The sequence below is a fragment of the Heterodontus francisci genome, chromosome 35 (genome assembly GCF_036365525.1).
Source record: "Heterodontus francisci isolate sHetFra1 chromosome 35, sHetFra1.hap1, whole genome shotgun sequence".
NCBI lineage: Eukaryota > Metazoa > Chordata > Chondrichthyes > Heterodontiformes > Heterodontidae > Heterodontus > Heterodontus francisci.
Genome location: NC_090405.1, coordinates 55,167,880 through 55,295,413, shown reverse-complemented (window position 1 = coordinate 55,295,413; position 127,534 = coordinate 55,167,880). Strand labels below are relative to the sequence as shown.

At 45.4% G+C, this 127,534-nt stretch overlaps 1 protein-coding gene across 1 annotated transcript; it reads left to right on the top strand.

Moving 5' to 3' along the window:
• The first annotated feature begins 7,459 nt into the window (after positions 1-7,459).
• Positions 7,460-108,543, top strand: cspg4 (chondroitin sulfate proteoglycan 4). The gene is made up of 10 exons (XM_068015173.1): positions 7,460-7,518; positions 45,030-45,193; positions 47,707-51,258; positions 69,953-70,414; positions 70,678-70,854; positions 85,419-85,617; positions 88,794-88,925; positions 89,494-89,666; positions 103,399-103,582; positions 106,482-108,543. The coding sequence occupies exons 1-10, from the start codon at positions 7,467-7,469 to the stop codon at positions 108,404-108,406; spliced, it is 7,020 nt and encodes a 2,339-aa protein (XP_067871274.1). The 5' UTR covers positions 7,460-7,466; the 3' UTR covers positions 108,407-108,543.
• The last annotated feature ends 18,991 nt before the right edge of the window (positions 108,544-127,534 follow it).

Sequence of the window (127,534 nt, the reverse complement as noted above, 5' to 3'; positions counted from 1 at the left end):
CAGATGGGATTTATCCTAGGATTCTCTGGGAAGCTAGGGAGGAGATTGCAGAGCCTTTGTCCTTGATCTTTATGTCGTCATTGTCGACAAGAATAGTGCCGGAAGACTGGAGGATAGCAAATGTTGTCCCCTTGTTCAAGAAGGGGAGTAGAGACAGCCCTGGTAATTATAGACCTGTGAGCCTTACTTCGGTTGTGGGTAAAATGTTGGAAAAGGTTATAAGAGACAGGATTTATAATCATCTTGAAAAGAATAAGTTCATTAGCGATAGTCAGCACGGTTTTGTGAAGGGTAGGTCGTGCCTCACAAACCTTATTGAGTTTTTCAAGAAGGTGACCAAACAGGTGGATGAGGGTAAAGCAGTGGATGTGGTGTATATGGATTTCAGTAAGGCGTTTGATAAGGTTCCCCACGGTAGGCTATTGCAGAAAATACGGAAGTATGGGGTTGAAGGTGATTTAGAGCTTTGGATCAGAAATTGGCTAGCTGAAAGAAGACAGAGGGTGGTGGTTGATGGCAAATGTTCATCCTGGAGTTTAGTTACTAGTGGTGTACCGCAAGGATCTGTTTTGGGGCCACTGCTGTTTGTCATTTTTATAAATGACCTGGAAGAGGGTGTAGAAGGGTGGGTTAGTAAATTTGCGGATGACACTAAGGTCGGTGGAGTTGTGGATAGTGCCGAAGGATGTTGTAGGGTACAGAGGGCCATAGATAGGCTGCAGAGCTGGGCTGAGAGATGGCAAATGGAGTTTAATGCGGAAAAGTGCGAGGTGATTCACTTTGGAAGGAGTAACAGGAATACAGAGTACTGGGCTAATGGGAAGAATCTTGGTAGTGTAGATGAACAGAGAGATCTTGGTGTCCAGGTGCATAAATCCCTGAAGGCTGCTACCCAGGTTAATAGGGCTGTTAAGAAGGCATATGGTGTGTTAGCTTTTATTAGTAGGGGGATCGAGTTTCGGAGCCACGAGGTCATGCTGCAGCTGTACAAAACTCTGGTGAGACCGCACCTGGAGTATTGCGTGCAGTTCTGGTCACCGCATTATAGGAAGGATGTGGAAGCTATGGAAAGGGTGCAGAGGAGATTTACTAGGATGTTGCCTGGTATGGAGGGAAGGTCTTACGAGGAAAGGCTGAGGGACTTGGGGTTGTTTTCGATGGAGAGAAGGAGGAGGAGAGGTGACTTAATAGAGACATATAAGACAATCAGAGGGTTAGATAGGGTGGATAGTGAGAGTCTTTTTCCTCGGATGGTGATGGCAAACACGAGGGGACATAGCTTTAAGTTGAGGGGTGATAGATATAGGACAGATGTGAGAGGTAGTTTCTTTACTCAGAGAGTAGTAGGGGCGTGGAACGCCCTGCCTGCAGCAGTAGTAGACTCGCCAACTTTAAGGGCATTTAAGTGGTCATTGGATAGACATATGGATGAAAATGGAATAGTGTAGGTCAGATGGTTTCACAGGTCGGCGCAACATCGAGGGCAGAAGGGCCTGTACTGCGCTGTAATGTTCTAAAAAAAAAGAATAGAACAATGGTGGTTGAAAATTAATACAGACAAGTGTCAACTACTGAACTTTGGAAGAAAAATAGCTGACATGTCTCCATTAGTGGTGTTGAAGTAGCTAAGAATGAAGTAGAAAAAGATTTACAGGTGTCAGCAGACTCAACACTCAATATTCCAACAACTGTGAAGCAACAATAAAGTATCCACTGAACTATATAACAAAGACAGTAAAGTCAAAAAAGTGATGCTCAACCTGTACAAGACCACACCTTCTAGTCACTGAAACACAAACCGAAGATCTGGAAGCATTTAGAGAAAAGTAACAAAATTGATCCCTAACATCAGAGGACTGAGGTATGAAAAATGCTGGGCAAATCTAGCCCTTTCATCTTGATAGAATCTGACTGAGAGGTGAATGTACACAATATAATAATGGTATTGAAAAGGTATTTCCAGAAAATGAGTTCAGACTAAATCGAGAAATTAGGAGGAGAACACAGGCTCAAACTAATAAAACACAAACATGCTGATGTGATGAAGTTATTTACACAAATAATGATCAACATATGGAACAGGTAGAACCAGAGCACAGCACAAGGGCATAATGCAGGTGGAGAGCTGGAGGGGACTATAGCCAGGTAGAAGAGACAGGTATGGAGTGGGGCATAGGCTTCCTGAAATGAGTCTAAGGCTTTAGATGCCCATGTGTCTTCACATTGCCATGCTGTAAATGAAGGTGTAGGTAATCTCCCTGCCATTTAAATCTTAGAGGTACATACTGTATTTGTCTCAGAATTCAGCTCACGTAGTAGCAGCAGTACTGTTTGTCCTTCATAGTTGAAGATGACCATGACTAGAATTCATGTGCAACGTATTCGAAGATGATTAAACAGTCCAATTTGAGCATGAAAAGATCTGTTGCATGTTGGACACACATGTATTGGTGCGAAAGAGTTGCTCGCAGCTCTGAACTTGCAAAGCTCCCATTTCCTCTTGGCCGGTGTGATTCTGTTCTGTTCATAGGAGGTGGCACCTTTGCTGATGAGACTGCGCCATAATAGAGTAATCCTATGTGAGGTTCTCCCATGTCTCAAGGGCAATGTTGAAAGTCTTCAGTGAGACCTTCACGGGGTCCTTGAAGTACTTTTTTGGCCTCCATGTGAATGTTTCCCCTCAATTTGCTCGCCACAGAACAGCTTTTTTGGCTAGTGCTTATCGGGCATATTCTGGCATCATGGCCTGCCCATCTTATCTGAGCTCTCTTCAGCAGTGTATGGACATTAAACATGTCAGTCAGAGACAGAGTCTCAGTATCAGGAACCTTGTCTTGCTACCTGATCTTGAGTCATCTCTGCAAACAGGTCATGTGAAAGTTGTGTAGCTTGTTTGCGTGCCCAGAGTAAACTGTTCATGTCTTACAAGTGTACAAGTAAGTGGGAAGGAATACCACTCTGTATACCTTCACTTTTGTCGAGAGACTAATTCCTCTTTGCTCCCAGACAGTTTTTCACAGCTTGTCAATGGCAATCCTGGCCTTAGCTAGTCTGGTGGTCGTTCTGTTGTCAATGTGAATTACTCTAGAGAGGCTGCTACCAAGATTGCTAAATTTGACAACTGCTTCAAATCTTTGACCATTGACTGTAATAATTGGCTTCACAAACTGCTTTTGTGGGGCAGGTTGGTGCATAATTTCAGCCTATTTGGTGCTGATGGTGAGATTGAGGTTATCACATGCAGGTGAGATGCAGTCCAGGCTATGTTGCATTTCTTGTTCTGAACAGGCATTTTGAGCACAGTCATCAGCAAAAACCAAGCCATGGACCACAGCTTCATGAACTTTGGTTTTGGCCTGTAATCTCTTCATGTAACATTATCAAAAGCCTTCTTCTCAGTCTTACATTCTGCAGAATACAATTGATAAAGAACAAAAGTAGAAAGTGACCAAAATATATATGGAAAGGAGAAAAGCAGAGACTTAACCAATGAGTAAAAAGAAAATTGACAAACAGACTCAGTTCACTGGCCACTATGTAGACAATGGTCATAAATATGCACACAAAAGAAACTTTATTATAAAATCCTCACTTATCATCTCTTCTGTATTGTCTCCTAATCCTCACTGCAGTGAAACTGAGCGTGATCTTTCACATGCACACAGTTCTGATGAAGGGTCATTGACCTGAAACATTAACTCTGTTTCTCTCTCCACAGATGCTGCCTGATCTGCTGAGTATTTCCAGCATTTTCTGGTTTTATTTCAGATTTTCAGCTTTTGCACACATACCCCCGCTTCCCCAAGATGCTTCATTCCTCATGGTGATGGTACTGTCACAACGGTGCTAGCTTGGGAATGCCAGGAGACGACCCAGTGACGGTGAGGGAACAGTGGTATATGTCCAAGTCAGGATAACAAGTCATTTGGAGATGATGGTGTTCTCACAATCTTGCAGCTCTTGTCCTTCTTGGTGATAAAGGCCATCTGGAATTGAAGTTCTGTCAAAGAAATCTTAATGATTTCCTACATTGCCCACAGTGTGCAGGTGATGGAGGCGTATATATTGAGTCCAGTAGCAGGGGTACTGACCAAGTGAACAGTTGCTATCTCCTGAATGGTGTCAAGCTCTTTGAGCACTGTGGCTGCACCAGTTCAGGTGAGTAGTGAGTCTTGCATCTGTGACTAAGCATTAATTTAAAAGCCTTACTTTAGATATGAATTATATGAAATGTTTAGTGTACATATATACAGATAAATGCGACTGTTCTCAGTTAGGATAGCAGTTGGGGAACTAAATTAGCCTCAGCAAACCTTGGCTATGGAACAGAAAATCAGCCATGGTTCCCACAGCTGACCATAATCCTATGAAATGAGAACAGAAAGTGCCGGAAATACTCAGCAGGTCTGGCAGCATCTGTGTAGAGAGAAATAGAGTTAACGTTTCAGGTCAGTGACCCTTCATCAGAACTGGTAAACGTTAGAAATGTAAAAGTCTTTGAGCAAGTGAGAGGGGGAGAGGGGAAGGAAAACAAGAAGGAAGGACAGTGAAAGGACAGAGGGGGAAGAGATTAAATGACATATCATGGAACAGAAATGCAAATGAAGTGCTAAATAGTTGTAGCAAAAGACAAAGCACGAGTCCAGAGAGAGCGCTAATGGCAGAATAATGAGCAGCTCTGTACGAAAGCAAAAACATGAAAAATAAGTTTACGACCAGCACATGGTCAAAAAATAAATAATTAATTTTTAAAAAAATAAACAAAAAAATAATGGGGCTCATGGTCTGAAATTATTGAACTCAATATTGAGTCCAAAAGGTTGTAGAGTGCCTGGAAACTGTTGAAATGACGAAGGGCATCTGAAGAGTCCTGGATGTAGGTGGGAAGAGACTGGACCAGGAGAGAATAAATAGAGTCAAGATAGGAGGAAATAAGTTCAGTGGGACAGGAACAAGCCAAAATGATGGGACTACTGGGACAGTCCTGTTGGGGAAGGAGGTAGAACCGCGCTGTCCGCGGTTGCAGGACTATGAGGTTGGAAACTGTAGAGGGAAGATCGCCAGAGGAGATGAGGTCAGTGACAGTCTTGTGGACAGTAGCTTGATGTTCGGTGGTGGGGTCATGGTCCAGGGGGAGGTAGGAAGAGGTGTCTGAGAGTTGGCGCTGAGCCTCTGCAAGGTAGAGGTCAGTACGCCATACAACAACAGCACCACCCTTGTCAACAGGTTTGATCACAATGTCAGGGTTAGACCTGAGAGAAATGGAGTGCAGCAGGTTCAGAGGGAGAGAGGTCAGAGAAATTAAGACACAAGAACATAAGAACTAGGAGCAGGAGTAGGCAATTCAGCCCCTCGAGCCTGCTCCGCCATTCAATACGATCATGGCTGATCTCATCTCGGCCTCAATTCCACTTTCCTGCCCATTCTCCATAACCCTTCAACCCATTACTAATTAAAAATCTGTCTATCTCCTCCTTAAATTTACTCAATGTCCCGGCATCCACCGCACTCTGGGGTAGTGAATTCCACAGACTCACAACCCTTTGAGAGAAATAATTTCTCCTCATCTCTGTTTTAAATCTGCTATCCCTTATCCTAAAATTATGACCTCTCATTCTAGATTGCCCCACAAGAGGAACCATCCTCTCTACGTCTACTTTGTCAATCCCCTTAATCATCTTATATACCTCAATTAGATCTCCTCTCATTCTTCTAAACTCTAGAGAGTAAAGGCCTAAACTGTTCAATCTCTCTTCATAAAACAAACCCCTCATCTCTGGAATCAATCTAGTGAACCTCCTCTGAACTGTCTCCAATGCAACTACATCCCTCCTCAAGTAAGGGGACCAAAACTGTACGCAATACTCCAGGTGCGGTCTCACTAATGCTTTGTACAGTTGCAGCAACACTTCCCTACTTTTATACTCTATTCCTTTAGCAATAAATGCCAAAATTCCATTTGCCTTCCTTATTACCTGCTGTACCTGCATACTAGTTTTCTGCGATTCATGCACGAGGACACCCAGATCCCTTTACACCGAAGCAATCTGAAGTTTCTCTCCATTTAGATAATTTGCCTTTCTGTTCTTCCGACCAAAATGGATAACCTCACACTCATCCACGTTAAACTCCATCTGCCAAATTTTGGCCCATTCACCTAACTTATCCATATCCATTTGTAAATTTCTTATTTCTTTATTGCAATTTACTATCCCACCTATTTTAGTGTCATCTGCAAATTTGGCTATAGTACCTTCTATCCCTGCATCCAAGTCATTAATATAGATTGTAAATAGTTGGGGTACGAGGACCGAACCCTGCCGCACCCCACTAGTTACATCTTGCCAACCAGAAAAGGACTCATTATCCCGACTCTCTGTTTTCTGTTGGTTCGCCAATCCTCTATCCAAGCTAATAAATTGCCCCAACCCCATGTGATCTTACCTTGTGTATTAACCTTTTGAGACGGCTGATGTCTTGCTGACAATTTTCAATGAAAAGATCAAGAGTGGATAAGAGGCCAGAGGGGGGGGTCCCAGGTGGAGGGAGAGTACTGGAGGTGGGTGAACGGGTCTGCTGGTCGGGGGTGGGGGGGAGGACTCCTGGTCAAAGAAGTGAGCCTGGAGGCGAAGGCAACGGAAGAAAAGCTCAACATCATGCCGACCGCGAAATTCCTTAATTTCATGATCCAGTGAGTCATGCTGGAAAGTATATTAGATGGGGGACTGCATCCAATTGCCTGGAGTCATATATCCAACTGCACTGGGTGTCTAACCTCATGTATGAGACATTGAGTGAGGTGGTGCCCATAGAACTGTCCCAGAAAAGCAGTGCCTTCCCGAGAGGAGTTTCAAAAAGTGGAAGGAAAAATATTCCGTTGGCTGCATCTTATTCCTTACTTTAGTCATTTTACACCATTTGGTAATTCCGCCCAGTTTGATGCAATGTGGAAAATGTGAATTTTGGGGGCAATCACATCAAAAGCGGTTCTGATGAAGGGTCACTGACCTGAAACGTTAACTCTGCTTCTCTCTCCACAGATGCTCCCAGACCTGCTCAGTATTTCCAGCATTTCTTGTTTTACATCAAAAGCGGGATTGCTACCAAAATAAACAATATGAATAACCAGAGCAGTAACTCCAGACCAGGCGGGGTGGCTGTGGCCCGAGAGTTCGTTATCTCCACATATTTAAAATACCGAATTAAACCGCACAGAGAACGGTTAGATTGACTCATCTCTTGATGAATGAAGCTGTGTTGAGCCCCAATAGATGTTGGCCTTTTTAAAAGATTGTAATTGTAATGTGAGAGAGTCTGTGCGAGGGGCTGGTCTCTGCAATAGTGGTCTAGTCACACCCACCAAATACATACAGACTACAGGAAAGAAAAACTTTTAGAAGGGAGTTGGAAAGTGCAGAGGGAGACAGATGGCTCCGAGAGGATCCGTTTTGCTGGCGAGGTTTTCAATGCTGCATCTCTTACCTATTCTACTTTCTAACATTGCATTAACTTCAGGAGGTGAGTGATTTTAACTGATCATTTAAACAGTTTTTGCAGCTCTCTGGGATGCTGGCTTTTCTTTGGAACAAATCTTTGAGATGGAATCAGTTATTTATGGAACGTGGTGTGAAATTTGGTTGCTGACACATTTAGTTGCTCTGTATGTTTCCCCTCTTGGACCTTGTTGTCTGATTTCACCTGTTAAACTGTCTCTGGTTTTTTTTAATATAAGATCAGCGCAGAAATGATCTGTCCTTCTGACTGGTGTCTGCAGCTTTCATTTACTATTTGCACTAGCAGTTCCAGTTGAATAGGAACGATTCAGAGGAACGGCTGTCATCTGTCACTCCGCCAGCAGTGCCCCTTGCTTCTTCTCTTAAAGGGGTAATGGTATCCGGGATAGAGCAGAATTTAGTAGTTAAATGTTAAATATATTCGCAGGGCCCTTTGATATGCTATCAACAAAACCAATGTCACACAGAGCTCAGCTCCATAGGAACCCTGCTTTCAATAACCTGATGCATACTAGGGCTGCGATTATATATGGCATTGTATTTATACTATTGTACCTGTATTTACTTAGTACTGTCCACTCTGTAATTATGAGGCAAATAGATAAAGCACAGAGGGAAGCCATTCTGTCCATGGTATTCATGCCCTGTTGTTGTCACCAAGGTTATAGGTATAAATCTACTGGATATATTACAACACTGAAGCTCTTCCAATCAATAGAGAAACATTAACCTCAATAAGTTGAACCCCCTATAAGAAGAAATACCATCTATATTAATAACTCGGATGAAGGGACTGAGTGTATAGTAGCCAAATTTACTGACGATTGAAAGATAGGTGGGAAAGCAAGTTGTGAGGAGGACACAAAGAGTCTGCAGAGGGATATAGATAGGTTCAGTGAGTGGGCAAAAGATTGGCAGATGGAGTATTATGTGGAAAAATGTGAGGTTGCCCACTTTGGTGGGAAGAATAGAAAGGCAGAATATTATTTAAATGGGGATTGCTTAGGTGCAGAGGGATCTGGGTGTCCTTGGTTATGAATCACAAGAAGTTAGCATGCAGGTACAAGTAATTAGGACGGAAAATGGAATGTTGGCCTTTATTGCAACGGGATGGAGTATAAAAGTAGGGAAGTCTTGCTCCAACTGTGGTGAGACCACACCTAGAGTACTGTGTACAGTTTTGGTCTCCTTATTTAAGGAGGGATATACTTACATTGGAAGCAGTTCAGAGAAGGTTCACTAGGCTGATTCCTGGGATGAAGGGATTGTCTAATGAGGAAAGGTTGAGCAGGTTGGGCTGATACTCATTGGAGTTTCAAAGAATGAGAGGTGATCTTATTGCAACATATAAGATTCTGAGGGGCTTTGACAGGATAGATGCTGAGAGGATGTTTCCCCTCGCGGGGGTACAGTTTCAGAATAAGGGTCTCCCATTTAAGACGGAGATGAGGAGGAATTTCTTCTCCCAGAGGGTCGTTAATCTTTGGAATTCTCATCCCCAGAGAGCACTGGAGGCTGGATCATTTGAGTATATTCAAGGGTTTGACAGATTTTTGATCTACAAGGGAGTCAAGGGTTATTGGGGGCAGGCAGGAAAGTGGAGTTAAGGCCAGAATCAGATCAGCCGTGATTTTATTGAATGGAGGAGCAGGTTTGAGGGATTGAATGGCCTACTCCTGCTCCTATTTCTTATGTTCTTATGTTACTTTTCTCTGACTGAGTTTTGATAATGAGGTTTGGGTGTAAGGAGAGAATGGTGTATTTTGACTTTACATAGGATTACATATGGCAAAGAAACAGGCCATTCGGCCCAACCAGTCATGTTGGCTCCACTCGAGCCTCCTCCCATCTTTCCTCATCTAAATCTATCATCTTAACCCTCTATTCCCTTCTCCCTCATATGCTTGTCTAGCTTCCCCTTAAATGTATCGATACTATTCACTTCGACCACTCCCTGTGGTAGCGAGTTCCACATTCTCATCACTCTGGTAAAGAAGTTTCTTCTGAATTTATTTGACCTGGATAAGTGGGTTTGAGCCTTGTCGTTGAGAGTAGAGCTGCTCAAGCAAGAATATTGTTGATGAAAATTTTCTTCACTACATTTGTACAATTGATCCCGATTAGGAATGACAGTAAGTGGGAACTTTATGCCACTCATATGCATTACTGGAAGAAAATCTAATTAACCACAAACTGACATGAAGAAATCAGTTTAATAAGAACTGCAGATAGTAAAGGTGAATCTAGACGTGGCAGCTTAGCCATGAGTTGGAGTGACTCATGAGAGGCGTATGTATGGCCCTGAGATTCATTGAACCTATATATGGTCCAAGGCATTGAGAATGTGATGTAGAAGGTAATAGATTACCCCCACAAAAGCTCCATTTTAAAAAATACAGTCATGTAATATTTTCTTCCTGTGATTTATGCACTGTCTAACCAGTTCACCTTAATTCTTATCCCTGGGCTGGGTTTGAGGTTCAGCCTCGAGGTATGATGTTGAAAATGGTGTATTGTTGGGACTCGGGCAAAGTTGTTCATTACATTTGTTACAGGAGACCTTCTGAGTTCCAGTACTTCTGCTAAACTTCCTTTCCATAAATAGACCTGATTCTGTGAGCTTACAGTCCAAACCATTCATGATTGTTGCTATTAACTGACATCAGAAGTAATGTTTAATATTACTGAGGTAATTGCATGGAAATAGATTTGCAATAACACGCCTAGATGTTAAGTAAAGGAGCCACTGTGCAGTCTTCAAATGCTTCACTCTTCATTCTTTATGGCTTTAGATCCATATTTAGTAGAAAGTCAGCCCAGATGTTGGCTCCTGCTATAGAAATAATAACGTTAATGGAGGCAAACTTTCAGAGAAATTGGCTGTTGGCCAATACAAACACGACAGTCTATTTACCATTCTAACTGAAAGTTGCAAAATCTCTAAAAAAAAATCTGTTAATATTTACATGGTCTTATTTGGGTTTTTTAAAATTTGAAGACCAGAAGTGTGTAAACTGGGTACACACCCTAAGTGTAATCAATGAAGGTGATAAATAACGGCACATATTCAATTGGAATATATCTGCAGCAAAGGACTGGATAACAGGGACACATACAGGAATCGTCCTGTTACAACCATGTGAGGAGGGGGTCTCAGGCTCCCCTTTCACCCCTTCTCTGGTTTGACCCAACAGGGTTTATCCTTTTAACCCAGTGATTTAACTTACCACCTCAGTGAGCCCTTTCTCCTGTTCCTCTAATTATAAATGAAATGAACCAATCAGACAGGTTTTTTGAGTTTAAACAAGAATGGTGTAAGTTTATTAACCTTATCACTCTAAACTGGTTAAAATTATGCATCCACGCTCACATTCAGATGAGAGGCACACACACACATACACACGCACACACAAGTAGATACAGAGGAGAAAAAACAGAATTGGGAGGTTGGAGTTGAGTCCTTAATAAAAATGGAATTTAAATACAGAAGTGTAGTCCCAGTGTCCTTAGTTGAAAATGAAGTGTTCAAGTCCTCGCAGGGCCACATGCACAATTTGGGCTTGCTTCTCTGGTTCTGGAAGGCTGAAGAGAGACTTTATCCGTCCTCTTTTGTTAACTGTGAGGATCTGTAGATTTGAGGTTTAGCCTCAGCCGAGGCTCCCCTGGAACTTTGCTGGAGAGGGAGAGAGTGAGATGCTTTCTTCCTTGGAATTCAGTTGCTGTCTCCTTTCAGAGACACAATTCACACTCTCAGGCAGGAATGCATGTGACCACCTCTTTGTTTGAAACAGCACCTTCTGGAAGAATCTTTGAAATTCAAGGCTGTTCAGACATACTTGGTGGGGGGGGGGGGGGGTTGGCTCTTTCAAAGTCAATGGGTGTCGATGGCTTTTGACAATCAACATTGGCAAAACCATTCAAGGTAATTGAATCATAGCGCACCCACATGATTCTGGCTAGACTGGCAATCACCTCTGACTCCAGTTGGCCTTTGGCTTTTCATATGCAAATTCGTGTGTGGCCAACTTTGATGCTCTGTTCTTTTTTTAAAGTTATTTAGAACAATTTCAGTAAAGGACTCAGGCAAAGTTCCATACGACAAAATTAATATTTTTCATTTGGCATGTGGGATTTCTGTCACAATGGCCTAAAAATTGGATAGCACGGCACCTGTTCTTAAGGGGAAAAAAAGCGCTGAAGGGTCCAGTGCAGCATATGTGCACACATTCTATGCAGGATGCATGCCACAAACCATGTTGGTTAGGGTGCCCTGTGGTCGCCCAGGGTGTCTGCCTGAAACAGTCTTTAGACTCATTGCCTATGCAAATTGGGGGTCTAACGCCTATTTCTGGCCTCTTTCTGAAGTTGGTTAACACCAGACCACAGCATGAACTCTTTGTGCTGTGCTTTCCTTTTATCAGACATACAGTAGTCAAGTCAACAGTCTTTAAATTTGTTTTATTTAACGTTATGTGGAACAAGAAGGTGTAGAAGTACTTCTGCTGGCTCCACATTAAAAACCTAGAGCCATTGCTGGTCACTGCTTGTTCCTTTCCACCGCTGGATTTCCACTGTCCCACACTCATGGCAGCTCCGCCTGTTGTTTTATCTTCACTATCACACTGTCTCTTGGAACATCCAATTGTTATTGGGGAGCTCAGAGATCTATCTCTCTGAAGAAGGTCTGTTTCCCTCAATGCTCCACCACTCTTCCAGCCAACTTGTCCCTGTCTTCTAGAATTCCCTCCCAAATCCTTCCCACCTTAACTTCTCCATTTCTACTTTCCTAAGTTTTCTCAAAACTTTTCCGTTCTGCTTTTTCTGGTCCTATCCCAATGCCAGCTGTCTATATTCTTCCCTCCTGTTCTAAGAAGAACATGCCTCAAGTACAACTTCTGCTTACATCCCATTACTTGGTTGAGTCATGTCTCCTGAGGTAATTTTTTTCTTCTCTACGTTGGGAGCATTCTTTGCATTCAAACGTAAAGAATACAAACAAGTTGGTGACTGTTGTTTTAGGCTTCTGGACCTTGGGGCCATGTGCAACACACCTGAACAGAAGCAAGTATATTCCGGGCAGCTTCATGTAGATTGTACCATCAGTTAGTTTCTGTACAGTACTTCACTGCACAGCTAATGAACACAATCAGTAGGAGACAGAGCTACTGACCTGAAAACAGGAGAACTTCATTTCACTAAGTCTTCTACAAAATTTATTCAAACTGATTTACTCAAGAAAATATCTTAGTTAAAAGTTGACATTCAAGTGGCACTAAATTTATGACAAGTTTTTCAAATGTATTTTTTCCAATTCCCCCTGCACTCTAAGAACTGTGAATTGGTATAATTGTATTAGTACAATTGGTATACATTGGTATAATCTCAGGCTATATTCAGGTTGTGTAAAGTATGTGTGATAATGGTGTCCCACTTGCTTTTTTCCCCACTGTTTATACATAATTACACTACATAGCTTCTTTTGTGTAAGTAATTGATGGTGTTTGGTCTTGGGCTAATGGCCAATAGCCAAGATCGACTGATCCAGCAGGATTCTTTCTTGTTGAAATTAATCTTTTACAAAAGGGATTCCCAGGGAAACTTTCATATTCTTATACTGACGACTGTATTTTAAAAAAAAGTCAAGTCTTAAATGTTTTACTAAGAACAGATTGAGACCATGAGGCATTTTATAAGTTCCATTTTTTTGGACTTTGTCCCACTCAGTGTAATATTAGGCACGTTCTAAGAAGAGCATGCCTCAAGTACAACTTCTGCTTACATCCCATTACTTGGTTGAGTCATGTCTCCTGAGGTAAATTCTCACGATAGCTGTAATCTTCCTCCCACCTGTAATTTTCAAACATATTTGATGTTGGTAGATTAACTTTGCATTATTGGCAGTATATAACTAAATAGATTGATACCCCATGGGTTTGGCATCAGTGTTCTGGCACAATGTCTAGGACAACATGTTCTGAGCTCCTATAGTTTCTCAAATCCACTTTTTAACATTCTATAGGGGACCTCTGCTACTGAGGGCTCTCCACTTGGCAGGATGAGAATTTTGAGCAATTGGTTTCTTGACTCATTGACTGCTGCAATTAGTTCCATTTGAGCTTGGATTCAAAAGGGCCCAACATTGAAATTCTCTAAATCTAGAGTTTAAATTTAACATGACCAATCTCTGATCAACAATCTGAACTGACTAGAACATGATGGTACCTGAGCTACTTGACCTGTTGTACTGCCAAGTTGAGAATGAATAAAGTAGGATTAGTGAGTTTCATTACATTTGTCCCTGGAGAGGGAGCAGAGAGCAGCAGTGACAATCTTTGCCAAATCCTTCTTCCGGAGATTAATAGTTACTGTAGAATGCATAAGAAATAGGATTATAAATGATCTGTGGAAGAAACAAGTTTAATTGAGTGGCCTATTCTCAATCCATGCCACCTTGCATCCTTAGGGCACCAGGACCATGGAAGCACGTTCCTTCACAAACAGCTAAGATTTTCTGCCAATCCATAGAATGTTGTCAGGCTATCATACGCCATCATACTGGAACAATTTAAAGGATTAATTTTTATTTACCATTACTCCTGGCCAGGAGAGTGGTTGTCTTCTGTATAAACTGACACGCACTGGCAGTTTCTTTTCAACTCGAGGTAACATTTCTGAATTTGGAATTTTGCCTTAAATTTGAATCCTGCTCTGCCAGATTGGCTGCATATTCCGAGCAGATAATTTGGCTTCAGCTGAACCTAATTGTGTTGAATATTAACTCTTTGTTAACATTCTGTGAAAGCCTTCCATGATCACAGGGTGTTCAAAGGCACAATCTGCATGGTGCAGCTCTGTTCAGCTTCTAAAAGACTTCCATTCTCCAGTCTCGCATATACTCTTTCATTGTGTTTTAAATTATATGAGTTAAATCTGAGTCCATTTCCTTTTTCTGGTGGTTTCCCTCGCAGCAAGAACTTGGTATAAATTTGTAAGATTGGATGAACAGTTGCACCTTAGAGATACAGCACTGAAACAGGCCCTTCGGCCCACCGTCTGTGCCGACCATCAACCACCCATTTATACTAATCCTACACTAATTCCATATTCCTACCACATCCCCACCTGTCCCTATATTTCCCTACCACCTACCTATACTAGGGGCAATTTATAATGGCAAACTCCACACAGGCAGTACCCAGAATTGAACCCGGGTCGCTGGAGCTGTGAGGCTGCGGTGCTAACCACTGCGCCACTGTGCCGCTGAGTCTAGTTCTAAAATAGAGCCTTCTGCCTTGCTCTAGAGTCAGTTATAATTGAACACAGGATTATACTGATGAATATTACTCTTTCTGTTCTTCACCATTTACAGAAAGCATATTTGTGTGTGTGTGTGAGATAGAGATAGTCTTGCTATTTCTCTCCCTCTTCATTATACTGTCCCTTTTTATAAAGTCAAATCAGGTACTGGAGTCAGTCACTGGGTAGATTAGCCAAAACTGGACCCACTGTAGATCAGCAAAGGACAGGGATAAGGCTGAGTAGAACTTGATGCAGGATAGGATATGGGCTCCACCACTCTTTCAGCCACTTTGGTCTTGCCCTCTGGAACTCCCTCCCTAAATGCTCCACTTCCTTCCTTCCTGCTTTCAAAATTATTCCATTCTGACCTTTCTGGTCCTATCCAATTCTATCTGCCTAATCTTCACTCCCACTTGGTGGCCATTTTTTTCTTCTCAATACTGTAACCATTCTTTGCACTCCTATGAAAATGAGAGTTCTGGATAAGCTATAGTTTACAGAGAGGGCAGGATGGGAGGTCAAACAGAAGCGCATTGGAATAGTTGAGTCTGGAGGTGACAGACATGGTTGAAGGTTTTAGCAGCAGATGTCTGAGGTAGGAGTGGAAGTGGGTGATCATTGTGATGGAGAGCAAATGAGGTTCGAAGCTCAGCTTGGGGTCCAATAGGAGGCAGACAGTCTGGGTTAACCTGAGACAGTGACCAAAGAGATAGAACGGCAAGGGTACACAACTTGTGGGAAAAGGCAATAGAGACTGTGTTCTCACTCTTCCCAATGTTTAACTGGTATCAGAGATAGAGCTGAGGGAGTGTCTGAACAAACTGATGGTTGCAAAAGTGTCATGGCAAATGGAGAGCCCAAGACTAGGAGTTGGGAATATTCAGTAAGGAATTGAGTGGTGCAGTGTGAGAAGAGAGCAGGAAATTACTGTCTCACTTTTGGAGCAACTTGTGTTTTATTGTGGAGTACTAAACATTTTCTCTTTTTCAGATCTAGCACTCATAGGGGTAGATTTTGACTTTGTGCCATATTGTAAAGTGTGTCATAGCAAGTCGACAACCCATTTTACATCTCTCCTGATTTTTATCTTCATTGATTTCAAAATGGGCTGCTGACTTGCACAGTCAACATCTATCCCTTGGTTTTTTCCAGATGAGACCCCCGGGAGGACAGTTCAGCATTGTTTTACTAAAGGGAAATCCTGTTTGACAAATTTATTAGAACTCTTTGAGGATGTAGCTAGTAGGGTAGATCAAAGGGAACCAGTAGATTTAGGTCCTGCAACAAGAATTTAGGGAGCTAGGTAGCAGATTAAAAAGCAGGACCTCAAAGGTTGTAATCTCTGGATTACTCCCGGTGCCACGTGCTAGTGAGTATAGGAATTGGAGGAGATAGCAGATGAATGCGTGGCTGAGGAGATAGTGCAGGAGGGAGGGCTTTAGTTTCCTGGATCACTGGGCCTGTTTCAGGTGAAGGTGGGACCTGTACAAGTTGGACGGGTTGCACCTGAACCAGAATGGGACCAACATCCTTGCTGGGAGGTTTGCTAGTGCTGTTGGTGGGGGCTTTAAACTAATTTGGCAGGGGGATGGGATACAGAGTGGAGGTACAGTAGGCGGTGATGCACAGCCAAATATAGAAGAGAAACTGAGTCAGTCTGGAAGGCAGAGCAAATATAGACCTGTTAAGGCACAAGCGAACAATGCAAGTCTGGATTGCATCTATTTTAATGCAAGGAGTCTTACTAGTAAGGCAAATGAATTGAGGGCGTTGATTAACATATGGGATTATGATATTATTGCTATCACAGAGACATGGTTGAGGGAAGGGCAGGACTGGCAGATCAATATTCCAGGGTATAGAATCTTTAGGTGTGACAGGGGAGGGGGTAAAAGAGGAGGTGGCATTGCACTGCTGATCAAGGAGTCAATTACTGCAGTAAGGAGGGATGATATCTTAGAAGGTTCCTCAAATGAGGCCATATGGGGAGAACTTAAAAACAAAAAGGGGGCAATCAATTGGCTGGGAGTGTACTACAGGCCTTCAAACAGTCAGGGAGAGATAGAGGAACAGATATGTTTAGTTTAGTTTAGTTTAGTTTAGAGATACAGCACTGAAACAGGCCCTTCGGCCCACCGAGTCTGTGCCGACCATCAACCACCCACTTATACTAATCCTACACTAATCCCATATTCCTACCACATCCCCACCTGTCCCTATATTTTCCCTACCACCTACCTATACTAGGGGCAATTTCTAATGGCCAATTTACCTATCAACCTGCAAGTCTTTGGCATGTGGGAGGAAACCGGAGCACCCGGAGGAAACCCACGCAGACACAGGGAGAACTTGCAAACTCCACACAGGCAGTACCCGGAATATGTAGGCAAATCTCAGAGAGATGTAAAAATAATAGGGTAATAATAGTAGGGGATTTCAACTTCCCCAATATTAACTGGGATAGTCTTAGTGCAAAAGGCTTAAAGGGGGCAGAATTTCTTAAGTGCATTCAGGAGAGCTTTTTGAGTCAGTATGTAGAAAGTCCTACAAGAGAAGGGGCTGTACTGGACCTAATCCTAGGGAATGAAGCCGGCCAAGTGATAGAAGTGTCAGTGGGGGAGCATTTCTGGGATAGTGACCATAACTCTGTACGATTTAAGGTAGTTGTGGAAAAGGACAAAGATGGACCGGAAATAAAGGTACTGAATTGGGGGAAGGCCGATTTCAATATGATAAAACAGGATCTGGACAAAGTGGACTGGGAGCAGCTACTTGTAGAAAAGTCTACATCAGACCAGTGGGAGTCATTCAGAAAGGAAATAGTGAGAGTTCAGAGCCAACATGTTCCCGTTAAGGTGAAGGGTAGGACCAACAAATCCAGGGAACCCTGGATGTCAAGGGATATAGAGGATTGGATCAGGAAAAAAAAGGAGCCTTATGGCAGATTCAGAGCACTGAAAACAACGGAGGCCCTAGAGGAGTATAGAAAGTGTAGAGGGTACTTTAAAAAGTAATTAGGAGAGTGAAGAGGGGGAATGAAAAAACATTGGCAGGCAAGATAAAGGAAAATCTCAAGGCATTTTATTATAGTAAGGGCAAGCGGATAACCAGGGAAAGAGTAGGGCCCATTAAGGACCAAAGTGGCAATCTGTGTGTGGAGCCGGAGGACATAGGTGAGGTTTTAAATGATTACTTTTCATCTGTGTTCACTATGGATAAGGACAATGTAGGTGTAGAGATCAGGGAGGGGGATTGTGATATACTTGAACAAATTAGCATTGAAAGGGAGGAGGTATTAGCGGTTTTAGCAGGCTTAAAAGTGGATAAATCCTCAGGCCCAGATCAGATGTATCCCAGGCTGTTATGTGAAGCAAAGGAGGAGATAGCAGGGGCTCTGACACAAATTTTCAAATCCTCTCTGGCCACAGGAGAGGTGCCAGAGGATTGGTGGACAGCGAATGTGGTACCATTATTCAAGAAGGGTAGCAGGGATAAACCAGGTAATTACAGGCCAGTGAGTCTAACATCAGTGGTAGGGAAACTATTGGAAAAAAATTCTGAGGGACAGGATTAATCTCCACTTGGAGAGGCAGGAATTAATCAGGGATAGTCAGCATGGCTTAGTCAGGGGGAGATCATGTCTAAAACATTTGACTGAATTTTTCAAGGAGGTGACTAGGTGTGTAGATGAGGGTAAAGCAGTTGATGTAGTCTACATGGACTTCAGTAAGGCTTTTGATAAGGTCCCGCATGGGAGATTGGTTAAGGTGGTAAGAGCCCATGGGATTCTGGGCAATTTGGCAAATTGGATTCAAAGTTAGCTTAGTGGCAGGAGGCAGAGGGTGATGGTCGAGGGTTGTTTTTGCGAGTGGATGCCTGTGACCAGTGGTGTACCGCAGGGATCGGTGCTGGGACCCTTGCTGTTTGTAGTGTACATTAATGATTTAGATGTCAATACAGGAGGTATGATCAGTAAGTTCGCAGATGACACGAAAATTGGTGGTGTCGTAAATAGTGAGGAGGAAAGCCTTAGATTACAGGACGATATAGATGGGCAGGTAAGATGGGCGGAGCAGTGGCAAATGGAATTTAATCCTGAGAAGTGTGAGGTGATGCATTTTGGGAGGACTAACAAGGCAAGGGAATATACAATGGATAGTAGGATCCTAGGAAGTACATTGATCACTGAAGGCAGCAGCACAGGTAGATAAGATGGTTAGGAAGGCATATGGGATACTTATCTTTATTAGCCGATGCATAGGGAGGTTATGATGGAGCTGTATAAAATGCTAGTTAGGTCACAGCTGGAGTACTGTGTACAGTTCTGGTCACCACACTATAGGAAGGATGTGATTGCACTGGAGAGGGTGCAGAGGAGATTCACCAGAATGTTGCCTGGGCTGGAGCATTTCAGTAATGAAGAGAGATTGGATAGGCTCGGGTTGTTTCCCTTAGAGCAGAGAAGGCTGAGGGGGCACCTGATTGAGGTATACAAAATTATGAGGGGCATAGATAGGATAGATAGGAAGAAACTTTTTCCCTAAGCGGAGGTGTCAATAACCAGGGGTATAGATTTAAGGTAAGGGGCAGGAGGTTTAGAGGAGATTTGAGGAAAAAAAATTTCACCCAGAGGGTGGTTGGAATCTGGAATGCACTGCCTGAAGGGGTGGTAAAGGCAGGAACCCTCACAACATTTAAGAAGTATTTAGATGAGCACTTGAAACACCATAGCATACAAGGATATGGGCCAAGTGCTGGAAAATGGGATTTGAATAGATAGGTGCTTGATGGTCAGCACGGACATGATGGGCCGAAGAGGCTGCTTCTGTGCTGTATAACTCTATGACTCTATTTAGTATACCTGGATTTTCAAAAGGCATTTGATAAGGTGCCACATAAAAGTTTAATAGGCAAGATAAGGGCTCATGGTGTTGGGGGTAATATATTAGCGTGGAAAGAGGATTGGTTTACAGACAGGAAGCAGAGAGTGGGCATAAATGGGGCATTTTCATGTTGACAGGCAGTGAATAGTGGGGTACCACAAGGATCAGTGCTGGGGCCTCAGCTATTTACACTCTATATGAATGAGTTGGTTGACGAGACAGAGAGTAATGTATCTAAGTTTGCTTATGATACAAAGCTCGGTGGAAAGGTAATCTGTGGGGAGGACATGGAGTGACTGCAAAGAGATATAGACAGGTTAAGTGAGTGGGCAACAAGATGGCAGATGGAGTATAATGTCGGAAAGTGTGAAGTTGTTCACACTTTGGTCGTAAACATAGAAAAGCAGAATATTTTGTAAAAGTTATGAAACTGGTAAGTGTTGACGTTCAAAAAGTCTTTAATGGCCTGGGGAGACAGTGGCATAGTGGTAATGTCACTCTGCTAGTAATCTAAAGGGGGACATGGGTTCAAATCCCACCATAACAAATGGTGAAATTTGACTTCAATTAATAAATCTGGACTTAATGATCATAAAACCATTGTTGATTGTTCTAAAAACCCATTTGGAAGGAAATCTTCTGACCTACATGTGACTTTAGGCCCACAGCGATGTGGTTGACTCTTAAATACCCTTTGAAATGGCTTAGCAAGCCACTCAGTGCAAGGGCAATAAATGCTGGCCGAGCCACAGATGCCCACATCCCATAAATGAATATTAAAAAAAACTCATACAAGGAACACACAAGCTAACATGCAGGTACAGATTAAAATGGCATGCTGGCATTTATCGCAAGGGGATTGGATTACAGGAATAAAGAAGTCTTACTAAAATTGTACAGGGTTTTGGAATACTGTGTGCAGTTTTGGTCTCCACATTTAAGAAAGGAGATACTTGCACTGCAGGCAGCGCAGCGAAAATTTACTAAAGTGGTCCCTGGGGTGAGGGGATTGTCTTATGCTGTGAGGCTGAGTAAACTGGGCCTATATTCTCTGGAGTTTGGAAGAATGAGAAGCGATCTAATTGAGACATATAAGATTCTGAAAAGGACTTGAGAGGGGAGAAGCTGAGAGACAGTTTCTGCTGATTGGGGAATCTAGAACACGGCACAGTTTCAGGATAAGGGGCCGATCATTTAATACAGAGATGAGGGGAAATTACTTCACTCAAAGGATTGTGAATCTTTGGAATTCTCTACCTCAGAGGGTTGTAGATGCTCCATCATTGAATATATTTAAGGATGGGATAGACAGATTTTTTGTCTTGCAGGGAATCAAGGGATATGGGGAGTGGGCAGGAAAGTGGAATTGAATCCCAAAGATCAGCTGTGATCATTTTGAATGGTGGAGCAGGCTCGATGGGCCAAATGGTCTGCTCCTGCTCCTATTTCTTGTGTTCTTATGTTCTTGCGAGGCCTCAGATAAACCCTGTACTTCCCTTGCAAATGAATGGCCAGGATATAATTAACATCATAATTAATTATGTCTCTATTAATTATGGAAAACGACTCTATTCATTTCCTAGGGAATCATTTCTGTTATTTGTTGAAATATAATGAGTCTTGTTACTGTAAATATGCTTTTTTTCCCAATTTTCTCCCCATCTCTCCTGAAGGTGATATATTTAACTAGAATACAGTTTCACAGACTCAGTGCCTTATCCAGTAATCATTCTTCATGCGAGCAAATACAGTAAGCATTGGTAGGCTGGTTCATAGTTGAGGCCAATCTATCCACACCCTGTGTTTATAAAACCCGTACTTTCCACCAGAAGCCATGTGATGTTTCAAAGGAGGGAGACAAGACTGATATTTGGGCTTAGGGAGTCAATTTGAAAAGAGACTTGCAGAACCGATTACGTCTGCTAAAATGAAGCATGTACATGACTAGCAATTGGACCTTCAACCGCCATTTATACCCGTGCCAAAAAAAGACAGAAATGATAAACACTAGCAAGTAATATATACCTTGTACGCTGTTAGGACCAGGTGAGAAAGGTGTCTCGGGGTCCCTTTTAGCCTTCACCTGGTCTTACTGTAACAGGGTTTATGTTTTTTAAACACACTGTGTTTTTATCTCCCCCTTGGTGAATCCTTGTTCACCGCTTTCCAATTATAAGGCAAAGAAATAAGCAGAAACAGGCTTTCTTAGGTTTAAAGAAGAAAAGTGAAATTTATTAAAACTTAAACTTAAACTCTAATTCGGTTAACACCTACAGATACCCGCCACGCCCCACGCTAGCACGCATTTGTGATCCACACATGAAAATGGAGACAGAAGAGAGCAGAAGAAAAAATAAAGTAGAGATGTTTGAGGCACTTACTGTGCTTCGAGTTCACTGTAGTCCTTTTGTAAGTAATTCTTGCTTTTCATTGGGGCCTAGTATTCTTCTTAAACCTCGTTCACTGTAGGAGACTTTTCTCTCTTGGGGTTCATGTGTCTTCAATGGGTCTTCGGTTCTGTGAGAAAGAGATGAGAGCAGACAGGAGAGAGGTCTTTTCAGTCCAGGAGCCAAGAGTTTTCTGCCTTTCAAACACACTGTGGCAAGTTCAAATTCAAACAGCCAGTTAGTCATGTCACTAAACTGGTCCGACCAGGTCTTCTGTGTATTGAGAGGCAGGGACTGGGTTCTTTCTTCCAACACCGTCTGCCAGTATGCAAAAAAAGTTCTTTCTGGCAAGGGGCCTAGCAATTCCTTGTGATAGACTTTCTTTTCTTCCTAGCATTTTCTTCCCAATTTGAAAAAAACGAAGCATTTCATTACAAACTTTGAGAGAAAGAAAAAACATGCATTTCTCTCATTCATTTCCATTTATTCATCAATCTTAAAGCTTATTAAAATGGTCTTTTCTGGGTGCCAGTGCTGCTTTAATTTCCCCTTTTTTTCAGGTGAGTTAGTAGTGGACAGGTCCATCCTGAACTCTCTGAGTCATGCAAAGACTTTTGACTTTGGGGGAGGATTCTTTGTTAATTTCCCCTTTGTTCTCTGGGACACTGCTACCTGCAGGTATTTGTGCAGACTTGACTGTGCTCTCCTGTGACACTTCGGCTAAGTGAGGCATTGTCCTCACAGTTTCTGTGTCCCCTAGAGGTCTCTCTTGGTCTCTGCAGGTTCCTGTAAATGCTGTTCGCAACTTTGGTGAAGTGCTTCTAGAGCCTGTATTTACATAGGAGGATGTGGGGTCTAACGTTTCACATTTTTCGGGGTGCGTTGACTGGACAGTAGGGGTTTACATCTGGGATTCTTCCCGGGTTTCCTTTAACCTGCCCTCTAGGTCACTTTTTCCCCTTCTCTTTCTAAACTTTTGCCAGCCGTGTACCTGCCTGGCCCCTTTTGTTCTTGGCGGGAGAAATGGTTGGCCACTAGCCTTAGGAGTTCAGACTTCCGAGCCTTGCCACGTACAGTGATCCCACACTGCTCAGCCATTTTCCTCAACTCCTCCATAGACAGTGCTTTTAACTTATCCCAAGTTACTTCACCCTGGCTTGGAGAGCTACTAGCTTCAGTTGCAGACATGTTTGTATTCAAGCACACACAACCACAAGAAAACCTGTATTAATCTTGTTCTTTTTTGATTGGGAGCAATTTGGCTTCCCACTTCCAATTTCTCTCATTTGTCTGTGGGAAAAATCCCGGACGCTAGCACCCAAATTTCTGTTATGACCAGGTGAGAAAGGTGTCTAGGGGTCCCTTTTAGCCTTCACCTGGTCTTACCATAACAGGGTTTTATTTTTAAACACACTGTTTTGAGCTCCCCCTTGGTGAATCCTTGTTCACCGCTTTCCAGTTATAAGGCAAAGAAATGAGCACAAACAGGCCTTCTTAGGTTTAAAGAAGAAAAGTGAAATTTATTAAAACTTAAGCTTAACCTCTAATTCGGTTAACGCCTATGGATACACGCCATGCTCCACGCCAGCATGTATTCACGATTCACGATAGAGACAAAAGGAAAAATAGAGATGTTTGAGGCAATATCAGAAGAGTTTCTTGTTTATTATGCTTTGAGCTCACTGTAGTCCCTTTGTAAGTATCTTGCTTTTTGTTGGGGCCCAGTATTATTCTTAAACCATGTTCGCTTTTGGAGTCTTTTCTCTCTTGGGGTTCATGTGTCTTCAATGGGTCTTCAGTTCTGTGAGAAAGAGATGAGAGCAGACAGGAAAGAGGTCTTTGCAGTCCAGGAGCAAAGAGCTTTCTGTCTTTCAAACACAGAGTAGCAAGTTCAAATTCAAACAGCCAGTTAGTCATGTGACTAAATTTGCCTGACCAGGTCTTCTGTGTATTGGAGAAGCAGGGACTGGGTCCTTTGTTCCAACACTGTCTGTTAGTACGCAAAAAAAGGTCTTTCTGGCGAGGGGCCTGGTAATTCCTTGTGATAGGCTCTCTTTTATTCCCAACAACAATTCTAAGTTTTAATGTTCATGTGGCGAAATAATGTGTGCTTCATTCTTGGCAGGTGGGAACCTGCATGACAACACTATAAAAGGTAACACACAGTGTAGTTTGTTCCAAGTTAAAAGCACATCTTGCTATTTATTTAGAGATACAGCACTGAAACAGGCCCTTCGGCCCACCGAGTCTGTGCCGATCAACAACCACCCATTTATACTAACCCTACAGTAATCCCATATTCCCTACCACCTACCTACACTAGGGGCAATTTACAATGGCCAATTTACCTATCAACCTGCAAGTCTTTGTCTGTGGGAGGAAACCGGAGCACCCGGAGGAAACCCACATGGTCACAGGGAGAACTTGCAAACTCCACACAGGCAGTACCCAGAACTGAACCTGGGTCACTGGAGCTGTGAGGCTGCGGTGCTAACCACTGCGCCACTGAGCCGCCCTAATGATGAATAGCTCAAGCTACACTCTCAGATGATATCTCTACCCTTATTTGTTTGTGTTTTTTAACATGCTGTAAATGTGCAGCATCTATAAAATTGAAAAGGGGTAACTTATCATGTCCTGTGGACATCTCAAAGTGCTTCACAATCAGTTTATAAGTTTTAAAATGCAATCACAGCACATGTGATCGAGGTTCCTACAAGCAGCAAGTGAAATGAATGACCAGTACTCTGATATTTTGATAGTGTTGGTTGAGACAGGAATGTTGACCAGGAGAACTCCCTGCTTTTCTTTGAATATTGTAGTGCTAGGGAACTTCTTATGCCCACTTGAACCACCAGAACAGGCAGCTTAATGTCTCAACCGAAAGCAATCAATGCTGACTTTGCGAGACTCCCTCTGGCTAATATTTATCCCTCAACCAACATCACCAAAAGAAATCAATTATCTGGTCATTATCAGATTTCTGTTTGCGGATGCTTTCACAAATTGGCTGTCATGTTTTCTACATTACAACAGTAACTACACTTGTAAAAGTATTTCATTGCTTGTAAAGTGCTTTGAGACGTGCTGAGGATGTGAAAGACACTATATAAATGCAAGTCTTTTTTTTCCTTCTGCACTGAAGAATCGGCCCCGATCATATGCTCATATTTTGAAGTATGTTTAAGATATAGGCACCATTGATCCCAATAATCCAATGCATAATATTATATAACCTATATATATATTATATAACCTATATATATATTATATAACCTATATATATGGCTTCTGCATATCTTTGAACTGTTTTGTCTGTATTATAATGTCCTGACATGAAAAATATCACTGTGAAAAGCAGCAACAGCATGCACAACAGCTGCAAAAGTAGCAACAGCAATGCACAACAGCAGCAACAGCATGCACAACAGCAGCAACAACATGCACAACAGCAGCAACAACATGCACAACAGCAGCAACAACATGCACAACAGCAGCAACAGCATGCACAACAGCTGCAAAAGTAGCAACAGCAATGCACAACAGCAGCAACAACATGCACAACAGCAGCAACAACATGCACAACAGCAGCAACAGCATGCACAACAGCTGCAAAAGTAGCAACAGCATGCACAACAGCAGCAACAGCATGCACAACAGCAGCAAAAGTAGCAACAGCAATGCACAACAGCAGCAAAAGTAGCAACAGCAATGCACAACAGCAGCAACAGCATGTACAACAGCAGCAACAGCATGCACAACAGCAGCAAAAACAGCAACAGCATGCACAACAGCAGCAAAAGTAGCAACAGCAATGCACAACAGCAGCAAAAGTAGCAACAGCAATGCACAACAGCAGCAACAGCATGCACAACAGCAGCAACAGCATGCACAACAGCTGCAAAAGTAGCAACAGCACACACAACAGCAGCAACAGCATGCACAACAGCAGCAAAAGTAGCAACAGCAATGCACAACAGCAGCAACAGCATGCACAACAGCAGCAACAGCATGCACAGCAGCAACAGCATGCACAACAGCAGCAACAACATGCACAACAGCAGCAACAACATGCACAACAGCAGCAACAGCAATGCACAACAGCAGCAACAACATGCACAACAGCAGCAACAGCATGCACAGCAGCAACAGCAATGCACAACAGCAGCAACAACATGCACAACAGCAGCAATAACATGCACAACAGCAGCAACAACAAGCACAACAGCAGCAACAGCATGCACAGCAGCAACAGCAATGCACAACAGCAGCAACAACATGCACAACAGCAGCAACAACATGCACAGCAGCAGCAACAGCATGCACAGCAGCAGCAACAGCATGCACAGCAGCAGCAGCAACATGCACAGCAGCAGCAACAGCATGCACAGCAGCAGCAACAGCATGCACAGCAGCAGCAACAACATGCACAGCAGCAGCAACAGCATGCACAACAGCAGCAACAGCATGCACAACAGCTGCAAAAGTAGCAACAGCATGCACAACAGCAGCAACAGCATGCACAGCAGCAGCAACGGCAATGCACAGCAGCAGCAACAGCATGCACAGCAGCAGCAACAGCATGCACAGCAGCAGCAACAACATGCACAGCAGCAGCAACAGCATGCACAACAGCAGCAACAGCATGCACAGCAGCAGCAACGGCAATGCACAGCAGCAGCAACAGCAATGCACAACAGCAGCAACAGCATGCACAACAGCAGCAACAACATGCACAACAGCAGCAACAGCATGCACAGCAGCAGCAACGGCAATGCACAGCAGCAGCAACAGCAATGCACAACAGCAGCAACAGCATGCACAACAGCTGCAAAAGTAGCAACAGCACACACAACAGCAGCAACAGCATGCACAACAGCAGCAAAAGTAGCAACAGCAATGCACAACAGCAGCAACAGCATGCACAACAGCTGCAAAAGTAGCAACAGCATGCACAACAGCAGCAAAAGTAGCAACAGCAATGCACAACAGCAGCAACAGCATGCACAACAGCTGCAAAAGTAGCAACAGCATGCACAACAGCAGCAAAAGTAGCAACAGCACACACAACAGCAGCAACGGCATGCACAGCAGCAGCAAAAGTAGCAACAGCAATGCACAACTTTCAAGCTGTTTTGTCAGTTCTACAGCAAGTTGCACTGCTGCACCAAGTGCAAACACAAATTCCACCCTTTGAAGACATTGCGGACTGTGAGGTGTGCTGTTCTACTGCAGTTAAAAAACAGACTCCTTTCTGACTGGTAAGTAGACATAATGTTTCATAGCAGAGTCTGGCAGGGTTTGGCAGAAGCACTCTCCTGTGGGGTTTCAGCAGCTGCAGGGTGGGGTTAAACTTTTCAAAGTACATGTTTTTATTTCTGTTATAGTACTTGCTGCTGTAGAAAAATACTTCTACTCTTGCTTGTACAATGTGTCTCCATTCCTACCTCAGAAGAACACCTGCCACTGGATCCATGTTAAGTTTTTCTATTTCCCTTTAGCATCCACCTTTCTGGATGTCTGGGTGAAACTTTGTGCTTTGGCCCCAAGTTGGGTAGGAACTGGAGTGAGATTACACAAACTCGCTTAGAAACTTTACAGTCAAAAGGCAAGGGAGACTTTCAGTCTGGGCTGGGACTGAACATGGATCCCAGATACCCAAAGACAATCACTCAGTCTCCTTCCCTCCTGTTGAAAAGGTAGTTATAAGAGCGGAATGAAATAAGTAGATCGAATAGGAGGGTGGATGAGAATTGGATAACCCAATGGTTAGTGGACACACCTTTCCTTCTGGGACCTGAGTTTGATTCCAACTCAGAACAAAAAGCTCAGAAATAATGATACTATAAAATAAATTGTAAATGGGTGGCACAGTGGCGCAGTGGTTAGCACCGCAGCCTCACAGCTCCAGCGACCTGGGTTCAATTCTGGGTACTGCCTGTGTGGAGTTTGCAAGTTCTCCCTGTGTCTGCGTGGGTTTCCTCCGGGTGCTCCGGTTTCCTCCCACAAGCCAAAGACTTGCAGGTTGTTAGGTAAATTGGCCATTATAAATTGCCCCTAGTATAGGTAGGTGGTAGGGAAATATAGGGACAGGTGGGGATGTGGTAGGAATATGGGATTAGTGTAGGATTAGTATAAAATGGGTGGTTGATGGTCGGCACAGACTCGGTGGGCGTAAGGGCCTGTTTCAGTGCTGTATCTCTAAATAAAAAATAAATTAAAAAAAAAAATCTGATGTGAAAAAGTTTTACTATAAAGTAAATCCTAAATCTGCCTTCAGAGGAACAGAGGGTAAACAGAGAGAAGCAGATTAACATTTTTTAATATGAATTGGAGGTGGTATTTATTATCCTGACTTTTAGGAATCATGCACCACAGTGACCAAGCCCAGTTTCTCTTCGAGTTTTCTTTCTTTACATCTTTTGACAGAAAAGTATTTACGGCATACATTATAAAACCAAATCCTGTTGACTAAACTCATGGAAACCAAATTATCTGTTAGTCATCCTTTCCAATTTTCAATGAAAGGCCAAAGTTGTTTCAGTCTATGTCACAACCACAGGGCCATCATATTCCTCAGCTCACTATCCACAGCTAAAAATACATGGGAAAGAATAAACTTTCCACAAATAACGATCTTGAGAGCTCACATTACAGCAAATACATTGGGAATGCCAGCCTGTGTAATTGCACAGGATACATTGGGATTGTCTGGCTGTGGGACTCCTTAAGAAAGACTGGGATTGTCTCCCTGTGCTTACAGTACATCAATGTATTTTAGAAACGTATCAGTACCATGTGTCAATGCCACAAATTGACAATCTGATTCATTCAGGGGAAAAGCTTTGTGCCTTCCCTTGACTGTGATTAAAAATGAATCCGTTTGTGAATCAGAGTGAGTGTGTCAGACTGAGTGTGAATGTTTTACTGTTACACATGTATCTGTTAATGTCTGAGACTTTGCCTGTGTTTAAGTGGAATTGAGGCACTGAGTACATGCATCGATGATTGTCACAGTCTGTCAGTGTAAGTGTCATGAGTGCGTACATCAGTGATTTGAGAGACTCTGAGGGTTGTTATAACTACCAAGGATGGGTAGGTTGGAGCAGGGAGAGAAGGTAAAAATTATCTAATTCAAAAACCTGACCCCAACCCACCTCCAACCTGCCCAATTCTAATTTTAACAGAGGTGGGTCAGGGGGTGGGAAAGCAAATCACACTCAAACGGTGGGTTGGTCACTAAGATGCGAGCTTCCATCTTAACTGACATTTTATTTTTAGCAATTTGAAGCCAGGATTCCAAGCCTTGGGAACTTGGGCAGGTAAGAGGAGGTGAGACAGGCCAGGTCTGTGAGGTAAGCACATTTCATTGTATTACTTGTAGGAGTAATAGTAGGAGTATTTTCCCCAGGCCCAACAATCTTACCTCCATACCATTGGACCCCCGTGATTGTTCACCCCCCCCGCCCCCCCCCCCCCCACGCCTGATCCTGTGATACCTGATTTGATCCGACTCCCTGTGATATCCAATCACCACAGTCTCCCTGTCCACCTCGATGTCAGATTTATCGGACATGCACTTCCTTAGCTTCCTTCCTGCCCGACAGTCAGTCAGACTGTCGATGTGTTCATTTCTTCAGGATGTGCAGAAAACCCTTACTTCCAGGCTTCCCACCTGTAAATAGTGCCCCTCCCCACCCCCACACTGCTCTCTTCCTGGCCCCAAGTAAATATTGGAGTAAGTTCATGCGACAGTGCTTGTGATTACACATAGAGGGGATATGATTATGATCTTTTAGAATGATGAGGGGATTGGATACAATCCAGTTTGGTAGGGTATTTGAAAATTAAAACATTAGTAGGCAAAAGATTAGGTTGAATGATAAGAATCATTTGTTTTTGGAGAGAGTCATCACCCTCTCAAACAAATTGAATAAAAAGTTGTAGTCTTTTAAATGAGATCTTGATCCTGTTATAGAAAATAAATTGCTAGTAAGGTGTGATTATGGGAAACTACAGACTTCAGCAGTTTGCTTGGTTCCCTTTGGGAGTAAGAGAGGAATTCCCTATTTTTTTGAATTGGAACCAGGTGGTTAGGGAATTGCTGAATGATGTCTGTGATTGCACCATTGACCGGATGGGGAAGACTAAACGATCTTTTCACACCCTTTCTCTATGTTTGTATGTTACTGATCCTCTCACTGGAGATTCATGCTCCTAATGACAACTGGAATCCTGTATTACTGAGCCTCACTGGAATCACGTGCCACTGGTCTTCACTGGAATCCTGTATTACTGAGCCTCACTGGAATCACGTGCCACTGGTCTTCACTGGAATCCTGTATTACTGAGCCTCACTGGAATCACGTGCCACTGGTCTTCACTGGAATCCTGTATTACTGAGCCTCACTGGAATCACGTGCCACTGGTCTTCACTGGAATCCTGTAGTACTGAGCCTCACTGAAGCCTATGCTAATTCTCATTATTATTAAGACTTTTAGTTAAAGGGACTAGTTAATGGTGAGGACACTATCAAAACTGAAAAGACTAGAGGATGAATTTCCTGCTCTCCCCACAGAAAGTGGCACTGTAGCATTGAAGGGACTTACACTCCCTTTGAGAGTGCAGCATTGATAAATATACCCTTAGAAGAAAAGACAAGTCACAAAGGAGTGGTTAGGTTTTACTAGCCTGTAGGTAGTAGAAGATATGAAAAATTGATAGATGTGTTAAAGGAGGGTCTGAGCAATAAATGAGGGTGCAGGAAAGCTGAAAAACTTGTAGGATGGTAGTTGGAGTCTACAAGGAATAAAAGAGGAAAGTTCACTGGAGCCGTAGCACCATATTGATAACTCAGAGAAAGTTAAGAAAATGAGCAATGGAGAGATGCATAGAATTTACAACACAGAAGTAGGCCATTCGGCCCAGTTGGTCTGTGATGGTGTTTATGCTCAACATGCGCCTCCTCTCATTCTACTTCATCTCACCCTGTCAACATCACCTTCTATTCCTTTCTCCTTCATGTACTTACCAAGCTTCCCCTTAAATGCATCAATGCTGTTTGCTGCAACTACTCCATGTGTTAGTGAGTTCCACATTCTAACCACTTTCTGGGTAAAGAAGCTTCTTCTGAGTTCCTTATTGGATTTATTAGTGACTACTTTATATTAATGAGCCCTAGTTTTAGTCTCCCCCACAAGTGCAAACATCTCTACACCTACCCTAGAAAATCACTTCATAATTTTAAATACCTCTATCAGATCACCTCTTAGCCTTCTCTTTTCTAGAGAAAAGAGCCACAGCCTGTTCAGTTTTTCTGTTATAACTGCTCAGTTCTAGTATCCTTCTTGTATATATTTTTTCCACCTTTTCCAATGCCTCCATATCCTGGTTGTAATGTGCAGACCATAAACTGTGCACAGTTTTCCAAGTGTGGTCTCACCAAGGTTCTACATAAGTGTAACATAACTTCCTGCTTTTAAATTATTTTCTTTTAGAAATGAACCCCAGTGTTTTGTTTGAATTTTTATGGCCTTGTTAACTTGCATTGCTACTTTTAATAATTTGTGAATCTGTACCCTCAATCCCTTTCCTCCTCAATCTCATTTAGACTCTTATTTTCCAAAGAGAATGTGGTGTCCTTATTCCTTATTCCTCTACCAAAATGCATTACCCCACACTTATCTTTATTGAAATTAATTTGCCATTACACACCCATTATTAATGTCTTTTCATGATGTAATTATGGTGAACTTTGACTTAAATATCTACCCATTCTGATACCATGCACCTCGGAAAAATCTGCAGTCACCAAGTGTGACGTTTTAATAGCAACTTGTTTTGCCCACTGCTTTACAATAAATGGACCCGGGATATGATGGACCAATTTGAGAACAGTTGGTTGTTGAGTGGTTAAGAAGTTCTCCACCCTTCAGAATAATGGTACTTTCTTCACAGCTTCCTCTGTTCCTTTATTGTAACCATCTGTGTGGGCAGAGCCCTTTTAGTTCAGGGACTCGAGTCCCTGTGCTACTGTAAAATAAATGTGAGGGTGGCATGATGCACACTTTCCTTGCATCTGTTACTAATTAGTCCAGCTTTCCAGTAGTAACTGTTAGTAGCCTAACTGGCAGGAGGAAAGATTTCCTTGTGTACTGTATCTGACAAAATTGGAAATCTGTTACAAAGAGCTAACTTACAGTTTGGATAAATAAATCATATGAAAGAAATCCCTTTCCCCATAAGAAAGGCCCCAAACCTGTTTATTGTAAGGTTCTTCCAGGGCTAAATTTCAGTTTTATATTTGAAATCAACTTAGTTAACATAGTTTTTGTATTTGTTTTCTATGCACTGTTGGAAGTGACAGTAGTATGAGGAAAAGTCACCTCCCAATTCAACTTATACACACAAATATTTACTTCAAGGAAGAAGGAACGATCACACACTAAGCCAGATAAATAACTCACAAATTGATCAGCAAAAAAAATCCTAATTGGTGTTTCTGACTAGGAGAGACCAATTACCTCTCTAAAGTCCTGCACAAAATCACAGCTTTTTCCTAATGATAACTATCCAACCACATAATTAGCAGCCTATAATTTCCTATATATAAGATATATAATTTCCTATACATAATAATACATATAATTACCTATACCCAAGTGTTTTCTCAATTCCTCTGTCTATTTGAACAAATGACTTTAGTTCTCCATAGTACCTAAAAGCTAGTAATCCCAAATCTACAGTTACTAATAGTGTATTTTACACTGGAAATCAGAAGGGACATAGGAAGATAGGAACAGGAGTAGGCCATTCAGCCCCTCGAGCCTGGCCCGCCATTCAATGAGATCATGGCTGATCCGCGGCCGAACTCCACATACCTGCCTTTGGCCCATATCCCTTAATAACTTTGCTTAACAAAAATCTGTTTCAGATTTAAAATTAACAACTGTTCTAGCTTCAACTGCTGTTGGTGGGAGAGAGTTCCAAACCTCTACCACCCTTTGCCTGAAGAAGGAAAGGTCTTGAAGAAGCTGAAAGTGTAGGACGTCTCTTCATTACTGGCATAACTGAGATTTTTAAGAATGAATCATTTACAAACAGGATATTTAAAATGCACATGCACTTTGTGTTTCTGCTGTCTTGTAAACATCATTAGGGTCAGCAACTCTCTATCCAAACAGATGGATTTAAAGAGTAATTTTATCAGTCTGGGAATAGAAGAGGGGGATGCAGTTGGTTATTCGGAAATATAAAGTCGGAGGAGTGTTCCCTTGGGGTGAATGAGAAACCAACTTCCCACATTCAGAATTACACAGTCAGCACTTAAGGGAAAGATAACAGTGGTTGAAGACTATATTAGAAGTACCCTGTTGTACCCTTCAAACCTGTAAGGAAGTGACTGGCTTAGGGCAAATCAACTTGATCACATTGAAAGTCAATTTTCCAATTACTCAGAAAGCAGGGCATTTATTAACAAATGTTCTAATGGCCAAGATATTACTCATTTTTTGTTCTCCATCTGTCTAAATTTATATAAATACAAATTTATGCTATATGTTTCCTGAAATGGTTTTTTGATGGGTATTTTAATCCTGTTGGATGCTGCCTTTTAGTCAGTAATTGTCGACAGGAAACACTAAAAATTAAAAGCAGATTTGCACTGGTTATCTGCCAACTTTCAAAGTGATTCATAAGATGAGCATATTCCATGAGGTACAATTGTCGATGTGGAATGTAAGACAGATTTAGATGAACAATACTGTTTTATACTTACTGATTAATGGGGTCTGAACGACAAGTTTAGCAATTGTTTATCTTTGACCACTTTACTGTTGTTCCAATTTTGTTTAGTGTGTTTCGTTTTCCCCCTCTTCACCTCGTCTCTGCTCGAAGTGCTGGAATACCGTTCCACAGATAGCAGAAAGCAAGTCCGTTACTAAGTGACCATTCTTCTGTACGGTTCAGTACCACAAGGAGGGATACAGTTACTTACTAAGCTACTTGGGCGGGAGGTTGTTTTATGTGTTTAATATAAAATATTATAGTGAGCATGCATTCAGTTTCTAGCTTCTATGCCACTTGCAGGTAGTGACTATGTTCTAGTGGAATGTGCACACTGTCGGTTTGAGTTGTCTTGTTCCAGAGTTAAGATTGGCTAATATTCTCTGTGTTTCTCCGGCACATTTTGTTCAATTCCTGCTCCAGCTGCAATTTTTCCAACAGGTCCAATAATCTCTGGGTTGTCACCAAAATGACTGCTTGCCACATATCCAGTGCTAGCAGTAAATCCTTATTAGCATTAGACAGCACTTGACTCTTTGACTGCGCTGACATGAAAAGAATTTGACCGTCGTGAGATACTTACATATAACAACAGCAATTGTACTTCAAAAGTAATAACAATGTTTGATATTATAAGATGCTGTATAAAAGTTTATTTTCCATTGATGTCTCTCTGTTGCTGGCATTGTTACATAATAGTTTTATGAACATTTTTTGCATTTTTTAGTATTGCTATTAGCATCTTTGATGCTATGAGAACTCAGCTATTTTTGTCAGATTGTTGAAACTCAGGCCAATAAGGGTTCGTGCAAATCACAGAAATGCACGGCATTAACACACTTCGCATTTTTACTGAAGCAACAGTTAGTTTTAATCCATTCTTGACAGACCATTCAGGTCCTATCTCATGTTTTTGAGTAAAATCTAGCTATTCAACCCTGATGGCTCAGTTAGTAAATGCACCACTTGATCTGTATTGAGCCATATAGACCAGGACTGCACTGACACAGAGTCATACAGCACAGAAACAGGCCCTTCAGCCCATCGTGTCTGTGCTGGCCATCAAGCACCTATCTATTCTAATCCCATTTTCCAGCACTTGGCCCGTAGCCTTGTATGCTATGGCGTTTCAAGTGCTCATCTAAATACTTCTTAAATGTTGTGAGGGTTCCTGCCTCTACCACTCCTTCAGGCAGTGCGTTCCAGATTCCAACCACTCGCTGGGTGAAAATTTTTTTCCTCAAATCCCCTCTAAACCTCCTGCCCCTTACCTTAAATCGATGCTCCCTGGTTAGTTACACCTCTGCTCAGGGAAAAAAGTTTCTTCCTATCTACCCTATCTATGCCCCTCATAATTTTGTATACCTCAATCAGGTCCCCCCTCAGCCTTCTCTGCACTAAGGAAAATAACCCTAGGCTATCCAGTCTCTCTTCAGTGTGTGGTCTGTTATGGAGCCACCTAGACCAGGAAGATCCTAAATTTGATCTCCAAGCTCTTTGAGCTGATAAATTTCAGCAAGTGTGGTGATTGGGAGAGGGTCTACATTTACACTCTTTCTTTCTCCTTGTCGCTAACAGACCTGCTTCATTCAAAGGTCCTCTTGTTTTCAAATCCTTTCACATGCAGTGTGGTCTGTTAGTGAACCATATAGACACTGTGTGGTCTGTTAGTGAACCATATAGACACTGTGTGGTCTGTTAGTGAACCATATAGACACTGTGTGGTCTGTTAGTGAGCCATATAGACACTGTGTGGTCTGTTAGTGAACCATATAAACACTGTGTGGTCTGTTAGTGAACCATATAGACACTGTGTGATCTATTAGTGAACCATATAGACACTGTGTGGTCTATTAGTGAACCATATAGACACTGTGTGATCTATTAGTGAACCATATAGACACTGTGTGGTCTGTTAGTGAACCATATAGACACTGTGTGGTCTGTTAGTGAGCCATATAGACACTGTGTGGTCTGTTAGTGAACCATATAGACACTGTGTGGTCTGTTAGTGAACCATATAGACACTGTGTGGTCTGTTAGTGAACCATATAGACACTGTGTGGTCTGTTAGTGAACCATATAGACACTGTGTGGTCTGTTAGTGAGCCATATAGACACTGTGTGGTCTGTTAGTGAACCATATAGACACTGTGTGGTCTGTTAGTGAACCATATAGACACTGTGTGGTCTGTTAGTGAACCATATAGACACTGTGTGGTCTGTTAGTGAACCATATAGACACTGTGTGGTCTGTTAGTGAACCATATAGACACTGTGTGGTCTGTTAGTGAGCCATATAGACACTGTGTGGTCTGTTAGTGAACCATATAGACACTGTGTGGTCTGTTAGTGAACCATATAGACACTGTGTGGTCTGTTAGTGAACCATATAGACACTGTGTGATCTATTAGTGAACCATATAGACACTGTGTGATCTGTTAGTGAGCCATATAGACACTGTGTGGTCTGTTAGTGAACCATATAGACACTGTGTGGTCTGTTAGTGAGCCATATAGACACTGTGTGGTCTGTTAGTGAACCATATAGACACTGTGTGGTCTGTTAGTGAACCATATAGACACTGTGTGGTCTGTTAGTGAACCATATAAACACTGTGTGGTCTGTTAGTGAACCATATAGACACTGTGTGGTCTGTTAGTGAACCATATAGACACTGTGTGGTCTGTTAGTGAACCATATAGACACTGTGTGGTCTGTTAGTGAACCATATAGACACTGTGTGGTCTGTTAGTGAACCATATAGACACTGTGTGGTCTGTTAGTGAACCATATAGACACTGTGTGGTCTGTTAGTGAACCATATAGACACTGTGTGATCTATTAGTGAACCATATAGACACTGTGTGGTCTGTTAGTGAACCATATAGACACTGTGTGGTCTGTTAGTGAGCCATATAGACACTGTGTGATCTATTAGTGAACCATATAGACACTGTGTGGTCTGTTAGTGAACCATATAGACACTGTGTGGTCTGTTAGTGAACCATATAGACACTGTGTGGTCTGTTAGTGAACCATATAGACACTGTGTGGTCTGTTAGTGAACCATATAGACACTGTGTGGTCTGTTAGTGAGCCATATAGACACTGTGTGGTCTGTTAGTGAACCATATAGACACTGTGTGGTCTGTTAGTGAACCATATAGACACTGTGTGGTCTGTTAGTGAACCATATAGACACTGTGTGGTCTGTTAGTGAACCATATAGACACTGTGTGGTCTGTTAGTGAACCATATAGACACTGTGTGGTCTGTTAGTGAGCCATATAGACACTGTGTGGTCTGTTAGTGAACCATATAGACACTGTGTGGTCTGTTAGTGAACCATATAGACACTGTGTGGTCTGTTAGTGAACCATATAGACACTGTGTGATCTATTAGTGAACCATATAGACACTGTGTGATCTGTTAGTGAACCATATAGACACTGTGTGGTCTGTTAGTGAACCATATAGACACTGTGTGGTCTGTTAGTGAGCCATATAGACACTGTGTGGTCTGTTAGTGAACCATATAGACACTGTGTGGTCTGTTAGTGAGCCATATAGACACTGTGTGGTCTGTTAGTGAACCATATAGACACTGTGTGGTCTGTTAGTGAACCATATAGACACTGTGTGGTCTGTTAGTGAACCATATAAACACTGTGTGGTCTGTTAGTGAACCATATAGACACTGTGTGGTCTGTTAGTGAACCATATAGACACTGTGTGGTCTGTTAGTGAACCATATAGACACTGTGTGGTCTGTTAGTGAACCATATAGACACTGTGTGGTCTGTTAGTGAACCATATAGACACTGTGTGGTCTGTTAGTGAACCATATAGACACTGTGTGGTCTGTTAGTGAACCATATAGACACTGTGTGGTCTGTTAGTGAACCATATAGACACTGTGTGATCTATTAGTGAACCATATAGACACTGTGTGGTCTGTTAGTGAACCATATAGACACTGTGTGGTCTGTTAGTGAGCCATATAGACACTGTGTGATCTATTAGTGAACCATATAGACACTGTGTGGTCTGTTAGTGAACCATATAGACACTGTGTGGTCTGTTAGTGAACCATATAGACACTGTGTGGTCTGTTAGTGAGCCATATAGACACTGTGTGGTCTGTTAGTGAGCCATATAGACACTGTGTGGTCTGTTAGTGAACCATATAGACACTGTGTGGTCTGTTAGTGAACCATATAGACACTGTGTGGTCTGTTAGTGAACCATATAGACACTGTGTGGTCTGTTAGTGAACCATATAGACACTGTGTGGTCTGTTAGTGAACCATATAGACACTGTGTGGTCTGTTAGTGAACCATATAGACACTGTGTGGTCTGTTAGTGAACCATATAGACACTGTGTGGTCTGTTAGTGAACCATATAGACACTGTGTGGTCTGTTAGTGAACCATATAGACACTGTGTGATCTATTAGTGAACCATATAGACACTGTGTGGTCTGTTAGTGAACCATATAGACACTGTGTGGTCTGTTAGTGAACCATATAGACACTGTGTGGTCTGTTAGTGAACCATATAGACACTGTGTGGTCTGTTAGTGAACCATATAGACACTGTGTGGTCTGTTAGTGAACCATATAGACACTGTGTGGTCTGTTAGTGAGCCATATAGACACTGTGTGGTCTGTTAGTGAACCATATAGACACTGTGTGGTCTGTTAGTGAACCATATAGACACTGTGTGGTCTGTTAGTGAGCCATATAGACACTGTGTGGTCTGTTAGTGAGCCATATAGACACTGTGTGGTCTGTTAGTGAGCCATATAGACACTGTGTGGTCTGTTAGTGAACCATATAGACACTGTGTGGTCTGTTAGTGAACCATATAGACACTGTGTGGTCTGTTAGTGAACCATATAGACACTGTGTGGTCTGTTAGTGAACCATATAGACACTGTGTGGTCTGTTAGTGAACCATATAGACACTGTGTGGTCTGTTAGTGAACCATATAGACACTGTGTGGTCTGTTAGTGAACCATATAGACACTGTGTGGTCTGTTAGTGAGCCATATAGACACTGTGTGGTCTGTTAGTGAACCATATAGACACTGTGTGGTCTGTTAGTGAACCATATAGACACTGTGTGGTCTGTTAGTGAACCATATAGACACTGTGTGGTCTGTTAGTGAACCATATAGACACTGTGTGATCTATTAGTGAACCATATAGACACTGTGTGGTCTGTTAGTGAACCATATAGACACTGTGTGGTCTGTTAGTGAACCATATAGACACTGTGTGATCTGTTAGTGAACCATATAGACACTGTGTGGTCTGTTAGTGAACCATATAGACACTGTGTGGTCTGTTAGTGAACCATATAGACACTGTGTGGTCTGGTAGTGAACCATATAGACACTGTGTGGTCTGTTAGTGAACCATATAGACACTGTGTGGTCTGTTAGTGAACCATATAGACACTGTGTGGTCTGTTAGTGATCCATATAGACACTGTGTGATCTATTAGTGAACCATATAGACACTGTGTGGTCTGTTAGTGAACCATATAGACACTGTGTGGTCTGTTAGTGAACCATATAGACACTGTGTGGTCTGTTAGTGATCCATATAGACACTGTGTGGTCTGTTAGTGAACCATATAGACACTGTGTGGTCTGTTAGTGATCCATATAGACACTGTGTGGTCTGTTAGTGAACCATATAGACACTGTGTGGTCTGTTAGTGAACCATATAGACACTGTGTGGTCTGTTAGTGAACCATATAGACACTGTGTGGTCTGTTAGTGAACCATATAGACACTGTGTGGTCTGTTAGTGATCCATATAGACACTGTGTGGTCAGCCTATTTGAGTTGTCTTCTCTGGTTGTATATAGCAGATTGTTCCCTTCCTTCTTCCAGTTCTGGATTTTTGTTGTTCTACATTGCCCTCCATGTCACTGTCAGAGGCCAGTTTTTGAACTTGGTCGTGTGCCTTCTGGAATTGTCTTCTACTTGCTCCTGCTACCTCACTCCCAGCCTGAAAAGGCCTCCTAAAGATCTCCCAACCGACTCCCCCTAAATTCCTTCCTTTCTAGTAACCACTTGTTGTTCTTGTCAAGCAATGTGTGGTCTTTAAGTAAGAATATATAACTATTAGCTGTTATATATCAAGACTTTAGGACAGTCACAACTAACTACAAACGTGCCCCATAAGCAAAACAATTGTAAAGTCATAAGCTCCCATGAGAATTCCATTGGATGAATGCAGAATAATCAATTAAACAACTGCAGAACACTTTAAAGTTCCAGTTTGAAAGAACACACTGGATATAACAAACAGACTTTCAGCCTCGTAATGGGAACAGATGGATACTGTGGAAATACTGATCTGGGAAAGGAGACTGGGAGTTTGAGTGGGTGGGTTAATTTAGGAAGGTTTGTGAAAGGACATGGAGAATGATCAGCACACTGGGTTAGATGCAAGTTTTTCACCTCTGGGTTCAAATCTGGTTCAGACTGATGGGATGAAAATCTTTAAGGATCCTTCATGAATTGGGTTTTGTGCAGTCTCAATTCACTGCTGCTGGGCTTTGGCCAATAGCTCAAGCTCTGCCTAATTCAGCTTTTACTGACACTATTGGCAATCTCCTTCAGAGAGGCCACAGGATGCTGGTTCCATTCCACAGCACAATAAAGTGCAGCTTAGCTCTAAATAACCTAGAAATATGGCCGATTCTAGAAACCTTCTTTCCATAAACCCCTGAGTTACATTCCTGAAAGAAAGAAGGCAAAGGACAAAGACATTATTACAGTGGCCAGGATTTTGCAGTCAGTGGCAAAGTGGCGGCATTTGCTACAGATGGCAAGGCTCTGTGGTTTGGCAACTTTGGCTATCTTCGTGTTAACCTCGTTAACGTCCACCCCCCTTTCCAGAAGATGCTGGTGTATTTTTTGTGGATTCTATCAGCCCTTCACTACCTAGCCCAAGCGTCCATGCATGCATAAGCCTAGATGGTGCATTTCAGCTGGCTATTCCACCACAGAAGGCACTTATCGCCCAACATACATATGTACGAACTTTACAACAAAATGTTTTGGATGATGATCAGGAGTAGGAACCCTTTCCCCGCACCCAACCTCCCCCACTCTCGGACTACTAAGACCAACTGTACTCCTCCAATGCTTATCCCAGTTGATACCAGCAAATTTAGCATTGACCAGGGATTGAGGCTGGGATCTTTTACTCCTGAACAGCAATTGGAGCACTATAATTATCCTCAGTGTTCATGACTCAGGGAAAATTAATCTGGGTTCCTTCCCCAATCACTATAAAGCCTTGGTGAGATCGCACCTGGAGTATTGTGTGCAGTTTTGGTCTCTTTTTCTAAGGAAGAATATACTTGCCATAGAGGGAGTGCAATGGAGGTTCACCAGACCAGTCCCAGGGATGGCGAGATTGTCTTATGAGGAGAGATTGCAGAAACTGGGCCTGTATTCTCTAGAGTTTCGAAGAATGAGAGGTGATCTCATTGAAACTTACAAAATTCTTACAGGATGTGACAGAGTAGATGTAGATAGGATGTTTCCTCTGGCTGGTGAGTTTAGAACAAGGGGACACAGTGTCAGAATAAGAGGCAGGCCATTTAAGACTGAGATGAGGAGGAATTTCTTTACACAGAGGGTGGTGAATCTGTGGAATTCTCTATCCCAGAGGGCTGTGGAAACTCAATCATTGAGCATGTTCAGGACAGAAATCAATAGATATCTGAATACTAACAACATCAAGGGATATGGGGATAGTGGGGAAAATGGTATAGAGGTAGATGATCAGCCATGATCAGTTTGAATGGCACAGCAGGCTCGATGGGCCGAATGGCCTACTCCTGCTCCTATTTCCTATAATCCTATGACTATCCAGTGACCCCTGCTGGAAAGTGCACATGTCTGGGATAGCATTGGGATAACCTTCATGGTAAAATAGCTGGCCTAATCTAATTATTTAGGTTAATCATGTGTGAAGAATGACAGCTTGGTGAAGGTATGTGAGAAAGTGCCCAACATCATGGTACTTCAGCTCGGGGGAAAAGGCAAGAACATTTGGAGAATTGGAGCCAGACTAACATTTTTTTTAATTTTTTTTTTATTTCCAAAATATACTTTATTCATAAAAATCTGTAAAAATTACATTCCCAAACAGTTTAAAACAGCATCAAGTCAAAAAATACAAACAGTGCAAAGGTGATCAGTTTCCTTCAACACAATCATGGGTTGCCTCACAGCCCTTCCATTTCATTGTCATGCCATATACATTTTTACATTTACAGCACACAAAATTTTCCCGATACAGTTCGAGGGGTTTCCCATGGATCCAGCCCCTCAGTTCACCTTGGTGGAGGGACCTTACACAGTGGTCTTTCCCCATTGAGTCTTTGCTGCGGCTGCCCCAAGCTTTAGTGCGTCCCTCAGCACGTAGTCCTCGACCTTGGAATGTGCCAGTCTGCAACATTCAGTCGTGGATAACGCTTTGCGCTGGAAGACCAGCAAGTTTTGGGCAGAACAAAGGGCGTCTTTCACTGAATTGATAGTCTTCCAGCAGCCGTTGATGTTTGGCTCGGTGTGCGTTCCTGGGAACAGCCCGTAGAGCACAGACTCCTGTGTTACAGTGCTGCTTGGGATGAACCTCGACAAAAACCACTGCATCTCTTTCCACACCTGCTATGCAAAGACACATTCCAGGAGGAGGTGGGCAACTGTCTCTTCCCCACCACAGCCACCGCAGGGGCATTGTGCGGAGGGGGCGAGACTTCGGGCGTGCAGGAAGGATCTGACGGGGAGGGCCCTTCTCACCACCAGCCAAGCTACATCTTGGTGCTTGTTTGAAAGTTCCGACAGGATCCACCGTCTCCTTTTCCCGTAGGGCCTTGAGGACATTCCGTGCAGACCACTGCCTGATGGACCGGTGGTCAAAGGTGTTTTCCCGCAGAGACTAACATTAGTACCAAGCGAAAAAGCAATGGGATAAAAAGTGATAATGGTACAAATGCTATTCCACTGATGTCCCTATCATTGTTGAATACACTCTAAGGTCAAAATACAGAGAAAGCTGCAGATTCTATCGAAGCAGCTGAAATGTCAAATGCTCACCCTAGGACTAAATTTACATCTGAAAAAATTGCCCTTTATTGGAAAAGGACACTGTTTGTAGTTATTCTTTGATGTAAATTTGCTTTCGAAAGCGTGCATGTCCTGTGAAGTCTCTCAGTAGCTTGTTACTGCAGCTGCAAGTACAGCTCCTTTCAGTAAATCATAATCACTTGCTATAAAGCACAGAACTATTGGACTAGTCAGGACTAGAGTGCCCACTATCCTCAAGTAAGGCTTTGTGATGGTGTTGGATCATATTTTAATGGCACTGCTGCCCAACAACCTATTTCAGTCTTTTGGACGTTCTGTCAGAGAAACAAATAATCTGGGGGGATAGCTAGTTACTCAGGAAACAGTGAGTCATTTCATTGGGCCCGTCATAAAACAGCACTTGTACTTGTTCACTATTTCTGCTCTGCACTGATGAATAGCAGACTGGAGCCAAATCACCAACATTTTTTCCGTATAAAATAATGAAGCCTTTTTAGCAACTTAGATTATAGATATTCCCTGAAAAAAAGTGCACACACCCTCTTTCTTCCTCTCCCCAGCCTCCCACATTATATCTTACTCACACATATTCACCTCTTTCCCCAACCATTCGTATTCTCATTTACACTCATTTCTCTCTCACTTGCGCACTTTTTTTTCTCAAACTCGTTTACAATGTCCTGATGTGTTTTTCTTCATTTCGGGCACTGTTACTCACTTTCTTTTTCCTGTTTAATCTTTTTAAGTGAGAGAAAGAAAGAGAATTTGCATTTCTATAGCAACTTTCACAACCTCAGGACATCCCAAAGCACTTCACAGCCAATGAAGCACTGTTGAAGTGTAGTCACCGTTGTAATGGGGAAGTGTTGTGTTCCTCTCCAGCGTTACTTACATGCTATTATAGAGCCTTCCGCATGGCTCAGCAGGTTCTCAGGAGAGTTGCTGAACCAAACAGACCTTGAAGTTCCCAAGTTTGATTCCCAACCTTTGGAGAGTCACTGATCAGGATGGTAGTATGGGGTGCTACAATTGAACTTAGCATTAACTGAAACAACTCGCCCAGATTCCTTCAATAACACCTTCCAAACCCGCGACCTCGACCACCTAGAAGGACAAGGGCAGCAGATGCATGGGAACACCACTACCTGCAAGTTCCCCTCCAAGTCACACACCATATTCATATTGTTTATATTAACAAGGGAGTTAAAGAGTATCAGGGTCAGGCGGGAATGTGGAGTTGAGGTCACAATCAGATCAGCCATGATCTTATTGAATGGCAGAGCAGGCTCGAAGGGGCCGAATGGCCTACTCCTGTTCCTACTTCATATGTTCACACCATCCTGACTTGGAACTATATCGCTGTTCCTTCACTGCCACTGGATCAAAATCCTGGAACTCCTCCCTAACAGCGCTGTGGGTGTACTTGTGTGGACTGCAGCAGTTTAAGAGGGCAGCTCACCACTGCCTTCTCAAGGGCAATTAGGGATGGGCAATAAATGCTGTCCTGGCCAGTGATGAACAAATAAAAAAATGGATGAAGGAGTGGAAATTCTGCCCTGAATGAGATCCAACAATCTTTGCTGGAAGAGGGTCTGTATGAAAAGCAAGCAAAAACAGAACCCTTGCCAGTTCTGAAGAAGGGTCACTGACCTGAAACGTTAACTCTACTTCTCTCTCCACAGATACTGCCAGACCTGCTGAGTATTTCCGGCACTTTCTTGCTTTTATTTCAGATTTCCAGCATCTGCAGTATTTTGCTTTTATATAAGAACAGATTTGGGCTCTGCCGTGACACTTCCAGTGGTTGAATAGCTGTCAAGACGTAGACATGAATAATGGCTATTTGGGCAGAGAAGAAACAGTAATTTACTTGCTGAACTGTATCCCAGCAAAGAATCAACATCTTGAGACATAGAACAGGGAAAAATTGGCAAGCAGCAAATGGGTCTCAGTACTTTCTGTGTCTGACTGTGTATTTTGTGCTACTTTCTCTGAGTTCATGTAAACTGATATTTTATCTTCTTGTTGGTCACAGAGTCTTTCTTTGGAGACAGTTACGTGAAGGTGAGGGAATTTGGAGTTTTTACTTCCAGCAAGCTCTCTATGAAGTTCCTGACTGGTAGACAAAATGGGCTTCTCTTCCTAGCTGCAGGACACAGTGACTACCTGCTGATGGAGTTGCACGCTGGAGTATTACAGGTACAGTATTGTGTGGGATAGTGTGTATTTAAACCAATTGTGAGATACAGCCGTAATAACCCTACTCATAGTCATATAGATGGGCAACTGTCAGTGTAAATAGTCTTTCACATTGAGACAAATGTCTCAAAATAATTGCCATCACTGGATTAACAGAGAAGTCGTCCTTGGATAGTACTTTCAAGTCACAGACATATCTTGCCTTATAAATGAGCCATTTGAGTGCCACTAGTATTCCAAGCTGCTATGCTAATGTTGTGTTACGGGTTTAGTTCATGTCCATCCCAGAGTGGCTCCATTCATTTATGTGGGAGTCTACATTCCAGAGCAGTGTAGGCTAAAAATTACTGATGCATTCAGCTATGAATAAATTTCCAGGTTTGGCAGTTTAAACTGTTGATTCCTCTCAAAGCACATGGAGCTAGTCTAGCACCAACAATTTCCTTGGGCCTTCTCCTGCAGCCTCACCTTGGTGGAGGTTCAGCAGAATTCCCACTTACACACACAAACGGAGTTTGCATCAAAGTTACTGCGACAAAGCAGGAGAAGCTCTGAGGAAATTCCAGATGCAGGATTTATGAGGATTGCCTGCATGACATAAGAAAGATTATTTGACACATTAAGTCTGTTTATTCCACAGCCATATATGGCTTTATCAATTATGAACCCTATCCAAACCAATTTAATCTCCTGAAGAAGATTTTTCCTGCCCCTCAAAATAAGTCAAGCAAAGTTCAAGGTTATCTATCTAACTTGACCATCTGCTGGATCTTAATCCATCTGCTTAACTGGTCCAGATTCCTTTTGCCTTTAAGCTTTCCATTTTGTGTACACACAAGTCAAGCTGGTATGCAAAAATCTTTTATCAAATGATGGATTCAAATTTATAGTGCAATAATGTTTATTTCACAGAAATGTTTGTGTGTGTTAAGCCATACTTCCAGTTGCTGTGAGGTCCACGCACTCCTTAGTGTAAAGCTTCAGTATGCATGTGCCCTGTTCTGTCTCTGTCTGTCAGACTGATCACAATGGGGTTGATTATAGGGTCATCTCTACAATGGCCACTGCTGTTTACGCATTGCACACACCTGTACTGCACTGAGCTGACCTTGCACTATGAAATATGGGCCGCTCTATTACACTAATCGCCAGCGCACAGGATTTCTGGGGATATTGCATAGATGAGCAGACAGAATTTCCAATGGTGACAGCTGCTAAAAGACTGGTGGTTACCTTGAATGGGGAAGTGGCTCTAAAAGGTGGCAAGGTACCAAATGCTGGTCTATGGTCTTAAGAAACTGTCTGTGAGTGGAATTTTTACAAAGCAATTAGATGAACAAAAACACAAAAGCACTGAAATACCTGCAAACAAACACAGCGACTACTGGCGGCAAGGTAAATCCTGTTAAAGCTAAAGAATGTATATATTTTAATTTGGGCACTGTATTTGGGTCATTGTGCAGGTGCCCCAAATGCACTGATGGGAGATTTCTGCAATTAACATCAAATTGGACACATAAGGAGCCTAATAAATGTGTGTTATTGTGTACGCTGCCACTAGGTGATTAGCAGGCCTCATAATTATTGGCTCAAGAAGAAATGTGTCCTTTATTGACATTAGTCACTGATTTAGCCTTTCAGGGGGTGATTTCTGGGAAAAATTTCCATTTCCCAAACCTGCTTTACTGTTTTAGATTTGGGATCTATTGTGGGAAGATGAATTGTGATTAAGGTACCCCCACCAATGAACTAGAAACTTGGATCCATTTAGCTGTATCTAAACTAGTTCCATTGGTGCTTAGAGTGAGGGAACATGGACTGCAGCAGCTCCAGAGATATATATAGAATAAACAGTACAACCATATTTGTAATTATTTATACTTAATTTCCAACTGGAGTTAATGCATACAACACATTTTCAGTAGCTTTAATGCATAATCCAGTCGCCTAGAAATCTGTCCCTGGTATGCAGATATTTTAAAGATGAAAAATTATCCATCAGTGGTTGAACCAGGATTTCCAAACACAAATTAGGTAATGGGATCTTTTGATAAAATAGCAATCACCTAGGGTCAGTTTCTTGGGACATCTGACCAGAGATGTATTGTCTTTTCACGCCACCGAAGACATGCACTAAAAGAAATCTATTGACATTGAAATATTCAACTGCAAATATCCTATTTATTGGAGCCAATTCAACCTCAAACTCTCTACCTCTTGTTATCCTGCAAGAATCTGATTTTAGCTGAGGCTCTGCTCTTCTTTCTAGAGCTTCTCACAATCTATATCCTTCCACTAAACAGACATTTGTATCTTAAGAGTGTGCGATTTCTGTCTCTTGTGCACTTTCCATTCAGTGTGATGCCTGTTTAACTCGGCTTCCGTCCACTCTTTGGTGCAAGACTAACACAACCCTACAGAACAGAGCAATACAATTTTACTAATCTTGCTGCTTCTAATCCCTGTCATCCCCATTAAAAGTACTTTTTTTTTTGTGTGTTTTTATCTTTCAGGTGAAATTAAAACTCGGATCTGGAGAAGTTGTATTGCATTCTCAGACTGGTCTGAAGCTTAACAATCTTGTTTGGCATGATGTTTTTCTTGTGCGTGAGAACAAGACTCTAACTTTGACTGTAGATGAACTCTTCACAACTTCAGTGGAGGTGCCCGGCCATCTTAATAAACTGAATGTCGACAATGGCCTGTACGTGGGTGGACCTGGGGAGGTGAAGATCCCTTACTTATCAAGAGAATCCAGTCATTTTAGAGGCTGTATTTCCAAAGCTGAGTTCAATGAGTATGACATTTTATCCTCACTTGCATCACAACCCGAGTATAGAACTGTTTACGAGGTAGAGGATGGATGTAGTAATGTAATTGTAGCAGGGGACGATTATACTACCAACTTTCTAGGGCCAAAATCCTACATCTCCTTTCCAAGCTGGAATGCAAGAGAAGAAAGAACATTTGAGTGCTATCTGAAAACAGTGATTCTGCAAGCCCCTTTGCTGTACCATGCAGGATGGCAGGCAGATTTTATTGTCTTAGAAATTACAGGTGGTCATCTCCGTGTTTTAATTGACAATGGAAGTGGAATTGTTGTACTAGACAATACTCGTTTTGTTAGTGATGGAAAATGGCACAGTGTTAAACTGTTATTTAATATGAATCATATACAAATTACAGTTGATGATGAATTATCTCAAAAGCAACTAATTGACAATAAGAAGACATATCTGGGTCTCCGAGGGCATCTGTTCATTGGTGGACTAGATAACAAAACTTCATCGGAATTAATTAAACGTGGACTATCCTATGTGTTGGTGGAAAGAACAGTGTCTGGCTCGTTCATTGGCTGTATTCAAAATATACGGGTAAACTTTGAGAAGAAAGGTTTGTCAGATGCACTAGTCACCAGGGGCATTGATACTGTATGTGAAGATGAAGAGGAGATGGAGGAAGGCATGAATGTACTGGAAGATGAGGTTTCAGCAACAGCAATTCCAAGTTTTTGGGAGGCTCTAACAACCAATGCACCTTGTTTGCTCAGTAAGAACATGTCTAAAGTATTCAGTAACTTTACTAGACTGTTAGATCTGACACCATTGGTTGTAAAAGAAGCAGGAAATTCCACTTTGGAGCTCAAACACCTTCATCCCACTATTGATCTGAGCAGAATTGGAGTGAGACATTCCCAAGTAGTTTTCAAGATAATTCAGGATGGAAGACATGGACACCTGGAACTGAATATTCCAGGTGCAAAGAGTAGAAAAGCATTTACCCTGTTAGACGTCATCAATCATCATATAACATACCATCACCATGGATCTGAAGGGACATTTGACCAGTTAACATTTGAAGTATCTGTTCACAGTAGACAAGAGATCCCTAACTGTTTAAAACAGGGTCAACGGTATATTTTTGGTATAAAGATAATCCCTGTCAATGACCCACCAGAACTAACCTTCCCAAATGGGAATCTTATGATGATTCTTAAAAACACTTTGAAAACCCTTGGTCCGGATGTAATTCGAACTGTGGATGTCGACAATGTTTGTGCTGACTTAAAAATTATAATAGTTAATAGAGAAGACTCTGGTTATGTTGAAGATGTGAGAAACCCTGGCCAGAGAGTTGGAGAATTTTCATGCCAAGATCTGAAAATGGGGAATATTTGCTATGTCCACAGTGAGGCCAAAGTTTCCCAATTATTGCTTCAGGTCAGTGATGGAGAAAAAGTAAGTGACCCAATTCCTTTGAGAATAGAGGCCTTGAAACCTGTTGTGCAAGTGGGCAACAATACTGGTTTAATTGTTCCACAAGGAGGTGTCAGTCTAATCACCATCAGCAATCTGTCTGTAGAGACAAATGCAGTCAAGCAGAAGGTGGATATTTTGTATAACATTACTGAACCATTACATTATGGTGAGGTACAGAAACTTCACAGCAACGGGGAATGGAAACCAGTGAAGATGTTCCATCAGGACAATATAGAACAGGGCCACCTTCGATATTTCAGCACAGATCCTGAGTTTCGCAGACAAGATATAATGGAGAAACTTAAGTTTGCAGTGACAGTTGGACAGGAAATCCTTGAAAACAATATATTTTTTATAAAAATAAAGAGGGCCAAAATAACACTGCGAAGAATATCTCCAAATGAGTTAAATAATGTTAGACGAGGAAAGATTACACAAAATGAACTGGAAGCTGCAATAGAAGGCCATACAATCCCTGCTGATTTGTTCAGGTATGTTATTCTAAAGTCTCCAGATAAAGGAAAGCTGTTCATTCTGAATGAGGAGCTAAAAGTAGGATTCACCTTCACCCAGGAGGTTTTAAGGAAAATTGGTCTCACTTATGAAGCAACTGTTAGAAATACTGAAGAAACCCAAGACAGCTTCCAGTTTCAAGTTTTTGTTGGAGACCAACACTCCCCAGTGTATACTTATCCAATATTGATTGGCATTGACCCAGAGGTACCAATTTTGATGAGTAAGGTACTGGTTGTGGTCGAAGGAGGCACACAGACAATCACCAAGGATCAACTTTTCACCATAGGTCAGAGCACCACTGCTTTTGTGTACAATGTCACCCAGGGTCCTCAGCATGGGAAACTGATCACACGGACAGAGAGTGAGGAACTTGTTACAGTTTTTACCAATGATGACATTCTTCAAGAGCGGCTGATGTATAAGCATGATGACTCTGAAACTTTAGAAGACAAGATTGTTTTTGTTGTTGTGGAGCAGTCTAAAGATGATGAACCTGAGGCAGATATGGTTCATGGCACATTGAGTATTTCTATAAGACCAACAAATGACCAACCACCAGTCCGAGTGGTGGACAGGACATTTAATGTGACATTAAATGGGCAACACTTGCTAACCACAGCTGAACTTCGTTTTCACGATGCCGATTCAGATTTTGATGATTCCCAATTGATTTATACTAAGTGGGGGATCTCCAATGGTAATATTGTCTCTGCAGATGACACTGCCCACGAACTCTCCCGATTCAGTCAGGAAGACATGGAGAAGAAGCGTGTGTTGTTTAAACATCATGGAGCTCAACGAGGAATGTTCCAGCTACAGGTGTCTGATGGCGTGCATCAAACCACGACTGTCTTGGAAGTGCACGCATTAGATCCATATCTGAGAATAGTCAATAATTCCATGTTCGTGGTTCACCAAGGACAAGAGTCAACTATCCTTGATTATCTCCTTAGTGTGGAGTCCAATATGGACATTTGGAGTGAAGAGGAAATAGTATACCAAGTCACACTTCCACCTAGTCATGGAGAAATTCTAGTAAATGGTGAGCTGGATCATTCTTTCTCGCAGAAAGATATAAATGATGGCCTAGTGGTCTATCGTCATGACAACAGCAGGCATTCAAGAGATTTTTTAAACTTTGTGGTTGAAGTGAAAGAGATGAAGAAAAAGGGAACATTTCCCATTTTGATCTTCATGGAAAGCCATCGGTACCCACCGATCGTGGTCCACAATAAAAAGCTCTTTGTAGGCCAAGGAGAAGCAAAACAAATTTGGAAAGAGCAACTCCTCGTAAGTCTAGTTAAACTGTTTTTAAAAAAAATTCCTTCCAATTTTCTCCCCTTTTCTGAGTGCACCCCCTAATACTGTCTTAAGTTTCCATGGGAAAGATGAAAGAGAGATTCCCTCAAATGGTGTTTTGCCCCTTTGAGTAAGACACGTCCGTTTGTTTAAAAAAAGCAATATATGTAACTGAATTGGCAGCATGCAAATTGAGACATATGCAGCCATTCTGCAACCCAAGTCCACCTAGAACCTAGTTCACTCAGCTTGTTGCTCGTGCCTTGGTACTGAGAGGTATCACATTTCTAATAAAATAAAATGTACAAAGATTGATTACTTCTGTAATTCAATGTTCCAATAGTTCTACTTGACAAGATCACTTGTGCACAAAGAGATGTCTGTTGTGAGTGGTTGATTAGTTAGGCTCCTCCTACTGCAGGCTGCCACAATCCACCCGAAAAGAAATTCTTGAGGTTGCTAATTAACAGCGGAAAAACTCTGAATTATTTGCCTGGATTTTTTAAGATGAACTAACTGTCACCACATGGATCTGATTAGTTACATCTGCTTCAGATCAATGGTTAGTTTGAGAACAGTTCATTACTAGAACTCCAAACCTATAGTTATTTTAAGAGTCTATCTAGTTTAGATGACAGGAAGTCCTTAGGGTGTTAATAAATGAAACAGGATTAGTCACTGGAGAGAAATTGCCAATTTCTTACCAGACAGACCCCTGGAGTTGGGGAGTGTTTCTATATTATTTACCTATGGTCACTTAACTGAACTGAAGTTGCAATGTGCATCTAGAGTTTATTTCTTAATCATAGAAACATAATATTGGACTTGACCTTTTTACTACTTCATTTAGTTTGATTGTTCTTGACTTATTTGACTATTATAGCCAATATTTTTCTTGCAAGCATCGACCTAACTAAGCATGAGAAGTGTCAGGCTGGCTTAGTTGATAGGTGTAGATCAGGGCTCGACCTCCTAAGCATGTAATTGATGCTGACAGTAGTACTGAGGGAGTGCTGCATTGAAGTGCTGTCTTTTAGTTGAGATATTACAGAGAATGTTTGTCTGTTTAGATGGATGTAAAAGATTCCACTAAACTATTTGAAGAAGAGCTCGGGAGTTCACCCAGTCTTAACCAACACTCTTGACACAAAACAATTAATTGGTCAGTCAGTAATTTTCTGATTGTGGTATTTTGCTGTGCACAAATTGGCTGCCACATTTACCCACCTAACAATATTGACTACAATTCTATAGTTAAGTTCATTTGTTCTTATAAGTGTCACAATATGTGAGTTGAAATCTCAAAATACTGTCCAGTTTGGAGAATGATGGAATGTGGTGAAACAGCTGGTGGTTTAAGGATTAGTCCATTCTCCCCTACTGCCAAACTGATTTACAAATAGAAAAATTCAAATTCTTAGCTCCTGTTCCGTACTTGCTACTCCACTTCAGGTTTAACTTCCCCCTTCTAGTAGTTTCTCTGCTCCTGTCAATCAAATAAATAATTAACTAACTCTCCCAGTCACATTTCTGCCAGTTCAGCTCTGAATTTTATCAACAATAATTAATTATACTCCAAACTGTTGGTCCATTCTAATTAATTAACAAACTAAATTAAATTCTGTTATTCTTTGCTTCTTCAATTAAATCAATAATGAATTGTTTGCTATCTTCCTTTGTCATTAACTGCCAGCATCACAAATAGACACTAGAGACACTTTAGCTGCCCCTTAATTTGCTAATATTTCCTTCTCTCTTGAATGTATTAATTATTGCTGAGGTGCAATTTTCAGGTATCATCCAAGTATCCATTCTTTATGTCCACTTCAACACGTTAGCAAGCATGCAGTCATTAGAGGCATCATAGCAAGTTTGAAATCATCCTCACTGAACATTCACACATTCCAACAGGGATCAGGATAGGGAAACCCGGGCTTCTTGTTCCCTCCTTGTTCCTAGGGACACTAAGGACAATTGTGGCCCCCAATTTCTCCCCTAGCTGAGATCAGCTGATGTAGCACAGACCAGGCATTGATCCTAGACGCTTTGATCCACATGGTTTAGCTGTAGTCATTATTACCAACTGAGTCATCAAGGGAGTTCCTCATCCGTCCAGTAACCAGCAATAAATAAACCTGATGAATCAATGTCCGTCCCTTATACCACAACTCCGTACACTTTGGGTGAAGTAGTTTCCCTGACTTTCCGTCTTACTCCTACGATTATATATTTGAGTATTGCTGAAAATAGAGACATGTTGTCAAAGCTTTTTGTCTTGCACTTGTGTTTGCCACCAGATGCTGCCATCGAGCCAAAAGGATGTCCTGCCTGTAACACAAATGAGTAATGTGATATATGAATTTTAATGTCAGTGTGATGCTAGGTATATAGGCCGTACGTCCCAAAGACTGGCAGATTGTATCAAACATGTCCCTTCCACTGTTCGCCTTGGGCAAGGTACAGGCAGTACCCAACCAGCCCGTGCTTGCAAAACTTCAAACACAGTGTCCAACATTAGATGTGATTCTGTGATTGGACAACATTTGCTAAATAATCCTCAGTGTGCTAAGAATTACACTGACAATCAATTTAAGTTTGTCAGTTAGGCTCGCAGTGTGGTGCATTTGTGCATACTGGAGGCTACATATATTAATACACAGGGCCCTGTTCTTTATAGACAGAAAGAACATGTACACACATTGCGTCTGTTCCAGCTAAACAAAATAAGTAACAGCCATTCACTGGTTCATTCGTCAGGGCAATGCCTTGACCAATCAGAGTCAAACTGCCTGGTTTAAATTTCAAACAAGCTTGGAATTTAACTGTCAATCACCATAAACTGGTGCATTCTCCATGGCAATGTCTCTACCAATCAGAGTTCACTTGCCAACCAATCTGCACTCTCTTCTTATGCAGTAAAAGTTGCTGTTTTCCCTTATATTGGTTATTCTTGCGGATTGTCCTGATGAGTGCAAGACGAAAAGCTTCGACAACATGTCTCTATTTTCAACAATACTCAAGTTCTGTGCTACTAAACGACTGTTTATTATATATTTGGTTCTTTATGCTGCCACCATACACAGTCTATCCAGAGAAATTCTTAGAGTGTATTGTTTAAACATTAATCTTTATTGTATAGTAACTATATACACTCTCCACGAGCCTGTGTGTCTCCTTCAAAAGCCACGCTGTAACTGTTCTCGAGTCTCTCCCACATGATCTCTTACCTTATCATGGTGGGCGGTAATCTTTACATTCTCTCAAGATTAACCCTTTGATACCCTTATACTATACCTACTTTTTAAATTCATGTCCGCTGGGATTTGAACCCTTTACCACAGGGAACAATTGCCTAGAATAATTTATGAATTCCCTCTATAATCTTAAAAACATTTCAATTTTGTGACTTAGACTTCCCTTTCCCAAACAAAACTAACTCAGCTTCCTTAATCTTTCTGCCTAAATTAAAATGGAATAATCTAGAATGTTCTGAGGAACTGTACGCTCACTCAATAAGAAGCTTAGGAACCTCCTCCCTTTGATTGAATCTTTGTCCATTAATTTCTGGCCCATTCTATACTCTTTTATTCCCATCAATTGACTTTATTCATTTTACCACAGACATGAGGCTCTTCATTCTGCGTTTAATTTTCAGCATGGCAGACAACTTCTAATATTTTGTTAAAATTATAAGTTATTGATCAGTCTGTCAACCACTGGACTGGGAGCCAGAGAGAGCTGGGCTTTAATCCCACAGGGTTTCTTTAGCCTCCCATCCTTCTGAGGGGAGTGAATCTTAGGATCTAGTGATATATTTTTTCCAAAAATAACTTTATTCATAAAAATCTGTAAAAAAAAATACATTACAAAACAGTTCAAACTTGACATTTCAGAAAATGCAATAGAAATCAGATTCCTTCGATTCGGAACATGAGTTGCCTCACAACCCTTGCCATTCTATTTTACATGCAACGTACATTTGCACTACACAGCATAAACATATTTTGGTGCATACAGCCCAAGGGGTTTTACACAGGTTCCAGCCCCTTGGTATATTATGGCGGGAGGACCTTACACAGTGGTCTTTCCCCATTGAGCCTTTGCGGCGTCTGCTCCAGGCTTTAGTGCGTCCCTCAGCAAGTAGTCCTGGACCTTAGAATGTGCCAGTCTGCAACACTCGGTCGTGGCTGTGGCCATGTTTGTGAGGAGACTGAGTTGGATGGTGATCTGTGGTAAAGGCTCAGGGAGAACAGGGAAAACTGCTAATAATAGGGAGAGTCAGACAGCCTGGTTTACAATGATTGCAATATAAGGGAAACAGCAGTGGGATCTTGTGGAGGGAGAGAGATTGCTGGTCTTCCAGTGCAAGGATGTAGTGATATATAGCATGACACTTGCAGAGTGTCACACCTAATGTGTCAATATTGTTAGCGGTAAAAATGGAGATCAGCACTGCTTCATACGACCATCTGGTGGTGATGTGACAGGATTTTGCACTCCCAACTCTGCAGCTGTGATAGTCAGGCCCTTTTGATGGTTCTTGAGTTTGGAAGTGTTTGATTACAGAGATTTGATTCTGTCTCAGAGTAATTGATACCGCTTGCTTTAGCCAATCCCCGCCACTGTGAAAATGGACCATGATTCTTGACCTTTTACTTAATATTCATTCCACATTAATGAGGCGAGATAACTTCACATCTTTCTTCTTGCTCACCAAAGAATCTGAAATGACTTTAATGACTTTATTGCCTCTCATTTAAATATCTTCCTGACGATTGCCTGTGAGAATGCAACTTAGATGCTACATGTCAGCTGTTTAAAGCAGTTTCATTGTCCATAGTTTGGGCCCTTGGGTTTAAATGCAGCTGGATATGTTTGAAAAGAGAAAGTTAATACTTGGAAAGGATTCTCGAAGCATTGTTTTATTCCTTTTTAATTCCTGCCTACTATCTTTTATCTATCTTTAAAGTAAAGTGCTCATTCTACTGATAATGCTAAACGTTCCCTGTTGTGTAATTTCCCATTCTAATTTCTTAGTTCTGAAAATATGTCTTCCTTTTTTAAACTTTTGATTTAAGTTTTTTCCTTTGATAATTAGACTGAACTAGGCCCAGGTAAAGCCACACCTGGAGCACTGAGCACAATTCAGCTAACAACGACAAATAACCGAAGGAGACACTAATGGGAGAGGTGATCAAGTGCTTGATGGGTTTTAAGGAGGGTCTTAAAGGAGGAGAGCGAGGGGGCTTCAGGGAGGAAATACCAGAGGGTAGGCCAGGGGTCTGCAACCTTCGGCTCCGGAGCCACGTTTAACTCTATGACTCTATCTCACTTGTGGCTCCCAGCCTTTTCCACTTGGATCACACTAACTTGATAAAAGCCTAAAAATAGTCAAGAAAATTAAGAGCCATGTTTTTATTGTGGGAATAAAAAGCTGTTGGAGTGGTTGTAGCTACACCTTGGTTACAGATAATGCCTTTGATTCAAGGAACAGGGTTTATGGTTGTAATCATTATTGTTCCTCATGGAGCTGAGACGATAAATTATTCTGAATGTGCTATTAGAAACTATTTTTTATCATGAGAATCAGTAGCCAAAAAATTGTCTTAATTCTATGCATCTTAAGTTACAGTTTGTATTAAAGATGACTTCACTGACAAAATTATAGTATAGAAAAGTAAAAAAAAATGCAATAATTCAGAGTTAGGTCTATTTTAATTTTTTCTATTGATACACAAATTCAATACATGTATTTTGTTTATTATAAATGCAAATTAAGCATTTTACCAGAATCATTTGGCAATTTGCCAAATGTTGGTTTAGAAATTCTGAAATTTCATCTTGCGGCTCCCAATAGTTTTAATTTTTGACAATTTTTGAAAAAAAAGGCTCTTTAGGTAGGGGGTCCTGCTGGGAGAATGACTGGGCTGGGAGAGACTAAAGGTTTTGGTGGGGGCTATTTTGATGCATTCGAATGATGAAATAAAATTTTGAATTGAACATGGCAAGAGAAGTGAAGGATTGAAAGTCTTTAGTTACATTAAAAGGAAAACAAAAGGAAGATTCTATTGCAGAAAGCCAGGTGGTGGAGGATAGAACTGGAGCCAATCTTTGCACACTTTTATAAGCATTTATTTACGAAGTTAACACATTACAAATATGCACCTCTTAACAAAACAACCACAGTTTCAGTCTGTTCCTATTTACAGGCACACAAATGAATCCCCAGTTAATGCCCAGCACTGGTATTCAATTAAATACAATTAATATACAATTAACAGGATCCAGTGAGTGTGTGACCACTGATGCTATACAGGTTGCAGGAATGCTAAATAAGATTCCTTGCATCACTTTTTACTGAGGAGACAAGTAACCTAATTGATCTGGAAAGGGAACTAGAGGGTATTGCAGAGGTAATTTATTACACTATTCACATTGCTAACAACATGGTTGATGAACAGTTGTACATGCCTAAGGTGAATAAATCTCAGGCTGGATAAGGTGCACCTAAGAAGTGAAGATAGGAAATTGCAGCAACTCTGGCATAAATTTTCCAGAAATCATTGAATGCTGGAGAGATGCCTGTGGATAACAAAAGTGACCCAGGGAACTACAGACCAAAGAGTTTTACATCTATTGTGGTGAAAGTTATGGAAACTCTTATTAAAGAGAAGATAGGAGCATAGGAAATAGGAGCAGGAGTAGGCCACTCGGTCCCTCGAGCCTGTTCCGCCATTCAACTAGCTCATGGCTGAACTACCTCAACACCATTTTCCCACACTACCCCTATATCCCTTGATATCTTTAATATTTAGAAATCTATCGATCTCTGTCTTGAATATACTCAATGACTGAGCCTCCACACCCCGCTGGGGTAGAGAATTCCAAAGATTCACCACCCTCTGCGTGAAGAAATTCCTCCTCATCTCAATCCTAAATGGGCTACCTCTTATTTTGAGACTGTGTCCCTATGGTTCTAGACTCCCCAGCCAGGGGAAACATCCTTCCTGCATCCACCCTGTCGAGTCCTGTAAGAACTTTGTATGCTTCAATGAGATCACATCTCATTCTTTCTTCTATAGTCTATAGAATACAGACCCAGCTTCCTCAATCTCTCCTCATAGGACGGTCTCGCCATTCCAGGGATCAGTCTGGTGAACATTAGTTGCACTCCCTCTATGGCAAGTATGTGCTTCCTTGGGTAAGGAGACCAAAACTGTACACAATACTCCAGGTGTGGTCTCGCCAAGGTTCTGTACAATTGCAGTAAGACATCTTTACTCCTGTACTCAAAACCCCTTGTGATGAAAGCCAACATACCATTTGCCTTCCCAATTGCTTGCTGCACCTGCATGTTAGCTTTCAATGACTCATGAACAAGGACACCCAGGTCCCTTTGGACATCAACACTTCTCAATATCTCACCATTTCAGAAATACTCCATATTTCTGTTTTTCCTACCAAAGTGGATAACTTCACATTTTTCCACATTATATTCCATCTGCCATGTTCTTGCCCACTCACTTAGCCTGTCTAAATCCCCTTGAAGCCTCTTTGCATCTTCCTCACAACTCACATTCCCACCTAGTTTTGTGTCACCAGCAAACTTGGAAATATTACATTTGGTCCCCACATCCAAATCATTGATATAGATTGTGAATATCTAGGGCCCAAGTACTGATCTTTGTGATACCCCACTAGTCACAGCCTGACAACCTGAAAATGACCTGTTTATTCCTACTCTGTTTTCTGTCCAATTCTCAATCCATTTCACTATATTACTCCCAATCCCATGTGCTCTAATTTTGTTTACTAACCTCCTGTATGGGACCTTATCAAAAGCCTTCTGAAAATCCAAATGCACCACATCCACTGGTTCCCCCTTATCTATTCTGTTAGTTCCATCCTCAGAAAAACTCCAACAGGTTTGTCAAACATGATTTCCCTTTCATAAATCCATGTTGACTCTGCCCAATCCTACCATTATTTTCTAAGTGTCCAGTTATCACATTGTTTATAATAGATTCCAGCATTTTCTCTACTACTGATGTCAGGCTAACAGGTCTGTAGTTTCCTGTTTTCTCTCTCCCTCCTTCCTTAAATAGTGGGATTACATTTGTTACTTTCCAATCTGCAGAAACCGTTCCAGAATCTATAGAGTTTTGGAAGATGATCACCAATGCATCCACTATCTCTACAGGCACCTCTTTCAACACTCTGGCATGTAGATCACCAGGGGATTTATCAACTTTCAGTCCCATTAGTTTCTCCAGTACTACTTTTTTACTAATACTAATTTCTTTCAGTTCCTCATTCTCACTAGTCTCTTGGCTCTGCAGTATTTTGGGAGATTTTTTGTATCTTCCTCTGTGAAGACAGATTCAATGTACTTGTTTAATTTCTCTGCCATTTCCTGATTCCCCATTATAAATTCTCCTGTCTCTGCCTGTATTGGGTCCACATTTGTCTTTACTAATCTTTTCCTTTTTGAACAACTATAGAAGCTTTTACAGTCTGTTTTTATGTTTCTCACTAGTTTACTTACATTTTCTATTTTCTCTTTCTTTATCAGTTTCTTGGTCCTCCTTTGCTGATTATGGAGCATCTGAATAGAAATGAAATCATAAAAGGTTCATGAAGGCACAGTCTTGTTAATAAAAATTTGCTGGCTTTCTTTGAGGGTGAGGCAAAGGAGCTGGATAGGGGTAAAGCAATGAATGCTGTATATTTGGACTTTGGCAAGACCTTTGATACAGTGAGAATCAATGGAAATATTTTACATGGATATGTCATTGGTTGTCCATTAGAACCCAGAGGGTAGTGGAATAGAGATTGACCTCAGCTTGGGAGAATGTTACCAGTGAGATCTCACAGGGGCTGTTTTGGGAACTCTTTTGTTTAATGTCTTTATAAATGATCTGGAGCTAGGAGTCACAAGCACACTGGACAAACTTGTAGTTGATGCATAGAATTTACAGAACAGAAAAATAGCCATATAGTCCAACTGGCCTATGCTGGTCTTTATGCTCCACTCGAGCCTCCTCCCAACTTGCTTCATCTAGCCCTATTAGTCTATCCTCCTTCTCCTTTTTCCTTCATGTACTTATATAGCTTCCCCTTAATGGTATCTGTGGTACGCACCTCAACTATTTCTACATGGTAGTAACTTCCACTTTCTCACCACTCTCTGGGTAAATTCTTCTGAATTCTTTATGCAATGAGAAACTTTTTACATCATCTGATGCAACATAAATGAAATGTGTGGAGTTCAGTTGATTGAAGATCTCAAACAGGTTTATTAACAGCTAACAAGTATATACAGTGCCGAGCCAACTATTTACAGGGCTTGCCTCTTGGTGTTACAGTTACAAAATGACTGGCTCTGAGTCACATGACTGTGTCCTGGTACTTAGCTCATTAGCATACTAAGATCTTAAAGGGACAGCACTCTTAAAGGCAATCACACAACACTTAGTAGCTTTATTATATTTATGGCCCCATGTTTTGGTCTCTCCCGCAAGTGGAAACATCTTCTCTATGTTTACCCTATCAAACACTTGCATAATTTTAAAGATCTCTTTACTAGATCACCCCACAGCCTTCTCTTTTCCAGACAAAAGCAAGCCACCCTATTCAATCTTTCCTGATAGTTATAACCTCTGATATCAGACTTGAAAATCTATTTTTTCACCTGCTCCAGTTCCTCTGCAAATTCAAAGCTAATGAAAGTGGTAGATTGCAAAACTAAACAGGATATGCTACAGGAGGATTTGAATATGTTTGGGAATTGGGCAGACGGGTGGCAGATGAAATTCAATTTGAGAAATACAAAGTGGGGGACAAGAAATCCAGAAAGTGACGATTACTCTAACTGAAAGAAAATAACGTGCATGGAAAATGAAAGAGAACTGGGTGATCCTGATTGACAATAAATTTGAAGCAGTCGCAACAATGCTTGTGGCAGTGAGTAAAACAAACCAGATGTTGGGATGTATTAAAAGGTCAAAATTGAGCTGAAATAGTGAAGTCAATCTGCTACTTTACAAATCAATGATGTGACCACACTTAGATTACTGTGTACAGTTCTGGCCAAAACAGCAACAATTTACATTTTTATATTTATATCACTGCAGTAGAAAAGGGATGTTGTAGCAAATGAAAGGATAAGTAAGAGAGCAAGTAGAATGATTAAGGGAATGGAGGGACAGAATTTTATGTAGGCTGGGCCTGTTCACACTGGCGAGGGTGATGAGGTGTTTAGATAGCTGTTTTTAAGATTCTAAAGGACGAGATAATGTTGATGATGACTACCTGTTTCACCCTGTGCAGAACAGCAGATCACAGTCCTCACCTGAAGGGGGGCAGGTTTGGAAGGTTAAATTCAAAACTAATCTGTCGAAACAATATTTCAGTGATCAATTTATGGAACAGACTCCCTAATGAGACAGTGGAAGCATTAGTATTGATTAATTCAATGCAAATTAGATCGATTTCTTCCAGAAAATAACATTTTGGGATCTGGTCTATGAGTATTTTGAGACATAACATGATAAAATGTAACATGCTTGGGAGGAACAGGTGACTTTGGTTTAATGATTCCCAAAGCTCTCCACCACTGGGGACTTTCGTCACCTCATGTCTGGGTCTGTTGCCAGAAGAAAAAAGACTTGTATTTATAGAGTGCTTTTCATGATCACCAGGTGTCTCAAAGGACTTTAGAGCCAATAAAGTACTTTTGAAATGTAGTCACTGTTGTAATATAGGAAACAGCAGCCAATTTGCGCACAGCAAGATCCCACAAATAGCAATGTAGTAACTAGATAATCTGTTTTGTTGTGTGATATTGATTGACCAGGACACCAGGGATAACACCAGGAATAGTGCCCTAGGATCTTTTATATCCACTGAAGCAGGCAGATGGGGCCTTGATTTAACACCTCATCTGACGGATGGCACCAGAACATCATGCCTAGATCAGCCTAGTGTTCAAACCTTGGCGCAGCTCTTGAAGCCAGAACCTTGAGACTCAGAGGCAAGAGTGTTACCCACTGAAACACAGCTGACACTAGATTAATTGTTAGAGATTGATCGCTGTGATTAGTCAACAGCTATGATTCTATTTGATTCGAACTCCATTATCTTTGTATCATGTAACTACAAAGATGGTAGAAGGTAAACTCAATGGACCATGATGTATTTTTGTCCAGCAATTTGTACGTTCCTATTTACCCAGCTGAAGGTATCTGAGTTATGATGTCAGGTTGAAGAGTCTGGGATTGTTTTCTCTGGTGTAGGAGTAGATACATTAAAACCCAGTAATCTGAGATTTTTACAAACTCTCGGAACATGGGATTAAGCTTAAAAGAGAGAAGATGCACAGACGGTTTAGACTGACCCACTTTACACAGAGAGTAGTGAACATGTGGAATGGTCTCTCCAGGGAGGTGATGAAGGCAAACAGCGTGCAATATTTTAAGAGAAAACTTGATTGAAATTTTGCTACCAGATGGATGCTTGGACGAGTCTTTAATGTTCCTATACTTCCCTCTTTAATGTTCCTATACTTCCCTCTTTTTCTTATGTGAAAAATTCAACTAATGAGATCCTGATGTGTGAGGTTAGCATTTGAACATTTTAACGCAACTGTATGAAATTCTGCTGTCCGCTATTTTAACAGTGATGTTAGTTGGGGCTGCAGCCCTTGTTAAAATAGCAGGCAGAAGAAATTTCCTGAAGCATGTGTTGTTGGCCAGAGGCTGTTAGGTGAGTTTTATATTACACTAAGACTGTAATGATGATGTTTCTCTTGGAGCTAGTTTTAACCCAGGTTTAAACTTGCTGTGATTCACGAAGGATCCACTAAGGACGGAGGTGGAGGGGCGACATGATAGAGGTTTACAAAGTTATGAGCGGCATGGACAGAGTGGATAGTCAGAAGCTTTTTCCCAGGGTGGAAGAGTCAGTTACTAGGGGACATAGGTTTAAGGTGTGAGGGGCAAAGTTTAGAGGGGATGTGCGAGGCACGTTCTTTACACAGAGGGTGGTGAGTGCTTGGAACTTGCTGCAGGGGGAGGTGGTGGAAGCAGATACGATAGAGACGTTTAAGAGGCATCTTGACAAATACATGAATAGGATGGGAATAGAGGGATACGGTCCCCGGAAGTGCAGAAGGTTTTGGTTTAGGCAGGCATCAAGATCAGCGCAGGCTTGGAGGGCCGAATGGCCTGTTCCTGTGCTGTACTGTTCTTTGTTTGTTCTTTGACAGTCATCCAACTGATCCAAGTGAATCTCAGCACACAGGCAAATGTAAGGTCATCAACTTTCAGCTAGAAAGGATAGGTCAGAATACTTTGTAAATGGTGAAAAGCTAGAAACAGTGGAGGTTCAAAGAGACTTGGGGTTCCAGAGACATAGTTTCAGCACAGAAGGAGGCCATTTAGCCCATCGTGTCTATGCCAGCTCTCTGCAAGAGCAACTCATCCCACTTCCCCACCCTTACCCTGTAGCTCTGCAAATTCTTTCTCTTCAGATAATTATCCAATTCCCTTTGAAAGCCTCCACCACACTCTCAGGCAGCGCATTCCGGATCCGAACCATTTGCTGCCGAAGAAAGTTTTTCCTCGTGTTGCTGTTGTTTTTTTTTGCCAAACACCTTAAATTGGTTCATGACCCTTCCACCAACAGGAACAGTTCTCCCTATCCACTACAAAGGCTGGTAGATGTTTGGAACTTTCTTCTGCAAACCACGATTGATGTTAGATTAATTGTTGATTTAAAAGCTGAGATTGATGACAGAATGTATGAAGGGATTTGGGGCAAAGGTGGATATATGGAGTTAGGTCATAGATCAGCCAGGATCTCAATGAATGGCAGAACATAGAACATAGAACAGTACAGCACAGTACAGGCCCTTCGGCCCACGATGTTGTGCTGAACCTTTAACCTACTCTAAGATCTAAGTAACTACCTACCCTTCATTCTACTATCATCCATGTACCTATCCAAGAGTCGCTTAAATGCCCCTAATGTATCTGCTTCTACTACCACCGCTGGCAGCGCATTCCATGCACCCACCACTCTCTGTGTAAAGAACCTACCTCTGACATCTCCCCAAAACCTTCCTCCAATCACCTTAAAATTATGCCCACTGGTGATAGCCCTTTCCATCCTGGGAAAAAGTCTCTGGCTATCCACTCTATCTATGCCTCTCATCATCTTGTACCCCTCTATCAAGTCACCTCTCATCCTTCTTCGCTCCAATGAGAAAAGCCCTAGCTCCCTCAATCTTTCTTCGTAAGACATGCCCTCCAGTCCAGGCAGCATTCTGGTAAATCTCCTCTGCACCCTCTCTAAAGCTTCCACATCCTTCCTATAATGAGGCGACCAGAACTGAACACAATATTCCAAGTGTGGTCTAACCAGGGCTTTATAGAGCTGCAGCATAACCTCGCGGCTCTTAAACTCAATCCCCCTGTTAATGAAAGCCAACACCCCTATCAACTTGGGTGGCAACTTTGAGCGATCTATGGACATGGACCCCAAGATCCCTCTGTTCCTCCACACTGCCAAGAATCCTGTCTTTAAGCCTGTATTCCGCATTCAAATTCGACCTTCCAAAATGAATCACTTCACACTTTTCCAGGTTGAACTCCATCTGCCACTTCTCAGCCCAGCTCTGCATCCTGTCAATGTCCCGTTGCAACCTACAACAGCCTTCCACACTATCCACAACTCCAGCAACCTTCGTGTCATTGGCAAACTTGCCAACCCAGCCTTCCACTTCCTCATCCAAGTCATTTATAAAAATCACAAAGAGCAGAGGTCCCAGAACAGATCCTTGTGGAACACCACTGGTCACCGAGCTCCATGCTGAATACTTTCCATCTACTACCACCCTCTGACTTCTATGGGCCAGCCAATTTTGTATCCAGACAGCCAACTTTCCCTGTATCCCATGCCTCCTTACTTTCTGAATGACCCTACCATGGGGAACCTTATCAAAAGCCTTGCTAAAATCCATATACACCACATCCACTGCTCTTCCTTCATCAATGTGTTTTGTCACATCTTCAAAGAATTCAATAAGGCTTGTGAGGCATGGCCTGCCCCTCACAAAGCCATGCTGACTGTCTCTAATCAAACCATGCTTTTCCAAATAATCATAAATCCTGTCTCTCAGAATCCTCTCCAATAATTTGCCCACTACCGACGTAAGACTGACTGGTCTATAATTCCCAGGGTTATCCCTATTCCCTTTCTTGAACAAGGGAACAACATTTGCCACCCTCCAATCATCCGGTACTACTCCAGTGGACAGTGAAGACGCAAAGATCATCGTCAAAGGTGCAGCAATCTCTTCCCTCGCTTCCCGTAATATCCTTGGGTATATCCCGTCTGGCCCCGGGGACTTATCTGTCCTCATATCATTCAAAATTTCCAGCACATCCTCCCTCTTAACCTCAACCTGTTCGGGCATATCAGCCTGTTCCACGCTGTCCTCACAAACGACAAGGTCCCCCTCACTAGTGAATACTGAAGCAAAGTATTCATTTAGGACCTCCCCTACCTCCTCCGACTCCAGGCACAAGTTCCCTCCACTATCCCTGATCGGCCCTACCCTCACTCTGGCCATCCTCTTGTTCCTCACATAAGTGTAGAACGCCTTGGGATTTTCCTTAATCCTACCCGCCAAGACTTTTTCATGTCCCCTTCTAGCTCTCCTAAGTCCACTCTTCAGTTCCTTCCTGGCTACCTTGTAACCCTCTAGAGCCCTGTCTGATCCTTGCTTCCTCACCCTTAAGTAAGCTTCCTTCTTCCTCTTGACTAGCTGTTCCACATCTCTTGTCATCCAAGGTTCCTTCACCCTATCATCCCTTCCCTGCCTCATCGGGACAAACCTACCCAGCAGTCGCAGCAAGTGCTCCCTAAACAACCTCCACATTTCTGTCGTGTATTTCCCCGAGAACATCTGTTCCCAATTTATGCTCCCCAGTTCCTGCCTAATAGCATTGTAATTCCCCCTCCCCCAATTAAATATTTTCCCATCCCGTCTGCTCCTGTCCCTCTCCATGACTATAGTAAAGGTCAGGGAGTTGTGATCACTATCACCGAAATGCTCTCCCACCGATAGATCTGCCACCTGGCCTGGTTCGTTGCCAAGCACCAAGTCCAACATAGTCTCCCCTCTAGTCGGTCTATCTACATATTGTGTCAGGAAACCTTCCTGGACACACCTGACAAAAACTGCTCCATCCAAACTATTTGCACTAAGGAGGTTCCAATCAATAGTAGGGAAGTTGAAGTCACCCATGACAACAACCCCATTACTTCTGCACCTTTCCAAAATCTGCCTCCCAATCTGTTCCTCCATGTCTCTGTTGCTATTGGGGGGGTCTATAGAAAACTCCCAACAAAGTGACTGCTCCTTTCCTGTTTCTGACTTCCACCCATAATGACTCACTAGACAAACCCTCCTCGATGACCTCCCTTTCTGCAGCTGTGATACTATCCCTGATTAACAATGCCACTCCCCCACCTCTTTTACCTCCCTCCCTATTCCTTTTGAAACATCTAAACCCCGGAACATCCAACATCCATTCCTGCCCCTGTGATATCCACGTCTCCGTAATGGCCACAACATCGTAGCTCCAAGTACTGATCCATGCTCTAAGTTCATCACCCTTATTCCTGACACTTCTTGCGTTAAAATAGCCACACTTCAACCCATCATACTGGCTGCAACTTTGCCCTGTCAACTGTCTAACCTTCCTCACAGACTCTCTGCACTCTGTATCTGCCTGTTCAACAGCTACCCCATCCACTGATCCGTAGCTCCGGTTCCCATCCCCCTGCCAAACTAGTTTAAACCCTCCCGAAGAGCTCTAGCAAACCTCCCACCCAGGATATTGGTGCCCCTCCAGTTCAGATGCAACCCGTCCTTCTTGTACAGGTCCCACCTTCCCCAGAAGGTATCCCAATGATCCACATATCTGAATCCCTCCCTCCTACACCAGTTCTGCTGCACTCGCTCCCTGTTTCTAGCCTCACTATCACGTGGGTTAACCCTAACCCTAACCCTAACCCTAACGACCTCTGGCTGCTCCCCCTCCCCCTTAAGAATCCTGTAGACTCGATCCGAGACATCCCTGACCCTGGCACCCGGGAGGCAACATACCATCCGGGAGTCTTGTTCGTGACCACAGAATCTCCTGTCTGTTCCTCTAACCATTGAATCTCCTATCACTATTGCTCTCCTATTCTCCCCCCTTCCCTTCTGAGCCACTGAGCCAGGCTCAGTGCCAGAGACCTGGCCACTGTGGCTTTCCTCTGGTAGGTCATCCCCCGCAACCGTATCCAAAACGGTATACTTATTATTGAGGGGAACGGCCACAGGGGATCCCTGCACTGTGCGCCTATTCCCTTCCCCCCCCCCCGACGGTCACCCAGCTACCTTTATCCTGTAACTTAGGTGTCACTACTTCCCTATAACTGCTCTCTATCACCCCCTCAGCATCCCGAATGATCCGAAGTTCATCCAACTCCAGCTCCAGTTCCCTAACGCGGTCTGTGAGAACAGACTCGAAGGGTTAAACGGCCTCCTGCCATTCCTATGTCGCTCTGTTTAAGCGCCTTGGGACATTTTTATTTCATTAAAGTTGCGATATAAATTTAAGTTGTTTATGTTTAGGATGTCACGAGCTTTGAGTTTGAACCATGTGACTTACAGAGGCTCTTCATGATTTATAAAGGTCTCATAATTTTTAAAATGTTATTTGGGTCACAACAATCCATTTCAAAATGCATTGAACTGTCCAATGGGGAGAAACACATTGTGTACGTGTCATTAAGCAGCTGTTGTAGCAAATTGTACCGACAGGAGAGGCTCGAAATCCCCATTTTAAATTGGTCATGTTTGGAAGAACAGCTTGTTTTTGTCTATAGTGAGGGAGATTAAAGGCAGCAACCCCCACCCCAACATCCCCCACACCCCATTACCCCACCCCCCACCCCATCACCCCCCCATCCCATCACCGCCCCCACCCCAACATCCCCCACACACCATCCCCCACCCCATCACCCCATCACCCCCCATCCCATCACCGCCCCCACCCCAACATCCCCCACACCCCATTACTCCACCCCCCACCCCATCACCCCCCCATCCCATCACCGCCCCCACCCCAACATCCCCCACACACCATCCCCCACACACCCCATCACCCCATCACCCCCCCATCCCATCACCGCCCCCACCCCAACATCCCCCACCCCATCACCCCCCACACCATCACCCCCTACCTCATCAGCCCCCCACCCCATCACCCCATTACTCCGTCAACCCCCACCCCATCAACCCCCACCCCCCCACCCCATCACCCCATCAACCCCCACCTCATCACCCCATTACCCCCCACTCCATCACCCCCCCACCCCATTACCCGCCCCATCACCCCCCCACCCCATCACCCCATCAACCCCCACCCCATCGCCCCTCACCCCATCACCCCATCACCCCCCACCCCATCACCCCATTACCCGCCCCACCCCATCACCCCATCAACCCCCACCCCATCACTCCCCCACCCCATCACCCCATTACCCGCCCCACCCCATCACCCCTCCACCCCATTATCCCCCACCCATCACCCCATCACCCCCACCCCATCACCCCATCACCCCATCAATCCCCACCCCATCACCCCCCCACACCATCACCCCATCAATCCCCACCCCATCACCCCATCACCCCCACTCCATCACCCCAACACCCCCCACCCCATCATCCCCCACCCCATCAACCCCCCACCCCATCACCCCATCAACCCCCACCCCATCACCCCATCAACCCCCCACCCCAGCATCCCCCACCCCAGCATCCCCCCACCCCATCACCCCCCACCCCCCACCCCATCACCCCTCAAGCCCATCACCCCCTCCACCCCACCCCACCATCCCATCACCCCGTCTCCCCACCATCCTGCCACCCCGTCTCACTGTCACCCCATCACCCCATCCTGTCACAACCTCTGGAAACTGAGCAGTGATGTATCAGCTGATCCTGTCACAACCCCCTCAAAGCTGTCGACACTCTCACCAGATTCTCAGAAGGAAACTATCATTCCTGTCCCAGTAATATCCTTGTTTCACATTTCTCCCTCCTTGTGTTTGTCCTGTTGTCTGACTGCCCTCCTTGTTTCAGTGCTAATGGACATTGCCACATTATATGCCTTTATGTGTTACTCAGCCCATCACCACCAGCCAACCAGAGAAATCACTGAGTTTAGTTATTCCCTATTGTCTGATTGTCACTTTAAAGAGTTTGAAAGTGTTACTTCCCCAGTGCATCTCAATGTTGCAGTAACTATTACTGGATGGATCTTGCAGAATGTCTTCATCATCACAAGCACCTTTAATACCCAGTGAGACTGTTTATTGAAAGCTAACATGAGACTGTCTTTTATCAAAGTCTTGTGGGATCCTTCTCTCAAATTGATGCAAGAATGTATTATCTCTGAAAGATTTGTGAGAGCAGCTGTTTGCAAAGCTCCGTGGCAGCATCTGCATTTGCTCAGTGTGAAAAGTCATGTGGGTCTGTAATTGGTTAAATTGGTTGTCTGTTGTTAACTGAATTACCAAGCTATTGTTTGTTTTCAGTTAATGTATTTTTTTGTGCTTTTTTGGGCAGGTCTCTCATAATGATAGTGTTCCATCGGATTTGATCTACAGTGTGAAAGCTGCTCCTGTGCATGGTCAGTTGGTCATAGCCACTGGGAGTCAGCTGACCGGTCAACAGGAACCCCTCAACTCATTTTCCCAGCATGATATAAACAGAGGCAGAGTTCAGTATGTTAATTCCAGATTCAGTTCTCAGGGGGATTCCTTCATCTTAGATGTGTCTAATGGATTTAAGACAGTGGATGGACTAACAGTGCTGATAGAACTCATTCCTGATGTCATTCTCTTAGTGACACAGAATATCTCAGTGAGAGAAGGTGATGCACAGGCCCTCACTGGACATATCCTGAACATTTCCAATTACCTTACCTCTTCGAATTTCGAATTCTACATTACCAAAGCCCCTAAACATGGCCGAATTGGACACCAAAGACTTCCTGAAGACAGTCTTTCTTCTTTTACTATGAAAGAGGTAGGTTGACTGGATACCAGATGGGACCTAATTACAACAACAAACATCCCTGGGTGTGGCACCTGTCTGATACTTGCTCATTATAGGCAGTGGGCTAGTCAGTAATGAGCAAACTGTCAATGAGATGCATAAAATGCCCAGTCATGTGCAGCAACTGGGTTGTGATGTGTGTGGTGCCCGATTGACTTCAACCATTTGCTTAGTATTTGCTGTGCTAATTCTGATATGTTCCTTTCTAATCTTCCTTTACTGTCCATTTTTAGGTTAAAGAAGAAACGGTGTTTTATTTTCATGACGACAGTGAAACACTGATGGACAGCTTCACTGTGATTGCCAATGTTTCAGAGATTGGCAGACAGAGTGAGCCAGTGCCAGTGACTATCAGTGTGATCCCAGTTAATGACGAGGCTCCTGTTGTCACCATTAATACTGAACTGAAGGTAACAGTCTTGTTTATATTTGTTCCTCATTTCTACAGTGAGGTTACTGGGTGATAAGAATTGAAGACTTCACTAGCCGAGAGCCCAAACAAGTTCACGGGAAGGAATGGAACTCGCTGCCAATGCCCTCAAACTCTTGATGTTATAGGAGGGAGAGATAGATGCTTGTCAATTCTGCTATCAAATATAGGCTTTGTGATATTTAGCATTGTTAGAAGCCCCTTAAGTATTAGTGCAGAGATGGTGTAGCTTTAAAACATATCAAAATAACTTCTAACTTTCACCAATTCAAAAGTTTTACTTTCATGTTGTTAAAATCTACCTGCATGAATGTTGATAACTTTGCCTCAGATCTATCCTAGTTCAAAACCAATTCAACAATTTTTTTGTGAAGTTTGCATTCATCGATGTGAGAAATGCAAACGCTAGGGGTCAGTGTTCCTGGAACTGGACACAGGGAGGCGATGTTCCTGGAACTGGACACTGGGGGTCAGTGTTCCTGGAACTGGACACAGGGAGGCGATGTTCCTGGAACTGGACACTGGGGGTCAGTGTTCCTGGAACTGGACACTGGGAGGCGATGTTCCTGGAACTGGACACTGGGGGTCAGTGTTCCTGGAACTGGGCACTGGGAGGCGATGTTCCTGGAACTGGACACTGGGAGGCGGTGTTCCTGGAACTGGACACTGGGGGTCAGTGTTCCTGGAACTGGGCACTGGGAGGCGATGTTCCTGGAACTGGACACTGGGAGGCGGTGTTCCTGGAACTGGGCACTGGGAGGCGATGTTCCTGGAACTGGACACTGGGAGGCGGTGTTCCTGGAACTGGGCACTGGGAGGCGATGTTCCTGGAACTGGACACTGGGGGGCGGTGTTCCTGGAACTGGGCACTGGGAGGCGATGTTCCTGGAACTGGACACTGGGAGGCGGTGTTCCTGGAACTGGGCACTGGGAGGCGATGTTCCTGGAACTGGACACTGGGGGTCAGTGTTCCTGGAACTGGACACTGGGGTGCGGTGTTCCTGGAACTGGACACTGGGGGTCAGTGTTCCTGGAACTGGGCACTGGGAGGCGGTGTTCCTGGAACTGGACACTGGGGGGAGGTGTTCCTGGAACTGGACACTGGGGGGCGGTGTTCCTGGAACTGGACACTGGGGGTCAGTGTTCCTGGAACTGGACACTGGGAGGCGGTGTTCCTGGAACTGGACACTGGGAGGCGGTGTTCCTGGAACTGGACACTAGGGGGCGGTGTTCCTGGAACTGGACACTGGGGGGCGGTGTTCCTGGAACTGGACACTAGGGGGCGGTGTTCCTGGAACTGGACACTGGGGTGCGGTGTTCCTGGAACTGGACACTGGGGGTCAGTGTTCCTGGAACTGGGCACTGGGAGGCGATGTTCCTGGAACTGGACACTGGGGGTCAGTGTTCCTGGAACTGGACACTGGGAGGCGATGTTCCTGGAACTGGAGACTGGGGGGCGGTGTTCCTGGAACTGGACACTGGGGTGCGGTGTTCCTGGAACTGGACACTGGGGGTCAGTGTTCCTGGAACTGGACACTGGGGGGCGGTGTTCCTCGAACTGGGCACTGGGAGGCGGTGTTCCTGGAACTGGACACCGGGGGGCAGTGTTCCTGGAACTGGACACTGGGGGGGCGGTGTTCCTGGAACTGGACACTGGGGTGCGGTGTTCCTGGAACTGGACACTGGGGGTCAGTGTTCCTGGAACTGGGCACTGGGAGGCGATGTTCCTGGAACTGGACACTGGGGGTCAGTGTTCCTGGAACTGGACACTGGGAGGCGATGTTCCTGGAACTGGACACTGGGGGGCGGTGTTCCTGGAACTGGACACTGGGAGGCGGTGTTCCTGGAACTGGACACTGGGGGAGCGGTGTTCCTGGAACTGGACACTGGGGGGCAGTGTTCCTGGAACTGGACACTGGGGGAGCGGTGTTCCTGGAACTGGACACTGGGGGGCGGTGTTCCTGGAACTGGACACTGGGGTGCGGTGTTCCTCGAACTGGGCACTGGGAGGCGGTGTTCCTGGAACTGGACACTGGGGGGCGGTGTTCCTGGAACTGGACACTGGGGGAGCGGTGTTCCTGGAACTGGACACTGGGGGGCGGTGTTCCTGGAACTGGACACTGGGGTGCGGTGTTCCTGGAACTGGACACTGGGGGGCGGTGTTCCTCGAACTGGACACTGGGGGGCGGTATTCCTCGAACTGGGCACTGGGAGGCGGTGTTCCTGGAACTGGACACTGGGGGTGCGGTGTTCCTGGAACTGGACACTGGGGGGCGGTGTTCCTCGAACTGGGCACTGGGAGGCGGTGTTCCTGGAACTGGACACTGGGGGGCAGTGTTCCTGGAACTGGACACTGGGGGAGCGGTGTTCCTGGAACTGGACACTGGGGGGCGGTGTTCCTGGAACTGGACACTGGGGGAGTGGTGTTCCTGGAACTGGGCACTGGGAGGCGGTGTTCCTGGAACTGGACACTGGGGGGCGGTGTTCCTGGAACTGGACACTGGGGGAGCGGTGTTCCTGGAACTGGGCACTGGGGGGCGGTGTTCCTGGAACTGGACACTGGGGGGCGGTGTTCCTGGAACTGGACACTGGGGTGCGGTGTTCCTGGAACTGGACACTGGGGGGCGGTGTTCCTCGAACTGGACACTGGGGGGCGGTATTCCTCGAACTGGGCACTGGGAGGCGGTGTTCCTGGAACTGGGCACTGGGAGGCGGTGTTCCTGGAACTGGACACTGGGGGTGCGGTGTTCCTGGAACTGGACACTGGGGGGCGGTGTTCCTCGAACTGGGCACTGGGGGGCAGTGTTCCTGGAACTGGACACTGGGGGAGCGGTGTTCCTGGAACTGGACACTGGGGGTGCGGTGTTCCTGGAACTGGACACTGGGGGTGCGGTGTTCCTGGAACTGGACACTGGGGGGCGGTGTTCCTCGAACTGGGCACTGGGAGGCGATGTTCCTGGAACTGGACACTGGGGGTCAGTGTTCCTGGAACTGGACACTGGGAGGCGGTGTTCCTCGAACTGGGCACTGGGGGGCGGTGTTCCTCGAACTGGGCACTGGGAGGCGGTGTTCCTGGAACTGGACACTGGGGACACTGGACACAAATGTGAGGTAATGCATTTTGGAAGGTCTAATGTAGGTGGGAAGTATACAGTAAATGGCAGAACCCTTAGGAGTATTGACAGGCAGTGAGATCTGGGCGTACAGGTCCACAGGTCACTGAAAGTGGCAACGCAGGTGGATAAGGTAGTCAAGAAGGCATACGGCATGCTTGCCTTCATCGGTCGGGGCATAGAGTATAAAAATTGGCAAGTCATGTTGCAGCTGTACAGAACCTTAGTTAGGCCACACTTAGAATATTGCGTGCAATTCTGGTCGCCACACTGCCAGAAGAACGTGGAGGCTTTGGAGAGGGTACAGAGGAGGTTTACCAGGACGTTGCCTGGTCTGGAGGGCATTAGCTATGAGGAGAGGTTGGATAAACTCAGATTGTTTTCACTGGAACGACGGAGATGGAGGGGCGACATGATAGAGGTTTACAAAGTTATGAGCGGCATGAACAGAGTGGATAGTCAGAAGCTTTTTCCCAGGGTGGAAGAGTCAGTTACTAGGGGACATCGGTTTAAGGTGAGAAGGGCAAAGTTTAGAGGGGATGTGCGAGGCAGGGTCTTTACACAGAGGGTGGTGAGTGCCTTTAACTTGCTGCCGGGGGAGGTGGTGGAAGCAGGTACGATAGCGACGTTTAAGAGGCATCTTGACAAATACATGAATAGGATGGGAACAGTGGGATATGGTCCCTGGAGGTGCAGAAGGTTTTAGTTTAGGCAGGCATCAAGATCGGCGCAGGCTTGGAGGGCCGAATGGCCTGTTCCTGTGCTGTATTGTTCTTTGGACACTGGGAGGCAGCGTTCCTGGAATTGGACACTGGGGCACAGTGTTGCTCGGACAGGACACTGGGAGGCAGTGTGGAACTGGACACTGGGAGGGCAGTGTTGCTGGGACTAGACGCTGTGGGGGCAGTGTTGTTGGACTGGACACTGGGGCACAGTGTTGCTGGGACTGGACCCCGGGAGGGGAGGGTAGGGGGGGGGGTGGTGGTGGTGGCAGTGTTGCTGGGGTTGGACACTGGAGGACAGTGTTGCTGTGACTGGACTCTGGGGGGGCAGTGTTGCTGGTGTTGGACACTGGAGGACGGCACAGTGGCGCAGTGGTTAGCACCGCAGCCTCACAGCTCCAGCAACCCGGGTTCAATTCTGGGTACTGCCTGTGTGGAGTTTGCAAGTTCTCCCTGTGTCTGCGTGGGTTTTCTCCGGGTGCTCCGGTTTCCTCCCACAGCCAAAAGACTTGCAGGTTGATAGGTAAATTGGCCATTATAAATTGCCCCTAGTATAGGTAGGTGGTAGGGAAATATAGGGACAGGTGGGGATGTGGTAGGAATATGGAATTAGTGTAAGATTAGTGTAAAATGGGTGGTTGATGGTCGGCACAGACTCGGTGGGCCGAAGGGCCTGTTTCAGTGCTGTATCTCTAACTAACTAATTAACTAACTAAGGACAGTGTTGCTGAGACTGGACTCTGGGGGGCAGTGTTGCTGTGACTGGACTCTGGGGGGCAGTGCTGGGAGTGGACACTGGGAGGGCAATTTTGCTGGGACTGGGTGCTGGGGGGCAGTGCTGGGAGTGGACATTGGAGGGCAGTGATGGGCCTGCACACTGGAGGGCAGTGCTGGGACTGGACACTGGAGGGCAGTGCTGGGACTGGACACTGGAGGGCAGTGCTGGGACTGGACACTGGAGGGCAGTACTAGGACTGGACACTGGAGGGCAGTACTCGGACTGGACACTGGAGGGCAGTACTAGGACTGGACACTGGAGGGCAGTGCTGGGACTGGACACTGGGGGGCAGTGTTGCTGGGACTGGACACTGGAGGGCAGTACTAGGACTGGACACTGGGGGGCAGTGCTGAGACTGGACACTGGTGGGCAGTTTCGCTGGGACTGGACACTGGGGGGCAGTGCTGGGACTGGACACTGGGGGGCAGTGTTGCTGGGACTGGACACTGGGGGGCAGTGCTGGGACTGGACACTGGGGGGCAGTGCTGGGACTGGACACTGGGGGGCAGTGTTGCTGGGACTGGACACTGGGGGGCAGTGCTGGGACTGGACACTGGAGGGCAGTGCTGGGACTGGACACTGGAGGGCAGTGCTGGGACTGGACACTGGAGGGCAGTACTCGGACTGGACACTGGAGGGCAGTACTAGGACTGGACACTGGAGGGCTGTACTGGGACTGGACACTGGAGGGCAGTACTAGGACTGGACACTGGAGGGCAGTGCTGGGACTGGACACTGGAGGGCAGTGCTGGGACTGGACACTGGAGGGCAGTACTGGGACTGGACACTGGAGGGCAGTACTAGGACTGGACACTGGAGGGCAGTACTAGGACTGGACACTGGAGGGCAGTACTAGGACTGGACACTGGAGGGCAGTGCTGGGACTGGACACTGGAGGGCAGTACCGGGACTGGACACTGGAGGGCAGTGCTGGGACTGGACACTGGAGGGCAGTACTGGGACTGGACACTGGAGGGCAGTACTAGGACTGGACACTGGAGGGCAGTACCAGGACTGGACACTGGAGGGCAGTACCAGGACTGGACACTGGAGGGCAGTACCAGGACTGGACACTGGAGGGCAGTGCCGGGACTGGACACTGGAGGGCAGTACCAGGACTGGACACTGGAGGGCAGTGCCGGGACTGGACACTGGAGGGCAGTACCAGGACTGGACACTGGAGGGCAGTGCCGGGACTGGACACTGGAGGGCAGTGCTAGGACTGGACACTGGAGGGCAGTACTCGGACTGGACACTGGAGGGCAGTACTCGGACTGGACACTGGAGGGCAGTACTAGGACTGGACACTGGAGGGCAGTACTAGGACTGGACACTGGAGGGCAGTACCAGGACTGGACACTGGAGGGCAGTGCCGGGACTGGACACTGGAGGGCAGTACCAGGACTGGACACTGGAGGGCAGTACTAGGACTGGACACTGGAGGGCAGTACTCGGACTGGACACTGGAGGGCAGTGCTTGGACTGGACACTGGAGGGCAGTACTAGGACTGGACACTGGAGGGCAGTACTAGGACTGGACACTGGAGGGCAGTGCTGGGACTGGACACTGGAGGGCAGTACTAGGACTGGGCACTGGAGGGCAGTACTAGGACTGGGCACTGGAGGGCAGTACTAGGACTGGACACTGGAGGGCAGTACTAGGACTGGACACTGGAGGGCAGTACCAGGACTGGACACTGGAGGGCAGTACCAGGACTGGACACTGGAGGGCAGTACTAGGACTGGACACTGGAGGGCAGTACTAGGACTGGACACTGGAGGGCAGTACTAGGACTGGACACTGGAGGGCAGTACCAGGACTGGGCACTGGAGGGCAGTACTAGGACTGGACACTGGAGGGCAGTACTAGGACTGGACACTGGAGGGCAGTACCAGGACTGGACACTGGAGGGCAGTACCAGGACTGGACACTGGAGGGCAGTACTAGGACTGGACACTGGAGGGCAGTACTAGGACTGGACACTGGAGGGCAGTACCAGGACTGGACACTGGAGGGCAGTACCAGGACTGGACACTGGAGGGCAGTGCTAGGACTGGACACTGGAGGGCAGTACTCGGACTGGACACTGGAGGGCAGTACTAGGACTGGACACTGGAGGGCAGTACTAGGACTGGACACTGGAGGGCAGTACCAGGACTGGACACTGGAGGGCAGTGCCGGGACTGGACACTGGAGGGCAGTACCAGGACTGGACACTGGAGGGCAGTACCAGGACTGGACACTGGAGGGCAGTACTCGGACTGGACACTGGAGGGCAGTGCTGGGACTGGACACTGGAGGGCAGTACTAGGACTGGACACTGGAGGGCAGTACCAGGACTGGACACTGGAGGGCAGTGCCGGGACTGGACACTGGAGGGCAGTACTAGGACTGGACACTGGAGGGCAGTACTAGGACTGGACACTGGAGGGCAGTACTAGGACTGGACACTGGAGGGCAGTACCAGGACTGGACACTGGAGGGCAGTGCCGGGACTGGACACTGGAGGGCAGTACCAGGACTGGACACTGGAGGGCAGTACTAGGACTGGACACTGGAGGGCAGTACTCGGACTGGACACTGGAGGGCAGTGCTGGGACTGGACACTGGAGGGCAGTACTAGGACTGGACACTGGAGGGCAGTACTAGGACTGGACACTGGAGGGCAGTGCTGGGACTGGACACTGGAGGGCAGTGCTGGGACTGGACACTGGAGGGCAGTACTAGGACTGGGCACTGGAGGGCAGTACTAGGACAGGACACTGGAGGGCAGTACTAGGACTGGACACTGGAGGGCAGTACTAGGACTGGACACTGGAGGGCAGTGCCGGGACTGGACACTGGAGGGCAGTACCAGGACTGGACACTGGAGGGCAGTACTAGGACTGGACACTGGAGGGCAGTACTAGGACTGGACACTGGAGGGCAGTACCAGGACTGGACACTGGAGGGCAGTGCTGGGACTGGACACTGGAGGGCAGTACTCGGACTGGACACTGGAGGGCAGTACTAGGACTGGACACTGGAGGGCTGTACTGGGACTGGACACTGGAGGGCAGTACTAGGACTGGACACTGGAGGGCAGTGCTGGGACTGGACACTGGGGGGCAGTGTTGCTGGGACTGGACACTGGAGGGCAGTGCTGGGACTGGACACTGGAGGGCAGTACTAGGACTGGGCACTGGAGGGCAGTACTAGGACTGGACACTGGAGGGCAGTACTCGGACTGGACACTGGAGGGCAGTGCTGGGACTGGACACTGGAGGGCAGTACCAGGACTGGACACTGGGGGGCAGTGCTGGGACTGGACACTGGAGGGCAGTGCTGGGACTGGACACTGGAGGGCAGTGCTGGGACTGGACACTGGAGGGCAGTACTCGGACTGGACACTGGAGGGCAGTACTAGGACTGGACACTGGAGGGCTGTACTGGGACTGGACACTGGAGGGCAGTACTCGGACTGGACACTGGAGGGCAGTGCTGGGACTGGACACTGGAGGGCAGTACCAGGACTGGACACTGGGGGGCAGTGCTGGGACTGGACACTGGAGGGCAGTGCTGGGACTGGACACTGGAGGGCAGTGCTGGGACTGGACACTGGAGGGCAGTACTCGGACTGGACACTGGAGGGCAGTACTAGGACTGGACACTGGAGGGCTGTACTGGGACTGGACACTGGAGGGCAGTACTAGGACTGGACACTGGAGGGCTGTACTGGGACTGGACACTGGAGGGCAGTGCTGGGACTGGACACTGGAGGGCAGTACTAGGACTGGGCACTGGAGGGCAGTACTAGGACTGGACACTGGAGGGCAGTACTCGGACTGGACACTGGAGGGCAGTGCTGGGACTGGACACTGGAGGGCAGTGCTGAGCTGCAATTTTGGAAGTTTTGTGCCTAGTCATTTTTTTTAAATCCATGCAGAAAATGTTGGAAATACTGAACAGATCAGGCAGTATCTGAACAGACGAAAGGTTATCGACCTGTAACATTAACTCTGTTTCTTACTCCACAGATGCTGCCAGACCTGCTGATTGTTTCCAGCATTTTCTGCTTTATTTCAAATTTCCAGCACGCACAGTATTTTACTTTTGTATCACTGATATTTTTAAAACTGATTTTAATCCATTTGCGGCCTCCACCTCTTTACCTGTCCTCCTGAAACACACTCCTTAAAACCTACCTGTTTGACCAAACTTTTATCACCTATCCTAATATCTCCTTTGTGTGGTTCAGTTTAGTTTAGAGATACAGCACTGAAACAGGCCCTTCGACCCACCGAGTCTGTGCTGACCATCAACCACCCATTTATACTAATCCTACACTAATTCCATATTCCTACCACATCCCCACCTGTCCTGATATTTCCCTACCACCTACCTATACTGGGGGCAATTGCTAATGGCCAATTTACTATCACCCTGCAAGTCTTTGGCTGTGGGAGGAAACCGGAGCACCCGGAGGAAACCCACGCGGTCACAGGGAGAACTTGCAAACTCCACACAGGCAGTACCCAGAATTGAACCCGGGTCCCTGGAGCTGTGAGACTGCGGTGCTAACCACTGTGCCACCCCTTTACTTTGAAAATGCTCCAATGAAGCATCATTATATTAAAGGCTCCATTAAAATATAAATTGTTAAGACTGCTTTACTTTGCCTGTTTTTCATGCTTCCATTTTCACCTCCCTATCCTCCATTTAACATTCACCCTGTCTGTATAGTTCATGTGTCTTTTATCTCTTCAATTTCTCTCATTTCATCTTTCATCTGCTCTGAAAATTGTTTTTGCCAAATAACCATCTCCTGTTCTACACCTACATACTTTCCATGTCACTCTTTTGTGATATTTTCCACATTGCCTTTTCTGTACCCTGTTCCTTTTTAAATGCTGTGATCTCTCCCACCTCAGGTCCATGTCATAGAGATAGAACACTGAAACAGACCCTTCAGCCCACTGAGTCTGTGCTGACCATCAACCACCCATTTATACTAATCCTACATTAATTCCATATTCTCTACCACCTACCTTACTAGGAGCAATTTACAATGGCCAATTTACCTATCAACCTGCAAGCCTTCGGCGGTGGGAGGAAACCGGAGAACCCGGCAAAAACCCACACAGTCACAGGGAGAACTTGCAAACTCCACACAGGCAGTACCCAGAATCGAACCCGGGTCGCTAGAGCTGTGAGGCTGCAGTGCTCACCACTGCGCCACTGAGCTATGTCTGAAATTTCGAATTCTGTTCTCTCCGGCTGTCCGACCGGCTGAGGGTCTCCAGCATATTTTTATTTCTGAGGGTTTATTTGTTAATTCTTGGTAGGGAGGTAATTAAAGGAATAAAAGATGTGTATTGGCTGTGCTGATGTTGCAGTGTATCTTCAATTGTAACTTAATTTCTGCCAAATGGGAGAAAATATGTCATGAATATAAAGTGGTGTCTGGTGAATATGAATGATATATCTATCGGTCTGCAAGGAACGAGGGTGGTGCTTAATCATAGCTTGTTCAGTAAAGAGAAATAGAATTATGAGCATAAATGATAGGTGTAAATCTATTAACAATCTGTGCTTCAATATATCTTCCTGGATTGAAAATCATGGAGTAGAACCTGCGTCAGCTGGAGAAATATTATCACCATATATGGTGTATTCTTAAACTAATATTCTGTTGAGAATTCGTTCTACTATAATCTTAGTCTGATCTTTGCAACTAGTTCCCTCAAAGGCTTCTCCCCATTATTAAACAGGAAATACAGTTAGTTAATACTCCAAAGGGGCATAATTAATGTTCTAAAAGGGCATCTAGTCAATTAATACTCCTGTAGTGTATTCTATCCAGGAATACACCTGTAGTGTATTCTATCCTGGAATACACCTGTAGTGTATTCTATCCTGGAATACACCTGTAGTGTATTCTTTCCAGGAATACACCTGTAGTGTATTCTATCCTGGAATACTCCTGTAGTGTATTCTATCCAGGAATACTCCTGCAGTGTATTCTATCCAGGAATACACCTGTAGTGTATTCTATCCTGGAATACACCTGTAGTGTATTCTATCCTGGAATACACCTGTAGTGTATTCTTTCCAGGAATACACCTGTAGTGTATTCTATCCTGGAATACTCCTGTAGTGTATTCTATCCAGGAATACTCCTGCAGTGTATTCTATCCAGGAATACACCTGTAGTGTATTCTATCCAGGAATACACCTGTAGTGTATTCTATCCAGGAATACACCTGTAGTGTATTCTATCCTGGAATACACCTGTAGTGTATTCTATCCTGGAATACTCCTGTAGTGTATTCTATCCTGGAATAATCCTGTAGTGTATTCTATCCTGGAATACTACTGTAGTGTATTCTATCCTGGAATACTCCTGTAGTGTATTCTATCCTGGAATACTCCTGTAGTGTATTCTATCCAGGAATACACCTGTAGTGTATTCTATCCTGGAATACTCCTGTAGTGTATTCTATCCTGGAATACACCTGTAGTGTATTCTATCCTGGAATACTCCTGTAGTGTATTCTATCCTGGAATAATCCTGTAGTGTATTCTATCCTGGAATACTACTGTAGTGTATTCTATCCTGGAATACTCCTGTAGTGTATTCTATCCTGGAATACTCCTGTAGTGTATTCTATCCAGGAATACTCCTGCAGTGTATTCTATCCAGGACTACTCCTGTAGTGTATTCTATCCAGGAATACTCCTGTAGTGTATTCTATCCAGGAATACTCCTGTAGTGTATTCTATCCAGGACTACTCCTGTAGTGTATTCTATCCAGGAATACTCCTGTAGTGTATTCTATCCAGGAATACTCCTGCAGTGTATTCTATCCAGGACTACTCCTGTAGTGTATTCTATCCAGGAATACTCCTGCAGTGTATTCTATCCAGGACTACTCCTGTAGTGTATTCTATCCAGGAATACTCCTGTAGTGTATTCTATCCAGGAATACTCCTGTAGTGTATTCTATCCAGGACTACTCCTGTAGTGTATTCTATCCAGGAATACTCCTGTAGTGTATTCTATCCAGGAATACTCCTGTAGTGTATTCTATCCAGGAATACTCCTGTAGTGTATTCTGTCCAGGAATACTCCTGTAGTGTATTCTATCCAGGAATACTCCTGCAGTGTATTCTATCCAGGAATACACCTGTAGTGTATTCTATCCAGGAATACACCTGTAGTGTATTCTATCCTGGAATACACCTGTAGTGTATTCTATCCTGGAATACTCCTGTAGTGTATTCTATCCTGGAATAATCCTGTAGTGTATTCTATCCTGGAATACTACTGTAGTGTATTCTATCCTGGAATACTCCTGTAGTGTATTCTATCCTGGAATACTCCTGTAGTGTATTCTATCCAGGAATACACCTGTAGTGTATTCTATCCTGGAATACTCCTGTAGTGTATTCTATCCTGGAATACACCTGTAGTGTATTCTATCCTGGAATACTCCTGTAGTGTATTCTATCCTGGAATAATCCTGTAGTGTATTCTATCCTGGAATACTACTGTAGTGTATTCTATCCTGGAATACTCCTGTAGTGTATTCTATCCTGGAATACTCCTGTAGTGTATTCTATCCAGGAATACTCCTGCAGTGTATTCTATCCAGGACTACTCCTGTAGTGTATTCTATCCAGGAATACTCCTGTAGTGTATTCTATCCAGGAATACTCCTGTAGTGTATTCTATCCAGGACTACTCCTGTAGTGTATTCTATCCAGGAATACTCCTGTAGTGTATTCTATCCAGGAATACTCCTGCAGTGTATTCTATCCAGGACTACTCCTGTAGTGTATTCTATCCAGGAATACTCCTGCAGTGTATTCTATCCAGGACTACTCCTGTAGTGTATTCTATCCAGGAATACTCCTGTAGTGTATTCTATCCAGGAATACTCCTGTAGTGTATTCTATCCAGGACTACTCCTGTAGTGTATTCTATCCAGGAATACTCCTGTAGTGTATTCTATCCAGGAATACTCCTGCAGTGTATTCTATCCAGGACTACTCCTGTAGTGTATTCTATCCAGGAATACTCCTGTAGTGTATTCTGTCCAGGAATACTCCTGCAGTGTATTCTATCCAGGACTACTCCTGTAGTGTATTCTATCCAGGAATACTCCTGCAGTGTATTCTATCCAGGACTACTCCTGTAGTGTATTCTATCCAGGAATACTCCTGTAGTGTATTCTCTCCTGGAATACTCCTGCAGTGTATTCTCTCCGTGAATTCTACTGTAGTGTATTCTATCCTGGAATACTCCTGTAGTGTATTCTTGCTAACAGATAACTTTCTGTGCAATTAATCATGCAGTCCTCTGAAATACTGGTTGGAACTCTGTCTGCTAACAGTCCTGCATTAGTACTTCTACTAATTAAATGGTCTTTTTTGTTAATCATTAAGCAGAGACTAGGAATTCTATGGTGAGTAACTCACCTCCTGACTCCCCAAAGCCTGTCCACCATCTACAAGGCACAAGTCAGGAGTGTGATGGAATACTCTCCACTTGCCTGGATGGGTGCAGCTCCAACAACACTCAAGAAGCTCGACACCATCCAAGACAAAGCAGCCCGCTTGATTGGCACCCCATCTACAAACATTCACTCCCTCCACCACCGACGCACAGTAGCAGCAGTGTGTACCATCTACAGGATGCACTGCAGCAATGCACCAAGGCCCCTTAGACAGCACCTTCCAAACCTGCAACCTCTACCAACTAGAAGGACAAAGGCAGCAAATACATGGGAACATCACCACCTGCAAGTTCCCCTCCAAGTCACACACCATCCTGACTTGGAACTATATCACCGTTCCCTCACTGTCGCTGGGTCAAAATCCTGGAACTCCCTTCCTAACAGCACTGTGGGTGTACCAACCCCAAATGGACTGCAGCGGTTCAAGAAGGCAGCTCGCCACCACCTTCTCAAGGGCAATTAGGGACAGTCAGTAATTGCTGGCCTTTCCAGCGATACTCACATCCCAAGAACGAAGAAAGAAAAGTTAGAATTCACTGTTGTTTGAAACATCCGAGGGTTAAACTGCTCTGGCTTCTTGTTGACCGAGTGTCCCCTCAATGCAAATTAATTTGCTCATTAACCCTGATCAATCATCTTCCTCATTCAAGCAACAAACTTCTTCCTTAAAACTTTATTTCCTTTCCATTTAGAAATATTCTTGTGGCTGAAACTGTCCTTCCTTTTTGAAGTGCTTGGATGGAGCGGCTTCTATCTGAAGGATATATCTGTGCTAGCGGAGGGTGAGGTGATTTAAGGGGAGTTAGCCCAGTTGGTGCTTGAGGGAGAGCCGGTTTGGTGAACATGATCACTGAACCTGGAGCATTTCTCTGCCTGTGCATCTTTACAAAACGTGCTGGAAAACCTGGACATATTGCACAGCATTTGATGTATATTATGGGTACCATCAATAACAACATGAACCTGCATTTATATAGCACCTTATATGTAGTAAGATACTAGAGATCTTCACAGGAGAATTATCAAACAAAATTTGTCACTGAGCCATTAAGGAGATATAGTTCAGGTGACCAAAAGCTTGGTCAAAAAGGTAGGTTTTAAGGTGGGTTTTAAAGGAGGAGAGAGAGAGAGGCGGAGAGGTTTAGGGAGGGAATTCCAGAGTTTAGGGCCTGGGCAACTGAAGGCACAGCCACCAATGGTGGAGTGATTAAAATCAGGGATATTAAAAGGCCGGAATTAGAGGAGTGCAGATATCTTGGAGGGTTATGAGGGTGGAGGAGATTACAGAGATAGGGAGGGGCGAGACCATGGAGGGATTTGAAAACAAGGATGAGAATTTAAAATGTGAGGATTTTTAATGAGTGGGATATAGAGGCCCTGCACCTTTAAGTATTTATAATAGCACAGAAATATTTTCTTTCCTTCTTCCTAGATGTGGGAAGACAGCAGTGCTGAGATTTCACAGGATTTACTGAACAGTGAGGACACAGATTCCCCTGCAGAAGAATTGGTTTATTCTATCAGGCCTCCATCCAATGGCCATGTGGTTCTGAAATCAGCATTTGGTGATAGCATTCTGCAGTTTACCCAGGCACAGATCAACGATGGACAAATCACTTTTGTGCATCATGGTGAGACAGGAGTCATTATTATTTATCAAGTCAGTTGGTTCCATGTTCTGGTTATTCAGCAGTTTCATCATCATAGTTGCAATAAATGCTGACAGTGAAGAGGACAGTAACAGTGTACAAGTTAGTACAGGTCAAAACAAGGCCAGGAGGGTTAGTTATCAGGGTGATGTATTGGGATGGGACAAAAGATGTTTTCTCAACCTTGACTTCTCCTAGGTTATTAAGTCAATGTGGATTCAGGAACAGCCAGTAGAATGAACACATTCCCAGAGCTGGCACTTTTGGATGATGTCCAAGTTACAGACCAAAGTTCGAGAGCCATTAGAATGAATGCAGTAGCTGGTGATGTACAGTCTGTGATATCAGCAGTTAACTTGAGAAAGGAGAGCTGATACACTATTCTTCCATTGCAGTTGGAGGCCTAATTGTTTTTGTGTGTGTAGATTGGGGATGACCTCGAATTTGTAAAGCATAGAAACTATAGAACCATAGGAAAGTTATGGCACAGAAGGAGGCCATTCAGTCCATCGTGTCTGCACTAGCTGAAAAAACTGGCCGCCCAATCTAATCCCACCTTCCAGCACCTGGTCCGTGGCCTTGCAGGTTACAGAAGTTCAGTTGCAGGTCCAGGTACCTTTTAAATGAGTTGAGAGTTTCTGCCTCCACCACCATTCCTGGCAGTGAATTCCAGACACCCACCACCCTCTGGGTAAAAAAGTCTTTCCTCATGTCCCCTGTAATCCTTCTACCAATCACCTTAAATCTGTGCGTGTACTTACATGTACTTTATAATCTTTGCCTTAGAGTTGTAGATAAGTCTCACCAAATACATACTCTGTGTAAACAACCAGGGGTAAACCTGCAAAATTTTCCTCTTCCTAATTTAAAATGGACATTATCAGAGATGCTGTCTCATGTTCTTCCTCAGCCCCGAATCTCCCCATTTCACACAGTCTTCCTCCTGAATCCTGACTCATCTCACCGTCTTCAACTCAAACTCATTTTGTCCCAGGCCTGCACACTGTGGAACTCCTCCCCACACTTTGTCTTCCACCCTTCATAGAAGCTACAAGCTTCCAAACACAAGACTGCCAGCATCATCACAAACAGTCCTCTCACCCTTCGTAATAAAAGCAAAATACTGCAGATGCCGGAAATCTGAAATAAAAACAGATAGTGCTGGAAATACTCAGCAGGTTTGGCAGTATCTGTGGAGAGAGAAGCAAAGTTAATGTTTCAGGTCTGTGACCTTTCATCAGAACTGGCAAAGGTTAGAAATACATAGAGAGATACAGCACTGAAACAGGCCCTTCGGCCCACCAAGTCCGTGCCGACCAACAACCACCCATTTATACTAATCCTACATTAATCCCATATCCCCTACCACACCCCCACCATTCTCCTACCACCTACCTACACTAGGGGCAATTTACAATGGCCAATTTACCTATCAACCTGCAAGTCTTTGGCTGTGGGAGGAAGCCGGAGCACCCAGCGAAAACAGGGAGAACTTGCAAACTCCGCACAGGCAGTACCCAGAACTGAACCCAGGTCGCTGGAGCGTGAACCACTGTGCCACTCACTAAATGTAATAGGTTTTGAGCAAGTGAAAGGGGGGAGAGGGGAAGAGAGCAAAAGGGAAGGTGTGTGATAGGGCAGAGGGCAGGAGAGATTAAATAACAAAGATGTCATGGAACAAAGGCAAAGGAAGTGCGAATGGTTGCAGTAAAAGACAAACCATTAGTTCTCACCTTCACATGGTCTATTTCTGACACTTCCCTTCCTCTACTTCTCTGTCTCCATCGCTGGGGATAGACTGTCCACCGGCTCCCACAGTTACCTCGACTACACTTCCTCACACCCTGCCTCCTGTAAGGACTCCATTTAATTCTCCCAGTTTCTCCATCTCCAACGCATCTGTTCTGATGATGCTACTTTCCACGACAGCACTTCTGATATGTCTTCCTTTTTCCTCAACCGAGGATTCCCCCCCCACTGTGGTTGACAGGGCCCTCAACCGTGTCCGGCTCATTTCCTGCACCTCTACCCTCACCCCTTCCCCTCCCTCCCAGACCCGCGACAGGGTTCCCTTTGTCCTCACTTTCCACCCCACCAGCCTCCACATCCAAAGGATCATCCTCCGCCATTTCCGCCACCTCCAGCGTGATGCCACTGTTAAACGCATCTTTCCCTCCCTTCCCCTGTCAGCATTCTGAAGGGATCGTTCCCTCCGCGACACCCTGGTTCATTCCTCCATTACCCCCACCACCTTGTCCCCTTCCCAGGGCACCTTCCCATGCAATCGCAGGAGGTGTAATACCTGCCCATTTACATCCTCTCTCCTCACTATCCCAGGCCCCAAACATTCCTTCCAGGTGAAGCAGCGATTTATTTGTACTTCTTTCAAAGTAGTATACTGTATTCGCTGCTCACAATGCAGTCCCCTCTACATAGGGGAGACCAAACGCAGATTGGGTGACCGCTTTGCAGAGTACCTCCGCACAGTCCCGAAGCATGATCCCGAATTTCCGGTTGCTTGCTATTTTAACTCACCACCTTGCTCTCACGCCCACATTTCTGTCTTCGGCCTGCTGCAGTGTTCCAGTGAAGCTAAACGCAAGCTTGAGGAACAGCACCTGATCTTCCGATTAGGCACTTTACAGCCTTCCGGATTCAACATCGAGTTCAACAATTTCACAGCATAACTGCCTTTTTAAAACATTATTTTATTTTTAACCATGTGCCTGTCTTCGCACTCCCTTTGCCTTTGTTCCATGACATCTTTGTTATCTAATCTCTCCTGCCCTCTGTCCTATCACACACCTTCCCTTTTGTTCTCTTCCCCTCTCCCCCCTTTCAGTTGCTTAAAAACTATGACATTTCTAACCTTTGCCAGTTCTGATGAAGGGTCACTGACCTGAACCGTTAACTCTGCTTCTCTCTCCACAGATGCTACCAGACCTGCTGAGTATTTCCAGCACTTTCTGTTTTTATTTTAATCACTCTTGCTGTTTTCCTTCACATGGGGTGGCCTCCCCTGGTTTGATGGAAGCTATTTGCATATCAAATAGTTGATATTTTTTCAAACCCAATCCATAGAAGTCTGATAGGAAAGCTTGTGTGTAAATATTAAGTGTGTTATAATCTGCTTATCCCTAGTGTCCCTCCCATTGCAGGATCATTGTCTGGTGGATTCAGCTTCGAGGTATCTGATGGAGTGAATCATGCACCAGCACAGCTATTTACAGTTAGTGCTAGACATTTGAACATCCTCATTGAAACAGAGAAGCCTCTTGTTATTTACCCAGGTAAGGATGTGGGTTACAGTAACTAGTGTGGGATACAACAGACTACAGGCACTGAGAGCCTTCAGAGATCCCTCACTGACACCCTGGCTAAGATCAGCCAGTTCAGAACCAAGGAGGGAAGGAAACTGGGATCTTCCTGTGGTGTGGGACTCAGCTGGCATCAGGAATGTTCGACCCACTCTACCATCAGGAAACTATACTGAATCCCTTAACGCTGTCTTTCTATGAATAGTATCACTGACGAGGTGCATAGCCATGTGCTTGGATGGGAGTTGGTGCATGATGTGAGTGGGAAGGGCTGAGAGGCTGGGAAAATCCAAACCAAACAAATAAAAAAACTGAAAGCAAAATACTGCGGATGCTGGAAATCTGAAATAAAAACAAGAAATGCTGGAAATACTCAGCAGGTCTGGCAGCATCTGTGGAGAGAGAAGCAGAAGGGTCACTGACCTGAAACGTTAACTCTGCTTCTCTCTCCACAGATGCTGCCAGACCTGCTGAGTATTTCCAGCATTTCTTGTTTTTATTTTAAATTTAAAAAACTTACTTTTCTTTTCATCCCCTCCAGGAACACGCCAGCCAATCACAAGCCAGCACCTGAAAGCGAGAACCAATGATGATAGCAAAGGAAGCAATCGACCAATCACATACACAATAGTGACAGCTCCAGCCCTGGGACAGCTAATCACGATCCAAGAAGGGAATGTAACCAGGAAAGTTTTCAACTTCACCGAAAAAGATGTGAGTTCAGTATTCATTCCCTTTTTCTGGGCCAGAGAGTCTTGCCAAACAGATTCTTACATGAGTGCAGTTACTTAGACCTGTGACCAAACTCCCCTGGTGACCGTCTGCCAATGAAACGGCCAGTGTGATTCTGTGTGAACTTCAGGTGAGGACAGGAACAGGCTTGGTTGTGATGCCCCCCATGACCAAATAGTCTAACAACACTATGAAGACTCTCAGTAATTGGATGCTGCCAATGTCAACATGGATTTATGAATGGAAAATCATGTTTGACGAAGCCGTTGGAGTTTTTTGAGGATGTTATTAACAGAATTGATAAAGGGGAGTTGGTGGACGTGGTATACTTGGATTTTCAGAAGGCTTTTGATAAAGTCCCCCACAGGAGGTTGGTTAGCAAAATTAAAGCACATGGGATTGGAGGTAATATACTGGCATGGATTAAAGATTGGTTAACAGGCAGAAAGCAGAGAGTAGGCATAAACGTTGGCAAGCTGTGACTAGTGGGGTACTGCAGGGATCAGTACTTGGCCTCAGCTGTTCACAATATATATCAATGATTTGGATATAGGAACCAAATGTAATATTTCCAAGTTTGTGGATAACACAAAACGAGGTGGGAATGTGTGTTGTAAGGAAGATGCAAAGTGGCTTCAAGGGGATTTGGACAGACTTAGTGAGTGGGCAAGAACATGGCAGGTGGAATGTAATGTGGAAAAATGTGAGGTTATCCACTTTGGTAAGAGGAACAGATGTGCAGAGTTTTCTTAAATGGTAAGAGATTAGAAAGTGTAGATGTACAAAGGGACCAGGGTGTCCTCGTCAATAAGTCACTAAATGCTAACATGCAGGTGCAGCAAGCAATCAAGAAGGCTAATGGTATGTTAGCCTTTATCACAAGAGGATTTGAGTACAGGAGTAGGGAGGTCTTGCTTCAGTTGCATAGAACCTTGGTTAGACCGCACCTGGAGTATTGTGTGCAATTTTGGTCTCCTTACCTTAGGAAGGATATTATTGCCATGGAGGGAGTGCAACGAAGGTTCACCAGACTTGTTCCCGGGATGGTGGGACTGTCCTATGAAGAGAGATTGGGGAAACTGGGCCTGTATTCTCTAGAGTTTCAAAGAATGAGAGGTGATCTCATTGAAACCTACAAAATACTTAAAGGGATAGACAGGGTAGATGCAGGTAAGATGTTTCCCCTGGTTGGGGAGTCTAGAACCAGGGGACACAATTTCAAAATGAGAGGGAAGCCACTTAGGACAGAGATGAGGAGAAATTTCTTTACTCAGAGGGTTGTGAATCTTTGGAATTCTCTACCCCAGAGGGCTGTGGAAGCTCAGTCATTGAGTATGTTTAAAGCGGAGATTGACAGATTTCTAAATAACAATGACATAAAAGGATATGGGGATAATGTGGGGGAAAAGGCATTGAAGTGGATAATCAGCCATCATCGTATTGAACGGCGGAGCAGGCTTGATGGGCTGAATGGCCTCCTGCTGCTCCTATGTTCACAGTAAAGGAGGAGGTAGTAGAGAAATTGGATGGGCTAAAAATCGACAAAGAGCAGGTACTTAAAAGGCTGGCAGTGCTCAAAGTAGAAAAATCACCCAGTCCGAATGGGATGCGCCCTAGGTTGCTGAGGGAAGTCAGGGTGGAAATTGTGGAGGCTCTGAGTTCGATATAGTTCAGTGCCAGAGGACTGGAGTGTTACACATGTTATACCCCTGTTCATAAAAGGAGAGAGGTTACATCCAGAAACTACTGGCCAGTCAGCTTAACTTCGGTGGTGGGGAAACTGTTATAGAGACAACAATCCAAGGCAAAATTAACTGTCACTTGGAAAAATTTGCTTAATGAATGACAGTAAACATGGATTTATTAAAAGCAAATCATGTTTGACTAAGTTGTTTGAGTCTTTTGAAGTAATGGAAAGTGTTGATGTGGGTAGTGCAATTAATGATGTGTATATGGAATTTCAAAGTATTTGATATACAATAGACTTGTTAGCAAAATTGAAGCCCATGAGATTGAAGGGACAGTGATGAGACGGATATGAAACTAGATAAGAGATAAAAAGCAGAGATAATGGTGAATGGTTTTCCTAGGGGTCAGTAATGAGACCATTGCTCTTTTTGATATGTATTAATGACCTGGACTTGGCTATATGGGGCATATTTTCAGAGTTTGTAGACGACATGAAACTCAGAAATGTTCTAAACAGCGAGGTGGACAGTAACAGACTTCAGAAGGACATAGACAGGCAGATGCAAGTTAATGCAGAGAAGTGTGAAGTGATTCATATTGATAGGAAGAATGAGGAGGGGCAATATAAAATAAAGGGCACAGTTTTAAAGTGGGTGCAGGAACAGCGAGACCTGTGTTTGTGGATACACAAGACTTTGAAGGTGGCAGCATAATCTGAGAAGACTGTTTAAAAAAAGCACACAGGATCCTGGGCTTTATAAACAGAGACCATGGGTGGAATTTTATGTTCTGTCCCGTGGCGGGTTTGGAGGTGAGGAGAGCATAAAATCAGGAGGGATGGAGGCAGGAGGTGCCGCCACCATCCCGTCTCCGCCGAAATTTAGTCCGGGGCGGGAAGGCCTGTGAACGACCTTCCTGGCCTGCCTCCAATTGAGGCCTTTGTGGCTACCACACGGGAAGTGAGAAACCGTGCAGGCTGCTTCCCGGCTCTGGGGGTGGGGGGAGTGGGGTCCCCTTGTTCAAAGGCAGTCAGTGCCACGGTAAGACAGTGACTCAAGAAATAGGAGCAGGAGTAGGCCATTCAGCCCCTCGAGCCTGCTTCACCATTCAGTAAGATCATGACTGATCTGATTGTGGCCTTAACTCCACTTTCCTGCCTGTCCCCAGAACCCTTGACTCTCTTGTCAATCAAAAATTTGTCTAACACACCATTTAATATATTCAATGACGCAGCCTCCAGTGCTCTCTGGAGAAGAGAATTCCACAGACTAATAACCCTCTGAGAGAAGAAATTCCTCCTCTTCTCCATCTGAATCAGGAGAAACCTTATTCTGAAACTGTGCCCCTAGATCTAGATTCTGCCACGAGGGGAAACATCCTCTCAGTATCTACCCTGTCAAGCCCCCTCAGAATCTGATATGTTTCAATAAGATCACCTTTCATTCTTCCAAAGACCAATGAGTATAGACCCAACCTGCTCAACCTTTCCTCATAAGAAAACCCCTGGCGAGAAGCTGGCGAGAAATATAAAGAGTTTCTATAGATATTTTAAAACGAAAAGAGTTAAAAAAGTGAGCGTTGCTCCTATAGAAAGTGGGTCTGGGGAATTAATAATGGATAATAAGGAGATGGCAGATGATTTGAACAGATATTTTGCATCGGTCTTCACTATTGAGGACACAAGTAACATCCCAGTATTAGCTGTAAGTCAGGAAATGGAAGGGAGGGAGGAACTCAAGAAAATTACAATCACCAGGAAAGTGGTACTGAACAAATTGTTGGAGCTGCGGGCTGACAAGTCCCCGGGTCCTGATGGACTTCATCCTAGGGTGTTAAAAGAAGTGGCTAGTGAGATCGTTGATGCCTTAGTTTTAATTTTCCAAAATTCCCTGGACTCGGGGAAGGATCCGTTAGATTGGAAAATAGCAAATGTAACTCCTTTATTCAAAAAAGGAGAAAGAAAGCAGGAAACTACAGGCCTGTTAGCTTAACATCTGTCTTAGGGAAAATGTTAGAAGCTATTATTAAAGATGTTATAGCAGGGCATTTAGAAAAATTCAAGGTAATCAGGCAGAGTCAACATGGTTTTGTGAAAGGGAAATCATGTTTAACCAATTTATTGGAGTTCTTTGAAGCAGTTACATGTGCTGTGGATAAAGGGGAACCGGTGGATGTATTGTACTTAGATTTCCAGAAGGCATTTGATAAGCTGCCACATCAAAGGTTATTGCAGAAAATAAAAGCTCATGGTGTAGGGGGTAACATATCGGCATGGATAGAAGATTGGCTAGCTAACGGGAAACAGAGAGTAGGCATAAATGGGTCATTTTCTGGTTGGCAAGATGTAACGAGTGGTGTACCACAGGGATCTGTGCTGGGGCCTCAACTTTTTACAATTTATATAAATAACTTAGATGAAGGGACCGAAGGTATGGTTGCTAAATTTGCTGATAACACAAAGGTAGGTAGGAAAGTAACTTGTGAAGAGGACATAAAGAGGCTACAAAGGGATATAGATAGGTTAAGTGAGTGGGCAAAGATCTGACAAATGTGAAATATAATGTGGGAAAATGTGAAATTGTCCAGTTTGGCAGGAAGAATAAAAAGAAGCATATTATCTAAATGGTGAGAGATTGCAGAGTTCTGAGATGCAGAGGAATCTGGGTGTCCTCGTGCATGAATTGCAAAAGGTTAGTATGCAGGTACAGCAAGTAATTAGGAAAGCTAATAGAATGTTATCATTTATTGCAAAAGCTATACAAGGCATTGGTGAGACCACATCTGGAGTACTGTGTACAGTACTGGTCTCCTTATTTAAGGAAGGATGTAAATGCGTTGGAGGCAGTACAGAGAAGGTTTACTAGACTAATACCTGGAATGGACGGGCTGTCTTACGCGGAAAGATTGGACAGGCTAGGCTTGTATCCACTGGAATTTAGAAGAGTAAGAGGTGACTTGATTGAAACATATAAGATCCTGAGTGATCTTTACAGGGTGGATGTGGAAAGGATGTTTCCCCTTGTGGGAGAATCTAGAACTAGGGGTCACTGTTTAAAAATAAGGGGTCGCCCATTTAAAACCGAGATGAGGAGAAATTTTTTCTCTCCGAGGGTTGTGAGTCTTTGGAATTCTCTTCTTCAAAAGGTGGTGGAAGCAGAGTCTTTGAATATTTTTCAAGCAGAGGTAGATAGATTCTTGATAAGCAAGGGGGTGAAAGGTTATTAGGGTAGGCGGGAATGTGGAGTTGAGGTTACAATCAGATCAGCCACGATCTTATTGAATAGCAGAGCAGGCTCGAGGGGCCGAGTGGCCTACTCCTGCTCCTAATTCGTATGTTCCTATGTTCATCCCAGGAATCAACCTAGTGAACCTTCTCTGAACTGCCTCCAATGCAAGTATATCCCTCCTTAAATAAGGAGACTAAAAATGTACACAGTACTCTAGGTGTGGTCTCACCAATGTCCTGTACTGTTGTAGCAAGACTCCCCTACTTTTATACTCCATCCCCCTTGCAATAAAGGCCAACATTCCATTTGCCTTCCTAATTACTTGCTGTGTCTGCATGCCAACTTTATGTTATTCATGTACAAGGACACCCAGATCCCTCTTTACTGCAGCATTCTGTAATCTCTCTCCATTTAAATAATAATCTGCTTTCTATTCTTCCTGCCAAAGTGGACAACCTCACATTTTTCCGCATCTGCCAAATTTTTGCCCACTCCCTGAACCTATCTATATCCCTTTGCAGACTCTGTATCCTCCTCACAACTTGTTTTCCCACCTATCTTGCTATCGCCAACAAATTTGGCTGCAATTCAGTTGGTCCCTTCATCCAAGTCATTAATATAGATTGTAAATAGTTAAGGGGAGATTTAATAGAGGCGTTCAAACAGTTGAAGAGTTTTGGTAGAATAAATAAGGAGAAACGGTTTCCATGTCGGAGGGTCAGTAACCAGAGGGACACAGATTTAAGATCATTGGCAAAAGAACCAGAGGGGAGAGGAGATCTTTATTTCACACAGCGAGTTGTTGTGATCTGGAACGTGCTGCCTGAAAGGGCAGTGGAAGCAGATTCAATAGTAACTTTCAAAAGGGAATTGGATAAATACTTGCAGGAGTAAAAAAATTACAGGACTATCGGGGAAAGAGCAGGGTAATGGGACTAACTGGATAGCTCTTTCAAAGAGACAGCACAGACATGATGGGCCGAATATCCTCCTTTTGTCCTGTATGATTCTAAGACTCACACATGATGAATAGCCACTGGGCAAAGTAATGAGGAGGATCTGCCGATGTCTCCAGCAGAGAAAATTAGAACACAAAAGATATCACATCAATTACCCTGGAAAAAGGCTGTATATTATAATCTGAACATTGGCTCTTGGTTTAATGGGTTCAACTGAAGCGTAACTTTCCAACTCGTGGTATCTGTTAGTGTCAGGGGAGATAAACAACTCTCTGAAATCGTGTCGCACATACCCCATTCCGGAAAAAAATAATTAATATTCACACTGGAAATACCACCAAATCATAGACTGCATCGACACATCTCAAACCAACCCAATCTGAATAGGCATCATTACCTTTCTGGCAGTTTACTGCCAATCTCCTTCACACAGTGCCTGCTTAATAAGTGCAGTCATTTGTTTCACAATTCCTTTAACTCTCCAGGTCCTGGAGATATCAGAATGGGCAAGGCAAGGTACAGGGTCATTTGCAAGAGATCAAACATTTCAATTAACTCTCTTCCACTGAACAAGAATTAGGAGCAGAAGTAGGCCATTCGGCCCCTCGAGCCTGCTCTGCTATTTGATAAGATCATGGCTGATCTGATTGAGAGCTCAACTCCACTTTCCTGTCTGCTCCATAACTGGGAATGGGCTGGAGCCGAAACTGATCAATTGAGTTGTTCTGTGTTCAGCTTCTGTCAGCTGAGTACGTGCAGAGGAGAGAAGTGCAAATGGCCACTTCTCCGGGAGCCCCACTCCCCACCAACCTTCCACCAAACTGACAGCAGTGGCTCAGGAAATGCCGGCAGAAAGTCCAGGCAACGGCGAGGGAAATAGTCCCCTTTGTATTGTAAGCTCCAGGATCTGGGTGAGTGATGGTGACCGGGCTCCGGGGTCCGGGTTAGTGATGGTGACCGGGCTCCGGGGTCTTGGGTTAGTGACGGTGACCGAGCTCCAGGATCTGGGTGAGTGATGGTGACCGGGCTCCGGGGTCCGGGTGAGTGATGGTGACCGGGCTCCGGGGTCTGGATTAGTGATGGTGACCAGGCTCCAGGGTCTGGGTTAGTGATGGTGACCGGGCTCCGGGGTCCGGGTGAGTGATGGTGACCGGGCTCCGGGGTCTGGGTTAATGATGGTGACCAGGCTCCGGGGTCCGGGTTAGTGATGGTGACCGGGCTCCGGGGTCCGGGTTAGTGATGGTGACCGGGCTCCGGCGTCCGGGTGAGTGATGGTGACCGGGCTCCGGGGTCCGGGTGAGTGATGGTGACCGGGCTCCGGGGTCCGGGTTAGTGATGGTGACCGGGCTCCGGCGTCCGGGTGAGTGATGGTGACCGGGCTCCGGGGTCCGGGTTAGTGATGGTGACCGGGCTCCGGCGTCCGGGTGAGTGATGGTGACCGGGCTCCGGGGTCCGGGTTAGTGATGGTGACCGAGCTCCGGGGTCTTGGGTTAGTGATGGTGACCGAGCTCCAGGATCTGGGTTAGTGATGGTGACTGAGCTCCAGGATCTGGGTTAGTGATGGTGACCGGGCTCCGGCGTCCGGGTGAATGATGGTGACCGGGCTCCGGGGTCCGGGTTAGTGATGGTGACCGGGCTCCGGGGTCTTGGGTTAGTGATGGTGACCGAGCTCCAGGATCTGGGTTAGTGATGGTGACCAGGCTCCAGGGTCTGGGTTAGTGATGGTGACCGGGCTCCGGGGTCCGGGTTAGTGATGGTGACCGGGCTCCGGAGTCCGGGTTAGTGATGGTGACCGAGCTCCAGGATCTGCGTTAGTGATGGTGACCGGGCTCCGGGGTCTTGGGTTAGTGACGGTGACCGAGCTCCAGGATCTGGGTTAGTGATGGTGACCGAGTTCCAGGATCTGGGTTAGTGATGGTGACCGAGTTCCAGGATCTGGGTTAGTGATGGTGACCAGGCTCCAGGGTCTGGGTTAGTGATGGTGACCAGGCTCCAGGGTCTGGGTTAGTGATGGTGACCAGGCTCCGGGGCCTGGGTTAGTGATGGTGACCGGGCTCCGGGGTCTGGGTTAGTGATGGTGACCGGGCTCCAGGATCTGGGTTAGTGATGGTGACCGAGTTCCAGGATCTGGGTTAGTGATGGTGACCGGGCTCTGGGGTCTGGGTTAGTGACGGTGACCGAGTTCCAGGATATGGGTTAGTGATGGTGACCAGGCTCCGGGGCCTGGGTTAGTGATGGTGACCGGGCTCCGGAGTCCGGGTTAGTGATGGTGACCGAGCTCCAGGATCTGCGTTAGTGATGGTGACCGGGCTCCGGGGTCTTGGGTTAGTGACGGTGACCGAGCTCCAGGATCTGGGTTAGTGATGGTGACCGAGTTCCAGGATCTGGGTTAGTGATGGTGACCGGGCTCTGGGGTCTGGGTTAGTGATGGTGACCAGGCTCCAGGGTCTGGGTTAGTGATGGTGACCGGGCTCTGGGGTCTGGGTTAGTGATGGTGACCAGGCTCCGGGGCCTGGGTTAGTGATGGTGACCGAGCTCCAGGATCTGGGTTAGTGATGGTGACCGGGCTCCGGAGTCCGGGTTAGTGATGGTGACCGAGCTCCAGGATCTGGGTTAGTGATGGTGACCGGGCTCCGGAGTCCGGGTTAGTGATGGTGACTGAGCTCCGGGGTCTGGGTTAGTGATGGTGACCAGGCTCCGGGGCCTGGGTTAGTGATGGTGACCGGGCTCCGGGGTCCTGGTCAGTGATGGTGACCGGGCTCCAGGATATGGGTTAGTGATGGTGACCGGGCTCCGGAGTCCGGGTTAGTGATGGTGACCGGGCTCCGGGGTACTGGTTAGTGATGGTGACTGGGCTCCAGGATCTGCGTTAGTGATGGTGACCGGGCTCCGGGGTCTTGGGTTAGTGACGGTGACCGAGCTCCAGGATCTGGGTTAGTGATGGTGACCGGGCTCCGGGGTCTGGGATAGTGATGGTGACCGAGCTCCAGGATCTGGGTTAGTGATGGTGACCAGGCTCCAGGGTCTGGGTTAGTGATGGTGACCGAGCTCCAGGATCTGCGTTAGTGATGGTGACCGGGCTCCGGGGTACTGGTTAGTGATGGTGACTGGGCTCCAGGATCTGCGTTAGTGATGGTGACCGGGCTCCGGGGTCTTGGGTTAGTGACGGTGACCGAGCTCCAGGATCTGGGTTAGTGATGGTGACCGGGCTCCGGGGTCTGGGATAGTGATGGTGACCGAGCTCCAGGATCTGGGTTAGTGATGGTGACCAGGCTCCAGGGTCTGGGTTAGTGATGGTGACCGAGCTCCAGGATCTGCGTTAGTGATGGTGACCGGGCTCCGGGGTCTTGGGTTAGTGACGGTGACCGAGCTCCAGGATCTGGGTTAGTGATGGTGACCGAGTTCCAGGATCTGGGTTAGTGACGGTGACCGAGTTCCAGGATCTGGGTTAGTGATGGTGACCGGGCTCTGGGGTCTGGGTTAGTGATGGTGACCAGGCTCCAGGATCTGGGTTAGTGATGGTGACCGGGCTCCGGGGTCTGGGTTAGTGATGGTGACCAGGCTCCGGGGTCTGGGTTAGTGATGGTGACCGGGCTCCGGGGTCTGGGTTAGTGATGGTGACCGGGCTCCGGGGTCTGGGTTAGTGATGGTGACCAGGCTCCAGGGTCTGGGTTAGTGATGGTGACCGGGCTCTGGGGTCTGGGTTAGTGATGGTGACCAGGCTCCGGGGCCTGGGTTAGTGATGGTGATCGAGCTCCAGGATCTGGGTTAGTGATGGTGACCGGGCTCCGGAGTCCGGGTTAGTGATGGTGACCGAGCTTCAGGATCTGGGTTAGTGATGGTGACCGGGCTCCGAAGTCCAGGTTAGTGATGGTGACTGAGCTCCGGGGTCTGGGTTAGTGATGGTGACCAGGCTCCGGGGCCTGGGTTAGTGATGGTGACCGGGCTCCGGGGTCCTGGTCAGTGATGATGACCGGGCTCCAGGATATGGGTTAGTGATGGCGACCGGGCTCCGGGGTACTGGTTAGTGATGGTGACTGGGCTCCAGCATCCGGGTTAGTGATGGTGACCGGGCTCCGGAGTCCGGGTTAGTGATGGTGACCGGGCTCCGGGGTACTGGTTAGTGATGGTGACTGGGCTCCAGCATCCGGGTTAGTGATGGTGACCGGGCTCCGGAGTCCGGGTTAGTGATGGTGTCCGGGCTCCGGGGTCCTGGTTAGTGATGGTGACTGGGCTCCGGGGTCTGGGTTAGTGACGGTGACCGAGCTCCGGGGTCCGGGTTAGTGATGGTGACCGGGCTCCGGAGTCCGGGTTAGTGATGGTGACCGGGCTCCAGGATCTGGGTTAGTGATGGTGACCAGGCTCCGGGGTTTGGGTCAGTGATGGTGACCGAGCTCCGGGGTCTGGGTTAGTGACGGTGACCGGGCGTCGGGGTCCGGGTTAGTGACGGTGACCGGGCTCCGGGGTCCGGGTTAGTGATGGTGACCGGGCTCCAGGGTCTGGGTTATTGATGGTGACCGAGCTCCGGGGTCCATGTTAGTGATGGTGACCGAGCTCCGGGGTCCGGGTTAGTGATGGTGACCGGGCTCCGGGGTCTGGGTTAGTGATGGTGACCGAGCTCCGGGGTCCGGGTTAGTGATGGTGACCGGGCTCCGGGGTCTGGGTTAGTGATGGTGACCGAGCTCCGGGGTCCGGGTTAGTGATGGTGACCGGGCTCCGGGGTCTTGGGTTAGTGACGGTGACCGAGCTCCGGGGTCTGGGTTAGTGACGGTGACCGGGCTCCGGGGTCTGGGTTAGTGATGGTGACCGAGCTCCGGGGTCCGGGTTAGTGATGGTGACCGAGCTCCGGGGTCCGGGTTAGTGACAGTGACTGGGCTCCGGGGTCCGGGTTAGTGACGGTGACCGTGCTCCGGGGGCCTGGTTAGCGATGGTACCGGGCTCCGGGGTCCAGGTTAGTGATGGTGACCGGGCTCCGGGGTCCGGGTTAGTGACGGTGACCGGGCTCCAGGGTCCAGGTTAGTGACGGTGACCGGCTCCGGGGTCCGGGTTAGTGACGGTGACTGGGCTCCGGGGTCCAGGTTAGTGACGGTGACCGGCTCCGGGGTCCGGGTTAGTGACGGTGACCGGGCTCCGGGGTCCAGGTTAGTGACGGTGACTGGTCTCTGGGGTCCGGGTTAGTGACGGTGACCGGGCTCCGGTGTCTGGGTTAGTGACGGTGACCGGACTCCGGGGTCCGGGTTAGTGACGGTGACCGGGCTCTGGGGTCCGGGTTAGTGACGGTGACTGGTCTCTGGGGTCCGGGTTAGTGACGGTGACTGGTCTCTGGGGTCTGGGTTAGTGACGGTGACCGGGCTCCGGGCTCCGGGTTAGTGACGGTGACCAGGCTCCGGGGTCCGGGTTAGTGACGGTGACTGGTCTCTGGGGTCCGGGTTAGTGACGGTGACTGGGCTCCGGGGTCCAGGTTAGTGACGGTGACTGGGCTCCGGGGTCCAGGTTAGTGACGGTGACCGGGCTCCGGGGTCCGGGTTAGTGACGGTGACTGGTCTCTGGGGTCCGGGTTAGTGACGGTGACTGGGCTCCGGGGTCCAGGCTAGTGACGGTGACTGGGCTCCGGGGTCCGGGTTAGTGACGGTGACTGGGCTCCGGGGTCCGGGTTAGTGATGGTGACTGGGCTCCGGGGTCCGGGTTAGTGACGGTGACTGGGCTCCGGGGTCTGTGTTAATGATGGTGACTGGGCTCCGGGGTCCGGGTTAGTGACGGTGACCGGGCTCCGGGGTCCGGGTTCGTGACGGTGACTGGGCTCCGGGGTCTGGGTTAGTGCTGGTGACCGGGCTCCGAGGTCTGGGTTAGTGACGGTGACTAGGCTCCGGGGTCTGTGTTAATGATGGTGACTGGGCTCCGGGGTCCGGGTTAGTGACGGTGACCGGGCTCCGGGGTCCGGGTTCGTGACGGTGACTGGGCTCCGGGGTCTGGGTTAGTGCTGGTGACCGGGCTCCGGGGTCTGGGTTAGTGACGGTGACTAGGCTCCGGGGTCTGTGTTAATGATGGTGACTGGGCTCCGGGGTCCGGGTTAGTGACGGTGACTAGGCTCCGGGGTCTGTGTTAATGATGGTGACTGGGCTCCGGGGTCCAGGTTAGTGACGGTGACTGGGCTCCGGGGTCTGGGTTAATGATGGTGACTGGGCTCCGGGGTCTGGGTTAGTGACGGTGACTGGGCTCCGGGGTCTGGGTTAATGATGGTGACTGGGCTCCGGGGTCTGGGTTAATGATGGTGACTGGACTCTGGGGTCCAGGTTCGTGACGGTGACTGGGCTCCGGGGTCTGTGTTAATGATGGTGACCGGGCTCCGGGGTCTGGGTTAGTGACGGTGACTGGGCTCCGGGGTCCGGGTTCGTGACGGTGACTGGGCTCCGGGGTCCAGGTTCGTGACGGTGACTGGGCTCCGGGGTCTGTGTTAATGATGGTGACCGGGCTCCGGGGTCTGGGTTAGTGACGGTGACTGGGCTCCGGGGTCCGGGTTCGTGACGGTGACTGGGCTCCGGGGTCTGGGTTAATGATGGTGACTGGGCTCCGGGGTCTGGGTTAATGATGGTGACTGGACTCTGGGGTCCAGGTTCGTGACGGTGACTGGGCTCCGGGGTCTGTGTTAATGATGGTGACCGGGCTCCGGGGTCTGGGTTAGTGACGGTGACTGGGCTCCGGGGTCCGGGTTAGTGACGGTGACTGGGCTCCGGGGTCTGTGTTAATGATGGTGACTGGGCTCCGGGGTCTGGGTTAGTGACGGTGACTGGGCTCCGGGGTCTGGGTTAATGATGGTGACTGGGCTCCGGGGTCTGGGTTAATGATGGTGACTGGACTCTGGGGTCCAGGTTCGTGACGGTGACTGGGCTCCGGGGTCTGTGTTAATGATGGTGACCGGGCTCCGGGGTCTGGGTTAGTGACGGTGACTGGGCTCCGGGGTCCGGGTTAGTGACGGTGACTGGGCTCCGGGGTCTGTGTTAATGATGGTGACTGGGCTCCGGGGTCTGGGTTAGTGACGGTGACTGGGCTCCGGGGTCTGTGTTAATGATGGTGACTGGGCTCCGGGGTCTGGGTTAATGATGGTGACTGGACTCTGGGGTCCAGGTTCGTGACGGTGACTGGGCTCCGGGGTCTGTGTTAATGATGGTGACCGGGCTCCGGGGTCCGGGTTAGTGACGGTGACTGGGCTCCGGGGTCTGTGTTAATGATGGTGACTGGGCTCCGGGGTCCGGGTTAGTGACGGTGACCGGGCTCCGGGGTCCGGGTTCGTGACGGTGACTGGGCTCCGGGGTCTGGGTTAGTGCTGGTGACTGGGCTCCGGGGTCTGGGTTAATGACGGTGACTGGACTCTGGGGTCCAGGTTCGTGACGGTGACTGGGCTCCGGGGTCTGTGTTAATGATGGTGACCAGGTTCTGGGATTCATGCTGTAACATTAGCCCAGGATTTAGTCCAGGGTTTGCTGATTGTTTCTCGGCTCTGGTTTACAGATGGTGCTAAACCTGAGGCCTGGGGACACCAGACAGGGAGGAGACTATCACAAGGAGTGGTTGAGGCAAATAGCATAGATGCATTTAAGAGAAATCTGGATAAGCACATGAGGGAGAAAGGAATAGAAAGAAGGACATGTTGATCAGGTTAAGATGAAGAAAGCTGGGAGGAGGCTGGTGTAGAACATTAACACTCTCATAAACCATTTAGATCATATAACCAGTTTCTGTGCTGTGACAACTTTGTAATGATGTAATAGACGGGGAGGTAGTAACATTTGTTCGGAATAATATCAGTGACCAGCATCTATATCTCCTTTCCCACCACAGCTGGAAGCTGCAAACATTTTCTACCAACACGATTGGCCTACGGAGCCCTTTTGGAAATCTCAGGATTCATTCCAGTTTACAGTTTCCTCTCCCCCAGCAGTTACGGAAAGACAGACACTGACACTGTGGATCTCCTTTGAAAACCTTAGTCCTGAACGAGGCACTCAGCTGTGGAACAATAAAGGTAAAGTACAGTTTCTATTTCCCCAGTTCTCTCTCTCTCGTTCTAAGCAGCAGTGACTCTTGGGGTACAGTTCCAAAGACAACAGCTGCCCCATCAACATGCCCAGTGGCTTAGACAGGGTATTGCAGTCCACTGCTGACTCATGTCTCTGACCCCATCCCCTAATTAAAAAGATCTGGCGTGAACAGGGGCTCCTGGAATAATGCAATCCCTCCATGGCCTCGCCCTCCCTATCTCTCGCCTTACACCCCTCCTAGATATCCTCATTCCTCCAATTCTGGCCTCTTGCGTATCCCCAATTCCCATCGCTCCACCATTGGTGACCGTGCCTTCAGCTGCCTGGGCCCTAAACTCTGGAATTCCCTCCCTAAACCTCTCCGCCTCTCTCTCCTCCTTTGACCAAGCTGTTGATCGCCTGCCCTCCTATCTCTCTGTGTTGCTCAGCATCACATTTTGCCTGGCAATGTTCCTGTGAAGCACCTTGGGATGTTTTACTCTGTTAAAGGCTCTATCTAAATACAATCTGTTGTTGGCCTGACAGCATTGAACAGCTCTCATCCCTGCCAGACATACCGTGTGGGAGAAGGCATGCACTGTTTAAACAAAGTTCAGGGTCAAAACCAGGTCAGAAAGATTTCAGGTCAGTAAAGACCATTTTTTTTTGAAAATGCAAGTGGATTAGACTCTGCCTGCAAGAATCACATGGCGGCATTATCCTCCCACACAACAAGGAGAGACTAGATCATTTTCAGAGAACAAAAAGTTGAATGCTTATGTAAAATGGCAGTAACAACAACAACTTTTATTTATATAGCACCTTTAATATAATAAAGCTTCCAAAGGTGCTTGACTGGAGCATCATAAAACAAAAATGACACTGAGCCATATAAGGAGATATTAGGTCCGGTGACCAAAGGTTCGGTCAAAGAGGTAGGTTTTAAGGAGCATCTTAAAGGAGGAAAGTGAGGTAGAGAGGCAGAGAGGTGTAGGAAGGGAATTCCAGAGTTTGGGGTCTGTACAACTGAAGGCACAACCTCCAGTGGTGGAGTGATTAAAATCGGGGACGCTCAAGAGGCCTGAATTGGAGGAGTGCAGAGATCACAGAGGGTGATGGGGCTGGGGAGATTACAGAGATAGGGGCACGCAAGCCTATGTAAGCATGAGATCTGGGCTCACAGTCACGGCATACTCATGCACACACTCACACATGAACCGAAGCTGGCCCAATCGGCAGTTTCCACAGTTCTGTTCAAACATGCTCAGATGGGGGAGTTGTAAGTGTGACTCAGTAGTCCATCACTTCAGCTGGTTTGTTGTTCCACACTTTCTACCTTTGCATTGCTCTGGAACCCTTGCTCAAAGGATTGCAGCTTCCCAAAGGGGAAAACACACTAAACATTCGCTGGGCTGTTTCATTACCAGATAGAATTGTCTGGCAGTTTAGAGGACAAAATAGCTCTTTTCCCTTTCATTCCTGACCCCAACACCGCAGTAATTAGAAGGCGAGTCACAAGCTCTCTGTCAGGTCTGTTTCTTGGGACCCCAATTCAGATCAATGAATCATTGAATGTTACAGCACAGAAAGAGGCCATTCGGCCCATCGTGCCTGTGCTGGCTCTTTGAGAGAGCTGTCTAATTCGTTTCACTCCCTGCTCTTTCCCCACCGCCCAGATGCTGCTGTGGAATTGCTGTTTCGAGTCAATATTTAATATTTATAATTTAAAGTTTGGAACTTGGGCAGCAAATATTTCCAAGCAGGTTATGTGTAGAAATTAATCAGATCTGCACAACATCAACTCACGTCTGTCTCTGCCAATGGTCTCCTTCTGTGCTGCACGATTATATCATTCGTTGATCTGAAATGGAACATTATGTTAATGTTTCAGTTGTAGCAAAGGGTTACAGCAATTGAGATGTGGGAGAAAGCTTGAGACTTGCCCCAACGATCGGTTTGTAGAGTGAATGAAGCAAATGCACAGGAAGGGTTAGGAATGTGTCTGTTTGTCTTGAGGCCAATTCTGTGGGTGCTGTCCAACCACTTAGAAAAGGACACGCACCATTCTATAGTGAGGCACAAAACCAAGCATTATGGATTGCATTTCCTCTTTTACACCTTCTCTCGCTGTTTCTGGCTTTCTCTGTAATTATAAGTGATTCCAGTTGGATGCACTCAGTAATGCAGAGGTGCAGGCTTAGAGTTCGCAGGAAATTAAAACTGAGATTGATATAGGGGAGCTGATAGCAATGTGTAAACAATGATGGGGCTCTTGTAAATATGGCATAGTTTAGAAAGGGGAAGTGCTGACATTGCAATTGAATTAAATAGATTAAAAACCTGCCTCTGGGCAGACTCTCAGAGAGAGCTGATTTGTTGACTTTGTTAAAGCAGTCTGTTGTATGTAGATGGTGAAAGAAACAATGATTGTCCTCCTCCAGTCCCAAGATTGAACCAGAACCAACACGAGTTGACTTTTTCTATCTTTCTCTGAGGATTAACCCTATGTTGACAATCAGGAAAATTACAGCGCACTTATTCCCTGTAAGATGTTCCAGATAGCAATGATGCTGCTAGTTATTGAGGGTCTAGACTGAGGAGTTTGCAATGTAAGATTAAATATGAGTGATTTAGGACAGAGAGCAGGAGAAACCTTTTTACAGAGAGGGTTGTGAGGCTGTGGATTGCCCTTGTGATTAAAGCAGAGACTAATATAACATTAGAACTAGGTTATATATATTGCAGACAAAGAGAACAAAGAAATATGGAAAGAGGAAAGGCACAAGATTATTATACTGCTCACGTGGAGGGGACAAATGCCAATATGAACAGGTTAGGCCAAATGGGCTGTTTCCCTGCTGTAATTTTTATGAAATTGGTAAAAGGTCTTTCTTTCTTCTCCAGGTCTTGTACTATCCGAAGGTCAAAGTGCAGCAATTGACCAGTCAATGCTGGATGCTTCGAACCTTCTGGCCAGTGTACCCAAACCTCACCAGTCCACCTATGATGCGATATTCGAGGTGACCATGCACCCTGTGCATGGCTTTCTCTCATTAGCTGACGTGGGAAAGGTACAGCACTTTACGCAGTCTGACCTGTCCGATTCTACACTGGAGTATACACACAGCAGATCGCAGGCTTTAACAGATAGCTTCGCATTTCGAGTCTGGTTGAGTCCAAGAAGAAAGTCATTTTCACACCCTTCACATAATGGATCTATTATTGTTATTTCTGAGCTCTTCAATATAACCATCGTGCCAGTGGAGGATCATCCTCCACAGATTGTGACTACAGGCCCAATCCTGCATGTCCTACAGGACTCCACCTTTGTGCTGACTCAAGATCACATGAACACAGTTGACTTTGATAACTTACCAGAAGAAATTCAGTACAGTATCATCACAGGGCCAGACAATGGTTTCTTTGTGCATCAGGCTAATGACACTATGGCCATTAAACAGTTCACACAGGCGGATATCAATACTGGCAGAGTGCTATTCAAAGCAGCTGGCCAGCCAGCTTCTAGCATGTTCCAGTTCAGTGTCTCCGATGGGAAACATTCAGCAGTTGGGGGGTCTGTTACTATAGAAGTTACCCCAGTGACTGTTAATATGATCCACAACAAAGAAATTATATTACTGCAAGGTAATGCGTCAGTGCCCATAACTAGAGAGGAACTCCTGATAGACACCAAAGAAAATGATATTATACTCTACAAAATAACACAGCAGCCAAGGCATGGAAAAATAACTGTAAACCAGTCTGTTGTGACCAAGTTCTTGCAGCAACACATTAATAATGGAGAACTAAAATATCACATGACAGATTTCACTGTTTATCAAGATAGCTTCCATTTCTGTGCAGTGACCGGTGAGGGCAATGTATCAGGTACCGTGAATGTTACAGTGCAGCCCTTAGTAAGGATGGCCCAGGATCTACACTGGCCTAGAAACACCACCATTCTGATTGACACAGATATTCTGGATGCTAGTGAGCTGGCCAAGATAACCCAGAGCATCCCTTCCTTCAACATCATTCAACAACCCAAAGCTGGAAAACTAATCAAACTGCATAGACAGAATGGAACGGAAAGCCACCTGCGAAATAACTTTAGCCAGTCTGACCTAGAAGACGGAAGTATAGCAATGGAAGTTTTTGATTATGGTGAGGCTGGCCCTTACCCCAAGATTGATGGCTTCCAATTTCTCTTGAAAGCTGATGGAGTGCCACCTGGCATAGGTGCTTTTGAATTTAGGACTGTCCCATACATACCTACTCACCATTACAATGCCACACTGCTCAAAGTCTCCTCCTTGAGTGGGACTAAGTTACCAGATTCCAGTATCAGCCCCACAGTCCAGGAAGGTGAGGAAATGGGCATGTATTCATCTACTGGAACTTGGAGTCCCTATAGAGTTGGCAGAAGAGGGAATTTGCCAACATCAGACAATGTAGTAACAGGATCCCAACCAACAGCCAGCAATGAGAAGGTTCTTACATCAACAGGGAGTAATCTCACAGCTATTATCATTGCTGTTATACTGATTGCTTTGCTGTTGCTGATTGCTGCAATAATCATCATCTACGTGACAAAACGCAACAAAACAGGAAAGCATAATGTGCAGGGGCCTGTGTCAAAACCCAGGAATGGCACTGTGGAAAAAGAGACCTTTAGGAAGACCGATGATGTTCAATCTGTTCCTCTTGTGAATGTCAGGCCACTGAACGGCACAGAAACACAATCCAACAGTGGGCACATTAACCCTGATGCAAGCCAGTTCTGCAGGACAAGCAATCCTACTCTGAAAACCAATCAGTACTGGGTGTGATCTCTGCACTGGCTCACTGGTGCTTCAAGTGAGTTACTGAAGAGATGTAATCACACCATTATCAGCACCTTATATACTGGAGACAATAACATTTCCACTGTGTGTCTGCTTTTACATCACAATACAGAACATTCTGGAACCCCGTTGGAAGGAAAAACATCCCCTATTGGATGGGAATCCTGCCTCACCTAACTGTCCGGTTGGAAGGTGATGGCTTGCGAGGTCACTTTGCAAACCAGTCCTTTAATGGCTACCAGAGTTGACCCATTCTACACCTCGAAAATCAAAAAAAACTGATTATTAAAGGAACACACCAAGATAATATTTATTGCAACTTCATCGCAAGCTCTTATAGGTGCTGCCATGTTGTGGTACCATCATTACAGACTCTTGTTGGTAAAGAGAGAGAGAGAGAGAGAGAGAGACAGCCACAGGTATTCAGACTGACCATGTTGAGGATGTGGGCTAGGGTTGCGTTTGTGCCAGGGTGCAGTACAATTATTGTAGCTTTGTTTCACAGGACCAAAGGTTATTTAATAAGACATTGCTCTGTTTAAATATTTTCTACACTGTAACAAGGAACACAGACATTTTCACACAGCCACACTGTCCTTACAGAAGCTCTGTGCAAATAACACCATCTATTTCAATCAAGACCATCAAAGCTTGCAGATTCCCAGTGACAATCATGTTGGTTCTGATTGTTTCACAGAGTTAAACAGGATTTGGTTTATTTGCTGTAAGTTTTTAATTGAGCTGATGATTAATTATTTAATTGTTGATTCAAAACAGTCCTTTGATTCCAGTAACAGAACAGTGATGAAGCAGCACTTGCAGCATAACACCCCAATTCACTTGTCTTCCTAATACTGCTATTCACACTAAACTACTGATCACCGTTCCTGACCCTCATGTGAGCTGACATTGTACATGGGTTCCTCTTCCCCAGACACTGTCCCCTCCCTCTTCCCCAAACACTGTCCCCTCCCTCTTCCCCAAACACTGTCCCCTCCCTCTTCCCCAGACACTGTCCCCTCCCTCTTCCACAAACACTGTCCCCTCCCTCTTCCCCAGACACTGTCCCCTCCCTCTTCCACAAACACTGTCCCCTCCCTCTTCCCCAGACACTGTCCCCTTCCTTTTCAACACCGTCCCTTCCTCAAAAAACCCACCCTTGACCTGGCTGTCCTTGGAAACTACTGTCCCCAACTCCAATCTTCCTTCCCTTTCCAAAGTCCTTGAATATTTTATTACCTGTTTCAATCTCTTCCATCATGTTTCTGCCCCTCCCCCAGCACTGTAACCAAAGTCACACATGAAATTCCCCATGACTGTTACCGTGGTACATTATCTCTCCTCATTCCTCTCGGTCTGTCTGCAGCCTTTGACACAGTTGACCACACCATCCTCCTCCAAAGCCTCTCCTCTGTTGTCCAGTTGGGTGAGACTGCTCTCACCTGGTTCTACTCTTACCTATCTGATCATAGCCACAGCATCTCCAATAATGGCTTCTCTTCCCACCCTGTACTGTTATCTGGACTTCCCCTTCAATCTATGCTTAACCCTCTCCTCCTCTTCATCTTCGTGCTGTCCCTAGGTGACATCATCTGCAGACATGGGCTCTGCATTATAGAGTCAAACAGCACAGACACAGGCCCATCGTGTCTGTGCCAGCCATCAAGTACCTATCTATTCTAATCCCATTTTCCAGCACTTGGCAAAGAGTCATAGTTGTCAGACTGCTTGAAGACATCCAGTTTTGCCTGCATCCCAATTTCTCCCAGCTACATATTAGGAAGAGCAATGCCCCTTCTGCACATACTCTATATCTGAGCCACTGATTGCACCCCCTCCCTAGATACTATTTCAGGCTGAACTAGACTGTTTGCAAACTTCACATCCTATTCAACCCTACGCTGAGCTTCTGATACAATACTGTCTCCATCACAAATATCACCCACCTCCACCCCCCCTACCTCACCCTAACTGCTGCTTTAACCCTCATCCACTTCTTTATCTTCAGACTTGACTATTCCAGTGCTCTTCTGGCTGGCTTCTCATCTTCCAGCCTCCTCAACCTCATCCCACCTATCAATGTAGTCTCCTCCACCCTTACCCCTCCACTTCTCCAAACTTTTCATTCCTCTGAATCCAGCCTCTTGTGTCTTTGATCCCGCATTGGAAGCTATGCCTTCGTCCACCTAGACCCCATGTTATAGAATTCCCTCCCTACACCCACCTCTGCATCTCCCTCTCCTCCTTTATGACTTCTTTAAAACCTCAGTTCTGACCATGCTTTAGAAGACTCCTCTAATACCTCCTTCTTTGGCTGGTTTCCTGATGGTGCCTCTGTAAAGTTTTTGTTTTGCTGAGCTGGTATCAGGATATCTTCTCAAAGTCAGGTTGCACCACTCGCAACATGGTGTTAGCTTTGCCTCAGTGAGTAGCTCTTGGCTCTGAGGCAGACGGTTATGGGTTCAAACTCCAATCCAGAGACTTGAACACAGAATCTGTGCTCACAGTTCAGTACAGTACCGTGGGAGTACTGCACTGTTGGAGGTTCTGTCTTTCAGATGAGATGTTAAAGGAGGCCCAGTCTACCCTCTCAGGTGGATGTAAAAAATCCCACGCACTATTCAAAGAAGAGTAGGGGACTTCTCCCTGCTGTCCTGACCTAATATTTATCCCTAACTGACATCACAAAAATAGATCATCTCATTGCTGTTTGTGGGATCTTACTGTGTGCAAATTGGCTGCCTTGTTTCCTACGTTACAACAATGACTACCCTTCAAAAGTACTTCATTGGCTGAGAAACACTTTGGGATGTCCTGAGGTCGTGAAAGACGCAATAGAAATGCAAGTCTTACTTTCTTTTAACAAAATGCAAACTATTATCAGGTTTGCATCTCCACTCTCCAGTTGTGTTTGGAGTCTGCCCCGGCTGAAAACAATACCAGTCATGGTTCTGGTTTCAACCCATAACAGATGTGGGTCTCACTTCCAGCTGTGTGTCACATGACTTGCAATTCCAGCCACGAAATGGAGTTGGGCTCGAGCTCGTAATTCCAACCTCTTTTCACGGTAGTGTTGAACATAAGAACATAACAACATAAGAAATGGAAGCAGGAGTCGTCCAAAGAGCCCCTCGAACCAGCTCCGCCAATCAATAAGATAATGGCTGACTTGCCTTAACTCCACTTTATCACCTGACCCACATATCCTGCAATTCCCTCAGTACTGCAAAAATCTGTCACTCTCAGTCTTGAATATATTCAATTGTCTGGGGTAGAGAATTCCAAAGATTCACAATCCTCTGAGTGAGGGAATTTCTCCTTATCTCAGTCCTAAGTGGCTGATCCCTTATCCTGAGACTGTGACTCTAGACTCTGCAGCCAGGGGAAATGGCCTGTCAGTATCTACCCAGTCAAACGCTCAAAGAATTTTATACTTTTCAATGTGATCACCTCTCATTCTTCTAAACTCCAGAGAATAGCGGCCCATTCTACTCAATCTCTCCTCGAAGGTCCGCCCTCTCATTCCAGGAATCAATCTAGTGAACCTTCATTGCAGCCAATGATGTCAGAATGTCAGTGTATCAGAGAAGTTCACATCTCCAGTCAGATTCAGGACAAGCTTTTTATTTCACTTTCTTCGGGTGGCTGTTAGAGACTCCTGTTAAAACAACACCTTTCTTTTAAAATATTCATCCTTGTTTTCAAATCCCTCCATGGCCTCGCCCCCTCCCGATCTCTGTAATCTCCTCCAGCCCCTCAATCCTCCGAGGTATCTGCACTCCTCCAATTCTGGCCTCTTGAGCATCCCCCGTTTTAATTGCTGTACCACCGGCGTCTGTGTCTGTAGCCTAAGCTGTGGAATTGCCTCCCTAAATCTCTCTGTCTCACTCTCCTCCTTTCAGACACTCCTTAAAACCGACCTCTTTGACCAAGCTTTTGGTCACCTGGCCTAATATCTCCTTATGTGGCTCAGTGTCATATTTTGTTTAATAAATCGCGCCTGTGAAACTCCTTGGGGTGTTTTACTATGTTAGAGGCACTATATAAATATAAGTTGTTGTTGTTGTAGTACAAAGCTCAGTCCTCCAATGGATCAGATGGGAACCAACAACACACTTCCAAAATAAAAAAGGTGAAGTGATGCACGCAAGTCATTGCTCTCTTCTGGACTACCACTCAGCAGGGTGTTCAAACAACAACATACAAGTGTTTAGAAACAGCAATGTACATCATGAAACAAAACAAGAAAATGCTGAAACTCTCAGCAGGTCAGAGTGATAACAGGGCCTCTGATTATTTTTTTTAAATCATCACTTACACAACTGTGGAGGTTTGGCCTCTAAGTTCAGCTGCCTGACACCCAGAATATCCCTAAAATAAAAGCAAAATACCACAGATGCTGGAAATCCGAAACATAAACAAAAAGTGCTGGAAATACTCAGTAGGTCTGGCAGCATCTGTGGAGAGAATATCCCATCGTGTTAAAAGCAGCAGTGGCCCATTACCATCAGACTGGCCATTCACAGGAAAATAGCAACCCTGCCTTCAGACAAATCCAGCCCAGACTGTGCACCCAACAATAATTAAAGAGGTTGAAGGCACAGTTTGCCCACTTGGAACCCACACTCGATACAGCAGCATCTACATCCTCACCATTCTGAACATGTTAAAATGAAGATCCATTAAAAAGGGCACTGCTAGTAATTATAGAAAACAGCCATAGTCATCGATCAGCAAACCAACTCAAATTAACATAACCCCAGAAGAAGGGATTCCTGTTTTAGAGAAATCTTTCTCCTAATCTTTCAAGAAATGACATCAGGTACAGCAGATCCCCTTAGTCAGAATGCCCGCTCTGGGTGAAATTTGAATATTGCATTCCAATGAAACCAGTGAGTCAAGAATCCTGGAAGCTTGTGAACTCTTTCCAGGAGCCGATTGGGACCAATAAAGGGAAGTAAATTCACACCAGTAATGAATGCCCCAGCACAGGTTGTATGAAATTGGCAAACAATGTAAATTTCTAATGCTGGATATAATAAAGTAATTGTTCTTGTAGCAATGTGGAGCTTTCATTCATTTACACAGAGCCAAGTGAAGGATGACAGTCCCAGGTTTGAGTCAAGTTTCCTGTCCTTAACTGCTATGGTGTGCCAATTGGCCTCAGTGCCTTTTTGATTTGGGAGGGTGCTTGCTCTTAATTGTTGTTGTGATGGAACGAATCACAGGTGAAGATATGATACCCCTCTTAGTTGAATAGCCTGTCTTTGCTTATGGTCCAGGATCAGGCATACAGATTGGTCACCTGGATGAGGTATTGGAGAGTGGCAGGCCCTCAGTGGAACTGTATCGGTGCAACTTCAGAACGCGATGGAATAAAACTGGAAAAAATAAACTCTCCTGCAATCCTTGAAAGGGTGATGGGTGACAGGGCAGTGAAATGAATCAGCCTGTGCCCAACACTCAGGCTGTGCACTACAGCTGCAATAACTTTGCATTATTCTAATGATTGAACCTTAGATAATCCTGAAAACAGCATAATAACCAGTTTCCAAATGAATCTGGCCTATTCTAGAGGAATGCAATCTGTCCTTAAAGGGCCTCTCCAGAGAACAGTCCAACCAGTCCCCTTTCAGCGCTACGTTGGCAGGAACATCACAGGAAAGGCAGATGTTTTAAGTGAATTATTTGTGTCAGAATTCATAAAAATGGTGTGGAAAACTCTGGATGATACCACAGCTGGAACAAATGTGCAGATCACAGAGTATGTTATGAAGAAATGTTAACTATTAATGGGACACCTGCATCGGATGATTATACACTCCCGAATCCCCCGCCAGGAAATGAGTGAAAGGCGAAATTCTGATCAATACTCCATGAATGCAGGATCTACCTCAGCTCTGCAGGTTGACACTTCTTTAAATAGAATTGAGATAGGAACAGTATTATTGTAACATTATGCCTACACTGTAATCTGAGGAGGTTATCAGTCAGAAGAATTCAGCATTGTTTTGAAAGTAACAAATTGCAGGACTGGATGATGCTGTGATCAAACATCATTTCCTGCTCTGAGGCCTGGGTTTAAATTTAACCCAAACAGAGACAGGAAGTCTCATCTCCTTGGCTGTGTACAAATATCAAGTTTGGGGTCCAACGTGCACGCATTCTCTCTTTCTCACCAACACCCTGACACACAAACAGCCACACACTAAAACACACACACAGGATATACACAGACATGCCCATTCAGCACACACAACCACATCGATAGGTACACATCTACATATCCCTGTTCATGTGCATACAATCGCATGCAGCTAACACAAGGACAATATCCACCCAGTTTATTTTTATTCATTCATGGGATGTAGGCGTCACTGGCCAGGCCAGCATTTATTGCCCAACCCTAATTGCCCTTGAGAAGGTGGTGGTGAGCTGCCTTCTTGAACCGCTGCAGTCCATGTGGGGTAGGTACACCCACAGTGCTGTTAGGAAGGGAGTTCCAGGATTTTGACCCAGCGACAGTGAAGGAACAGCGATATAGTTCCAAGTCAGGATGGTGTGTGACTTGGAGGGGAACATGCAGGTGGTGATGTTCCTATGCATTTGCTGCCTTTGTCCTTCTAGGTGCTGGAAGTCACGGGTTTGGAGGGTGCTGTTTAAGGAGCTTTGGTGTGTTGCTGCAGTGCATCTTGTAGATGGTACACACTGCTGTCACTGTGCGTCGGTGGTGGAGGGAGTGAATGTTTGTAGATGGGATGCCAATCAAGTGGGCTGCTTTGTCCTGGACGATGTCAAGCTTCTTGAGTGTTGTTGGAGCTGCACCCATCCAGGCAAGTGGAGAGTATTCCATCACACTCCTGACTTGTGCCTTTAGGCTTTGGGGAGTCAGGAGGTGAGTTACTTGCCGCAGGATTCCTAGCCTCTGACCTGCTCTTGTAGCCACGGTATTTATATCTCACGCAAAGGGTGGTAGAGGTTTGGAACTCTCTCCCACAAACAGCAGTTGAAGCTAGAACAGTTGTTAATTTTAAATCTGAGATAGATAGATTTTTGTTAAGCAAAGATATTAAGGGATATGGGCCAAAGGCAGGTATATGGAGTTAGGCTGCAGATCAGCCATGATCTAATTGAATGGCAGGACAGGCTCGAGGGGCTGAATGGCCTACTCCTGTTCCTATCTTCCTATGTTTCTATATGTCTACTCCAGTTCAGTTTCTGGTCAATGCTAACCCCTAGGATGTTGATGGTGGGGGATTCAGCGATCATAATGCCATTGAATGTCAAGGGGAGATGGTTAGATTCTCTCTTGTTGGAGATGGTCATTGCCTGGCACTTGTGTGGTGTGAATATTACCTGCCACTTATCAGCCCAAGCCTGGATGTTGTCCAGGTCTTGCTGCATTTCTACACGGACTGCTTCAGTATCTGAGGAGTCGCGAATGGTGCTGAACATTGTGCAATCATCAGCGAACATCCCCACTTCTGAGCTTATGATTGAAGGAAGGTCATTGATGAAGCAGCTGAAGATGGTTGGGCCCAGGACACTACCCTGAGGAACACCTGCAGTGATGTCCTGGGACTGAGATGATTGACCTCCAGCAACCACAACCATCTTCCTTTGTGCTAGGTATAACTCCAACCAGCAGAGAGTTTTCCCCCGGATTCCCATTGACCTCAGTTTTGCGAGGGTTCCTTGATGCCATACTCGGTCGAATGCTGCCTTGATGTCAAGGGCAGTCACTCTCACCTCACCTCTTGAGTTCAGCTCTTTTGTCCATGTTTGAACCAAGCTGTAATGAGGTCAGGAGCTGAGTGGCTCTGGCAGAACCCAAACTGAGCGTCACTCAGCAGGTTATTGCTAAGCAAGTGCCGCTTGATGACACTGTTGACGCCACCTTCCATCACTTTACTGATGATTGAGAGTAGGCTGATGGGGTGGTAATTGGCCGGATTGGACTTGTCCTGCTTTTTGTGTTCAGGACATACCTGAGCAATTTTCCACATTGCAGGGTAGATGCCAGTGTTGTAGCTGTACTGGAACAGTTTGGCTAGGGGCGCGGCAAGTTCTGGAGCACGGGTCTTCAGTACTATTGCCGGAATATTGTCTGGGCCCATAGCTTTTGCAGTATCCAGTGACTTCAGTCGTTTCTTGATATCACGCGGAGTGAATCGAATTGGCTGAAGTCTGGCATCTGTGATGCTGGGGACTTCAGGAGGAGGCCGAGATGGATCATCAACTTGGCATTTCTGGCTGAAGATTATTGCAAATGCTTCAGCCTTATCTTTCGCAATAACGTGCTGGGCTCCCCCATCATTGAGGATGGGGATATTTGTGGAGCCACCTCCTCCAGTTAAATAAAAGCAAAATACTGCGGATGCTGGAAATCTGAAATAAAAACAAGAAATGCTGGAACCACTCAGCAGGTCTGGCAGCATCTGTGGAAAGAGAAGCAGAGTTAACGTTTTGGGTCAGTGACCCTTCATCGGAACTGACAAATATTTAAAAAGTCACAGGTTATCAGCAAGTGAGGTGGGGGTGGGGCAAGAGATAACAAAGGAGAAGGTGTAGATTGGACCAGGCCACATAGCTGACCAAAAGGTCACGGAGCAAAGGCAAACAATATGTTAATGGTGTGTTGAAAGACAAAGCATTAGTACAGAAAAGGTGTTAACGGACTGAATATTGAACAGCAGCAAGTGCAAACATGAAAAAAAAGAGTGGGTAAGCAAACTGAACAAACTAAGATGAAATGAAATAAATGCAAAAAAAAAGGGTTGTAAAAAATGTAAAAAGAAAAAAAGAAGAAAAAAGAAAAAACAACTAAAAATGAAAGTAAAATGGGGGGCTGTCATGCTCTGAAATTATTGAACTCAATGTTCAGTCCGGCAGGCTGTAGTGTGCCTAATCGGTAGATGAGATGCTGTTCCTCGAGTTTGCGTTGATGTTCACTGGAACACTGCAGCAATCCCAGGACAGAGATGTGAGCATGAGAGCAGGGGGGAGTGTTGTTCAGTTTGCTTACTCACTGTTTTTTTTCATGTTTGCACTTGCTGCTGTTCAATCTTCAGTCCGTTAACACCTTTTCTGTACTAATGCTTTGTCTTTCAACACACCATTAACACATTGTTTGCCTTTGTTCCATGACCTTTTGGTCAGCTATGTGACCTTGTCCAATCTCCACCTTCTCCTTTGTTATCTCTTGCCCCACCCCCACCTCACTTGCTTATAACCTGTGACATTTTTAATATTTGTCAGTTCCGAAGAAGGGTCACTGACCCGAAACATTAACTCTGCTTCTCTTTCCACAGATGCTGCCAGACCTGCTGAGTGGTTCCAGCATTTCTTGTTTTCACCTCCTCCAGTTGGTTATTTAATTGTCCACCACCATTCACTGCTGGATGTGGCAGGACTGCAGAGCTTAGATCTGATCCGTTGGTTATGGGATCGCTTAGCTCTGTCTATCGCATGCTGCTTACGCAGTTTGGCACACAGATAGTCCTGTGTTGTAGCTTCACCAGGTTGACACCTCATTTTGAGGTATGCTTGGTGCTGCTCCTGGCATGCCCTCCTGCACTCTTCATTGAACCAGGGTTAGTCTCCTGGCTTGATGGTAATGGTAGAGTGGGGAATATGCCGGGCCATGAGGTTACAGATTGAGTACAATTCTGCTGCAGCTGATGGCCCACAGCGTCTCATGGATGCCGAGTTTTGCATTGCTAGATCTGTTTGAAACCTATCCCATTTAGCACAGTGATAATGCCACACAACACGATGGACGGTATCCTCAATGTGAAGGCGGGACTTCATCTCCACAAGGACTGTGCGATGGTCATTCCTACCAATACTGTCATGGACAGATGCATCTGCGGCAGGTTGATTGGTGAGGACGAGGTCAAGTATGTTTTTCCCTCACCACCTGCCGAATACCCAGTCTAGCAGCTATGTCCTTTAGGACTCGGCCAGCTCGGTCAGTAGTGGTGTTACCGAGCCACTCTTGGTGATGGACATTGAAGTCCCCCACCCAGAGTACATTTTGTGCCCTTCCCACCCTCAGTGCTTCCTCCAAGTGGTGTTCAACATGGAGGAGTACTGAGTCATCAGCTGAGGGAGGGCAGTAGGTGGTAATCAGTAGGAGGTTACCTTGCCCATGTTTGCCCTGATGCCATGAGACTTCATGGGGTCTGGAGTCGATGTTGAGAACTCCCAGGGTAACTCCCTCCCGACTGTATACCACTGTACCACCACCTCTGGTGGGTCTGTCCTGCCAGTGGGACAGGACATACCCAGGGATGGTGATGGTGGTGTCCAGGCCATTGTCTGTCAGGTATGATTCTGTGAGTATGACTATGTCAGGCTGTTGCTTGACTAGTCTGTGGGACAGCTCTCCCAACTTTGGCACAAGTCCCCAGATGTTAGTAAGGAGGACTTTGTAGGGGCGATAGGGCTGGGTTTGCCATTGTCGTTTCCGGTGCCTAGGTTGATGCCGGGTGGTCCGTCCGGTTTCATTCTGTTTTATTGATTTTGTAGCGGTTAGGTACAACTGAGGGGCTTGCTAGGTCATTTCAGAGGCATCCACATTGCTGTGGGTCTGGAGTCACATATAGACCTAGACAGGTAAGGACAGCAGATTTCCTTCCCTAAAGGACATTAGTGAACCAGATGGGTTTTTACAACAATCGACAATGGTTTCATGGCCATCATTAGACTAGCTTTAAATTCCAGATTTTTTTATTAATTGAGTTCAAATTCCACCTTCTGCTGTGGTGGGATTCAAACCCATGTCCCTAGAGAAATACCCTGGGTCTCTGGATTACTAGTCCAGTGACAATACCACTACACCACCGCCTACCCCTGTATACATAGAGTACAAGGCTGGAATGCTGGGCAGTAACTAGAAGTCAGTCATTTCAATTACAGCTGACTGGATTGGATTCCAATTCCTGGCCATGGTGGAAAAGGGATTTTCTAATTCAGTGTTCTGCCAACTATCATACTCTTTTACAATGACAGGCAGTGACCCTTCCTCCCTGTCTCAGCTTGCACACCCTCTTTCTACATAGTGACTCTAGACTTGAGGCAGTACATCAGACCCAATTAAATATTAACCATTAGCTGTTCCATGCTTCTCATTTACTGTAGGTGAATGTGTGTGAGTTACAGATATTTGGACTTATTATGGGGCCAGCTGTCAGTTGTGGAAGCAGCATAGAGTCACCACCTCTAAAGTTAACTATTAAGGGGCATGGTAACATAGTAGAAATGTTACTGGACCTAGTAACCTGGAGGCTTAAACCAATGATTGGGAAATAGGAATTAAAATCCCACCACAGAAGCTGGGGAATTTATATTCAATTTTAAAAATCTGGAATAAGAATCTCATCTTAGTAATAATGATTATAAAACCACAGAATTATCAGCAAAACCACATCAGGTTCACTAATGCCCTTTAGGGAAGGAAATCTGCCATTCTCATCTGGTCTGGCCTACATGTGACTCTAGCAATGTGGTTGACTCTGAACTGCCGAACAAGCCACACAGTTCTCAAGAAGATAGCTCACCACCACCTTCTCAAGGGCAATCAGGAATGGACAATAACAAATGAATTTTAAAAAAAACTGCCTTCAAATTTACATTTTAGTCAACTCCAGACAGCTGTCTCAGCTTGTGGACTGACAAATCCAAAACTGGACTGCGATTGACTCTCAGATAGGATAGACTTTGAGTACATGGGCAGCACTCATCTCCAGTCAAACACTCCTTCAACAGCATCTCCCAAACCCACGACCTTCACCAGTACAAGTGCAGCAGATGCATGGGAACACCACCACCTGCAAGTTCCCCTCCAAGTCACACACCATCCTGACTTGGAACTATATCGCCGTTCCTTCACTGTTGCTGGGTCAAGATCCTGGAACTCCCTTCCAAACAGCACTGTGGGTGTACCTACCCCACATGGACTGCATTGGTTCAAGAAGGCAGCTCACCACCACCTTCTCAAGGGCAATTGGGGACGGGCAATAAATGCTGTCCTTGTCAGCGATGCTCACATCCCAAGAATGTATAAAAAATACATAGTAAGTAAAATGAGGGCGTTGGACAGTTTCAATCTATTCATAGTTCACTGGGCAGGGGGAACAGATGGATCCACAGCCTATACGTTCTTGAAACACTAGATGGAAGTGTTGTGTGTACTGGGGCACAGAATCATTGCCAAATCGGAGGTTGGACACAGATGGAGCATTCTGATTAATATGATGATTTGTTTATTATCTTACACAATGTCAGGAGTGCTGGAGGAGAATCGACAATAAACGACACAACACAGGAAGCATGCAATATGATATCACTCGCAGCCAATTACAAGCACTGGTATACACCCAGCCAGGGAAATAACCTGTTAGTGTCAGTGCAGATGTAAGGCACCGTCTCTAATAATCTCTAATCATGAAGAATAGAGAGAGTTCGAGCTGGGGGGTGGGGGGGTGGGGAGGGGGCAATTCCCTGGGTATATCATTTAATAGCAATACTCAAGTTAAGATGCAGGTAAACATGTTTAGGACAGAGATAAGCAAAGGAATATCTGGAATCTCATGTGAATAAAGGGACATTTATAGAAGATCTCTAGCGAGCAATTGAACAGGTAAAATAGCTGCCTGACCTATCACACACTAACCAATAACGCCTTGATCCAAAAAACCACAACGATAGGAAGCATCACAGCTCCTGAGCTCATAGCCACGGTGTAACCTCATTACCTCACCGAAATACAACCTGAATTATCCCACACCCCTCACTGTAACACTCTGATATAACCCACACCCCTCACTGTAACACTCTGATATAACCCACACCCCTCACTGTAACATTCTGATATAACCCACACTCCTCACTGTAACATTCTGATATAACCCACACTCCTCACTGTAACACTCTGATATAACCCACACCCCTCACTGTAACACTCTGATATAACCCACACCCCTCACTGTAACATTCTGATATAACCCACACTCCTCACTGTAACACTCTGATATAACCCACACCCCTCACTGTAACACTCTGATATAACCCACACCCCTCACTGTAACACTCTGATATAACCCACACCCCTCACTGTAACACTCTGATATAACCTACACCCCTCACTGTAACACTCTGATATAACCCACACTCCTCACTGTAACACTCTGATATAACCCACACCCCTCACTGTAACACTCTGATATATCCCACACCCCTCACTGTAACACTCTGATATAACCTACACCCCTCACTGTAACACTCTGATATAACCCACACTCCTCACTGTAACACTCTGATATAACCCACACCCCTCACTGTAACACTCTGATATATCCCACACCCCTCACTGTAACACTCTGATATAACCTACACCCCTCACTGTAACACTCTGAAATATCCCACACCCCTCACTGTAACACTCTGATATATCCCACACCCCTCACTGTAACATTCTGATATACCCCACACCCCTCACTGTAACACTCTGATATAACCCACACCCCTCACTGTAACACTCTGATATAACCCACACCCCTCACTGTAACATTCTGATATACCCCACACCCCTCACTGTAACACTCTGATATAACCCACACCCCTCACTGTAACACTCTGATATACCCCACATCCCTCACTGTAACACTCTGATATAACCCACACCCCTCACTGTAACACTCTGATATAACCCACACCCCTCACTGTAACACTCTGATATAACCCACACCCCTCACTGTAACACTCTGATATACCCCACACCCCTCACTGTAACACTCTGATATATACGACACCCCTCACTGTAACACTCTGATATAACCCACACCCCTCACTGTAACACTCTGATATATCCCACACCCCTCACTGTAACACTCTGATATATACGACACCCCTCACTGTAACACTCTGATATAACCCACACCCCTCACTGTAACACTCTGATATACCCCACATCCCTCACTGTAACACTCTGATATAACCCACACCCCTCACTGTAACACTCTGATATAACCCACACCCCTCACTGTAACACTCTGATATAACCCACACCCCTCACTGTAATACTCTGATATAACCCACATCCCTCACTGTAACATTCTGATATAACCCACACCCCTCACTGTAACACTCTGATATAACCCACACCCCTCACTGTAACACTCTGATAGATCCCACACCCCTCACTGTAACACTCTGATATAACCCACACCCCTCACTGTAACACTCTGATATATCCCACACCCCTCACTGTAACACTCTGATATAACCCACACCCCTCACTGTAACACTCTGATATAACCCACACCCCTCACTGTAACACACTGATATAACCCACACCCCTCACTGTAACACACTGATATAACCCACACCCCTCACTGTAACACTCTGATATAACCCACACCCCTCACTGTAACACACTGATATAACCCACACCCCTCACTGTAACACACTGAAATATCCCACACCCCTCACTGTAACACTCTGATATAACCCACACCCCTCACTGTAACACACTGATATAACCCACACCCCTCACTGTAACACACTGAAATATCCCACACCCCTCACTGTAACACTCTGAGAAAACCCACACCCCTCACTGTAACACACTGATATAACCCACACCCCTCACTGTAACACACTGAAATATCCCACACCCCTCACTGTAACACTCTGATATAACCCACATCCCTCACTGTAACACTCTGATATAACCCACACCCCTCACTGTAACACTCTGATATAACCCACACCCCTCACTGTAACACTCTGATATAACCCACACCCCTCACTGTAACACTCTGATATAACCCACACCCCTCACTGTAACACTCTGATATAACCCACACCCCTCACTGTAACACTCTGATATAACCCACACCCCTCACTGTAACACTCTGATATAACCCACACCCCTCACTGTAACACACTGATATAACCCACACCCCTCACTGTAACACACTGATATATCCCACACCCCTCACTGTAACACTCTGATATAACCCACACCCCTCACTGTAACACTCTGATATAACCCACACCCCTCACTGTAACACACTGATATAACCCACACCCCTCACTGTAACACACTGATATAACCCACACCCCTCACTGTAACATTCTGATATAACCCACACCCCTCACTGTAACACTCTGATATAATCCACACCCCTCACTGTAACACTCTGATATAACCCACACCCCTCACTGTAACACTCTGATATAACCCACACCCCTCACTGTAACACTCTGATATAACCCACACCCCTCACTGTAACACACTGATATAACCCACACCCCTCACTTTAACACTCTGATATAACCCACACCCCTCACTGTAACACACTGATATAACCCACACCCCTCACTGTAACACTCTGATATAACCCACACCCCTCACTGTAACACACTGATATAACCAACACCCCTCACTGTAACACTCTGATATAACCCACACCCCTCACTGTAACACTCTGATATAACCAACACCCCTCACTGTAACACTCTGATATATCCCACACCCCTCACTGTAACACTCTGATATAACCCACACCCCTCACTGTAACACACTGATATATCCCACACCCCTCACTGTAACACTCTGATACACCCCACACCCCTCACTGTAACACTCTGATATAACCCACACCCCTCACTGTAACACACTGATATAACCCACACCCCTCACTTTAACACTCTGATATAACCCACACCCCTCACTGTAACACACTGATATAACCCACACCCCTCACTGTAACACTCTGATATAACCCACACCCCTCACTGTAACACACTGATATAACCAACACCCCTCACTGTAACACTCTGATATAACCCACACCCCTCACTGTAACACTCTGATATAACCAACACCCCTCACTGTAACACTCTGATATAACCCACACCCCTCACTGTAACACTCTGATATAACCCACACCCCTCACTGTAACACACTGATATAACCCACACCCCTCACTGTAACACACTGATATATCCCACACCCCTCACTGTAACACTCTGATATAACCCACACCCCTCACTGTAACACACTGATATATCCCACACCCCTCACTGTAACACTCTGATATAACCCACACCCCTCACTGTAACACTCTGATATATCCCACACCCCTCACTGTAACACTCTGATATATACGACACCCCTCACTGTAACACTCTGATATAACCCACACCCCTCACTGTAACACACTGATATATCCCACACCCCTCACTGTAACACACTGATATAACCCACACCCCTCACTGTAACACACTGATATAACCCACACCCCTCACTGTAACACTCTGATATAACCCACACCCCTCACTGTAACACTCTGATATAACCCACACTCCTCACTGTAACACACTGATATAACCCACACCCCTCACTGTAACACACTGATATAACCCACACCCCTCACTGTAACACTCTGATATAACCCACACCCCTCACTGTAACACACTGATATAACCCACACCCCTCACTGTAACACACTGATATAACCCACACCCCTCACTGTAACACTCTGATATAACCCACACCCCTCACTGTAACACTCTGATATAACCCACACCCCTCACTGTAACACTCTGATATAACCCACACCCCTCACTGTAACACACTGATATATCCCACACCCCTCACTGTAACACACTGATATAACCCACACCCCTCACTGTAACACACTGATATAACCCACACCCCTCACTGTAACACTCTGATATAACCCACACCCCTCACTGTAACACTCTGATATAACCCACACCCCTCACTGTAACACACTGATATATCCCACACCCCTCACTGTAACACACTGATATAACCCACACCCCTCACTGTAACACACTGATATAACCCACACCCCTCACTGTAACACTCTGATATAACCCACACCCCTCACTGTAACATTCTGATATAACCCACACTCCTCACTGTAACACTCTGATATAACCCACACCCCTCACTGTAACACTCTGATATAACCCACACCCCTCACTGTAACACTCTGATATAACCCACACCCCTCACTGTAACACTCTGATATAACCTACACCCCTCACTGTAACACTCTGATATAACCCACACTCCTCACTGTAACACTCTGATATAACCCACACCCCTCACTGTAACACTCTGATATATCCCACACCCCTCACTGTAACACTCTGATATAACCTACACCCCTCACTGTAACACTCTGATATAACCCACACTCCTCACTGTAACACTCTGATATAACCCACACCCCTCACTGTAACACTCTGATATATCCCACACCCCTCACTGTAACACTCTGATATAACCTACACCCCTCACTGTAACACTCTGAAATATCCCACACCCCTCACTGTAACACTCTGATATATCCCACACCCCTCACTGTAACATTCTGATATACCCCACACCCCTCACTGTAACACTCTGATATAACCCACACCCCTCACTGTAACACTCTGATATAACCCACACCCCTCACTGTAACATTCTGATATACCCCACACCCCTCACTGTAACACTCTGATATAACCCACACCCCTCACTGTAACACTCTGATATACCCCACATCCCTCACTGTAACACTCTGATATAACCCACACCCCTCACTGTAACACTCTGATATAACCCACACCCCTCACTGTAACACTCTGATATAACCCACACCCCTCACTGTAACACTCTGATATACCCCACACCCCTCACTGTAACACTCTGATATATACGACACCCCTCACTGTAACACTCTGATATAACCCACACCCCTCACTGTAACACTCTGATATATCCCACACCCCTCACTGTAACACTCTGATATATACGACACCCCTCACTGTAACACTCTGATATAACCCACACCCCTCACTGTAACACTCTGATATACCCCACATCCCTCACTGTAACACTCTGATATAACCCACACCCCTCACTGTAACACTCTGATATAACCCACACCCCTCACTGTAACACTCTGATATAACCCACACCCCTCACTGTAATACTCTGATATAACCCACATCCCTCACTGTAACATTCTGATATAACCCACACCCCTCACTGTAACACTCTGATATAACCCACACCCCTCACTGTAACACTCTGATAGATCCCACACCCCTCACTGTAACACTCTGATATAACCCACACCCCTCACTGTAACACTCTGATATATCCCACACCCCTCACTGTAACACTCTGATATAACCCACACCCCTCACTGTAACACTCTGATATAACCCACACCCCTCACTGTAACACACTGATATAACCCACACCCCTCACTGTAACACACTGATATAACCCACACCCCTCACTGTAACACTCTGATATAACCCACACCCCTCACTGTAACACACTGATATAACCCACACCCCTCACTGTAACACACTGAAATATCCCACACCCCTCACTGTAACACTCTGATATAACCCACACCCCTCACTGTAACACACTGATATAACCCACACCCCTCACTGTAACACACTGAAATATCCCACACCCCTCACTGTAACACTCTGAGAAAACCCACACCCCTCACTGTAACACACTGATATAACCCACACCCCTCACTGTAACACACTGAAATATCCCACACCCCTCACTGTAACACTCTGATATAACCCACATCCCTCACTGTAACACTCTGATATAACCCACACCCCTCACTGTAACACTCTGATATAACCCACACCCCTCACTGTAACACTCTGATATAACCCACACCCCTCACTGTAACACTCTGATATAACCCACACCCCTCACTGTAACACTCTGATATAACCCACACCCCTCACTGTAACACTCTGATATAACCCACACCCCTCACTGTAACACTCTGATATAACCCACACCCCTCACTGTAACACACTGATATAACCCACACCCCTCACTGTAACACACTGATATATCCCACACCCCTCACTGTAACACTCTGATATAACCCACACCCCTCACTGTAACACTCTGATATAACCCACACCCCTCACTGTAACACACTGATATAACCCACACCCCTCACTGTAACACACTGATATAACCCACACCCCTCACTGTAACATTCTGATATAACCCACACCCCTCACTGTAACACTCTG

Bases quoted from the DNA above. Each gene is read 5' to 3' on its own strand.
- cspg4 (XM_068015173.1), top strand. From the start codon at position 7,467: ATGCTGCATCTCTTACCTATTCTACTTTCTAACATTGCATTAACTTCA. The intron at 7,519-45,029 runs GTGAGTGATTTT...TGTTGGTCACAG, and splicing joins CATTGCATTAACTTCAGGAG to AGTCTTTCTTTGGAGACAGT. The intron at 85,618-88,793 runs GTGAGACAGGAG...CTCCCATTGCAG, and splicing joins AATCACTTTTGTGCATCATG to GATCATTGTCTGGTGGATTC.